This window comes from Hyperolius riggenbachi, chromosome 1 (genome assembly GCF_040937935.1).
Source record: "Hyperolius riggenbachi isolate aHypRig1 chromosome 1, aHypRig1.pri, whole genome shotgun sequence".
Lineage (NCBI taxonomy): Eukaryota > Metazoa > Chordata > Amphibia > Anura > Hyperoliidae > Hyperolius > Hyperolius riggenbachi.
Window position 1 is genome coordinate 416,955,943 of NC_090646.1, and position 144,179 is coordinate 417,100,121.

The 144,179-nt window shown below is 45.2% G+C and overlaps 1 protein-coding gene across 2 annotated transcripts; it reads right to left on the reverse strand.

Annotated features, from left to right (window-relative positions):
- Positions 1–48,946: 48,946 nt before the first annotated feature.
- ZFAND5 (zinc finger AN1-type containing 5) lies at positions 48,947–107,944 on the reverse strand. 2 transcript variants are annotated; one of them, XM_068236421.1, is made up of 6 exons: positions 107,755–107,944; positions 80,543–80,698; positions 61,823–61,934; positions 58,052–58,149; positions 52,120–52,245; positions 48,947–51,118 (listed from the first exon to the last, which is right to left on the reverse strand). In XM_068236421.1, the coding sequence occupies exons 2-6, from the start codon at positions 80,688–80,690 to the stop codon at positions 50,970–50,972; spliced, it is 633 nt and encodes a 210-aa protein (XP_068092522.1). In that variant the 5' UTR covers positions 80,691–80,698; positions 107,755–107,944; the 3' UTR covers positions 48,947–50,969. The 2 variants fall into 2 exon arrangements, with proteins under 2 accessions (XP_068092522.1, XP_068092513.1); XM_068236412.1 differs by lacking the exon at positions 107,755–107,944 and adding an exon at positions 99,904–100,136 and having other exon boundaries at positions 48,950–51,118.
- Positions 107,945–144,179: the final 36,235 nt, after the last annotated feature.

Sequence of the window (144,179 nt, forward strand, 5' to 3'; positions counted from 1 at the left end):
CAGTCTCCTGATTTCTTGAAAAAAATTTAAATCTTTCCACAGTTTCATTCTTCTTAGGGTCACATTGTTTATCAAACATCTGAATAATGTCTTTCACAGTCATATCCTCTATGTCATTTTCTCTGACTAAAGTCTGTGATATTTCTCTGCCCTTCTCTCCTATTAAGTAGTGGAATAGTTTTATTTTGCGCTTTTCATCACTGGCTGCAACTGTGAGATCCACATACAATGTGAACTCTTCTTTCCATTGCTTCCATGCTTGGGCCAGATTAGATGAACTCACATCTAGTTTCCCAGGGGGTTTCAATCCACTCTCCATGCTGTCTTTAACTGTACAGTGATACTTTACTCACTGTTGCTGTGGCTGACTCTTCCTTGCTGGCTTGCTGCCTCTTCTTGTGAGTTCAGTTTGGTGCTCTGTTACTCTGAAGTCCTGTACACCGCTGCCACCATGTTTGTTATGTTAGGTTTCTTCTATTTGCAGACACGCATGGTAGATTATAACTGCAAGGCTTTAATCATGCTTATCACACCAGCCTGTGTCTTTTACACATACACAGGGAGGAACCAACAAGTTGTACAAAGCTGAATCCTTAATAACAGTAGTGAGACATCTAGTGGCTAAACTGCAATACTACATATTGCTACAAGGAAGCCTTTCTTTGTGCATGTATAAAAAGAGGAGAAGAGGAAAAGGAGCTCTGAGGATAGAGCAATTTTCTCTTTTGATTTCTCCCCAATGTCATACACAATACGTAGTACCATTTCCAGGTATTGGAAGGTGGTACTTGAAGACCCTCTATTGTCTAAATGGGTGGAACAACCATCCCTCATCTCATTCTGAAGATGCCCCACAACAGGTGATGAGATCACCAAAAGGCGTTTGACAATTTGAGGAGTTGATTACAAGAGCCACGAATTTATCACTTCTTACACCAAGTACACTGTGTATGTCATCTTTTGCACTTGCAATCCAGTTTTATATTAGGAAGACGGAATGGGAGGCTCACAATGGGGACTCTAGAGCACTCAGGTTTATGGGGCTACTGGCAGTCCCACCAACTCCTTGTGGTGAAGATAGAAAGAATATATTCCTTAGGAGGGACGCTGAAATCATATCCCAGACAGGGGCTTTAGGTAATTTAGGTCTCAGTGACTGTAATGACCTGTTGTGCTTCCTTGATCCTTATTGATTACTCTCATTCCAATTGTGTAGGATGTGATTTGTCTACAGTGATCATGAATAGTTGTGCATTTACAGATATATGTATGTAACCTGCTTTATAGCCCCTCCCTGTCTGCCAATCCTACCTTTATTTATGTACACAGGTTTTCATCTGCCTATACTCTTGCTTTCTTTGTTTGGCTCTGCTCCTGCCACCTCTGCATTTACTTTGCAGTCCAGTCAAGATAGAACTGGTGCATCTAGATTAGCGATAGTTTTCCCTTCAGTCTAGGGTGCCCCTTCATACCATCTGCACCTTGCGCTATTTGTCCCCTTCCCCGAGCATAATTAGCCACAAGGGTTCTGCTCTGAATGAGTGATGTGCTGTGCCCCACTCCTGTGGGCAAGGCTGCTGCAGCTGTAGTGTAGGGGGGATTGTCCCCTTGGATGGATCACTGATGTCTGCTATTAAAGGCTGGTCATTCTTACACCCTGTACCCAGTCTGCTTTCTTTGCTGCTGCCAGAAGCAAACCTATGGTAGTCACTCCAACAGTCACTTCAAGAGGCTCCATCTTTTGATAGCTTTAAAAAATGTCTAAAAACCCATTTACTTCCTGAGCCTATGTGATTATGTAATTTTTACACTCAGCCCTATAAAATATTGTTGTTATTATTATTAATGCTGCAAACTGTTCTATGATGTAAGTAAAGGGACTACTTTTGTGGATGATCTGAAATTTAAAATTTTTCTTTCAGTGATAGAAATGGCTCCATTTTGTATCCAAGGAGATATGTTAGTCCCTCCTAAGGAACTGCAATATTTGAGCTATGATGCTGAACAAAGGCCATAGACCAGCCCACTGGACTATTTTTTTCCCCAAGCAATTTTCCTGCTATCGTATTTTTGGAAATATAAGACAGTTTTTCTCCACCAAAAAGGGGGGAAATAGTCCCTGTGTCTTATATTCCAAAGACAGAGAGTCTCTGACTTACGATCGCCCGCCGTTACGAACCGCCGACCTGCCGCAATGTTGGGGACTCCCTGCAGTGTCCCCTTGTTTCCCCCTTCCTTGCCTAAATTACTATTTTTGAATATGACTTCTTTCATGATAGGAAGCATTACCTCTCAATATTACATCATGACTGGGTGGTCCTAATAACCGCATCTCTCTGGACAATTGTAAAGGAAACGTGCTGGCTGCAAGTGGTACCCCATTACAGCTTACACACGATGCACTGAGCCAGCTATAAAAATAATTTTTTTTAGATATTAAAAACACTAAGTTAACGCACTCTCTTCCTTTATCACAAAGATCCACTTCCGTGCAATAAGTTAGTAAATGTAGTAAATTAGGTCCACTGCATCTAAACAGGTTTCTATACATTACGTAACACACACTGGCGCCCCCAAGGCTGTGTACTGTCCCCGATCCTTTTTTCCCTGTATACGAACAGATGTACCTCAACTGCCGACTGTGTTAAGGTCATTAAATTTGCAGATGAGACCACCATACTTGGCCTCATCAGTGGAGAGGATGAGCGCTCCTACCAGAGTGAGTTCGAGCGTATCTGCAGTTGGTGTAAGGATAACATGCTCGTCCTAAACGCTGCAAAGACTGTCGAGCTGGTTGTGGACTTCAGGAAGCGCCCTCCCCCACTTAACCCGGTCTTCATCGAAGGCACAGAGGTCACCAGAGTATCAAGTGTTCGGTTCTTGGGCACTACCATCACCAAAGACTTGAGATGGAGGGAAAACACCACTACAGCAACGGCTGTTCTTCCTAAGACAACTAAGGAAGTTTGGCATGCCACAGGAGCTGATGTCAAGCTTCTACACTGCCACCATCGAGTCAATCCTGTGCTCCTCCATCATCGTCTGGCATGGCGGCGCCACCACAAGCGACAAGTACAGACTACAAAGAGTAATAAATGCTGCAGAAAGAATAATCGGTACACCCCTGCCACCACTGGACCACCTCCATGCATCCAGGCTGAGGACAAGGGCAAATAGGATCACGCAAGATCCCCTCCACCCAGGCGTTAGCTTCTTCAACCGCATGCGCTCTAACCACCGTTACAGAGCTATTTCCACCAAGACCTCCAAGCAGTACGCCTTCTGAACTCGAGCCCTGCACACAGCAAAGCTAAATAGCAGGACTGTCACCCAGGCCTGGTGCGGTTCTTCATTCCATGTGTTTTTGCACCTAGGCCTTGCTAACTTTAAAATACATATGTATAAATGTACATTTCTCCAAAAGTAAAATGCTTTATAGATTACTTTTTCCTATGTCGCAGTCACTTACACTTGGTAGTAAATCTGACAGGTTTCTGACAAGTTAATTTCCTCATGGGGGAATCCAAATTATATTGTTATCTACAAAAGCACTTACTGAACTTCAGTTGCTCAATCCAACTGCCAAAATAGTGTGCAAACAAGTAGGAAGGCTGTCTGGCATCTTTGTCTATATCCTTTCCAGGGAGTCAGATCTGTCCACTTTTTATTTCTGTAGAAGAGACAAGAGCGCTCCTTTGGTGTAATACTTTCTTTACTTTAAAAATTCACGCATAAAATTGCAATTACAATGTGATAAAATCAATAGCGCTTCTCAGGCCTGCCAGCCGCCAGTCAAGACCTGACGAAGGCGTGGTTAGCGCCGAAACGCGTCATGACGTCAGACGGCTCCAGTGTGACCAAGCCCCGCCCACCGCAACCTGCTCCATGTCGGGAAACACCGCACCTGTCGCTCTGGCCAAGCACAGGGTTGGAGAGGAAGGCTGGCAGGCCTGAGAAGCGCTATTGATTTTATCACATTGTAAGTGCAATTTTATGCGTGAATTTTTAAAGTAAAGAAAGTATTACACCAAAGGAGCGCTCTTGTCTCTTCTACTGTTCTACCTAGGTCACTGGCACCACCCAGCAACCAGGAGCAGCACCTTAGAAATATTGAAGTCTATCCTAAGTGAGAGGGCAGCGCAGGAAAATTTCTTTTTTGCACTTTTCATTTCTTACTGTGACAGCAACATAGGAAAATGGTATTTTATACTGTATCTTCCTCTGGGGGAAATGTACATTTTAGATGTATATATTTTAGATTTAGAAAATGTTAATGGTAGTGGTCCTTTAACCTCTTGAGGACCATAGTGTTAAACCCCCTAGTGACCAAGCTATTTCCTGCTTAATTGGCCACTGCAGCTTTAAGGCCAAGCTGCAGGGCCGTACAACTCTGCACACAAGTGATTCTCCTCCCCCCCCCCCCCCCCCATTTTCTCCCCACCAACAGAGCTCTCTGTTGGTGAGGTCTGTTCACCCCCCCTGTTTATTTATTTTTTTAAATAAATATTTATCTGTTTTTTTTTTTTTTTTATATTTCTTGCTATTATTTTTTTCCCCCTCAAATCCCCTCCCTCCCCCCATCCAGCCAATCACGGCGATCGGCTGTCATAGGCTTCTGCCTATGAGACCCGATCGTTCTCTTGTCCCTCAGGAGGACAGCCGTGTCACACGGCTGTCCCCAGTACAGCGCTGCTGCAGATCGCAACGCTGTACATGTAAATAGATGGCGATTTCGCTGTGTAACAGTCTTCCGAGCGGCAATCGCCGCTTGGAGACTGAAGGCGGAGCTCCGCTCCACCCACCAGGCAGGAGATGCGCGCGCAGCCTGCGCGCGATCTCCTGCAAACTGCTCCCTCAGGACTTTACGCCAATCGGCGTTAGCTGGTCCTGGGGCTGCTGCCGCGGCCACGCCCACTGGCGTGACACGGTCGGCAAGCAGTTAAAGTAAACCTGAAGCGGAAATAAACTATAGAGATAATTAATTGTATGTGTAGTATCCAACCTAATAATAGGCAAGTGTCCCTGCGTCTGTCCGTGTGTCAGTGCTTTTTAGCACTGCGCATGTGCAGGGACAAGACGCAGAGAAACTGCCGAGAGCCGGAGGAGGACGGGGCCAGAAGAGGCGGTCATGTGTGAGCGCGCGAGGCGCGTGGCGGTAGTGCGTGCACTGCGGATTGCTGACAGACCTAGCCCGTTTTTAAACGGGCTAATGTCACTAGTAGATAATAAATAGCACATTAGTAGCAAAGAGAAAAGTCTCATATTGCTTTCCAGTATAGGAAGAGTTAAAAAAAACAAAACCTTCAGTTATCTATGCAAAAGAGCTTCTCTGAGTTATTCGACCCAACATGGGTGTCCTGTTCTCTAAAGCACTTAATGAGCCATGAAACAGTGAGAGATGGCTTGAGATAAGGTTTTACTGCAGGAAAGTTCAAAGGGAGCTCTGCTCTGGTTTTTAGTAGTGATGGGCGAACAGTGTTCGCCACTGTTCGGGTTCGCCCGGATTTTGGGCTGTTCAAGTACGGTTCAGGCTCCGCCGGACACCTTGTGGTGTTCGGGATGGTGCTCGGGCACGCTGCCCGAACCCGATCAGGCCTTCTGTGTTCGGCCGAACACAGCCGTGTCCGGCCGAACAAAGCCCCCTATAGAGTCCCAGCATAAAGGGAGAGCATGCCCCGAGCGCGGGGGGGGGGGTCGGAAATGCCCCCCACCCCTCCCCGCTAAGCTCTCCCGTCTGCTGGACCCTATAAAATTAAATAGAAGTCCCCCAAAGTACCTGTAGCAGGCTGGCAGGAAGAGGACAGGAAGCGGGCAGCCGGCGATCACAGGCGCTAGTACCATCTGGTACTTCCGCCCTCTCTCTGACGCATTTCCTGTTTACATATGTAAGTCTCGTCAAGAGAGAACAGAAGTACCGCGATGACGCGTACGAGGGTACGTGTCATCATGTAGATGACGCGTACCCTCGTACACGTCACCGCGGTACTTCTGCTCTCTCTTGACGCGACTTACAAATGTAAACAGGAAGTGCATCAGAGAGAGGGCGGAAGTACCAGATGGTACTAGCGCCTATGCTCTCCGGCTGCCCGCTTGCTGTCCTCTTCCTGCCAGCCTGCTACAGGTACTTTGGGGGACTTCTATTTAATTTTATAGGGTCCAGCAGAAGGGAGAGCTTAGCGGGGAGGGGTGGGGGGCATTTCCGCCCCCCCCCCCCCCCCGCGCTCGGGGCATGCTCTCCCTTTATGCTGGGACCCTATAGGGGCCCCAAAGGGACATGTTCGGGTTGGGTTCGGGGTTCGGCCCGAACATGCCGAATATCGGGGGCATGTTCGGCCGAACCCCCCCGAACCCGAACATCTGGATGTTCGCCCATCACTAGTTTTTAGCTTGAGATACAAAGTGTGATTTTTAAACCACAAATATGACAGAATGATGCAGTGTTATAAAAAAAGCTTTATTGCTAAAAATAAAAATATGAGACTCTTTTCTTTGCTACTAATGCTCTATTAATTATCTGTACTACACATACAATTCATTATATCATACAGGAGTTTTTTTTCGCCTCAGGTTTGCTTTTAGTAATAAAGCAGGGGTTAAAAGTGGTAAAGTATACTGACTTGATTTAATCAGTTGATAAAATTGTTAGTCTTGTTCTCTATTTTTCAAAATTAATTTTATTACGTCTATTATCATAATGACACCAGATCAAACATTTGTTCTTATGCTATGCTATCTGAAAACATGCTGGGTCGCAGTTGCTTTAAAGGAACACTATCAACCCAAGTGTTCTAAAATTACAATGTACAAATAATGTCTAAGTAGCATTTTCCTACTTTTCATGTTAAATATCAGAGGCAAAAGCTTTAATTCACTTTGTGTAGGAGTTAGCTCTATTGGAACAGATCATTCAAAAAAAGGGGTGTCTGCTTCAATGCACAGCCAGTGTTGTTGTTTTTTTCATATCAGACTACAGAGTTTTTTTCTTTAAAAGCAAAAAAAAAAAAAGTATGAAAAGCTTTGGTGTCACAAACAATTACAAATGTTTATGACAAGTTACATTTCCTCTGCTCTCTGCAGACACTTCAGTCAGAGACACAGGACACAGGCCGCTGTAGCTGCTAAGAGATATCTCACACACAGGGTTAACAGATGTAGTGTGAGGGATTCCCCTGCCCTCATGGTTCACTGGGCCGTCAGATTTTAGAAGACTTGCCGTCAGTTAAGAGTGAAAGGAATTTGATACAGTAAACAAGAGATAAGCAAGTCAAATGTATACATACATTATTATTTACCAGCACTTCAGGAATTCTCTCAATCCCAGATTAAAAAAAAATATGTTAATCGATAGTGTTCCTTTAAATAGCTTCTGCTGGAAGATAATGTACACAAAAGTGACCTTCATCACTGACGTAGCAGATTTCAGATAGAGATTTCAGATAGAGGAAATAGTAAGTCAAATATAGCAATACCAGAATTAACTGCAAACCATATCAGCACAGATGTCACTCGTAGTAACTGTAAACAGTGGTCATCAGGAATACTGGAATCAGGTCACGTATGATCAGAGGCCATGAGTATGAGACTGAAGAAGGGACTGGCAGTGGGAATAGAAGCCAGAAGCTTTACCAAGATTAGTAAAATAAGCCTGTATGTGGCTACCTTGTGATGCAAAGCCCTTATTACATAAGGATCCATGGCTTTTATCTGATGTATGTGATACCAGTGGTTTCATGATGATGTGATAAGGCAGTCTACAGCACTATACATTAAAATGGATTTTGCAAATAGTATTTCCAATGTGTTACCTTGGTTTTATCTACAAAAACAGGCACATGCATAGATCAGTATTTCTGCCAGCAAAATGAGTATTGGGTACGTCAGTTTTCTCATTAGTCCAGGTGATATATCTCCAGAGTTGTAATGCTTCCTACTTTGTGCAGATAATTACTCCTCCAGAGAAGAGGGTCGCAATTCCCGCGAATGGGACCACTCCAATAGGGATCCACTGGTATAGCGCTTTGCAGATTAATGAGCACTGCAGATCGGTGGCTCGCGGGCCTAAGCAAGTTCAAATCCAAAAAAACCATTTCGTACTTTTCCTGAAATTACTTTGCAGATCTTTTGGAGAGGGCAGTGGCACAATGGAGGGGACCGAGGGTGGAAGAACCATTTTTGACCACTTCCGGTGTGTTTAGAGCAAAAATTTATTTCAGTTTTCTAAACTCTAAGCTTTATCTTAACAAGAATTCTGACTTTTCACATGATTGCTAACAGCACAATATCAACTTGGTGAGTCAGTTTAGTGATTGCTGCTGTTGATTATTCGAGAGTTACAATTTTTGCTTACTCAAAAGGAATTTGGAAGTTGCTTAGGCTTTATTTGGCAGTAGAAATGAAAAATAAGATGTAAGTAATTTTTAGTTGATGCAGGATTAAACAAATTTTGTATGAAAATGTATGCATTTTAAAAACAGACTAGTCGAATTCCACATGAGCAGGATTCAATTGGTCGATTTTCAAGAAAACTTTTACTTTAAATTTATGCTTAAAGTGGACACAAATTAAAAATACAAGATGTCAGAAATACAATCTATTTTCTAAATCATAATAATAAATAGCAGCCTTTTTTCAGCTGCATGATGACAAATATAAAATATTTTACATTCCTCCCTTCCTTTCATATTGCCGGGACAGAATCCGGTAAACTGGTGGAGTAGGTGGTGTCTGGCAAAGGAGGAATTGCTAATGGCTGCCACCTGTATAACCCTAGTTATGAAAAGAGAAGGGTGAAAAGCATGCACTGAAATGCTAATAGGCTTGAAGGAGTGTTTATTTATCTTTGTATGTGTCAGAGTGGTGCAACTAAATATTTTGAATTAAAAAAATGTTTTGGTTTGGGTCCGCTTTAAATTGGGATTATACACCTAAAACTTTAATTTCAGTAACTATTCTAAGTTTTATAAGAGAACATTTGAAAGCATTCCCACACATTCCCTGGCCCATATGCAATGAACAATTTCTCCTGAGTTTTCTACCAAGTGATATCTTCATAGAATTCTTTGATTTCAAAATTTGCATCTAATATATCCATTATACAGAATATGCAATAAAATTATTGCGGACAGCAAACCTCTGTCAAAGTCATCACAGAGTCAGATACAGTTTAGTAAACGGGTCTTAGTTCAAATTCCAAGTTACCCTGCAGTGGATTACTTTTCTGTCAGTAAAGCTGCAGTTTAACTACCTCAGCAGTGCTTGCTCCTGACTCTGTAATTATGGTACTCAGATTAATGTGAACTCGACTACTAAGGCTTCCCCCTTCACCTTGCATTGGTGCAGATGCTAAAGGATTGCATCACAAGAGGGTCAGGAGGTCTCAGCTTTGGAACCGACGCTCCAGTCATACATTGGAACTCAGAGTCTGGTTGGTAGGCTGCACCACTGAGGTGGCAAGGCAGTGTAGTATGGAGCTTTGCAGCTACAGTACTTTCTTGTTATGTAATGCTCTACAATATTTAAAAAAATAGCCTTAACTGAGTGGAATACAGAGCTATCCATGTTTATTTTTATTTACAAAATGGTCAATTACCTGGCTTTTATAATGTTCTTTTTATTTAGTAGTGTATGGATCAGGGCTGCTTGTATACAGGAGCCTAGCAAGACAGAAGAGGGAACAGACAGCAGAGTCTGCGCTCTGCATATAATTAGACCCGGCAGGAGTAACTGGGCAGCAGAGGGCACCCTTCTCCTCTCACTGTTGGAGACATGGCTACTTGTGAGCCTGTGAGGGCTAGAGATTTGGGGGTCTACTTAAGAAACCAGACTTTCGGGTCTAAAGGCCCACTACGCAAGTTTACCAACGACTGGCGATTTTTGGAGTGATGATCGATTGTCTTCACGATCTCGCGACATAAGTACAGTCGCGCGATTACGACTCCTGAGCAAAGTATGTATGTTCTCCCTATGAATTTCGGAGTTTTAATCATCCATCTCCCCTCTCCCAAAAAAAAAATAAAGATAAGATTAATTGGATCTCTCAAAATTAGCCTATGATTATGATGGTCATAGGACTATTGTACGGATTATATTGTTCACCCCCTCTGAGGACAGTTAGTGAGAAGACTATATACTCTGTACAGCGCTGCGGAAGTTGTCAGCACTATGTAAATACAAAATAAATACATTTACTGATTTCTAAACATGTACACTTCTCTCTGTGTATGGTGCCATGGTAAAGCAGCTGACGGAATAGATTACTCTCTGAACCGCACCCAGAAAGAGTAGGAAGATCTTCTGGCAGCAAGCCAAGCGCCCACGGGTACTGGTCATCTCTGCAGTGCACAGGCACAAAGGCATGTAGTCATCACCCTGATGATGAATCGGCACACAATGTAATGTTGCTTTCAGCTGTCACACTGTACTTACTAATTCTATAAAGCACTGTTTAAATCTGAAAGGAAATTAGACAGGCTGTTTTTATAACGAACATTAACACTGGCTATTTGTATCACAATTGAACTTAAAGGACAACTGAAGAGAGAAGTACTGTATATGAAGGCTGCCATATTTATTTCCTTTTAAACAATACCAGTTGCCTGGCTGTCCTGCTGATTCTCTGCCTCTAATACTGTTAGCCATAGACTCTGAGCAAGCATGCAGCAGATCAGGTGTTTCTGACATTATTGTCAGCTCTAAGAAGATTAGCCACATGCTTGTTACTGGCATTATTCAGACACTACAGTGGCCAAATAGACCAGCAGAAAGTAAGGCAACTGGTATTGTTTAACAGGAAATACATATGGCAGCCTCCATATCCCTCTCGCTTCAGTTGTCCTTTGTAGTCATTGGGAATCATGCTTTAAAAAACAAAAACAGATACTTACGTAAGGAGAGGGAAGGCTCTGGGTCCTAATGAGCATTCCCTCTCCTCTCCCGATGCCCGTTCCAGCACAGGATTCCCCAGTAGCAGTATTTGACCAATTTGGCCAAATGCTGCTGTCTCCGCCGCCAAAAGAAGGTTTCGGGAGCCCGAGTGCGTCATACTGCGCACCCGTGAGCACCTTCTCTTGTGCACTCAAATTGGAGCCGCCTGTCTTTGGGAGGACTCGGCTCCCGAAGTCCCCCGTGGTGGGGGGTTTCAAATGGGGGAGCCAGCGCAGCACCGAGGGCACCGGGAGAGGAGAGGGAAGGTGCTATAGGACCCAGAGCCTTCCATCTCCTTAGGTTTCGTTTTTTATAGTATATTATATATATTATATATTTAGAAATGATTTAGCCAGTGTTTGCCTAATGTAAAATCTTTAGTCCTGTCTGGTGATCTCTGCGGAATGTTTTGTCATTTAGAGTTCTGAAGCCAGTACAAAATATGCCTGGTCTCCCAGAATGCTTGAGGAGGCGGGTCCTATTACACAAACTCCTAGCCTAAAATTTCTTCTAACATGAACAGTATTGGTATGTCCAGAAAAAGGGAAAAAAACTGTCCAAAGGGCCTTATGTTAACTTATTCAGTGGATATGATGTGTAAACCTTGCTTTCAAAAGTATTGCTACAATAGTGTGAGAGTTAGGGTTGCTATAGCAATTCTCCTCTTCGCTCCCTTCTCTAGAGTGTGTGTGTGAGAACGGAGGAAAGGGGTCATGCCAGGAGCCCTAAACAGGTCACAAGTGGCCCAAAGCATGGTTCAGGGGTTAGGCAAAGGGGACTGTTTTGTGTAGTGCGAAGAGGCAATATAGCAAAAACCAATGGACTGCAAGTGGCAACATTTGACATTGCATTTACTTAGCCATCTTATGTTTCAAATTGTGCCTGGATTTTGGTTGCAAGGGCTCATCCTAAATGAAAAAAATGCAAATAAATAGTATTTCTAACATATACATTTTTATTTTAAAGAGGTAGAAGAGCAAAAGAGCTAAAATATGATGTGATAATAACAGACTTGTCCGTTATTCTTGGTGTTACAACCATCAAAACATGGTGTAATATTGGTGTATTTGTCTATTACAGTGCGTTGCCTCCCAGAGAAACACCATCACACCACTATCATATATATCAGATGACGTTGCTTATCGGAATGCAAGCAGCCCCGGGCACAGGGAAGCTCTGGCCGATTCAGCAGTCCAGAGCAGAAGAGTCATATTCTGACCTGTGCATTCAGACTACAGGATCCTGGCCTCTTTCTGTGCAAGCTGTAGTGTCTGCCTTCAGATAAACCATACAAGCTGACTGCCAACTTAACAATTCACTAAGTCAGCATCCTAGCCTTGTAACAGTTTCTGTGAATAGAGATGGCCCGAACCTCCGATTTTAGGTTCGCAAACCTCCGCAAACGTTTGCGAACTTGCGAACTTTCGCGAACCGCAATAGATTTAAACGGGGAGGCGAACTTTGAAAACTAGAAACATTTATGCTGGCCACAAAAGTGATAGAAAAGATGTTTCAAGGAGTCTAATGCTGGATACACACGGTGTGTTTCAGCACTCGATGCGCCCGTCGATTCGATTATTTCCGACATGTCTGATTCTCGTTTCGATGGATCGTTAGGTCGATTTGGCATACTTTACATGTAAATCGACCTAACAATCATCGAAATGCGCTCAGAAATGCTTGGAAATAATCGAGTGGACGTGAATCAACGGGCGCATCGAGTGTGGAAACGCACCGTGTGTATCCAGCATAACATCTGAGTTTTTGCATGGATGAGTGGGATAGACGGCAAAAGTCCCGGGGAAAAATCTGGATTTGACGCAAAGCAGCGTTTTAAGGGCAGAAATCACATTGGCCTCGATTCACAAAGCGGTGATAACCCAGTTATCACGCCTAAAAGACTTTAGGCGTGATGACCTTTTCACCACTGAGTTATCACCGATTTTTCCTGCTCTTCGCGCGAAGTTACCGCGCGTAAGCGCGTTCGCGCGTAAGAGCGCGCGCAAAGTCCCATAGGGCTTAATGGGAGCTTCGCGCGAAGCGCGAGTTTCTTCTTATCACGCCTAAAGTGAGTTTAGGCGTGATAAGGGGCTTTTCACTGGCGTGCAAACACTTTGCACCGCTTTGTGAATCGAGCCCATTGAATGCTAAATTGCAGGTCTAAAGTGCTTTAAAACTTCTTGCATGTGTATACATCAATCAGGGAGTGTAATTAGTGTACTGCTTCACACTGACAGACCAAACTCACTGTGTAACGTACCGCAAACAGCTGCTTGTGTAGTGACGGCCGTGCTGGACTGGTACGCACTATGGCGAGAGTGCAGGCGATAGCGGTTTTCAAGCCCATATTGTGGCCGGGCTGAGGTAGCTCAATGACAGAACAACAGTGATTGTCCAGCTGATCGCATTTGGTCTGTCCACAATGAAGCAAAAACCTTATTATCTTGGGTCAGGTGTGCCCCCCAACACACTCATACAGCCGTCGGTCATTGCTTTATTGTGATACGCAAGCCCCTTCACCGCTGCAAGGTAATGATCACGAAGCGAAATTGACACATGTACATGCCTTTTGTTTTGTTGTTGCAGCAGCAGTGCAGCCAGAAAAATTAGGCAGGCATGTACATGCAACAGAAAAATCATTATAGCGGCCGCTGCTAGCAGCAGCCTTAATAAATCAGGAATCCGCCTGGAGTCCTGGTGGACCCTGTTGGTGGTGGCGGAGAAGGCAGTCAAGCGGCCTGCGGGCAGAGATGCTATGTGGGGACCGACTTAGTCTTGGGGCAGGCAGTCACACGGCGTGCAGGCAGAGATGCAGGCAGGGCTGAGCGTGCTTTGCAGACAAGGCTTCCGTGGTCAGTTGGACCCTTGACCCAACGCTGTGTGCCAGAGATGTCACCACTTGCCTTTCAACATCATGGTACAGTTTAGGTATCGCCTTTTTCGAGGAAAAATTGCGGCCTGGTATCTTCCACTGCGGTGTGTGGCTTTGCTTTTGTGTGCTGCTTTTCCTCAGGTGGTCATCCCATTGCAGTTTGTGCTTTGTAATCATGTGCCTTCGTAAAGTAGTTATCCCTACGCGGGTCTTGGTGTTTCCACGGCTCAATTTTCGGTGGCAGAGAGTACAGATGGCATTGCTCTCATCTGAGGCAGACACAAAAAAATGTCCACACCACTGAGCCCTGGGGTGATGGCACTTTGGTGGTGGTGGCCGACTGAGTGTTAAGTGGGGTGCCAAAATCAGAGCAGGAGGAAGATATGTCACGCTTCCGTGCGGAAGCTGAGAAAGACGAGGTGTTCTGTGTTAGTCAACTACGTCCTGACAATATTGGGGGTTGATGGCATGTGCCTTCTTCTGAACACTGTACTTTGGTCGAGGGTCACACAAAATCACGACAGCGCGACTTCGAACAGACTTGCCAGGTGGCCTGCCTCTGGCTCTGCCTTTTGTTTTGTCTATATTGGGGGTGGGATGAAGTGATAGGTATGCACTGACTTGACTAATACAATGTACGGTTACACAGGTGCAGTGAACAGGTATGCAGTGACTGCTGGTACAACGATGTGCGGTTACACAGGTGCAGTGAACATGTATGCAGTGACTGCTGGTACAACAATGTGCGGTTACACAGGTGCAGTGAACAGGTTGCAGTGACTGGTATTACAAATGTGCAGCTGCCTGTCACACACACACACACACACGTACCCTGAACAGGTGCAATGACTGGTGGTATTAACAATGCGTGCGCTCTTGTAGGTATAGGTAGGCAGGTGCACTAAACAGTGAACAGGTGCAGTGATTGGGATTACAAATGTGCAGCTGCCTGACACACACACACACACACACACACACACACACACACACACACACACTGCAATAACAGGTGCAATGACTGGTGGTATTAACAAAGCGTGCGCTCACGTAGGTATAGGTAGGTAGGTAGGTAGGTGCACTTAACAGTGAACAGGTGCAGTGATTGGGATTACAAATGTGCAGCTGCCTGTCACACACACAGGTAGTCACTGAATGTGCTGGGCCTGGCAGTGGCACAGTAGGAATTAAGGTGCCAAAGGCCAGCTGAGACTGACAGGGCTGTATATAATGCAAGTGGGCCACACAAAAAAAAAAAATAGATCACAAGAACAACATTAGCTCTCAAAAGAGCTGTTGAGGGTTGCTTTTTTACCAATAAGAATCAGCAAGGAGCAAGCTAACAAGCCTACAAGAGCCTAACTAAGCTTTCCCTATGTGAGTCTGCAGCAGCTCTCCCTTCTCTAATTACTGCAGGCAGATGAGTGAGTCTAATGCCTGACGCTGCCTGCCTTTTATAAGGGGGGGGGGCTCCAGAAGGGAGTGTAGCCTGATTGGCTACAATGTGCCTGCTGACTGTGATGTAGAGAGTCAACGTTGACCCTAATGATGCACTATGGGGGCGAACCGAACTTCCGCAAAAGTTCGCAGTTCTCCGCGGTCGCGAACCACGGAGACAGTTCGGGCCATCTCTATCTGTGAACTGGACAATCTTTAGCTGCTGAAGTCATAGGAATGGGACAGACATATTTCTGGATGGGTTGTGAACACACAGTTGTTCCAGTTAAATCCTCCCATTGAAATAAAGGTAAACAAAAAATAAAAAATACTGGCTTATTTCACATGCACATTCCTAAATATACAGAAATGACATGTAAACCTGTGAACACATTACCAATTAAAACTTGCCATTTGATTTATTCATTTTTCGCTGTAAGGGCTAATGATCTAATGGTATAAATCTCAGGTGACATAGGATTGCAGCTGCAATTCTGTCAGTTAAAATCAGAAGAGTGGTTCTGCCTCTGACAGAGGAAACCCAAGTACAAATTTCAGCTCTCCATGTTTAGTAAGCCAGCACCTATTCAGTAAGGAGTCTTATGATATAAAGAATTGTATCTGTAGTACAGATAATTACTAGAACATTAGCAGCAAAAAAAATGTATCATATTTTTATTTCCAGTTATATCGGGTTTTTTTTTATAACATTGCATCATTCTCTAATATTTGCAGTTTACACACTACATAGCATTCTAAATTATTTTACAGAGCAGGCCAGTGAACTATTGGCCTGTCCTCTGGAGAGAAAAAGAAGATACAGTGACTGATAGTTGAGATAACTGATAGCTTCAGAAGACAGAGCTCTCTGCAACTTTAAGGGCTGGTGCACACCAGAGCGGTTCGTGAGCATTTTTAAAAACGCTAGCGGTTTGAAAACTGCTTGGGTAATGTATTTCAATGGGCTGGTGCACACCAGAGCGGTTTGTTTCTTCCACAAACGCAAACTCGGGGGCTGCAGCATTTTTTAGATTTCTGAGGCATTTCTGCCTCAATGTTAAAGTATAGGGAAGTGGAAAACCGCTCTTAAAAACGCTAGATCAGAGCGGTTTTCCAATCGTTTTTGTTACAGAAGATGTTCAGTAACAGCTTTACTGTAACAATATATGAAATCTGCTACACAAAAACGCTTCAAAAACGCTAGGCATGTTTAGAAAATCTCTCTAAACAATCGCTCTGAAAATCTGCTTCAAAAACCTCTAGCGTTTTTCAGATCTGCTAGAGGTTTTTGATGTGCACTGGCCGAGGCCTCTTTTCCACGGACTGTTGATAGGCAGTGAAATGCCTCTCAAACTCTCACAACTGCTCCTGCTGCCTAACAACTGCTTGCTGAGCACACAGTTAAACTGTTCTTGGAAAAAGGCCTGAAAGACGTGGAGCTCAATGGCTCTTTTGCATAGATAACAACTGGAGTTTCTTAACTCTTCCTGTACTGGAAACAATATTATACTTATGTCTCTGCTAATGTTTTATTTCTTAGCTGTACTACACATACAAATCATTATATCATATTTTTTTTTCGCTTCAGTGTCTCTTTAAAGGATACCTTAGGTCTCATAAATTTTCAAAACAGGGTTTAAAATTCCCTAACTACCTAGTGAGTGTGCCCTAGTGGCTGCAGCTCAAGCACTTTGAGTCCCCCAGGAGTAAAGTACAATATAAATGTTATTTGTCCTGTCTTATCTAAGGGACCGTTCTCACTAAGGCGAATAGTGGGTGATTCCCGATTATCCTCAAAGCGCTAACGCAATGTTAACCTATGGCATTGATCTCACTGCCGCGATTGCCGTCGATCATTGGCGTTTCGCTATTAACAGCAATCGCAATACGTGTTACCTGCAGCATTTTCTAACGACTCTTTCGCAATCGCGATACAGGGTGCATCGTGATTTTACTGTGCTAATCACAGTAAAATCACCTGCGCAAAACGGTTCTGCTACTTTTAAGTGTGAATGGGCCCTCAGAGGTAAAAAAAACAAAACAACAACAACAACATTGCTGAACATGCCTGATAGCAGGGAACACATAAAGACGCTTCAAAGCTCCTAATTACTTTGTATGGGAGCTGACTAAACACAAGCAGCAGGAGTGGATGCTAGTTAACCACTTGCCGACCGCACGCTTATACCGTGCGTCGGCAAAGTGGCAGCTGCAGGACCAGCGACGCAGTATTGCGTCGCCAGCTGCAGGCTGATTAATCAGGAAGCAGCCGCTCGTGCGAGCGGCTGCCTCCTGTCAATTCACGGCGGGGGGCTCCGTGAATAGCCTGCGGGCCGCCGATGGCGGCTCGCAGGCTAAATGTAAACACAAGCGGAAATAATCCGCTCTGTTTACATTGTACGGCGCTGCTGCGCAGCAGCGCCGTAAGGCAGATCGGCGATCCCCGGCCAATCAGCGGCCGGGGATCGCCGCCATGTGACAGAAGACAGCCTGTCACTGGCTGCACAGGACGGATAGCGTCCTGTGCAGCCCGGATCTCCAGGGGGGGCCAGGTAGGAGAGGGAGGGGGAGGATTTCGCCGCGGAGGGGGGCTTTGAGGTGCCCCCCCCCGCAACACCCGGCAGGCAGGAGCGATCAGACCCCCCCCAGCACATCATCCCCCTAGTGGGGAAAAAAGGGGGGCGATCTGGTCGCTCTGCCTGCACGCTGATCTGTGCTGGGGGCTGCAGAGCCCACCCAGCACAGATCAGCTGAAACAGCGCTGGTCCTTAAGGGGGGGTAAAGGGTGGGTCCTCAAGTGGTTAAAGGACACCTAAAGTGAGAGGGATATGGAGTCTGCCATAATACTTCCTTCTTAACAATAGCAGTTGCCTGGCGTCCTTGCTTATCTTTCTAGCATCAGTAGTGTCTGAATCACGCACTTGTGACAAGCATGCAGCTAATCCTGTCAGACTTTAGTCTGACACACCTGATCTGCATGCTTGTTCAGGGTCTACGGCTAAGGCCTCTTTCACAGTGGGACGTTGCGTTTGCTGCGACGTTAAGGTCGCATAACGTGTCCCTAATACAACGCATTGAAAAACTATAACTTGGACGTTATAGTACATTCTTTAGCCCTGCGTTTGGTGCGCCGTTTTCATCGCACAGTGATGGAACAAAAACGGCGCATGCGTTACATTTAAAAAAAAAACCTTAGTGAGCATGTGCAACTCACAACACAGCAAACTTATTGCTAAACGCACAGCATGCAGCACTTTCTAAATATTGCTACACGTTACACACAACGCAACGTGTGCACTGTGAATGTCACACAGACCTTGTATTGCTGTGCGTTAGTCTGTGTTATAAAATTTTCTAACGTGCAACTTTAACCTTTAGTCGCACTGTGAAAGAGGCCTAAAAGTATTAGAGGCAAAAGGATCAGAAGAACAGCCAAAAAATTTGCATTGGTTAAATTTTTAGAAAAATCACTCCAGGTGTCCTTTACGCAGTTAAATATTCATACCTAGATGTTTAATCTGCAGTAAGAATATATGATTCCAGTAAAGTGCTAATTAGGATCAGTACTATAAATAGAATTGTTTATCTTATCAGTTTTTTTTCACTGAAGGCTCACTGTAAAGTAGTTTGAATTGAACACCTTTTAATGTTCTGGAAGGCATTTCCTCACTCCAGCACAGAAACGTCTTCCTCAGCATTTTATAAGTGCAGGTGATGCAGCCAAAGATCATCAGGATAACTGGGCAACTGGCAAGTCTTAAAAGGAAATACCAATGGCAGGTTTCATGTTCCTCTCGCTTGAGGTTTTGTTTAAGCATGTCAGCAGCACACTTAAAACATTTATCAAAAATAATCTCCTTCCAAGTCTCCAGTAACAATGCAGACTTGTTTTCACACACAGCATTTGCTATGCTGCTGTAATCTAGAATGACCTAGCGAAACAATACAGTCGTTTACTGAACAGATGCTTACGGCCAAGCTCTGCACAATAATCGGTCCTCCTCCTCACCAGCTTCAGATGGATGGCAGCCAGTTCTCACATTGCCAAGGCCATTTGTGGCAGCTGCTTTTCTCAAGGCCTTTCATTTAACAGATGACATCCGAAAGGTCCATTTCCCCCCCCCCCCCCTCCCCCCCCTGAAAAAGCATAGTTTCTACAGCAGGAGTCAGATACAAAAAGTCGTCATTTCTGTGTTCTTTGCATGACACCTGCAGACCTGAATTAAGAATTTTGCCTTGGCAAATAAAGACGTTTCCACAGCTTACAAACTGCCCCTAATAAATTGCCAGCTGCAAGCTGTGTTTAAAGCGAACGTGAACTTTTTGCATTCAATGTGTTACCTTGCTGTGCTCCACTGTTATGCAGTGCACCTGCCGCACTGAGAACACTGCATAGATGGTGCATTGCAGTGTGGAAAGCAGTTGGCCAATAGTTTTGCTGCAATGCACCTGTGAAAGTGGTGTTAAACATGTTTTATGTTCAGAAGATAAACAGTGTACCTCCAAGATGGGTTCATATCTTACAATTATGACTGGTTGACTATGTAATACATACAAAAGTGTGTATTTTACACTTGCCGAGTAACATTACCCTTTTCTACCGCTGCTCGTCACAATGGCCATACTAGTCAATAGAACATGACACACTGCTTGCTGTGTGACTGAAGTGGTTCAGGTACTGCAGATGCTGCAGTGTATTACAGCTTGACTTCTGCGGTAATCCTGGAAATGCCGTGTTATATAACTTTTTGGCTCCAGTGTGGTTGTTACAAATCACACTGCACCAAGTGTACAAGGAACCTAAAGCAAGAGGTACAGTGGGTTGCAAAAGTATTCGGCCCCCATGAAGTTTTCCACATTTTGTCACATTACTGCCACAAACATGAATCAATTTTATTGGAATTCCACTTGAAAGACCAGGGTGTGCGTAATTATTCATCCCCCCCCCCCGAGTCAATACTTTGTAGAACCACCTTTTGCTGCAATTACAGCTGCCAGTCTTTTAGGGTGTGTCTCTACCAGCTTTGCACATCTAGAGACTGAAATCCTTGCCCACTCTTCTTTGCAAAACAGCTCCAGCTCTGTCAGATTAGATGGGCAGCGTTTGTGAACAGCAGTTTTCAGATCTTGCAACAGATTCTCGATTACATTTAGATCTGGACTTTGACTAGGCCATTCTAACACATCCGTATGTTTTGTTGTAAACCATTCCATTGTTGCCCTGGCTTTATTTTTAGGCTTGTTGTCCTGCTGGAAGGTGAACCTCCACCCGAGTCTCAAGTCTTTTGCAGGCTCCAAGAGGTTTTCTTCCAAGATTGCCCTGTATTTGGCTCCATCCATCTTCCCATCAACTCTGACCAGCTTCCCTGTCCGTGCTGAAGAGAAGCAACCCCAGAGCATGATGCTGCCACCACCATATTTGACAGTGGGGATGGTGTGTTCAGAGTGATGTGCAGTGTTAGTTTTCCGCCACAAATGGAGTTTTGCATTTTGGCCAAAAAAGTTCCATTTTGGTCTCATCTGACCAGAGCACCTTCTTCCACATGTTTACTGTGTCCCCCACATGGCTTGTGGCAAACTGCAAATGGGACTTCTTATGCTTTTCTGTTAAAAATGGACTTTCTTCTTGCCACTCTTCCATAAAGGCCAACTTTGTACAGTGCATGACTAATAGTTGTCCTAAGGACAGAGTCTCCCACCTGAGCAGTAGATCTCTGCAGCTCGTCCAGAGTCACCATGGGCCTCTTGACTGCATTTCTGATCAGTGCTCTCCTTGTTCGGCCTGTGAGTTTAGGTGGATGGCCTTGTCTTGGTAGGTTTACAGTTGTGCCATACTCCTTCCATTTCTGAATGATCGCTTAAGCAGTGCTCCTTGGGATGTTCAAGGCTTTGGAAATCTTTTTGTAGCATAAGCCTGCTTTAAATTTCTCAATAACTTTATCCCTGACCTGTCTGGTGTCTTCTTTGGACTTCATGGTGTTGTTGCTCCCAATATTCTCTTGGACAACCTCTGAGGCCATCACAGAGCAGCTGTATTTGTACCGACATTAGATTACACACAGGTGCATTCTATTTAGTCATTAGCACTCATCAGGCAATGTCTATGGACAACTGACTGTACTCAGACCAAAGGGGGCTGAATAATTATGCACACCCCACTGTGCAGTTATTTATTTGTAAAAAAAAATGTTTGGAATCATGTATGATTTTCGTTCATCTGATTTGCATCTGAATTGAATGCGAAGTGTGCAGAAAATCTATTTAGGTGCTACACACTGAGCTGGTGGTCATTTCAGATGCAGCCTTAGTGGTATGCGCTGTCGTTCTCCTCGCTGTTCAACCAAATGTAAATTACACATTTTTTTTTGCTTAGCTGCTCCCAAGGTTTTAAATTTAGGTTAGGTCACTTGCCCGGAGGTCTGCCTCACCGTGGCGCAAGTGTCTAGTATAATATACTTTGCATGCAAACCATATTAGCAGCTAAAGTTCCTCCTAGTTTAATAAATGTTAGCACTTGTCTTGGATGCAGGGCATGCATTTTTCAGTCTGGCAGAGGCGGTGTATGCCTGTGCGATTAACCATTCAATAGCAGCATGTGTTTAGGGTTGCGCAGACTTTCCCCCCACCTTTCCTTAGCTACATGTGTCCCCTGATTGCCCCGGTGCTGTGTCCCGCCCCCGATCGCAGCCGGCTATATTTACCGCTCTGGGATCCCACGAGAGACGTAACGTCTTCATTCAGCTTCGGTCGTCGCAATGGCAACAATCGGACATGACGTCTGACGTCATGCGCAGTCCCGATCCTCGCTATAGCAAGCCTGGTGGTAATGGTAGAGGCTGTGCCAGCACGGGCTCTGGCGGGGGGTATGTATGGTAATCGGACAACACATGTAGCTAGCCAACTGCTAGCTACATGATGTTCAAAAAGTAAAAGGAAAAAAAAAATCTCCCTGGGCCATGCAATCCCTTTCGGCGGTAATGGACGAGCTGAGCTCGTCCATACCGCTCAGGAGGTTAAAGGACACCTGAAGTGAGAAGAATATGGAGGTTCCAATATTTATTGCCTTTTAAACAATATCAGTTGCCTAGCAGCAGTGGTGTCTGAATCAGGCCCAGTGCACACCAAAAACCTCTAGCAGATCTGAAAAACGCTAGAGGTTTTTGAAGCTGATTTTCAGAGCGATTCCAGGCATATTTAGAGAGATTTTCTAAACATGCCCAGCGGTTTTTGGAGCGTTTTTGTGTACCAGATTTCATATATTGTTACAATAAAGCTGTTACTGAACAGCTTCTGTAACAAAAACACCTGGAAAACCGCTCTGATCTAGCGTTTTTCAGAGTGGCTTGAGCTTTTCCTATACTTTACATTGAGGCAGAAACGCATCTGCAAATCACAAAAGTGCAGCAGGAGGCACGTTTGCGGTTTGCTAAAAACCTCAAACCTCTGGTGTGCACAATACCATTGAGATACATCAGCCAAGCGTTTTCACAGGCGGAAGCGGTTTTGAAAACGTTTCCAAAAACACATGGTGTGCACCAGCCCTCACGCCAGAAACAAGCATGCAGCTAATCTTGTCAGATCTGACAAAAATGTCAGAGACATCTGATATGCTGCATGCTTGTTCAGGGTCTGTGGCTAAAATTATAAAGCACAATCTACCGATACGATTCTTTATACGATTCTATTTACAATCTGATTAAATCAGACATGTCCGATCAGGATTCGATTCAATTCGACTTGCCATTGTTTTGCAATCGAATTGAATCGAATCCTGATCAGACATGTCGGATTTAATCGGATCGTAAATAGAATCGTATCGTGTAGATTGGGCTTTAGGGGCAGAGGATCAGCAGGTCTGGTATTCGCTACCTTCAGTGAAAGCAGCTCTCAGTGACGGAGCATTTTTTTGCCTTTGGGAATGTTACATTTCCACAGTTTATAATTCTTCTGTACTTTTTTTTTTTTTAACAAAATAGACAATCTTGGTATTGTTTTTTTCAGAACGGATAGGGCTTAATTCTAATGTTAACCTATTGGGGACTGCCGCAGGTTGAATCAACGTCCGGCAGGGGGTGGTACAGTTCAGACCGGACGTTGATTCCACGTCCGCGCTAAAGAACCACTCCCGACACAATCGTGCGCACCTGGAGGTGGAGATTAAGCTGTCATATGACAGCTGGCATCTCCCCTCAGTGATCAGCAGCCATCGCGTATGGCTGCTGATTACGTGATCACTACGATCGCCATCGGATCGTAGTGATCACTACTTTGACAGCAGCGGCGGCAGGGGGGAAAAGAAGAGGATCCACTCACCTCCCTGCCGTTCCAGCGACGATCGGCGCCCCCCTCTGCTCTGGCCGGCATCTCTGCTCCGTCTGACGTCAGGGCCGGGTCCCGGCTTGATGACGTCATCAAGCCGCGACCCGACCTGAGCGTCATTTGGAGCGGAGATGCCGGCCGGAGAAGAAGGGGGCTACTGAGGCTCATCGCTGGAGCCTGGAAGGTAAGTGATGGCTGCTGCGCTCAGGGGGGGACACTTGGCCACACAGGGGGGAGACAGCCCAGCCAGCCACCGACGGCATCCGGCCGCCCAACCCCCCCCAAACGCGCGAACCCCCCTCCACCGCAAAATGCCCTGGTCCCTAAGGGGGGGTTAGGCGGCCGGTCCCGAAGTGGTTAAACATTTAATCCCAGACATTACAAAAAAAAAAATAATTCCATAAAAACACACAATTTTGAAAAAAAAAAAACGTTTTTCACTTTGACGCTACAAAAATATTTTAAGAGGGGAGTTAGGCCTCATTCCCACTGCGTTCTGCTCAAGTGTCCATCTGCGTTTTTCCTCTCTTCTGGCGCTTGGGTGAGCGATGCGGTTTTGTTAAAAGTGCTTTTCTAAGTGCTTTTCCCCGAGCGTTTTTTTAATTCACTCCCTTAAGTCAGTCACGAAGTGAACTCTGTGATCCGGAAAATAATAAATATAATGTTAAGAAACAGTGGGGGAAAGGCTGCGCATCCTTAAAGGGGAACTGAAGAGAGAGGTATATGGAGGCTGTCATGTTTATTTCCTTTTAATCAATACCAGTTACCTGGCGGCCCTGCTGGTCTGTTTCTCTGCAGTAGTATCTGATTAAAACCAGAAACAAGCATGCAGCTAGTCTTGTCAGATCAGACTTAGGCCACATACACACATCAGACCATAGTCTTTTGAAAATGAAAGATCACAGACCAATCTTACCACCCTTCATGTAGTATGAGAGCCATACTCTACACCAGGGGTCTCAAACTCGCGGCCCGCGGGCCATTTGCGGCCCGCGATACAATATTTTGTGGCCCCAGGGCCCCAGAGCTTGTAGGGGCCCCCAGTGGCTACAAGAGGAAAAAAAAATTTTTCAAATCGGCCTTATAGTTTTTGAGAAAATCGATTTTAAAGTTGCAAAGGAAAAAAATACACATTTAAAAACCCGCCGACTTTAATGGTTAATAGCAAATCCACCTTAAATGCTAGAAACCCTAAATTTGCAGGATATGTTAAGGAGATCATTAGGAATAAGAAGAAAAAACAATTTTTCAAAAAGACCTTATAGTTCTTGAGAAAATCGATTTTAAAGTTTCGAAGGAAAATAGTATACTTTTAAATGCGGTAAATGTCACTTTTAGTAGCAAGCCTAACGGTAGTGTAATTTTACATGTATCAAAAGAAAGAGCAATACATTTCCTGACAGAGTTTCCAGGGGGTCCATACGCAGCCGCAGCGCTTTGGCCAGGGATCGCTATACAGCCGTAATATGGCTGTATGAAGATTCCGGGCATTTTTTCCTATTTTCCCAATTTTTTTTTTATGTTTAGAGTGGGCGGGCAGAGGCGGCGATCCTCCGCGATTGACGTCAGGAGGGGCAGAGCTGAAGCTGAAAGCTCTGCCCCTTCCAGGAAATGCCGGCGGATTGCCCCCGGGGCGATTTGGGGGCTCTGCAGCCCTCGTTTTGCGGCGGGGACACGTGAACTCCCTTATGCGGCCCAGCCTCATCCTGACTTTGCCTCCTGCGGCCCCCGGGTAAATTGAGTTTGAGACCCCTGCTCTACACAGTCTTTTCTATGGAGCTGAACTCCACATCAGAAAAAAATCTTTGCAAGATGCTGCACACACAGATGCTGTACAGACACAAAAGATCAGTATCTGCAAAAGATCTGTTCCTGCCAAAAATCCATTCCTGCAAATTGCAATGATAGTCTATGAGATCTGCAGATCATCATACACACATGATTTAACTGACATTCATCTGCAGATCAGATCCACCAGGATGGATTTTCAGATCTGCAGATCTGCAGATGAATGTCAGTTAAATCATGTGTGTATGATGATCTGCAGATCTCATAGACTATCATTGCAATTTGCAGGAATGGATTTTTGGCAGGAACAGATCTTTTGCAGATACTGATCTGTTGTGTCTGTACAGCATCTGTGTGTGCAGCATCTTGCAAAGATTTTTTTCTGATGTGGAGTTCAGCTCCATAGAAAAGACTGTGTAGAGTATGGCTCTCATACTACATGAAGGGTGGTAAGATTGGTCTGTGATCTTTCATTTTCAAAAGACTATGGTCTGATGTGTGTATGTGGCCTTATAAGTCTGAACCACTGAAACACCTGATCTGCTGCATGCTTGTTCAGGGGCTATGGCTAATAGTATTAGAGGCAGAGGATCAGCAGGGCTGTCAGGAAACTGGTATTGTCTAAAAGGAAATAAACATGACAGCCTCCATATACCTCTCTCTTCAGTTCCCCTTTAAACACATGCAGCAATTTAATGGTTAATCACACAGGCATACACCGCCTCTGCTGGACTGCAAAATGCATGCCCTGCATCCAAAACAATTTATTACGCTAGGAGGAACTTTAGCTTCCAATATGGTTTGCATGCAAAGTATAATGTACTAGACACTTGCGCCACGGTGAGGCAGACCTCCGGGCAATTGACCTAACCTAAATTTAAAACCTTGGGAGCAGCTAAGCAAAAAAATGTGTAATGTACATTTTGTTGAACAGCGAGGAGAACGCCAGCGCATACCACTGAGGCTGCATCTGGCGTTCTCGCTGTTCAACAAAATGTAGTTACCCTTTTTTTTGCTTAGCTGCTCCCAAGGTTTTAAATTAACCATTCAATTGCAGCATGTGTTTAGGGATGCACAGCCTTTCCCCCACTGTTTCTTAACTCTGTAAGGGCTGGTGCACACCGAGCGGCTTTTTCAGCGTTTCTGCAGCCGCTTGCGGCTGCGGATCCGCTTGGTCAATGTATCTCAATGGGGTGGTGCACACCAGAGCGGGAGGCGTTTTGCAGAAACGAAAAATGCCGGGGTGAGGCATTTTTTGGATTTCGGATGCGTTTCTGCCTCAATGTTAAGTATAGGAAAAACGCAAACCGTTCTGAAAAACGCCTGTTCAGAGCGGTTTTGCCGGCGTTTTTGTTACAGAAGCTGTTCAGTAACAGCTTTACTGTAACAATATATGAAATGTACTATACTGAAATCCGCTGCAGCAATCCGCAAAACGCCATAGAAAAATAAGAAAAAGCGTTTCAAAATCTGCTAGCATTTTGCGGATCTGCTAGCGGTTTTTGGTGTGCACCAGGCCTTAGTATGTAACTATCAGGTTAGCTGCTCCCAGCCCCTCCTCCTGAGTTTTCTGTTTGCATGATAAGTAGTAGCAGATTTGCATATGATTTCCATCTGAATTGAATGCAAAGTGTGCAGAAAGTCTATTTAGGTGCTGCACACATGAGCTGGTGGTCATTTCAGATGCAGCCTTAGTGGTATGCGCTGGAGTTCTCCTCGCTGTTCAATAAATATAATGTATTTATTCTTAGAAATGCGAACGCAATCGCTGCACAAAGCGATTTTGTGAGCATTTTGATTTTTTTTCCTATACCTTCCATTGAGGCAGAATTGTCTCAAAAATGGCCCATGCAACGCTTATTTGAGCGGATTGCAAACAAGCCGCACAGATGTGAACTTTGTCATAGACAATTATTGCACAAGCGCTTTCAAGACGATTTTGAAAATCACCAACGCTTAAACAAATCTCAAAAATGCCCCTAGTGTGAACAAGCCCTTAAAGAGGAGCTGTTAGGTATAAGGTCTCAGAGACAAAAAACACATATATCAGTAGCTAAATACTGGCTGTACTTACATTACATATGCATTTCACTGTCCATGTTTGGATTTCACAGAATTTTTATATAGTATATGCAGAGATTGATGCTCCTGACATTTCATGGCAGCTTCCATCTTTGACTGTCTTGTCTGAAGCCAATTGTGATGTCATGTCCTCCCTTACCCTGCTTCCTGATTAATTATTCATTAGCCCTCCCAAGTCCCAACCCTCAGACACTCCTACCAGTCTCTGGTCTTATGCTCAGTACACAAGATGCGTTTTCCCGCTCGATCCGCGGGTCGATCGGGATCGTTTCGATTATTTCCAGCATGCCCAATTTGGATTTCGATCGTTCCTGCCGTCGATTTGCATGTTAATTATGCCAAATCGACGGCAGGAACGATCGAAATCCGAATCGAGCATGTTGGAAATAATCTAATCGATCCCGATCGACCCGCGGATCGAGCGGGAAAACGCGTCGTGTGTGTTAGGCATAACGGGGGCATATTGTCTGTCACTCAGCGGGGAGCGACCATGTCGGGGGGGGGGGGGGGGGGTTAATTGCGCGCGATCTCGCTGTCAGTTGGGGTGGGGGGAGCCGTGCGAGCGATTGCGTTGTCAGTCGCGGGGGGTCATTCAATTTGCGGGCGGTTGCGATGTCGGTCGTTTTGCGATGATTGCAAAGTCAGTCGCTTTGCGGCCGAGATTGCAAAGTCAGTCTTTTTGCTTGCGATTGTGATGTCGGTTGTTTTCCGGCCGATTGCGATGTCGGTCGTTTTGCTTGTGATTGTGATGTCAGTCGTTTTGCTTGCGATTCCGGTCGTTTTGCGGGCGATTGCGAAGTCAGTCGTTTTGCTTGCGATTGCGAGGTCGGTCGTTTTGCGGGCGATTGCGATGTTGGTCGTTTTGCATGTGATTGCGATGTCGGTCGTTTTGCTTGCGATTGCAAAGTCAGTCGTTTTGCGGCCGATTGCGAAGTCAGTCGTTTTGCTTGCGATTGCGATGTCGGTCGTTTTGAAGTGATTGCGATGTTGGTCGTTTTGCTTGCGATTGCAGTCAGTCGTTTTGCGGCCGATTGCGAAGTCAGTCGTTTTGCTTGCGATTGCGATGTCGGTCGTTTTGAAGTGATTGCGATGTTGGTCGTTTTGCTTGCAATTGCAAAGTCAGTTGTTTTGCGGCCGATTGCGAAATCAGTCGTTTTGCGGGCGATTGCGATGTCGGTCGTTTTGCTTGCGATGTCAGTCGTTTTGTGGGCGATTGCGATGTCGGTCGTTTTGCTTGCGATTGCGATGTTGGTCATTTTGTTTGCAATTGCAAAGTCAGTCGTTTTGCTTGTGATTGCGAAGTCAGTCGTTTTGCTTGCGATTGCGTTGTCGGTCGTTTTGCGGGCAATTGCAATGTTGGTCGTTTTGCTTGCGATTGCAAAGTCAGTCGTTTTGCATGCAATTGCGAAGTCAGTCGTTTTGCATGCAATTGCGAAGTCAGTCGTTTTGCTTGCGATTGCGATGTCGGTGGTTTTGTGGGCAATTACGATGTCAGTCGTTTTGCTTGCGATTGCGATGTCAGTCGTTTCGTGGGCGATTGCGGTGCCGGTTGTTTTGCTTGCAATTGCAAAGTCAGTCGTTTTGCGGGCGATTGCGATGTCGGTCATTTTGCTTGCGATGTCGGTCGTTTTGTGGGCGATTGCGATGTCGGTCGTTTTACTTGCGATTGCGATGTCTGTCCTTTTGCTTGCGATTGCGATGTCAGTCGTTTTGCTTGCGATGCCGGTCGTTTTGCGGGCGATTGCGATGTCAGTTGTTTTGCTTGCGATGCCGGTCGTTTTGCTTGCGATTGCGATGTTGGTCATTTTGCATGTGATTGCGATGTCGGTCGTTTTGCTTGCGATTGCAAAGTCAGTCGTTTTGCTTGCGATTGCGGCGTCGGTCGTTTTGCGGGCGATTGCGATGTTGGTCGTTTTGTATGCAATTGCGATGTCGGTCGTTTTGCTTGCGATTGCAAAGTCAGTCATTTTGCGGCTGATTGCAAAGTCAGTCGTTTTGCGGACGATTGCGAAGTCAGTTGTTTTGCATGCGATACCGGTCGTTTTGCGGGCGATTGCGTAGTCAGTCGTTTTGCTTGCGATTGCAATGTCTGTCGTTTTGCGGGCGATTGCGATGTTGGTCGTTTTGCTTGCGATTGCAAAGTCAGTCTTTTGCGGCCGATTGCGAAGTCAGTCGTTTTGCGCGCGATTGCGATGTCGGTCGTTTTGCTTGTGATGTCGGTTGTTTTGCGGGCGATTGAGATGTCGGTCTTTTGCTTGCGATGTCGGTCGTTTTGCATGCGATGCCGGTCGTTTTGCGGGCGATTGCGTAGTCAGTCATTTTGCTTGCGATTGCGATGTCTGTCGTTTTGCGGGCGATTGCGATGTTGGTCGTTTTGCTTGCGATTGCAAAGTCAGTCTTTTGTGGGCGATTGCGTAGTCAGTCGTTTTGCTTGCGATGTCTGTCGTTTTGCGGGCGATTGCGATGTTAATCGTTTTGCATGCGATTGCAATGTCGGTCGTTTTGCTTGCGATTGCAAAGTCAGTCGTTTTGCTTGCGATTGCAAAGTCAGTCGTTTTGCGGGCGATTGCGATGTCGGTCGTTTTGCATGCGATTGCGATGTCGGTCGTTTTGCTTGCGATTGCAAAGTCAGTCGTTTTGCTTGCGATTGCGATGTTGGTCGTTTTGTGGGCAATTGCGATGTCGGTCGTTTTGTGGGCAATTGCGATGTCGGTCGTTTTGCTTGCGATGTCAGTTGTTTGGTGGGCGATTGCGATGTCGGTCATTTTGCGGGCGATTGCAATGTCAGTCGTTTTGTTTGAGATTGCAAAGTCAGTCGTTTTGCGGCCAATTGCGAAGTCAGTCGTTTTGCTTGCAATTTCGGTCGTTTTGTGGGCGATTGCGATGTCGGTCGTTTTACTTGCGATTGCAAAGTCAGTCGTTTTGCAGCCGATTGCGATGTCCGTTGATTTGCGGCCGATTGCGATGCCGGTCGTTTTGCGGGCGATTACGATGTCGGTCGTTTTGCGGGGGGGGGGGGGGGGGGCAGCGATTGCGGCTGTCACTCGCGGGGGGTGGGTTCCGCCGATCGCGGCTGTCAAATACGGGGGGGTTGTGGTGCCGCCGATTGCGGCTGTCACTCGTGGGGGGGTGGGGGGGTTGTTCTGGTGTGCCGCCGATTGCGGCTGTCACTCGCGGGGGGGGGGGGGGGTGTTGTGGGTGCCGCCGATCGCGGCTGTCACTTGCGGTGACATATGTCTGAGTTAGGTGGCGATAGTATGGACGTAACGTGTGTGGATGGGAATGATGGTGGACCACCTGAAGTTGGTGCACTTGAGGAGGTGTCTGAGGAAAGCGCAGCTGGCCAGGAGGATTATGATGACGATTATACGTATACCACATATGTTCCCAGTAGAGGAGATGACCAGGTGGACAGTTCAGAGGAGGAGCCAGAGAGGAGTAGGAGGAGACGACTCCATGATAGAAGCAGAGGGAGCTCGTCCTCAGAAACAGCTGGGGGCAGTGTCCGGCGCCATGTACCACCAGCTATGGCCAGCCAGCCAACATGCCCTTCAACGTCAGCTGCTGATGCCACCCTAGCGCCATCACCCCAGGGGGGTTCAGCGGTTTGGACATTTTTTCACGTGTGTGTCTCAGATCGGAGCAAAGCCATCTGTTGTCTCTGCCAGCAAAAATTGAGCCGTGGAAAGGCCAACTCTCACGTAGGGACAAGTGCCTTACGAAGGCACCAGGAGAGAAGGCACAAACAGCTATGGCAAGAACACCTGAGGAAAAGCAGCACCCCTCAAAAGACAAGCCACCCTCCTTCTCCTCTTCCTCCTTCAGGTGCATCGTCTTCATCCACTTTCTCCCTTGCACCTTCACAGCCACCCTCCTCCACACCGCCTCTTCCCTTGAGCGGTTCCTTCTACTCTGCCCACAACAGTACCAAGCTGTCCGTGAAGGAAGTATTTGAGCGGAAGAAGCAAATGTCTGCCAGTCACCCTCTTGCGCGGCGTCTGACAGCTGGCGTGGCGGAACTATTAGCTCGCCAGCTATTACCATACAAGCTGGTGGAGTCGGAGGCTTTCCGTAAGTTTGTGGCCATTGGTACACCGCAGTGGACGATACCAGGCCGCAATTATTTTTCACAAAAGGCCATACCCAAACTGTACCGTGCAGTTGAGAGGCAAGTGGTGTCATCCCTGGCACACAGCGTTGGGTCAAGGGTCCACCTGACCACGGATGCCTGGTCTGCCAAGCACGGGCAGGGCCACTACATTACATACACAGCCCATTGGGTCAACCTGGTGACCGATGGCAGCAAGTAGGGAGTAGGGCTGAGCTCTCGGATTCCGAATTTCGAGTTTGCCATCGGAATTTGGCAGTTCCGAGTAAGCACTCGAAACTCGAAAATTCTGCAATTCCGAGTACCGAATTCGTGTTTACATTGAAGTCAATTGTGCTAAATTCTGTGGTGAATTGTGAAGCCCCCTTACATGCTATCATCACCAAATTTGGCATGTATATTAAGCAGATGAGTAGGAACATGGTAAAAAAAAAATTTTGTGAAAAGACCTTACAGTTTTTGAAATAAACGATTTTAAAGTTTCATAGGAAAAATTATTTTATAACTGTGTAAAATGACACTGCTGCAGTACAGGTTACTGCATTCCGAGTTCTGTATACATATTGTATACATTTCATGAAAACAGACAGCGTGGGGTCCCCCCTCCCAAGCCTCCTTAACCCCTTGTCCCCCATGCAAGCTGGGATAGCCAGAATGCGGAGTCCCGGCCACGTGGGGCTTCGCACCCTGAGCTATACCAGCCCGCATGGTCCATGGTATGGGGGGGCTCTGGAGGAGAGGGGCGGCAAACCCCCCCCTCTCCCCCAGAGCCCTTGTCCAATCCATGGACAAGGGGCTCTTCCCCACTTCCGGTGCCCCAGGAGGAGGTGGGGGCCGCCAACGTCCTGGGGGGTTCATGGTGCCATCCGGGGTTCCCCTTTAACAAGCGGACCCCGGAAGCCGCCCCCTCCCCAGGAGAAATGAGTATAGGGGTACACGGTACCCCTTACCCATTTCAGCAGAGTTAAAAAAAGAAATAAAAACATGACAACGAAAAAAGTCATTTATTGTTCTAAATTAACCAGGGATACTTACCTTGGGATAATCTCACGCCAGTAACCTCAGGAGTGGTCCCACGCCAGTATCCTCTTAGGACATCTCACCTCCCTCCCACACTGACGAACTCCCACCACTGAATGGTCACAGTCAGCCTCTGCATCTGTATAGCAGAGGCTGAGAACACGAAAATTTTGTCTTTAAAACAAGAAATTTCGGCAAACAGTGATGCAATCAAAATGGCCACTGGGAAATCCCCGATCGCTGGAGGCCACACTAGAGTGGCGAAACCAGTGATTTTTCACATAGATGGTGGGTCCAGGTGACCAGAGCAGGAGGTGCCCTAATCCCCTGGACCCACCCATTCATGTGAAATAACGCGTATTCTGACACTCTGAGGTGGCCTCCGGGGAACGGGGATTCCCCAGCAGCCATTTTCTTTATGACACTGTTTGCCGAAAATTCTTGTTTTAGCAAACAATTTTCGTGTTTCTAGTTTATGCAATACAGATTGCAGAGGCTGTCTACAGCCATTCATCCCCAGGAGTTCTGCAGGATTGGCAGGTGCGCGGGACCTCCTAAGAGCATAGAGGGGGGCACAGCGCAGGAAGGTGGGAAAGTGGGCACAGAGCGGCGGGGAGGGGGGGAAGCCTCCCCTCCCTCACCTAGGGCCTCCCCTTGCGCACTCCCCCCACCTCCAGAATTCCAGCCAGCCAGCGGAACGGCTTACCGAGAGCGAGCTCTGTGTGCCACTGGTCTGGTATTCTGCACTGACACTGTCCAATCAAGCTTGCGCAGTACTTCCTGTGAGAGCATAATTGGACAATGCAATGCAGGAGACCAGACCAGCAGCGGCACACAGAGCTCTTCTCTCGGTAAGTGATTACCGCTCGCTGCCGCTGCTGGCTGCAATTTTGGAGGGGGAGCACGGAAGGGGGACCCTAGGTGAGGGAGGGGAGGCTTCCCCCCCTCCCCACCACTCTGTGCCCACTTTCCCACCTTCCTGCGCTGTGCGGTGCACCCCTCTATCCTCTTAGGAGATCCCGCGCACCTGCCGATCCTGCAGAACTCCTGGGGATGAATGGCTTTAGACAGCCTCTGCAATCTGTATTGCATAAGCTAGAAACATGAAAATTGTTTGCTAAAACAAGAATTTTCGGCAAACAGTGTCATAAACAAAATGGCTGCTGGGGAATCCCCGTTCCCCGGAGGCCACCTCAGAGTGTCAGAATACGCGTTATTTCACATGAATGGGTGGGTCCAGGGGATTAGGGCACCTCCTGCTCTGGTCACCTGGACCCACCATCTATGTGAAAAATCACTGGTTTCGCCACTCTAGTGTGGCCTCCAGCGATCGGGGATTTCCCAGTGGCCATTTTGATTGCATCACTGTTTGCCGAAATTTCTTGTTTTAAAGACAAAATTTTCGTGTTCTCAGCCTCTGCTATACAGATGCAGAGGCTGACTGTGACCATTCAGTGGTGGGAGTTCGTCAGTGTGGGAGGGAGGTGGGATATCATAAGAGGATACTGGCGTGGGACCACTCCTGAGGTTACTGGCGTGAGATTATTGCAAGGTAAGTATCCCTGGTTAATTTAGAACAATAAAGGACTTTTTTCGTTGTCGTGTTTTTATTTCTTTTTTTAACTTTGCTGAAATGGGTAAGGGGTACCGTGTACCCCTATACTCATTTCTCCTGGGGAGGGGGCGGCTTCCGGGGTCCGCTTGTTAAAGGGGAACCCCGGATGGCACCATGAACCCCCCCCAGGACGTCGGCGGCCCCCACCTCCTCCTGGGGCACCGGAGGTGGGGAAGAGCCCCTTGTCCATGGATTGGACAAGGGCTCTGGGGGAGAGGGGGAGGTTTGCCGCCCCTCTCCTCCCGAGTCCCCCCATACCATGGACCATGCGGGCTGGTATAGCTCAGGGTGCGAAGCCCGACGTGGCTGGGACTCTGCATTCTGGCTATCCCAGCCTGCATGGGGGACAAGGGGTTAAGGAGGCTTGGGAGGGGGGACCCCACGCTGTCTGTTTTCATGAAATGTATACAATATGTATACAGAACTCGGAATGCAGTAACCTGTTCTGCAGCAGTGTCATTTTACACAGTTTAAAAAACATTTTTCTTATGAAACTTTGAAATCGATTTGCTCAAAAACTATAAGCTCTTTTCACAATTTTTTTTTTTTTACCATGTTTCCACTCATCTGCTTAACATACATGCCAAATTTGGTGATGATAGCATGTAAGGGGGCTTTACAATTAACCGCAGAAGTTAACACTATTTAATTCAATAGAAATGCACTCGGAACACGAAAATTCGGAACACGAAACTCGGTTTTCGCATGCGGTACACGAAATTTCGACGAAATCGGAATTCAGCTGTTCCGATCAGCCCTAGTAGGGAGTACGTGGCTGCGCAGAGGACTGACTTGTCACACCACCACGGCTTGCAGGCAGGCCTCCAGCAACCTCCTCTGCACCTGCTATCACCGCTTCGCTGTCGTCATCCTCCTCCTCGTCCTCCTTGGCTGGTGCTGCCATCTCCTCTCCAGCTACACAGCCCCAGCACCCCAGGGCCTATGCTGCATGCCAGGTGCGACGGTGTCATGCAGTGTTAGACATGTCTTGCCTGAAAGTGGAGAGTCACACTGGAGCAGCTCTCCTGGCTGCTCTTAACAAACAGGTGGAGCAATGGCTGACCCCGCACAAGCTTGAGATCGGCAACGTGGTGTGTGACAACGGCAGCAATCTCATTGCTGCGTTGAATTTGGGAAAGCTGACACACATACCCTGCATGGCACATGTGCTTAATCTGGTCGTGCAAAGATTTGTGTCCAAGTACCCAGGCTTAGAGGACGTCCTGAAGCAGGCCAAGAAGTTGTGTGGGCATTTCAGGCGCTCTTACAAGGCCATGGCACGTTTTGCGGACATTCAGCGTAGAAACAACTTGCCGGTGAGACGCCTGATTTGCGATAGCCCGACTCGTTGGAATTCCACCCTGCTGATGTTCTCTCGCCTGATAGACCAGGAGAAAGCCGTCAACCAGTACCTGTATCATTACAGTACAAGGACACAATCTGGGAGGATGGAGATGTTGTGGCCCAACAACTGGACACTGATGCGAAATGCATGCAGGGTCATGGAGCCATTTGATGAGGTGACCAAACTGGTGAGTCGCGATGAGGGCACCCTCAGCGACTTGATCCCCTACGCCTACTTCTTGGAGCGTGCCGTGCGTAGAGTGGTGGATACAGCTGTGGAGGAGCGTGAACAAGAAGAGTTAGGGCAGCAGGAGTCGTGGGAGCCATTTACACACGAACCCGATGTTTCCACAACACCGGCGGCAGCACAGAGGGGGGAGGAAGAGGAAGAAGAGGAGTCGTGTGGGGAAGGAGAGGAGTCAGACTCTGATGATGGTGATGATGAGGAAGGTGTTTCTGTGGAGGAGGAAAAGGCGGCGGAAGGAGAACAACCGCGGCAGCCATCACAGGGGGCTTCTGCTGCTCCACGTTCCCGTGGTATTGTTCGTGGCTGGGGGGAGGAAGAGGAGTTGCGTCTCGTTACTGAGGAAGAGCAAGAGGAGATGGAGAGTACCTCTGCATCCAGCTTTGTGCAGATGTCCTCTTTCATGTTGTCCAGCCTGTTGAGGGATCCCCGTATCAAAAAACTCAAGGCGAATGACCTGTACTGGGTGGCCACGCTACTAGACCCTCGGTACAGGCACAAAGTGGCCGACCTGTTACCAACTCAACAAAAGGCGGAAAGGATGCAGCACTTTCAGAACAAGCTGTCGATGATGCTTTACAATTCATTTAAGGGTGATGTGGCTGCACAACGCAATCAAGGTACCACTGGCAGTAACCCTCCTCCTCCCAAGTCCACGCAGGCAAGAACAGGACGCTCCAGCAATCTCAGGGTGATGTCGGACATGCGGACGTTCTTTAGTCCAACTTCTCGCCATAGTCCTTCCGGATCCACCCTCCACCAACGCCTGGACCGGCAGGTAGCCGACTACCTGGCCTTGAGTGTGGATGTAGACTCTGCGAAAAGCGACGATGAACCCTTGGACTACTGGTTGTGCAGGCTTGACCTGTGGCCAGAGCTGTCCCAATTTGCCATACAACTTCTCTCTTGCCCTGCCGCAAGCGTCCTGTCAGAAAGGACCTTTAGTGCAGCTGGAGGCATAGTTACTGAGAAGAGAAGTCGCCTAAGTCACGACAGTGTTCAGTACCTGACCTTTATCAAAATGAATGTGGAATGGATCACGGAGGGCTAGTGCACGACCGAAGACTAAGTCAGTCCCCACACACAGCATCTCTGCCTGCAGGCCGCTTGACTGCCTTCTCCGCCACTACCAACAGGGTCCTGGACTCTAGGCGGATTCCTGAATTTTTAAGGCCGCTGCTAGCAGCGGCCGCTCCACTAATTTTTCTGGTGCGTGTACATGTGCCCATCCCCCTTCGTGATCATTACCTTGCTGCGGTGAAGGGGCTTGCGCATCACAATGAAGCAATGACCGCCGGCTATGAGTGTCTCGGGTGGGGGTGGCACACAAAAGATAATAAGGTCGTTGCTTCATTGTGGTCAGACCAAATTTGATCAGCTGGACAGTCACTGTTCTGTCATTCAGCTACATCAGCCGGGCAAGCATATGGGCTGAAAAGCCACCATCACCTGCACTCTCGTCATGGTGTGCACCAGTCCAGCACGGCCGTCACTACACAAACGGCTGTTTGCAGTCACTGCATACCTTTCACTGCATCTGTGACTGCACATTATACCTGGCAGTCAGTGCATAACTTGCACTTGAATAGATACACTTTTAAACAATTTAAAAATACAACCATCTAAACTTTCAAACAATTTAAAAATACAACCATCTATCATTTTCAAAAAATTAAAAAAAAAGGGCAAAAAAACTTGCCCTCCGTAAAACATTCTTGGCAAATGCTTTCGACTTGGTTTGTCTTCCGCTGGCTCAAGGGTCCATCTGACCACAGATGCCTGGTCTGCAAAGCCCGGTCAGGGCAGCTACAGCATGGGTCTCAGCAGGCTCCCACTTCGGGCCGGAATCCAACCTTCATTCCCCGCGGTGACAATGGCAGACTTGCCCTCCATAACGGATTCCCGTTAAAGGATTTAAAGTTAATTCATTTCAAATACACAGCAGGGCCTCGAAAGTCCGCCTCCTGTATTGTTATTTTTGGTCACTACCTCGGGGCGGGCGTGCATGCCTGCCTGCCTGCTGCCCTCCTTGGATGTGTAGTGGTAGCCGTTTCTCAGGCTCCACACCTGATTCCATACCTCATTCCCCGGCCATTACCCGGGGTCACAAATGGCAGACTTGCCCACCTCCATATGATTCTCGTGAAAGGAATGTGGTGTCATCTTTGCCCGCCATAACTGGTTCTCGTTAAAGGATTTAAAGTACATTAATTTCAAATACACAGCAGGGCCTCGAAAGTCCTCCTCCTGTATTGTTATTTTTGGTCACTACCTCGGGGTGGGCGGGCGTGCATGCCTGCCCGCTGCCCTCCTTGGATGTGTAGTGGTAGCTGTTGCTCAAGCTCCACACCGGATTCTCATTGTAGCGGTACTGAACAAGTACACAGCAAGTAGAAAATGTAATTTAAAAACAAAACGTAAGCTTTTTAACAATGCCATGGAAATTTGAGAAGGAAGTCACACATTACCTGACATCACTGAGTGAGGAAGAGCAATCTCGCTATGTTGCGCAGTAGTCCAGCATGGCCTTCACTACACAAACAGCTGTTTGCCGTGCGTTACACAGTGAGTTTGGTGTGTCAGTGTGAAGCAGTACTCTAATTACACTCCCTGATTGATGTATGCAAGACACATGCAAGATGTTTGAAAGCACGTTAGGCCTGCAATTTAGCATTCAATGTTATTTCTGCCCTTAAAACGCTGCTTTGCATCACATCCAGATTTTTCCCCGGGACTTTTGGCATGTATCCCACTCCGCCATGCCCCCTCCAGGTGTTAGACCCCTTGAAACATCTTTTCCATCACTTTTGTGGCCAGCATAATTTTTTCTATTTTTCAAAGTTCGCCTCCCCATTGAAGTCTATTGCGGTTCGCGAACTTTTCCGCGAACCGAACCTTCCGCGGAAGTTCGCGAACCCGGTTTGCGAACCGAAAATTTTATTTTTTGTCACAAGTTAGCAGAAATTGATTTTTATTGGTTTTTTTTCACAAACCTGTGACAAAAATAAAATCTATGAACTCACCATACTCCTAACTGAATACCTTGAGGTGTCTTTTTTCTATAATGGGGTCATTTGTGGGGTTTCTATACTGTCCTGGCATTTTAGGGGCCCTAAACCGTGAGGAGTAGTCTTGAAACCAAATGTCTCAAAATGACCTGTGAAATCCTAAAGGTACTCATTGGACTTTGGGCCCCTTAGCGCAGTTAGGGTGCAAAAACGTGCCACGCATGTGGTACCGCCGTACTTAGGAGTAGTAGCATAATGTTTTGGGGTGTATTTTTACACATACCCATGCTGGGTGGGATTAATATCTCTGTAAGTGGACAATTGTGTGTGTAAAAAAAAAAAAAATTATAATCAAAAAAAATCTCATTTACAGAGATATTTCTCCCACCCAGCATGGGTATGTGTAAAATTACACCCCAAAACACATTATACTACTTCTCCTGAGTACGGCAATACCACGTGTGAAATTTTTTTTTTTTGCAGCCTTGGTGCGCTAAGGGGCCCAAAGTCCTATGAGCACCTTTAGGCTTTACAGGAGTGCTTACAATTTAGCACCCCCCAAAATGCCAGGACAGTAAACACACCCCACAAATGACCCCATTTTGGAAAGTAGACATCCCAAAGTATTCAGAGAGGGGCATGGTGAGTCTGTGGCAGATTTCATTTTATTTGTCACAAGTTAGCAGGAATGGAAACTTTTTTTTTTGTCACAAAGTGTCATTTTCCGCTAACTTGTGACAAAAAAATTCTATGAACTCACCATGCCTCTAAGTGAATACTTTGGGATGTCTTCTTTACAATATGGGGTCATTTGGGGGGTATTTATACTATCCTGGAATTCTAGCACCTCATAAAACCTGACAGGTGGTCAGAAAAGTCAGAGATGCTTCAAAATGGGAAAATTCACTTTTTGCACCATAGTTTGTAAGCGCTATAACTTTTACCCAAACCAAAAAATATACACTGAATGGGATTTTTTATTATCAAAGACATGTAGCACAATAAATTTGGACAAAAATGTATACAGAAATTTTACGTTGACAAATTTTATCACAGAAAGTTAAAAAAAAAGACAAAATTCATGTCTTTTTTGACGGATATAATAAAAACTAAGAATCGCAGCAGCAATCAAATAGCACCAAAAGAAAGCTGTATTAGGGACAAGAAAAGAAGGTAAAATTCATTAGGTGGTAGGTAGTATGACCGAGCAATAAACCGTTAAAGCTGCAGTGGTCTGAATGGAAAAAAAGTGTCTGGTCCTTAACCACCTGAGCGGTCTGGACGAGCTCAGCTCGTCCAACACCGCCGGAGGCTGCCGCTCAGGCCCTGCTGGGCGGATTTACATCAAATAAAAAGCAGCACACGCAGCCGACACTTTGCCAGCCGCGTGTGCTGCCTGATCGCCGCCGCTCTGCGGCGATCCGCCGCGAGCAGCGGCGAAAGAGGGTCCCCCCAGCCGCCCGAGCCCTGCGCAGCCGGAACAAAAAGTTCCGGCCAGCGCTAAGGGCTGGATCGGAGGCGGCTGACGTCAGGACGTCGGCTGACGTCGATGACGTCACTCCGCTCGTCGCTATGGCGACGATATAAGCAAAACAAGGAAGGCCGCTCATTGCGGCCTTCCTTGTTTATTCTGGGCGCCGGAGGCGATCGGAAGATCGCCTCCGGGGCGCCCTCTAGTGGGCTTTCATGCAGCCAACTTTCAGTTGGCTGCATGAAATAGTTTTTTTTTTTATTTAAAAAAAAACCCTCCCGCAGCCACCCTGGCGATTTAATCAGAACGCCAGGGTGGTTAACCTCCTTAGCGGTAACCCAGTGTGTGACACGGGGTAAGCCGCCGGAGGGTGCCGCTCAGGCCCTGCTGGGCCGATTTACATAATTTTTTTTCCAACCACGCAGCTAGCACTTTGCTAGCTGCGTGTTTGGTCTGATCGCCGCCGCCGATGCGCCGCTACCCGAGCGGATACAGGGCCCCCCCCCCCCCCGCATACCCCTTGCGCAGCCTGGTCAATCGCCGCTAGGCTGCGCTATGGGGTGGATCGGGACTCCCTGTGACGTCACAACGTCCATGACGTCACTCCGTTCGTCGCCATGGCGACGGTGGAAGCCCTCAAGGAAATCCCGTTCAGAACGGGATTTCCTTATGGGCAAGTGGCGCCGGCGGCGATCAGAGCATACGGGGGGATGCCGCAGGGAGGGGGGGGGGGGGGGGAAGCATGTAGCTAGCGCTAGGCTAGCTACATGCTAAAAAAAAAAAAAAAAAAAAAAGTGGAAAAAAAAACCTCCCACGGCCGCAGGAATTAAACCGCCAGGGGGGTTAAGGGGTTTTATGACTGCAGTCCTTAAGTGGTTAAAGTGGACCTAAACTCAGAACTTCCTCTTGCCTCTAAAAAATAAGCAACAGCATAACCTTTTGAAGAAAAACATTGTCACAGCTGCTACAAATTCTGCATTAAACCTGCACTGTTTCTACTTCCTGCTTTCATGGAAGCAGCCATATTAACCGCCTGTGCTTTCAAATGAGCTAATCTGCCATCTCTGGCAGTCAGGTGACGGGGGAGATCAAATTACAACTTGTGATTAGACACAAATGAGGGGGGAATTAAACAGGCTAAACTCAATACATACAGGGTGCATTTCTCGGTTTTCCTTCTGCCCTGTGCAAGAGTTCAGGTCCACTTTAATTTTTTTTTTTTTTACTAACTGGAAACGATCTGTTCTCTCTATACAGAACATATGGTTTCCAGCCTGCAGCTCAACTATGATCACTGATACGCTCGGGCTAGCCGCACGGAGCTCTATGCAGAGTATAGCTTGCAGTGGGCGTTTTTACTCACCTCCCAGGGGATCCAGATGTCGGTAGCCATTCTCCTCCCTCTCGCCAGAGACTATGAATCACTCTTGTGAGATCGCAGTCAGTGATCTCACTACAGTTACAGCACCACCTGGAGGACGGAGGGAAAATTGCAGTGCTGAAGCCCAGGGAGGCGACTCAGTGCTGGGGCTACGGTAGGCATTCTGGCATCATGATTTTTTCCTAATTTTAGGGTCTGAAATGTGCTGACAAGACCCTAAAATCCAGAAATAATCATACCACCAGGGATGTTAAAAGCAGAAACGCAATGGATGGGTAAAGTCGCATCGCATGTACAGTATACTTCACTGGCACGTAACGGGCATGTAATGCAGTAATGCACTGCATGCTCCCTGTTGGGGTACCAGAGTCCGTGTGGTACCTCCCACCGATAGGGATGATCAATGGTATGCAAATACTTCTGAGTTCATGCAAATTTATGCCAATTTTTATGTAAATATGCAGCTTGAAAATTGACCAATCAAGTCACACAAGTTTAAATTGGTCCATTTTCAAGCTGCTTATATTTGCATAAAAATGTACACATATCTGTATAAACTAGTAAGTATACTTGCATATCATTTATCATCCCTACCCAATCTGAGCATCGCAGAGACTTTCAATGGCAGTGCATTAACCGCCTCTATTCCATCGCGACCCTCCTCCCCCCCCCCCCCGTGTCCTGTGCCCACGCAGCCAGTCACCAATTCTCCGGTCCTCGCCTCTGGGTCACTTCCCGAATTTGCGACTTTAAAGTCGAAAAACCAGTGCAGACAGTACTGCGCAGTACACTCCAGGTGATGTCAGCGGGAGAGAGAACGCGGCTGCACAGGCGCAGTCGTTTTCAGACTTTTAAGTTGCAAATTCCAGAAGTGAACCGGAGGCGGGGACTGGAGCATTGGTGACTGGCAGCGCGGGGACAGGACATCTGTGGTGACTGGGGAACCATTAGAAGCCCCAGGTAAGTTCAACTTTTTTTTTTTTTCCCCTACAGTACTCCTTTAATCACAGCATGACAGAAACTTACAAATAGAGAGTACAGTACAAAAAAAAAAAAGTAATATATGTAGACAACATCTATTTAACTGTGTTTGCTGTGCCTACATGCTCTACAGGTTGTCTAGTTCTATTTACGTGTGGCATGAAGCCAGCTGCATTGCTATATATAGCAGGTGCCAACTATTCACAAGTGGATCAAAAACAAAGTGAAGGGCATACTGCCTGACGTCTGTAGTAGAAGGCACGGCAACAGCAGAAAACAGGCTCCAGCTTCTGCAGGTAATGGAAATGAAGGCACAGGTCAATACCGAGCCATCACGCATAACTGCATCATACGGAATGGCAGGAAACATGAAACCTACCATATAAACGGAAGCTAAAATAACCTGCTTAGTGATCATGCTGGCAAATCCAGTAAAGTGTACTGTAAAACCAATACAGGCTGCCATCTTTTGAATGCTCCGACTTCAATTTGTCTTTGCTCTGAAACGATGCCTTTTTATGTCTGCCCTATGAATCTGCCCTCGGTTGAAAAAAAAAAAAAAAATCTAGACCACAAACCAGAAAACAGGCCAAGTCCTTATCACTCATTTCATATCTACATGCATTCAGATTATTAAAATCCCTATCTGTATAAATGTACCAGCCTGTGTTACAGCAGGTACCCCCTTTCAATAAGCTGTACTACATAGAGTCGTTTTCCATAGTGATTCAAGAGGAAACACTTCCCATTGTTTATGGTAGGGGAATGGGGGCAGCTGTGTTGACTAGTCTAAACAGTTTATAGGGACCTTTGGTGCGTTTTAATTCCACCTACATGCCTGTAATGTGATAACAGGAAAGTCTGACGTAAAATGAGCACATTCTTAAAAGAGAAATAGGACTTAAGATGGCCATACACTTGTCCATTTTTTACTTCAATCAATAATTGTAACCGATAAATTAATCAAATGGATCAAAAATAAAGTTGTCATTTTGATGTAGAATAGATATTGATCAAATTCTTAAAGTTGTGACTAGTGACTAATCAGCCAAACAGGATGTCCATGCTTGTTCAGAGTCTTTGGCTAAAAGTATGGTAGTCTATCAGCAGGACAGCCATGTACTCTGCACCGCTCATGGATATCAGATACGTTTAACAAAAAAATATTTTGCTTAACTAAAGGATACCAGTGTGCCCAAACATAGATGAGAAACCAGGGGGGGGGGGGGGGGGGGGGGGTGCAGGCATGTATGGTGAGCTGTCCTGATGCTCACCCCTCCCCCCGCTCTTATTGCCACCTCCTGTAGCTGCAATTGCCCTGTCTTCTGGACGGCCGGGAGCATTGCGGCTTTCTAGCCGGGCTGTACGCGTGCTATAGCACGCAACCTCTGCTGGCACGCATACATCAGTATGGGAGCCCCCGGCCAGCTACAGGAGGCGACAGAAAGGAGAACAGGGGCATCAGGACAGCTCACCATACATGCCTGCTTCTCTCCACCCCCCCCCCCCCCCCATTTCTAATCTGTTTGGGCTCTGGTATCCTTTAACAAATAAGCTCACATTAGGTTAGTAAAATTTAGCTCGATCTATGCAGCCTTACCATTCCTCCATGATGTACTTTTTGTCTATGCAACAACCAGGCCTTTCCACCCAACTAAGGCCTGGTGCACACCAGAGGAGTTTTTCTGGGCGTTTTGAGTTTTTAAATCTGCTGCTAATGTTATCCTATGTGTCTGTGCACACTGGAGCAATGAGGTTTTGTAAAAAAAAAAAAAAAAAATCATAGCATTACATTGGGAAGAGCTTTTGAAACCTCTAAAAGCTCTTCCCAATGTAATGCTATGTTTTTTTTTTACAAAACCTCATTGCTCCAGTGTGCACAGACACATAGGATAACATTAGCAGCAGATTTCGCTCAGAAAAACTCCTCTGGTGTGCATCAGGCCTGAGTTAAGAAAAGTTGGCATGCAAACTGTATAAAGCTTGGAATGCAGCCAAGAAATGGATTAAATCAGCTGCAACCAAACGGCATGCAATTTTCAGATCATTTAGGATATCTATACCTGACAATACTTCAGTTTTTACATTAGTGCAGGCTTAGCGTTATGTAGATGGGTATGGGATATAACGCACATGTCAAAATGTACCCCTGTCAGTTATACAGGTAGTTGATTTATGAGTGGATAGAGCATGAAATAAACCAGTCTCTACCCAATGCTTACTCTGGAATATGGACAGGCGGAGATTCGCAGATCACACTCCCGTTTCCAAAAGTACACTTTCACAACGACCTGCAACAGCTTTCTACAAACAAAGTAGACCTACGGTTTAAAAATAAATCCAACACAAAACTTAGAGTAGCAGAAAATAAAAATTCAAAAAACGTATGCCCTAAAATCCAGTTTTGTTGGTTAGCCAGCCTTTCTAAAAAACTGCCATGGCCTTTGCAAAGTTTGCCAACAGGCTCATCTGTGGGAGGGAGGTGCCTAATATTGTGGCCTTAGAGGTACCCTTCTTCATTTGCCATAAGCCAGCCTATCACAGAAAGGAGATGTGTAGAGAGGAAGTGCAGTGCCAGTCACAGCATGTTGCATTCCAGAGCTGCCACAATGCTTCCCTGCTGCTTAGTACAGAAATGGTGTTGGGGGATACATTCATAGTATATTGGAATTAAATCTCATATGGCATCAGCGAGTCAAATAGCTTCTGCATAAACCTAAAGCTCTGCCACTGTGTGCCTACAGAAATGTAGACCACCACAAGTGCCTGAACAGAGTCCGAGTCTGTCTTGTGACAGCACTCATTTTTTCATAGAGCTGAAAAGCATTTAAAGATTTAATGACGCTCCTAAGGGGTTGATTCATCAAGAGTAACACGCAGCAACACGAGTTAAAATGGCCTTATACGCGCTAATTATAGTATCAAGACTTAAATCTCCCACGGCGCGCTACTGCCAGCGTACCGTGTGTTCCTTAGCAACACCCTATACTGTAAAAAAAACTGTGCGATAGGGCACCAGCGTGGCCATGCTACTACGCTCATTTACGTAGTAGCGGCAGCACTAGTGAAGTCACTATCATGTGACCTTTCAAAGTACCGGGCGTTGCTAAGGAACGCATGCTACGCTGCAAGTAGCGTGCCCGCGGGAGATTCAAGTTGCGCCATTATAATTAGCGTGTGTAAGGCCATTTAACTCGCGCTGCTGCAGCGCTTTACTGTTGCTGAATCGACCCCTAAGTCTCTCTCTTGCAATTTTTAGAAACATTGAGGGTGCATTTCACACTGCATCAGTTACATTGCAAAATAATTCTGTGTGTGAACTCCTCACCCATACAATTCAATGGGGCTGTTCACATCTCAGAATAACACCATCTGTTACAATGCAAACTCGCTGCATGCAGGCTTTGAATAATTACGTATGGTATAATGCACTTGCAGTTCACACATTTTAATGTGTGCATTATGCGCATTGCAAAATGTGAATCCAGCAAAGCTTGAAAACAAAAATAAAACAAATTCAGTAGAGTGTTGGTTGTTCATTTCCAGAAAATCCAGCAGATCGGGAATGCAGCTCAGCAGTCAATCCACAAGTACCATGTAGCTGCACATCTACCGTAGATCCTCGGCTAGAAGTTGGAAAATTTAGGTCTAATTCGCTAAAGTATAGGGGTCGCCTTAGGCCTCTTTCACATCAATTTGGAAGCGGGAACAGCAGCAGGGCATAGACAGCCCTTCTACCGTTCACATCTACTGCGCTGCACAGCAGTACGATGAAGAGCTTGCGTACTGCTGCCTGCATTTCGCCAGCAAGTGCAGAGCTGATCCCATCACTGTCATGGATGGGATCAGCAGCGCAGATAGCGTTCGGATCGCACGGCCATCTGCGCTAACCAGATGTGAACGAGGCCTTATACATGAGTCAGATGTTAAAATTCTGACTCATAGCTGGGTAACCGCTCTCTTGCTAGGTTACTGTAGAGTGAGCCATAGCAGAAGCCTTTCAGCACCGGGTGGAAGCCACATATCTGCCAGTGTGAGGCTCCCCATCCCGTGATTTCCTCTTGCATCCTCTGCGCTCGCAATAGTTAACATGATCAGAGTCCCTCCGCCTGACATCAGCATCTAAGGAGCGATGCGGATCACACCAGCATGAGCGGAGATCACACAGGACAGAACCAAGCACTGGGAGATATGTGGCTTCCACTGCAGCTCACAACATGGGGGGAGCAAAACCATGAAACAATAAGCATGGTGAAGACCGAGGACATGGCACCGGGTGCTGAAAACTGCCATTTTGCTGTGTATTACACAGAAGACCCCTTTTACCCTCATCTTGGCACACATCACATAAAAGATGCCAGGGGAAGGGGTGATTCAGGAGGGCAGATACTGCCCACACAGATTACTTAGGGAGGGGAACAACGACACATATAGGCTGCTTGTTAATTTTCCTAGGTAGACTTCTACTGGAGGCATTAAAAATTTCCAGCTTATGAGGGTCAGATATTGGGGTCGACTTAGTCAATCTGGCATCCTGGTTCAGAGGAGCACATAAATAGATCTTAAGCATTGAAGTGCGTAATGGTCAGCGACATTTACTTCAGAATGGCTTAGCAGCTCTAATGGGGTAATCTGCCTGGAAAATCTGGATACAAGTTTGTATTAATATACTCAATGGAACAACTGCAAGCTCCAGGAACTGTCAGAGCTCTAAAGAAATCATGAGATTTGGTGGCTCAAATCCTTCCTTCCATAGACATTTTCAGTTATGGCACGACTTATGGCGGCACTTTCCAAACATGCAGATAAAATAATCGTCAGTTCATTTCTCTCCTGCAGCATGGCCCAAGTAATGCAATTTATATGCAACCCTATATGAGAATATGGAAAGGCTCTGCCTCAGGTGACTATGGACCAGGAGAAGATCATTGCAGCCCACAAGCTGTTCACGCTGTGTTAGGGGAGGTTGACTCAAAATATACAGCTTCCAAATGCCTCACCAAGTCCTCTAGAGCAGTGTTTCCCAACCCTGTCCTCAAGGGCCACCAACAGTGCAGGTTTTTGTGGAAATCCACAGAGGTAGTTAGTCAGCTCTGCTGAGACACCAATTACCTCACCTGTGCACGTTTGTGGTTTTCTGCAAAACATGTACTGTTGGTGGGCCTTGAGGATTGGGGTGGTGGAGCTCTGCTCTAGAGGCAGTATTGTTACTTGTCCAAGTTCCATGCTGGTATCAGCAATGAATTTGGGTGCCCCACCACCCTAAAGTTAATCATGATAGAACTGGCAACTTATCCAATTGGAGTGCCCAGGGAGAGACAGAGCTGCTCAATGGCAGCTGGGGAAGGCCTGCAGTGGACGTTTAAGCAGGCAATACCTATACTCCCTTTCCCTTGAGACTGGTGACAAATCGCATGTCACCAATGTTGGGGGTGTGGGAGGCACAGAGGCATGTCCTGCAGCAGGGAACATGTCCGTGTGTCCCATCGGCGTATATACTATCACCCCCCCCCCCCCCCCCCGCATACATTTTATCACATTGGGATGCTGCTGTCATATCTCCTTGAGATGTATATCAGTCCGGCATCATATACATTGTCAGTAACTACTTTTATAGGAGGAGTATTTTTTTTTTATAACATTTTAAAAGCTAACCTCCCCATAAGGGCGGTTCATAATGTGTGCTGCTGGGTGTGAAGGGGCAGCCCTATTTACTTTTGGGGGGCTGATCCTCTGGCCCTCAGCCTGGTATCCACCATCTTCATTTCCCAAACATGGTTTGCATTTGTAATTCTTGTCAAGGGTCGCCGCGATGCACCTGCACATTATCAGACTATATCTCCCAGCATGCATTGCGGCGCACGTGACCTCCACTAGGAATTACAGGTGAGAGCAGAAGACTGAGGATCCCCAAAGGGCCCGGAGGCTAAAGAATCAGCTCCCTATAAGGTTACATGCACTCCCCCCGACCCCCACATCACTACTGGCCCACAACATTATGAACCTCCTTTATGGGAGGATTAGTTTTTTTAAAGTAAAAAAACAAAAACAAATGGTGCTCAGAGCATTTTTAATTACGGTAGTTATTTTGCTCCCAGAAACAAAAATACCATCAAACAATAGCATGTTCTAGAGTCTAGACATTTACAGGCAACACCAGGCTGGTGGTTTAACCAAAAGGAAAAGAGCAACAAATGCAGCAAAGTATTCATGCAAACCTTCACTTAATTGTGATAATCAGTAAAGTTTTCGTGCCTTTTTCCTCTAGTAAATCACGGTCTACATAAACACCCACAAAAACAAACACACACACCCTTCCATCTGAACTGAATACCACAGTACAATTTCCATCTGTACATATTCCTTTTATTATTTACATAATACAATATAGCATAAATGCTGAATAGCATGATTATGTGCAATACATAAATATGAACTATCTGTACACATTTGCATATCTAGTAACTCAGAAGTACGAGGTTTAAAGCAAAACAAAACAAAAAAAAAGATGCTCAGGGGAGGGAGAAAAAAAAAAATTGTAAACCAAGGGACAGAACACACAAAAGTAAAATCTTAAAGTGAGGCTGAGTGAACGTACATAACTATTTACAGATGAGACCAAGCAATACCACAACACTATTCTAAAAACTGCTCTTTCATCTAAAGAAAAGAAAAATGGAGAAAAACAAAATAAAAACACAAGTTCCATACACACCTTCCATTATAACACAGAAGTGATATTACCAGACAAGCATCAGTGAAAGTTTCTGCCTTTTCTAGAGATTTTATTTTTGTAAAAAAGCTGTAGATAATGCAGCCCATGCAATAAAACCGAGAAAATTACAGTCCTACACCCAGGTACAACTGAATTCTAGGAGGTAAGCAGCCCCCATTGTGGTTCCTGGTAGCAATCATGAAAGAAAGGAATAAAGGCATAAAAAAACAAAAAAAAAAAACAAACAAGCCCACACACAACCTTACCAACAAAGAAAGGATCTACAGCAGCCAAGTAAGGTATGGTTTCCATGCAAATCTGTGCAGCTGAATCACATAGTAAAACCTCCATTAATGGACGAAAAGCCATCATATAGATTAACCTTACTAAATAAAAGGAAAAAAATACATGTGTGTGCTGAAAGCACTGGAGACGAAGCCCTTGTCCCTCCATGGATTACAGCTTTGGTTCCATCTAGGGTAGCATTATTGTATTTGCTGCTAAGCAAACAAGTAAGCCGCTATCAGTTTGATGGCCTCTGTTAACCATAATCAAAAGTAAATGCAAGCACAAAAAGGCACAGTTGGGCTTACAAAAAGTTAACACAAGAGATTTAATCCATTGTATTCATGTGATATATGGGAGAGGGGGGAGGAAGGACATGGTGAAAAATTAAGCTGAAAAACGCAAATCAATCATTAGCAAGTGTCAATGGGACTTCTCTGGTTCAGTGTATTCTGAGGGGTGATATATTTCAATTAATCATCATTCTGAACTCTCAAAAGGGGTGATCACAGAAGAGAGCTAGCAGCGGATCTAATAAAATACACTTTCACAGAAATAATAAGCTGGATCACTGCTGCGTGTTGAAACCACTGAAACATAAGTCATCAGAATACATGTAAGCTGCAACATTGGAAAGCATTGTAAGACTGGCACCAGAGATGTGCTCACATTCGTTAGGTGTGGAGAAAAAGAACCCAGGTAACAAAAAACTTTAAGCAATAAAGCAAACCTGGAAAGGTTTCACAGTTAGCCGGCTTACATGTTCAGCATGTAGACAGGTTTTTTTTTTTTTTTTTTTTTCCACCATGCGCATAACCATGGTAAAGAATACCTTAGGAAATGCAGTACATAAAAATGCTGCCATACAGGACAAGAACAGTGGCACATTCTGGCACAGACATTTCAGAGCTCTGAACGGAGAAAGAAAAACACGCTAGAACACAAAGTTGCATGGTGTCGCACACACTGTAAAAACAAAAATCTTTCAGCCATGTCACTAGTCACATGTTGCAATGTTTTGACTACAAGCATAGTAATGGTTGCAGGCATGCTGATTCTGAAGCCTAGATTTTGGCACATTCCTTCGTTAACTTCCCCCAATCAGATAAGCATTCAGTGAATAAGGTGTAGGCCAATGCTGATTAGTCCATGTTCGCCAGCTCAGGAACACAAAATGGGAATAGGGCTGTATCATCTATTCATTCAATTTTGCCTGTAACACACACTCAAACATTCTAAAAATCAAGAGGGGAAAAAAAATCTGTATAACATCAGAAAGAAATGAACATGCATCTGCTCCATAATGTCTCCCTAGGATATTAAAATCAGAACCAAAAATAAAAAAAAATAAAATTGTCAGTCTTCAGATTGTATGGCGTTTATATTCTCTGAATTTTTTCTGCCACAACAACAGGGTTCTCTTTTCTTATTTTTGCTGCAGCTTCCGCTTTGTAATCATAAGGGCAATTGTGCTTGTCAGAGTAACGATGGAGTCCACAAAACAGATTCCCACATCGGCAATCAAAACCTGTAAAATAGTAAAAACAAAAACATTACAAACACTGACAATAGCAAAATAAGGGGTTTTGATACAAATAACTGTCACCACAAATACAAAAAAGAGCAGCTCTCAATGGCTATAGCAAAGTAGTGACAAGTTTTCATTAGAGTAGACTCAGTAGAGGAACCACATTTCAACCCCAAAGACGACAGATCTGTCCCAAATGCTGGACATTGCCAGAAAATATACTTACCTAAGGAAAGGGAAGGCCCCGAGTCCTAATGATCCTTCTCGTACCTCTCAGTCCCCGCATTTTAACCTTGGATCCCCAGTTCAAATCTCCTGCTGTGGGAGGCTTCGGAATTCTTTGAGAGCCTGAGTGCTCCCGAAGACAGGCAGCTGCTAGATGACCCGGAAATCCCTCCGTAAAGTACTCGACCAGCTTGGTCATATTGCTCTGCTTGCCGGAAGGAGCAAAGCAGATTTCACAGGCTCTGCCTCACTTATGCCCTTCTCTGCCCTCTCATATGCCTCTCAGCCTCTGAGCCACACTTTTGATGTTGTAACTACTACACTACAGCTGGTAGTGACAAGTACATGTCAGGTTGAGAACAAAAGAGTATGTGTACATGCATACCCAGACTGGCCTAGCTCTGTTCGCAGTTGTTATGAAGCAGAGTGGCACACTCAGGAGTGAGGCAAGCACGGAATGAGGGGAAAGCCATGAATGAGATCTCCAAAGGTCATGGCCATCTTAAAGATCGATCTTTTCAGAGGAAATAAACCAGGAAGTAGTGGTGGTGGAGCAGAGAAAATGCAACAGATTACTTTTTTTCCACTTCATTTTAGCTTCATATTTGCTTTAGAACTAGGATTTGTTACAAAATTGATGTTTATTATACCAAGTGCTCCAAACTGGGTCCTCAGAAGTCCCGTACCAAAATATGACTTACTCGTAACAAGCACTTAAAAAAAAAAAAAAATTCATGCCAATGTAAAAAAAGATTTAAAAAATAAAACCCAGTTACCTGTGAGTCCAATCTTCTTCCTACACATGAAACATCTGTTTTTCTTTGGTTTTGGGAGCTCTGGCGCTTTTTCATCATTTTGAGATGTGCTGGGCTGAGATACTGATGGACTTGGCTGAGTCACAACTAAAAATGGAAAAACTACAGGTTAAATGCCATTTAGTACTTAATAAAATACTATACTAAACACAAATGGGTCTATATTTTCCCAACAATGTAAACGACTGACAGAAGTATTAGACGTGGTTTAATTCAGATTCATTATTAGGTTTTGGGTACAGCTGTGGCGCCTATAATTCCTTGTTGCCAGCAGAGTCATTTCCCCAACATGGAGCACATTATGTCATCTCACCTACTTCCTCCTCTCTGAGACTAGCACTGAAGCTACAGTACGTAAAAAAGCAGGTTACCCTTCCCACACACTGTCCCTAGTGAGCTTGTAAAAGACATGCATACCCCTCACCACTCTTTCCTGCTCATTTTTCACAGCTTTAAAATTTAACCCTTTATAAAGAAACTGGGGAGTATGGCACCAGCCAGTTTAATCCTGTGAACACAGAGCTATCCCTCCCCAAACTCCTCCTTGTGCTCTACAGGAAGAAGCAGAGGGAGCAGGTGTAGGTCATCATATGACTGATGTTTCACTAGAGAAATTCTCAAAACAGCTGCAACCAATCTAAAATTGTGGACTAAAAATCTACTCAGAACTGAAAAGGCTTGGTGTTTCCTCAAGTTTCACAGCATCAGAACTCATTTTTAGCTGCATTTGTAGCTAAGCTCCACCCATCAAATAAAACTGCCCAGGCTTTTTTCCCCTAATGCTGTGCAAAGCATGATGGGATTTCCTATGTTATTCACATTGCCTAGCAACTGGGAAGGGTGATCAGCACACAGGACAGTTGGAACTGTGTCTCATGCTCCCGGTCACCTCCTTTCAACAAAAAAAAAAAAAAGATGGCTGCCCTCATGAAATCAAACGTTTGCCTGTTCTTTTAAAACAGGGTGGGTAAGAGATTATATTACCTATCTATTTAAATTAACATAACTAATGTAACTTAATGACAATATGTTTGTTTAGACTGAAGTTTCTCTTTAAACTCTAAGCACACTGTGCCACAAGCCCCACCCATTACACAGTTAGCAAACTGGCCACACTTGTCCATATTAGTGCTATTATACTGTATTAAATACATGCTTTATCTGCACAATCATATTAAGTTTTTACTCCAGCAGGCACCTCTCCAATTAGTAGTGCCTCAATGTTACTTGCCTATTATGCCTAATGGGAAAAACATTTTTTTCCTTGCTGCCAGTTGTTGCCATATTGTTTCTCATGTCAGTACTGTAGTAGTAGTTGTTTAGGCTGAAGTTCCTCTTTAAAGCGGATCCGAGATGAAAAACTAAATATAACAAGTGACTTGTCTATATATCTTATCTAAAGTTTAGATAGTTTACACAGCAAATCTATCTTCAAACAGCTTCAACAGTATATTAATATTTTTTCCTGTGATACAATGGGAGCAGACATGTTTTCTGCTTGTCACTATTACACAATTACACACACAGGCAAGCTTATCTGTATCTAGGCATGCTAATCTGCATATTCTGTGAAAACTCCACTCTTATCTTCTCCATTACACAGGCAACTGATCTGTATCTGCGCTGCAGCTCTCAGATTGTGAAAACTCTGCCTCTGAAATCTATAGCTAGTAACACCTTTTTCACCTGCCCAGACTGAAATCCCACAATCCCTTGCAAGCGCCAAGGCACTCTGGAGAAGCAGTGGGTGTGGCTTGTTTAGTTTATAGGAAATTAGGGTATTAAAACAAAAGAAAACAAGTATTTGGCTTGAGGAATGCCCTATAAACTATATGTAAGGAACACAATTATGCAAGGAGTAAAAGTTCATCTCGGATCCACTTTAAGTAGCCCCCTGTTCATTTTTAGAAATAATGAAAAATTTGAGCCGGATGAGCTAGGGCTTTAAAAATGCCTTTTGTCTGGCTTTTGCAAGAAGCATTTGGCTAGTCAGAATCAGAATATATTATCTGAATACTTGCTCTGCATCAGCTAATGTGAAATATGTCCAAAACCCAGCCAAGCAATTTTTCAGAAAAACAACATGTTGGAAATAATCAGACAGTAAATCTGTCAGGAAATTGCATTGTGTGTACCTAGCATTAGGTTCAAACCAATGCATGTCTGCACTGTCATTTGAGAAAATTCAGTTGATTGTTAGGTTTTATTATATGCAATTCAACTGTACTGTAATTTCTGAAGATGTAAAGTCCTGTTTTCTGTTGCTCACAAAACTCAAACAAATTGTAGGTATAGTACCACTTTAAAATAACCCTGAACAGAAGAAAAAAAATGGAATCTGGACTTACCTGGGGCTTCCTCCAGTCCCCCGCAGCCCGCAAGATCCCTCAGCATCCTCTGGGTCCCCTCAGTGGTCCCGCTGGTGGCTCTGTTAACTCGGCAATGTCGGCTGAAGTCGTGCATGCAGGGCATGTCACCTCGCCAGTCATAAGGGCCCTGTGCGGTTCTTGAAAGACTGACTCGTGCATGCAAAGGACGGTTATGGCAACGGGTGCGCGGATGGGCCGAGGTTAATGAAGCCACTAGCGGGACCATGGAAGGAACCCAGGGGACATTGTGGGACCTCGTGGGCTACAGGGGGTTGGAGGAAGCCCCAGGCAAGTCCAGATTCCACTCTTCTGTTAAGGGTCCCTTTAAGTCAATATACTGATTAGAAAAATCCAAAACTAGAATGATATTGCTCCACAGTCATCTATGTAAACTGGCTTTTCATCACAGTCTTGCTGTGTACCAAACTAAGCTTCAAATGAAATGCATAACTGGACATCTTGTTTTAGAGCTTTGATCCCTGATCCAGGTCAGGACTTGTGATTCCCAGTAATGTTTCCAGGTTTTGAGGATGCAATGTATTCTAACATCACCTCAGTGACACCACCAGATCTGGTTTCTGATGTGGTTTTCTCAGTGTATTGCCAGACTTCTCAGGACCAGTGCGTTTCAAAGAGTAACACTTGGCTGTATTACAAAGAACACACAAAGAACATCAACCAAAACACTTTGTTAAGGTGGTTCTTGGAAACGAGATATGAACATACAGACATGGATTGCAGTATGGTGTTTAAATGTCCATTTTTCTGGGTGCTCTGCATAATTTTTCTGGCAGCACCTCAGCATTCACAGGCAGTCCTAGTTTCAGTCAGTTTCTGCAAATACTACATTGGTTGATGCTAGGATGTACTTCAGAGAAATCAAAGCTCTTAAACCTCTGGCAATGCCAAATGCGTGCAATGAAATAAGACTAGTCTCCTTCCAAACTGTAGATCACATTTACGAGTCACTAGCACAGCATTACTACTCAGGGATTCACAAAGTAGCAATAGAAGGTACAGACCAAATAATCCTATTTTATACCACTGCACAATCACTTATCCCATGCACCTTGTTCCATTCTTCACCACCATTATTGTTCCTGTTGCTTTATGTCCCATACTATTTTACCATCACTGATCCCTGCTTAATTATTGATACAATACTGATTAATCTACATCCTATGCCAAGGGTGATACATCAAAAGGGATGGAAGGTCTCAGTTACCAAGATTAATAAAACTGGGCTTATTTATCTTGGAAAGAGTTGACTTAGAGATGACCTGATTAAAGCGGTATTGTCACCATAAAAATAAAATTTCAACAGCGACTAGTCTGAGTGTATTAAGTGATAAAGATGCTAATCCCGCATTCAAAACCTTTTCTGCTTTTATGGTTTGGACTAATCACATACTTTAGGAGCACTGGCCCTAGTCCCAAACAGTGCCAAAAAGTTGAATGCTGGGAGTTCTTTTTATCTATAATATATTCCTCCTCTTCAATTTATTTCCCTACCTAGCTGATCACTTGTGTATACAAACAAGGCTGAGGTGACTCAGTGATTGGATATAGAGATATATATATATACACTCTGGGAGGAGGGCAGCTAATGAATACACAATGAGCAAGAGAAGGGAGGGGGGAAAACAAGAGTCAGGGAGGATAGGAGGTCAGCATTAGCTTGACAAAATGGCCACTGCCTGCAATAGGATTTTCTGCTTTTCCTTTATAAAATTCACAGTAATCATTTTGTGGATAGCACAATACATCTGTTATGTAAGTAGAAGTAGTATTTATCTACTTATATATCTTTTTTTATTACTAGGTTAGCATGGGTGTCGCTTGTTCTTTAACAAGCATACATCCAAGGGCTACATATAAAAGTTTGGCAAATTATTTTATCCATAGGTCTGTGCGAAGGACTAGTGGACATGACAGGAAGGAGATTTTACCATCTTTTTAGAAGAAGGTTCTTCACAGTAAGGGTGGTTAAGTTGTGGAATATCTTACCACAGGAAGTAGTTATGGCAAATTCCACGCTTGCATTTAAAAAGGGACTCGAATACTTTCCTTGCCTTAGGGGGCATCCATAGCTACGATTGTTAAAATATGAAATGGTGGTACCTTGATCCAGCCAGAATTTCTGCCCTTGTGGCCCACTGGTTTGAGGTGTAGTGAGGCACAAAAGGATGAACTTGATGGGCACGTCTTTTTTCAACCTCAATAACTATCCAACATTGTAACTTGAATAAATCTTGGTCCAATATTTACACTATGGAGGAGGGAGGGTAGTTTTGATCAACTTTTGCAGAAGGCCTTTCACATTTACACTTTAAACCTTGTTAACAATGTTTACTTCTGCTTTAAACAAATTCCTAACAGCCAGCTAACCGAGGATAAGATTGTTGCTTAGGTTTTATTGCCATTTGATTTCCTGCTTTGGCAATAAATTCTGCAAAAATCGGCCCTCATTCACTATCAATATTTTACCCCCCCCCCCCTATAGTGTAGTCAGTGCAGACTCGTTTTAGCTGAAACAAGAGATTGAATGTTACTGTGTCCTACAATACTGGTTTTAGTTTAGCTTGTAAAGCATACCAAAAGTTTTAACCCTTCAAACTGGTCTCTCACCTCCCCTCAGTTATCTTTGGTATTGAGCCAGCACAAACAAAAAAAAAAAAAAGTTCACTGGTAGTTTTACTAGAAAATAGCCTTATGTAACAGCACCAGATTACATGTACCATGCATTTAGAGACTAAAGGTGTGTACACACGCCGGACTGGAGGCAACGACGGGTCCGTCGTTAACTCCCGCTGGGTGGGCGTGCCAACGACAGTGCGTACACACGCCGGACTGTCGTTGGCACGCCCACCCAGCAGGAGGTAACGACGGACCCGTCGTTGCCTCCAGTCCGGCGTGTGTACGCACCTTAAGCTTGATAACTAATTAGAGTGAATGTTTGCCAAAGATTTACCACTTCTACCGCTCTTCTCCGCATAAAGTAAGTAGAGCGTAGAAACAAAAGATTAGTCGAAGGCATTCCAGCCCAACTGATAACCTTTATTTCTGATCGGGATTCAGTGGAGCAAAGTGGTACATCAATTTTAAAGCGAATCTTACTTAATCGGAGTGAGCCGTTCTTGATCTATGGACGATGTTCCTGGTAAGCACCAAGCAATTTCCCCATCAAAATCGACAGGCAATGTTCTGCCATTCAACTGTATCCAACATGTCCGATCTGCTTCTGATCAAGAAAGGGATTGAGATTTTAAGATCAGTACTGCAAACTTTTTCTCAATCGGAAGCAGATTGGACACAGTGAAAAAAAAATTAGACGAGAAATTTCCAGTTGATTTAACAGTAAAATTGCATGGTGTGTACCAGGCCTTACAGATTACTCCATAAATCACTTGGTAAATGCCGACAACATTCTACATTCCTACACTACAAAAATAGAAAATAAAAAAACCCAAGTGTATTGCTTTACGACATTAAAAGCTTTTGCCAAAACTTTACATAAAACATACCTGGTTCTGTGGATTCTGATTTTGGAGATGTCACATTGTCTTCTCTTGATATGCTCATTTCTGTCATTTGTTGAGTTACCGGCAAGGCAGCCACATTTCTATAAAACAAAGAAGACAAGGGTCACCCTACAAAGCACTTATTTGTATAGCACTTTTCTCCTGTTGGACTCAAAGCGCTCAAGAGACCACCCTGCAGTGTGAGGGCTGGTGCACACCAGAGAAGTTCTGGAGCGTTTTTTAAAAAACTCTAGCTGTTTGAAAAGAGCTTGGATAATGTATTTCAATGGGCTGGTGCACACCAGAGCAGTTCGTTTTTTCCACAAGAAAACTCGTGGGCTGCAGCATTTTTTTTAGATTTCTGAGGCGTTTCTGCCTCAATGTTAAAGTATAGGAAAGTGGAAAACCGCTCTGAAAAACGCTAGATCAGAGCGGTTTTCCAAGCGTTTTTGTTACAGAAGCTGTTCAGTTACAGCTTTACTGTAATATATGAAATCTGCTAAACAAAACTGCTCCTAAAATGCTAGGCATGCGTAGAAAACTTCTCTAAACATGCCTTTAGGGAGTCTTGCCTTGAACGCCTTACTGGATACTGACTCTAGCCAGGATTCGAACACTGGTCTTCCATGTCAAAGGCGGTTCCCCTTAACCGGTACACCATCAGTATAACGGAGCATATGCATCTCAACATCCCGGAGCAAATAAATCCCAAAAGCATGCAGATGGGTTAATTGCCTTCCCCCTTTAAAAAAAAAAAATGGCCCTAGACTACGATATACTACACGATACATACATAGACATGACTATGGTAAGGATTATGTTGTGAGCCCCTTTGAGGGACAGATCGTGACAAGACAATATACTCTGTACAGTGCTGCGGAAGAGGTCTATGCTATAGAAATACTAAATCATAATAATACTACATTTTCAGTATGTGAAGAACTTGGCGTGGTCCACATTTGAACTGTTCCTTCACTTTTGACTTGAACGTGAGATCTAATAGACGCCAATTCCTACTGGCAGCTATTATTCTTTTACAGACAAATGCGGTAGTTTATTAAAACTAAATTATAACTATACAGTAAGGAGACAATGGGGACAATTCATAAAGCATTACCGCATTCGGTAATGCAGATAACAGCTGACTTTACCGGGCACTAAGGAAAATGTCCATTCATAAACCCTTTTTCCTCATGAAAAGCTAAAATTACTGAGTAGTGCGGTAAATTATCGACTTGTGCGGTAATTACCTCAACATGTCAGTAAGTGTCAATTCATAAAGCAGACAACAAGCGGTAATGGCACAAAGCATTACCGCTTGCTTTGAAGTGGCAAAAAAAAAAAAAAAAAAAGTAAAAAAAAAAAAAAAAAAAAAATGCGGAGAGTAGACTCTGGGAACGTGACTCACAGGCAGAAGCGGCTGTGACTGACAGGAGCAGGGAGCCAATAGAAACAGCCCCTTGTTCTCCTGCAAGTCTGAATGAGGGATTCTGATCTGACCCGCAGCCTTCGCTGGCGGGATAAGCTTTTAAACCCCCTAGGCATCCCCTGAATCCCTAAGGCTGTGTGTCTGGTTTAACTTCTTGGGTTCTTGGGTTTCTTTGGAAGTTAATCTAAGCTGTGGCAATTAAATAAGATTTTAAAGAGACTAACAATTTTCAGCCTTATTTCTTCTATCCTATAAGTTCATATACCCGTTCTAATGTGGTCTGTCTTACTGCAGCCTTTCCTAGTTGCACAGTGGCTGTATTATCTCTGTTATATAATCTGACCTTTCCTCTGAAGGCTTTGTCAGGCTCAGGCAGGAATGTGCTGCTCTGCTTGTGATAGGTAGAAGCTATATACACCCTCTCCACGCCCCCTGCAGGCTCTGTACGAGTCATAGACTGAGCTCCTCTCAGCCTATCACATGCTGGTTAGCAGCCATGTCTTGTTTTTAAACACTGCCTAAAACTGGTAATTACAAGCCAGGATTGCAGCAGGGAGTGGCAGAAAATGCACAGAGGGGCCCAGGAAAACATAATGACTAGAATGGTATGCTTTTTATAATAAGAATTTTAGAGTACAGATTCTCTTTAAGAAACACTAATAGACCGATTCAGAGCAAGCGTAGGCAGTATTACAAAAGCCTGTACATCTAAAGGGATGTTGGAATGCCTCGCAATGCCCTCACTGTGTTACCGCAAAGGTTTTTGTCAAAGTGCTTCGGTAATTTACCGCACTTCTATTGCACCTGTGAAAGTGTGTATGAATTACAACACAAGTCTAAAATACCGAGTGCGGTATTTTACCAACAAGATTTTTCTGTCGCACAGCCTTTTATGAATTGACCCCTTTGTGAGAAGAAAACCATAGATTTATCTTAAAATGACTAAGTGCAGAAATTTACAGTGAAATGTTTAGACATACTTTAGGGCACAGCATTAGAAAGTGTTTAAAGATTACCTGAAGTGAAAAAAGTGCCTCCTAGGGAGTACTTACCTTAGGAGGGGGAAGCCTCTGGATCTTAATGAGGCTTCCCTAGTCATCCTCTGCATCCCCATTCCAGAGGTGGAACCCCAAAAGCCTGCCAACAAGGGCTTGTTGGCATCTCGTGCATCCCACAGTAATCGTCAGGCTCCAGAAAAAAAACTAATCAAGTGGCTCATGCAGGCACACTAGCGGCTTTCTGATGGGCTCTGCTGAAAATAGGTGAGCCCGATTCAGGCTTCTGCGCAGGCACGAGCCGTCTGCACAGAAGAGCAGAACAGACCGGGCTTGGTCATTTCTGCTGGAGCTCAAATTTTATTTTATTTTTTTGCTGCAAGGGACGCGGGTTCAGCCTCTTCCGGATCCAGAGGCCTCCCCCTCAGGTTTACTTTAAAGGATATGCGAGGCGAGCAAATCTTTTTACTTACCTGGGGCTTAGTCCCGCCCCTGGAAGTCATGTGCGTCCCTCACCGCAGCTACAGTCAAGGGTCCTGCTGGCAGCCTCTAAGGATTGGTGACCCACCCGAAGTCAGCGCCTTCTGCACATGTGCGGGCATGCGCCAATATCATCAGGAGCACACTGCATAGGCACAGTACGCTCCCGATATTGTGGGCATGCACAGAAGAGTCTGCCAGCAGTACTCCGGAGAAGACCGGAGCTGCGGCGATGGACACAAATTACTTCTCGGGGCTGGAAGAAGCTCCAGGTAAGTAAAGATAGATTTATCTACTCGCCTCGGATATCCCTTAACCTCCCTGACGGCATTGATGTGTATGCACGTCAATACTCATCTGTACTGTATAATAGACCCTTGATTGTCCGATTTTGGCAAGTTATAGGAAAAAAAAAAAATATAAAAAAAAATATTAACGATCACTTTTTGCACAGAAATCCTGGATAAATTGAATGCCAGGGAGGTTAAGTGTTCTTACAGTTGACAGAAACATGACAAGACAGATATGGAAGCCTTTAAAAAAGTGCAACATTCTTTAACATAAACCTGAACTTTTTAAAATCTTTCCATTACTGGAACTCATTTCTGCCATGTTCTACAGACCTAAACACCTTTATACTTTATGTAGGGCCATCTCACCTGTATGATACAATGTAGTATGCGGACTGACATTCTCTCCATCTGATACTAGTTTCCTGATTCTTAACAGTTAATATCAGCAAGATAACTTTACATCAGAGGGATGGGTGCAGGGAGCTCCAAAATTAAGCAGAGGATACAGGAACTAAGGATCTCTCAAAACTGACACATAGTAAGATTTTTTTTTTCAGCTACCGTATATTCCGTTTACCTTGATTTGTCAGTCTGGCTGCTAACATCACTTTCACAGTTGCTTAAAGCAGATTCTACTCGTTGTATAGTTGCTGATTCTGAAGTTGGAGTTGTTGAACCTCCGGCTGCTCCTAGACAGAACAGAAAACAAAAAGGTCACATCAAACCTTGTAGAGCCCACTTACAGCTAAAAGAAGCTGTAGTCACAATCCATGACCATGATCACACCAATGTAACAAGTGCAGAGTATTTGTCATGCTCTATTCTATGCATTACTATGCATGATTTTTGCTTTAATGTCTGTTCAGTATTCAACAATCCAGAACACTAGTCCCATTTACAGTAAACACAAAAGGGTGTCTTTCTACAAACAAAAGACAATGTCATTAGCTTATGCATGCACAATCATTAACCTCTATATTCAAACAATAGTGTCAATCTGGTGACATCATTGACAATTTAGGCCAGAGAAGCTTAGGACTGAAATTCAACAAAATCTCTAAATGACAAGTTACTACATAGGAGAAAGAGGGCTTAAAAAAATGTAGGTTAGCTTTAGCTTTCTAAAGCCCCATCTACACGATACGATTCTTTGTACGATTTGATTACGATCCGATTAAATCCGACATGTCCAATCAGGATTCGATTCAATTTGCTATTGCAAAACAATGGCATGTCAGATTTATTCGGATCGCAAATAGAATCGTAATCGAATGGTACAAAGAATCGTATTGTGTAGATGGGGCTTAAGGCTACCAGAAAAAAAAATATATATATTTAAAGGGAGGGGGGGGGGGGGGAACAAAAACAAACAAAAAAACAATCATCCTCTTCCTCATTCTAATGGAGTCCTGTCCTGTAGTCATGTGATAATGGTGACCAATGATCGCCTACTTAATTGGCTGATGGCAAATTGTAGCTTAGCTTTCTTTGCTCATTGAAGCCTGATGTTGCTCATACTTATCCTCTATTTTTTTGTATTTATAAAGCGCCAACATATTACGCAGCGCTGGACATTAACCACTTCACCAATGAGGGGGTTTACCCCGACCACCAGAGCAATTTTCACCTTTCAGCGCTCCTTCCATTCATTCGTCTATAACTTTATCATTACTTATCACAATTAAACGATCTATATCTTGTTTTCCACCACCAATTAGGCTTTCTTTAGGTGGGACATTATGCCAAGAATTATTTTATTCTAAATGTGTTTTAATGGGAAAATAGGAAAAATGTGGGAAAAAAATTAATTTTTCAGTTTTCAGCCATTATAGTTTTTAAATAATGCATGCTACTGTAATTAAAACCCAAGAAATATATTTGCCCTTTTGTCCCGGGTATAAAACCATTTAAATTATGTCCCTATCACAATGTTTGGCGCCAATATTTTATTTGGAAATAAAGGTGCATTTTTTTCAGTTTTGCGTCCATCCCTAATTACAAGCCCATAGTTTATAAAGTAACAGTGTTGTACCCTCCTGACATAAATATTTAAAAAGTTCAGTCCCTAAGGTAACTATTTATGTATTTTTTTATTGTACATTTTTTATTTTTTTCATTACAAAAAAAATAATTTGGGAGCGTGGGAGGTAATTAGTTAATTTTTTGTGTAAAAGTAATTTATTTGTATGTGAAAAATGTGTAGGGTGTAGTTTTACTATTTGGCCACAAGATGGCCACAGTAACTTTTTGCTTTAATGCGACCTCCAAGCGTCCTTCCGGAAGCTTGGAGGAAGTACTTGGAGGTAGTGATGGGCGAACAGTGTTCGCCACTGTTCGGGTTCTGCAGAACATCACCCTGTTCGGGTGATGTTTGAGTTCGGCCGAACACCTAATGGTGTTCGGCCAAACTGTTCGGGTTCGCCCGTACTGCTCAATGGCCGGCCGAACAGGGCCCTGTTTGGCCGAATACGGCCCCCCTATGGGGGTCGCAGGCATAAGGGGGGAGCATGCCCCGATCGCGGGGTGGGGGGGGGTGTCGGAAATTCCCCCCACTCCCTCCGCTAGCGCTCCCCCCTCTGCCCGCTTCCCCATAAAAAAAGTTTAATGCAAGTTAAATAGTACCAGTGGCTGGCAGTGGAGTGAGGAGGAGGAGTCCGAGTAGGCGAGTGACGCGTTGAGGCCAGGCAGCGGGCGGTTCAGCGGTAGTACCCTTGTGGTACTTCCGCCCTTTCTCTGACCTCACGTCCTCTACGTGATGACGCATACGAGGATACGCGTGACGTGTACCCTCGTATGCAGAGGACGTGAGGTCAGAGAAAGAACGGAAGTACCACAAGGGTACTACCGCTGAACCGCCCGCTGCCCGGCCTCAACGCGTCACTCGCCTACTCGGACTCCTCCTCCTCACTCCACTGCCAGCCACTGGTACTATTTAACTTGCATTAAACTTTTTTTATGGGGAAGCGGGCAGAGGGGGGAGCGCTAGCGGAGGGGGTGGGGGGAATTTCCGACACCCCTCCCCCGCGTTCGGGGCATGCTCCCCCCTTATGCCTGCAACCCCATAGGGCCCCCAAAATGGGCATGTTCGGGGGTCCAATAGACTTCCATTGAGTTCGGGCCGAACATCTGGCCCATGTTCGGCCTGAACCCGAACATCCAGGTGTTCGCCCAACACTACTTAGAGGCTGGGTAAGTTTGTATCGTTTCACAATGATCGCGCTGCCCATCGGAGAGCAGCGGATCATTGCGGGGCTAAGATCAACGAACGGGAATGGATTTTCCCGTTCATTGATCTCCGGGCGAGCGGGCAGCGACGTGTTTACTAGCGGCGGGCGGCGCGTTTACGAGCGGGAGCGCGGGCAGCAGCGGGAGTGCGCAAAGTATGGATTTCTCCGTCCCTGGGGGTTAAAGGATGGAAAAAGGGACGGAGAAATCCATACGGGTGGGGGTAAAGTGGTTAAGGTTACAGACAATATTTAGGGGTTACATACAGCAATACAAAAAAAAACCCAGATCAGACAGCACAGTATGTGTACAAGTTAATGCTTAGTCACTGGATGGGAGCATGGAGATTAGGCAAATTGAGTTCACTCAAATGCATAGCATAGTTGCAAAGTAATGGAGGTGCATGTACAGGTAGGTGTAAAAAAAAAAAAAAAAAAAAAAAAAAAAAAAAAAAAAAAAAAAAGAGGGCCACCCTGTCCAAAGGCTTACTCTTCCCTAAATGCATTGAGCTGTGAGAATATGCACTGTAGCTTGAACTAGATATATACACAAGATTACAGCCATCTGCAGGCATCAGGATTAGATTCCGCATGCAACGAGTGCTGTACAGAAACATCACTAGCATATAAACTAGCAATGTTCCTGAATTTATTGAAAAGGGGGGGGGGGGGGGGGGGCGCAGACCAATAAAATTTACTTCCTGGCTACTTTGATCGGCCCGTTTTCACAATCTATAACATTTGCATGAAAGTCAGAATAATTTGCATCTTATTGACCCTCTGTGCTGACCACCCGCCACGGCCATTAGTATCCCAGCACACTCATACCTACACAGCATGCAAGGAGTAAACCGTGGGATAGAGATCTCATTCTGAGAAATAGAATGATTCGATTGGTAGTGTGGTCGATTTTGCATAGTTAATGCAAAAATCGACAAACACTACCAATCGCATCCCGATCGGATAGGTCTGATTTAATTGATCCAATCGAATTTGATCGAACGTGGAATTGTATGGTGTAGAGTGGGCTTTAAAATAGAACCAAATTGGGCAAAATATTACAAGAAAGCCAACAAACCTGACACGTGGCTTGCCCGGAGGCTGAGAGCTAAAGAAAAATCCAACTCAGCATTTGGAATACGCCTGGCCTCCGGGGATGTCACTAGCCACCCAGACAAAGTACACCAAGCATTCTATGACTATTACTCTGAGCTATATAAGGCTGCCAAAGGCTCATCAACTTCCACTTTTAACAAATTCCTGAGTCCCCTTAAGCTCCCCAAACTCAACGCAGACTCCATTAAAAACACTAAACTCAATTATAACTGATGAAGAAGTCTCCAACTGCATAAAAAAAACCCCCAAAAAAACTGAAGATAGGTAAGGCACCAGGATCAGACGGGGTTTACAACGCTCTACTATAAGAAATTCCATCATACCCTTGCATCACATATAACAAAATGTTTCAATCATATTCTTAAAAATCACTGCCCCCCTCCACCCCCCTCCAGAGTTTATGGAATCCCATATTACACTCATACCTAAACCTGCTAGGGATCATATCAATGTTAAGAATTTCTGCCCCATTTCTCTATTAAACTTTGATTACAAACTCCTTACAGCTATTTTGGTAGCTAGCCTCAACAAATTCTTGCCCCAATTTCAAATGATCAAGTTGGTTTCATTCCCCATCGGCAAGCCTCCGATAATAGACGAAATTTGCTACTGATTAACTATGCAAATATCACCAAAACCCCATTAACTATTCTCACTATTGATATAAAGAAAGCATTTGATACACTCGAATGGCCCTATATGTTTAAAATCATTGAAAATGCGGGCATCACAGGTCCCTTTCTCAACCTCATTAAAAATCTTTACTCCCACCCTGCAGCCTCCCTTAAAATTCCGGGAGCTATCCCTGCTTCCTTTCCTATCCTACGAGGGACCCGTCAAGGATGTCCCTCATCTCCCGCCCTATTTGCACTCTCCATAGAACCCCTTGCAGAACACATCCGACACCACCCCAACATTCATGGTTTTCATTTAGGGAAGACTGAACCTAAATTGACACTCTTTGCAGAGGATGATGATGATCTTTTATGCTATCAAGAAATAATAGCACGGACAAAAAAAAAAAAAAAAAAAAAAAAGATGATGCATGAAATAATTAAAGGGAACCAGAGAGGAATGGGTTAAAATAGAAAAAGCTTTTATACATACCTGGGGCTTCTTCCAGCCCCATAAGCCTGGATCACTCCCACGTCGCCATCCTCCGATTCCTGGAACCGCCGGTGCAGGGCCCATCACTTCCGGCGGACGAGGGCAATTGTCCGCATCACAGGGGCTCCTGCCATACCCGTACGCATGCGGCTGTGCAGTATGCAGCCTCATGCGTACTTCTATAGAGGGAGCTCCGTGTGATGCGGAGAATCGGCCGCACTGGCGGCAATGACGGGACCCGGTACCGGCGGATCCAGGCAGCAGAGGACGGCTCATATGAAAACATCTTTTTTTCTTTAAAAAGAAGTCAACAAGTCAGCTGTAAAACGCTTTGAAACTGCTGTAAAAAGCTGTAGTTGGCCTTTTCCATTGACTATCATTGAAACGCAAAAAGCCGACTTCGGCTGTAAACAGCTTTGAAAAAGCTCCGGGAAGCTTCAAAACGCAACGCCCCAAAAAAGCTGTTTTAGGTGTGAAAGGTTTCATTTTACCTTAGAAAACGCAAACTATGGTCTTGACTGTAAAACGCCGAAATTAGCCTCTAGTGTGAAAGAGCCCTAGAGCCAGTTTCCCGCGTTTTGACACAAAGTCAAAACTTTGTGTTAGAAAGGTAAAATGAAAGTCTAGGGACTTTCATTTAACCTTTTACACCAAACGCTGCGTTTCGGTACGTTGCTGTTCAACGCACCCGGGAGCTTTTGATCGTCAGGGAGCCGCCATTTTCCCATCTGGTGAATAGCTACCGCTGCTTATTGCGTCGCACCGCTGCATCCCGACGACACACCACAGGCTATTCAACGCATGCAGGAGAACGGCTCCTGCACGCTCTCACATCTAACAACGCATGCAGGAGCCATTCTCTTGCACGAACTGAATAGCCTGCGGCGTGTCGTTGGGATGCCGCGGTGCGACGCAATAACTGGCAGTAGCTATTCACCTGACGGGAAACCGCCGGCTCCCAACGATTAAAAGCTCCCGGGTGCGTTGAACTGTAACAGAGCGTCGGGTGTGAAAGGTAAAATGAAAGTCTAATGGACTGTGGTTAACACAGTTTCAACTTTGCGTCAAAATGCAGGAAACGGGCTCTAGTGTGAAAAAGCCCTGAAGCCTCATCTACACAGTACAATTTTCTGTCAGATCGGATCTATTGATTTCCATCCGGTCCAATCTGATTGCATTAGATTTTGCAATAGATTTTGGGTGCTTAAAGCAAAATCTATCGCAAGATCTGAAACAATTTGGACTTCTACATAACGATGCAATTCCTTATTAGATCTATCTATCTAATAGATCCGTCTAGCTGATGGAAAATTGTACTGTGTAGCTGAGGCTCAGCCATAGACCCTGTACAAGCATGCAGATCAGGTGTGTGTTTAATGCCTAGTACACACCATACAATTTTCTGTAAGATTTTTCTGTTATGCTGGGCATAGACTTCATTTCTGCGGCTCGATTAGCCGCCGCATCGACTCCCGCCACGCCCCCCAGGATCGATTCCCGCTCGTCCCCGTGGGCGCCTCCTTATCTTCCGCTCAATTTCCGCTATTGTCCGCCCGCGGGTATCGAGCGGGGAATCGATCCACGCGGTGAACGGACATGTCTGACATTATCAATCAAGCCATCAGCGGCTCGATTGATAAACTATCTACCCGTGTATGCCCAGCATTATGCTGGGCATACACGGTGAGATAATGCGGCGGCACAGAGCCAGCGGCTCGATGCCGGCGCATCACCGCTCATCCGCATCGATCCCCCCTGGCCCCCGCGGGCGCTTCATTATCTGCATTGTCTGCCCGCGGGGATCGAGCGCGGTATCCATCCGCCGCAGTGATCGGACACGTCGGATATTATCAATCGATCTATCAGCGGCTCAATTGATAAGAACTATCGTGCCGTGTACGCCCAGCATTACATTTTCCGTTATGCTGGGGATACACGGTACGTTTCTGTACCGTGTATCGACCAGCTGATCCGGCCAGCTGATAATATTCAGCTAGCCCGATCAAGCCGCTCGACCGTCGCCCGCTCGATTCCCGCCTCTGGACAATGGCATTACTGTGAACCCATGCTATGCATCTGAGTAAACCTAACTTGCCTAATCTCCATGCTCCATCCAGTGACTGACTAAGCATTACCTGGTACTCGCACTATGGTGTGTGATCTGGTTTTCTTGTATTCCTGTATTGTCATATTGATGTATGTCACCCCTAAATATTGTCTGTAACCTAAATTAATGTTCAGCGCTGCGTAATATGTTGGCGCTTTATAAATTCAATAAATAATAATAATAATAATAATAATGTCAGGGAATAGAGCGCGGCTAAGGAAGCGCCGGCGAGCGGTAATCGATCCGCGCGCACGCAGGTAAATCTTACAGAAAATTGTATGGTGTGTACTAGGCATTAGACCCCAATAAAGCCTAATGCTGGGTACACACGGTACATTTTTTCGTGCGATAGATGGATCAAATAGATAAAATCCGTCATGTCTGATATTGCTCCCGATCGTTTCCGCACTCGATTTCTCATAGCGGCGAATGGAAAAAGATAAGAAAAACGAAAGATGAGAACAGAGCGCAAAATAAAGTGTGAAATTGTGCCGAAAAAAAAAACCGATCCGGTGGCTAAACTGCACAAAAAAAAACGTAACATGTGTACTCAGCATAAGAGATCAGCAGGGCTACCAGGCAACTGGTATGGTTTGAACTAGAGTTGAACTCTTGCACAGGACAGAAGTAAGGCATAAAAATATGCACATTGTATGTATTTAAAGAGAGTCTGAAGCGAGAATAGATCTCGCTTCAGACCTCATAGCTAGCAGGGGCATGTGTGCCCCTGCTAAAACGCCGCTATCCCGTGGCTTAACGGGGGTCCCTGTCCCCCCAAATCCCCTCCGTAATGCCGGGGAGCGCTTCCGCATTGGGGCAAAGCTAACCGCCGCAGCCCTGCCCCACGCGCGTCTGTCAGCACGTATCTCCGCCTCTCCCCCGCCCCTCTCAGTCTTCCTTCACTGAGAGGGGCGGGGGAGAGGCAGCGATGCGCGGCTGATAGACGCGCTGTGAGGCAGGGCTGCAGCAGTTAGCCCTGCCTCTAGGAAGGGCTAATCTGCGACCAAGAAGACAACCAAGGTTTGCGGGGGGTGGGTTGGGGGGGTCAGGGACCCTCGTTCAGCCGCGGGATAGCGGCGTTTTAGCAGGGGCACACATGCCCCTGCTATATATGAGAGCTGAAGCGAGATTTAGTCTCGCTTCAGTGTCTCTTTAAAGAGTTGCTTTATGTTCCCTTTAGGTTCCTTGTACACTTGGTGCAGTGTGATTTGTAACAATCACACTGGAGCCGAAAAGTTATATTACACGGCATTTCCAGGATTACCGCAGAAGTCAAGCTGTAATACACTGCAGCATCTGCAGTACCTGAACCACTTCAGTCACACAGCAAGCAGTGTGTCATGTTCCATTGACTGTAATGGCCATTGTGAGGAGCAGAAGTAGAAAAGGGTAATGTGACTCGGTAGGTTAAAATGGCCCTTCTCGTACCTGTTCTCCTGTCCGAATTTCTTCATAGTGGGCATGTGCTACTATGGCCTGAGCACACCCAATAGAATGAAGCTGCTCATGCATGACCACTTTGTTCTACTGGCCATGCACAGAGCTTACTCATGCATGCCCCATATGGAGAAGCTCATACTTGGATAGGAGTGTAATCAAAAGAGGAAGAGGGTCCTGGTCTTATAAGTTTGCTTTAACCAGTTCAGGACCTTAGGCTTACACCCCCATGCTATTTTTTTTTTTTTTTTTTTTTTTTTACAAATTAGGCCACTGCAGCTTGAAGGACTTGCTGCAGGGCCATACAACTCAAGTGATCTCTTTCGCCGCCCCCCCCCCCCCCCCCTTTCTGCCCACCCTCAGAGCTCTCTGTCGGTGGGCTGTGATCGGTGCCGCTTTTATTTAAAAAAATAAATAAAAAAAAATTCCCCCTGACCTTCCTCCCTTTCCCCGCCAGCCAATGACAGCGATCGGCTGTCATAGGCAGCAGCCTATAGGAGCCGATTGCTCTTGTGCCTCCCCAGGGGACAGCAAAGTGACACGCCTGTCCCCAGTACATCGCTGCCGTAGATTGCAGCGCAGTACAATGTAAATAGATGGCAGTTTTGCCATCTAACAGCCTTCTAGCAGCGATCTCCACGATAATGCAGTGGAGCTCCATCGTTCAAGCCGGGATGCGTGCGCGATCCCCAGCAAAACATGCCCCCAGGACGCCAATCAGCGTGATGCAGTTGTAAAGCAGTTAAAGTTACTACAGGATAGAAATGCACACTTTTGTATCATATTACATAGTCAACCAGTCATAATTGTGAGATATAAACCCATCTTGGAGGTACACAGTATGTCTTCTGAACATAGAACACTTGCGTTCACAGGTGCATTGCAGCAAAACGGCCACTTTAACGTGGCTCACCACACTGCAATGTACCATCTATGCGACGTTCTCAGTGCGGCAGGTGCACTGCATTACAGTGGAGCAAGGCAACATATTGCATGCAGTGTGTTACTGCAAACCGCATGTGTTAACTGTATCAGTGAAGCATACTTTTCATCGATTGAGATGCCACTCCTGACCCATTGCATTGCGTTCTTGCCACAAGGAACGCAATGGCCACTGTGAATGTAGCTTTCAATCTTTCGTACTGCATAAAACTACAAGTTAAAGTGGAACTTAAGACTGTTATTTTTCAATAAAGTGCTTATGTACAGGATCTTCTCAAAAATAAATGCATATTGTGATAAAGTTCATTATTTTCTGTAATGTACTGATAAACATTAGAGACTTTCATATATTTTAGATTCAAATACACACAACTAAAGTAGTTCAAGCATTTTATTGTTTTAATACTGATTTTTGCATACATCTCAAAAAATTAGCATATTTCATCCGACCAATAAAAAAAAAAATTTTAAAACAAAAAGTCAACCTTCACATAATTCTGTTCATTTATGCCTCAATACTTGGTCGGGAATCCTTTTGCAGAAATGACTACTTCAATGCGGTGTGGCATGGAGGTAATCAGCCTGTGGCACTGCTCAGGTATTATGGAGGCACAGGATGCTTCGATAGCAGCCTTAAGCTCATCCAGAGTGTTGGGTCTTGCATCTCTCAACTTTCTCTTCACAATATCCCACAGATTCTCTATGGGGTTCAGGTCAGGAGAGTTGGCAGGCCAATTGAGCACAGTAATACGATGGTCAGTAAACCATTTACCAGTGGTTTTGGCACTGAGCAGGTGCCACATCGTGCTGAAAAATGAAATCTTCATCTCCATAAAGCTTTTCAGCAGATGGAAGCATGAAGTGCTCCAAAATCTGATAGCCAGCTGCATTGACCCTGCCCTTGATAAAACACAGTGGACCAACACCAGCAGCTGACATGGCACCCCAGACCATCACTGACTGTGGGTACTTGACAATGGACTTCAGGCATTTTGGCATTTCCCTCTCCCCAGTCTTCCTCCAGACTCTGGCACCTTGATTACCGAATGACATGTAACTTGGGACCACTGAGCAACAGTCCAGTGCTGCTTCTCTGTAGCCCAGGTCAGGCGCTTCTGCCGCTGTTTCTGGTTCAAAAGTGGGTTCATGTTCATGGGGGTGGGGGGGGCCGCGCGCCGCAATAGCGGCGATCGGGCGCGCAGCGGCAGCGATCGGGGTGCTAGCGCAGCTAGCAAAGTGCTAGCTGGGTCCAGCAAAAAAAAAATTTAAATCGGCCCAGCAGGGCCTGAGCGGCACCCTCCGCCGGCTTACCCAGTGTCACACACGGGGTTACCGCTAAGGAGGTTAAACAGTAGAGCGCCCTCTACTGTTTAAACTTCCTGCCGGGCTAGAAGAAGTGAGGCATGCCGGACCTGGAGACCAGAGTGCAGACAGAGCAGCGGTGACCGGGGGACTGGAGTCGCGCCGGCGGAGCAGGTAATGTATGCGGGCGGGGGCAGCAGCAGCAGCACCACCACCACCAGGCTGAAATCGGTTCACAATCTGTTTGCAGTAAAGGTAGCCATACGATCCCTCTCTGATCAGATTCGATCAGAGAGGGATCTATCTGTTGGTCGAATCTGATGGCAAATCGACCAGTGTATGGCCACCTTAATGTTTATCAGTACATTACAGAAAATGAACTGTATCACAATATGCTAATTTTTTTAGAAGATCCTGTAGGTATGTGCCTTTAAAGAGAATCTGTATTGTAAAAATCAAAAAAAAAAAAAATCGCACAAAAGTAAACATACCAGTGCGTTAGGGCAGTGTTTCTCAACATTTTATTGGTATGTACCCCTTTTAAAACCCTGTACTCACCAAGTACCCCCTAGCATAGTAAACATTATCAGAAGTACCCCCTGACAAATATATAGTTAATTGTAGTTTATGATAATTGGTTCTAAACAATTTCCAAGCATTTACTATTGGTTTTTAAATGTCTAAAACACTAATTTGATGTTGTTTAAATAAGTTATTTTCTAAAAACTCTAAATTTGTTATTTTTGGGTAAATATATCAAGCCCAAGTACCCCCTGGAACCATCAGAAGTACCCCCTGGGGTACGCGTACCACACGTTGAGAACCTAGGCGTTAGGGGACATCTATTCCCCTCTGTCACAATTTTGCCGCTCCCCGCTGCATTAAAAGTGGTCAAAAACAGTTTTAAAAAGTTTGTTTATAAACAAACAAAAATGGCCACCAAAACAGGAAGTAGGTTGTTGTACAGTATGTCCACACATAGAAAATACATCCATACACAAGCAGGCTGTATACAGCTTTCCTTTTGAATCTCAAGAGATCATTTGTGTGTTTCTTTCCCCCTGCAGCTCTCATCCACTGAAGAGTGACAGGCTGATTGTTTCTTCCTGCAGACAGCTCTGCCCGTGTCTGTAATTCCTCAGTATGTGAAAGTCCAGCCAGCTCAGAGGACGATTTATCCAGCTTGTAAAAGATGAGAGCAGAGAAGCTGCCACAATCTAAATAACACACACGGGAGTGTGCATAAGAGGGGGCCTGGTGGGGGGGGGGCGTGCATCACAGATCCACAATACTGAAGTTGGCAGCCTTCCAGACACAGGGCGACAAGTCCAACAGGGGAAAGATAAGCGGATTTATTACAGAGATGGTGATAGTAGAAAGTGCTGCAGTAAGCCAGAGCACATTAGAACAGGTTTAGGAACTTGTAGGATGGTAGAAAACAGGATGAAATTTGTTACAGAGTCTCTTTAAGTCTTAAATAACTCTGCGCTGAGTAGTTTCATTTATGCAGGCTCTCCCGGTCCTGAATTCTCCCCATTAAACGCTTCGACTTACAAGTCGATGACAAGCAGACAAGAAGAGCCTGTGCTCTTCTGTCTGTCTGACCTCTTTCCACAGCATCTGCCCCCTTTCTCCGCACCTCCAAGCTCCTTTTTGCCATTCATCCTGAACGCAGCTCTTGGTCAGCACAGCAAGCCTGGACAGTGGACACCAGCAGAAGCAGACTCTCTCATCCTGGATGCGCAGGAGTTGACAGCGTGAGCTGGGACACGCGCAGGGGAACACTGCATTCAAGACAGCGAGGCAGCTTTCTACTGCTGTCTGGCTACGCAGCAATGCCCCGGAAGTAGTTCTGGGCCGCTGCCATCTTACTGGTAGGGCGGAAGCACAGAAACAAAAAAAATAAAAAAAAAAAAAAAATCTGATCACGGTGGCGGGGTGCGATTAAAAAATACTATGAGCATTGTCAGGGAAAAAAAAAAAGCTGATGCCGGTAATATGTTTTTTTTTTTATTAGTTTCAGTTAAAGGGAACCAGAGATGAACGTTTCACACAAAATAAACATATCAGTTGACAGCTTGTAAAGAATAAATGCTCTACCTGATAATTTTGCCGCTCTGGTGTGCCTTTTTTAGTGTTTTTTATCCATTATTGCTCCAGGAAAAATCAAATATGGCCACCGGCTCATATCCCTTCTCCTTCCGGGTTATATGAGTTGTTCTGGATGTGCTGTCTAGGCTATATGAGACTAGGCTGCTATCTAGGCTATATGCAGCCTTTCATCTATGTGCTTTCATTTTGGTATGATCTGCCTGTAGGAAGTGTCACTGATAATAACTGCAGTTTCATTCCTATGAGAATCTAGTGCACACAGAGATCATATTACAGCCACAGAGCTTCTCTCTCAGCAGAGCAGCCCCTTCCAGTCATCACAGCTCTCAGTATGCAAAGCAGAAGATCTAAGCCAGGAGGGGGGAGGCTTGGGCTTGAAAGGACTCCACAGAAGAGTGACTCAGCTATAATGATTCCAGGTCAAACCTCGACTGAATAGTCGGTGGATTCTTATCACAGTTGCTAATAGACTAATTAAGCAGATAACAATGAAACTAAAAGCAGGGTAGGTGTTTACTGTCATGTTCCCACTGATAAACGTAATAAAATACATGAGGATGCTTCATCTCTGGTTCTCTTTAACATTTCAGTTCCGCGTAGGATTCCAGATTTATTAAAACTCAGATATTGTGTTGCAGAAGTCTAAGCCATGCCCACAATAAGAAATGTTGTAATAAAGGTTTTTCTGGATTTTTTTTTTAACACTACACATGTATCCCTTTTGGTGCTTGCACATGACAACTGCTATTTTACCAACCCTACAAAAGGGTTTGCTATGACTCAGACAAGAGCTGCAGAATTTTGCCACTAAGTAGACAATTTAATCAAACAGAAAAATTAATAATTTTTTTTTTTTTTAGAAAAACAGATCCGTGTCAAACGGATCCGGTCCTGAACAGACAAGTGTGGACCTAGCCTCCGCCAGTACCTATTCAGTAAGGAGCCCTTGGGCAGGTCCCCCTAAGACTGCAGGGTGGTTCACCGAGCGTGCCTTTAGTGGCTGCAAAAAAAAAAAAAAAGTAATGGCCCGTACTCACGGGCAGCAAATGTTGCCTGTCGCCAGCACACGTGAGCGTGTGGGCGACAGGCCGGCGACAGCTCCTCGCCAGGTCCCTCCGCGTACACACGCGGAAGAGGGACCAGCGGCGAGGCGGAAGCTGTCGCCGACGTTCCTCCTCCCTCCGCCAGAAGCTCCATATACTTTAATGGAGGTTGCTGTCGCTAGTCCGCGTACTCACGCGGACTAGCGACAGTTGCAGCGGAGGTGCGGCGGCGACTGTCTCCATGCGATTGAAACTTTCAATCGCATGGCGACATGAGCGACGGGCGACAGTTCGGGGTGCGCGCGCGTGCAACGGCCCATACTCACGGGCGACCTGTCGCCGCAACACGCGCGCGCCGCGTGTTGAGGCGACAAAAGTCTCTCGTGAGTATGGGCCATTATACAAATGTTGGAACTCTCTAGTCAAATAGAACACTGTTTTCCTTGTCAAGCTGAAACCCTGTAGCCTATTTTCTTCAATTATCTAGAAACTCATGCGCTCTTTGAAAACATGTCCTCTCCTTCAGCCTGGTTTTTGCATTGAATCATGGGTTATGCTCATCTAGACACTGCCTCACTGTGATCTCATCAAAACTATTCTCTTTACTCATCACCTGACGGACCCAATTATACCTGTACAGATACTGAAATATTTATAAAAGGAACTATTGCTGCGATGAACAGTAAACAATAAAAAAAGCAAGGAGAAATTATGAAGCTGAACTCGCACTCATTAGCTTAAAGAGTAACTGTCAGGCTGCAAAAGCTAATTTAAACCTCTATTCTCCTGTGTTAAACAGTATAGAAGGAAGCCAAAAAGGCAATACTGAAGTTAAAAATCTCTCTTACTATGTGTGCTGAACAGCAAGGCTGTTATTCCCAAGCTTGTAAGGAGGCCGGCAGGACGCATAACGGATACTGCAAAGCATTGTGGGGCTGCTTCTCCCCAGTGCACTACCTTGGGTCCTCCCCTTCATTTCCCTATCACGCCCTAAGGCCGCTTTCACAGTGAGAAGTTACAGGCTCATGTTGCAGCAGCCTAAACTCACAGCACTGGGGAGAAAAAAAAAAAAAAAAAAAAAAAAAAATCACACGCCACATGTTTCGTTAGAGTATACTCCATGAGTCCGCTATTGTTCCTAGCCGCATGGCTAATATTCACTGCACCAGTAGTGTTGTCCATTAGGATCTTTTTTGTGAGTGGAATCATCAGGAAGCAGGGAGGATATGACATCACAATTGGCTTCATAGGAGACAGACAAACATGGAACATGCCATGAGCTGTCAGGAGCATCATTCTCTGCAAATACTATATAAAAATTCTGTGAAATCCAAACGTGGACAGTGAAATGCATATGTAATGTAAGTACAGCCAATATTTAGCTACTGATATATGTGTTTTCTTTTTCTCTGAGACCCTATACCTAACCTCTTTAAAGCAGGGCTGTGGAGTCGGTCCAAAAATCCACCAACTCGACTCCTCAGTTAAGGATTCCACCGACTCCTCGACTCCGACTCCTCTAATTTGCATATTACAATTTTGTTGATTAAAAGTATGTAACATGAAATTCGTCTCTTAACTGCCAACGCTTAGGAATTTTACAAGACAACTGAAGTGAGAAGGATATGTAGACTACTATATTTATTCCCTGTAGACTAAAACTAGTCCTTGGTAAGAGTACTTGTAAAAAGGTACAAACCGGAACAAAGAACATCTATCAGGCCCTAGGCAATGTAAGTGTGGGTACATGTAAGAGTGATGTGCAGGTACTCTGCAGGGGAATGAGGAGATTGTAAACAGACAACACCTCTGTGTTCAATGTGCACAGCATTCTCAGTGGATTCCATGCAGCTCTGTGGGGAGTGCATATGTAGAGTATAGTACTACTGTGTAACAAAGTAAAACCTGAGACAGATGAAATTAAAGTTTTATACATACCTGGGGCTTCCTCCAGCCGTCTTCAGGATTATCAGTCCCTCGTTGTCCTCCTCCACCACCTGGATCTTCTGCTATGAGTCCAGGTACTTGAGCCAGTCGGGCGTAGTGTGCATGCACACACTCCGCCACCAGGAGCATACTACACCTGTGCAGCACTATTGCGCAGGTGCAGAATGTTCCTGGCTGTGGGAGCGGCATGCGGCCAGACATCGCTGACTGGCTGAATTACCAGGACTAATAGCAGAAGATCCGGGTGGTGGAGGACAGCGAGGGACTGATTAGCCTGAAGGGGGCTGGAGGAAGCCCCAGGTATGTATAAAACTTTACTTTTCATCCGTCTCAGTTACCCTTGAATTTGTAGTCACCAAACCAAATTTTAACACCATATCAAATTATTTGATTTCATCAGCAAAGGGAGTGCATACATTTGCATAAATCAGCATCAATGCAGAATTATTTCCATCTCGTTGACCATCTCTATTAGTGACACAGCTACACATCAGGCTTTATTCTTACAGCATAGGATGTTATTTAGTATATATAAAAGATTCCTGTGTACACATCATATATACAGTCACAATCAGATATGTATATCTGACCTTAAAAATACGGGGATTGCTTTATTGAAGCAGCACAAGTAACTAATTTTGATTGGTTTATTTCATTTTTGTGGACTAAGTACAGCTATTACTGTATATATACATTATTTTTAATGACTATTATCTGAGAAATAGAACATTTTATCATATTTTCTATTTTAATTAGTCACAAATTCATTAGGAGTTGGAGTCGGTGCATTTTTTCCCGACTCAACTCCAGGCACCCAAAATTGCCCGACTCCGACTCCACAGCCCTGCTTTAAAGGACTTACGAGCCCAAATTTAAAAAAAATAAAAAAAGTTCTGCACCTGTATGATTTTTGAAGGCACGGAGGACGCCTTCCACACCCTCCGTACAGTTCCGCCGGGTCCCTGCTGCTTAATCTCCCCCCGGCCGGATCGGGACCCCGCAGCCTAGGTCGGGCCCTCTTGCCCCCTCAAAAATGGCCGCCGGAGGCCGCGGCTGCGCAGTCCGCATAGACGTGAGTGCGGCTGCGCAGCTCTAGGGCCTCCCCCCGATCCACGCTACAGGAGACCTATAGCGTGGATCGGGGGGGGGGGGGGGGGAAGGCCCTAGAGCTGCGCAGCCGCACTCGAGTCTGTGCGGACTGCGCAGCCACAGCCTCCTCCGGCGACCATTTTTGAGGAGGCAAGAGAGCCCAACCCGGGCTGTGGGCTCAGAATCCGGTGGGGTCGGAATCCCGTGGGGGGGGGGGGGGGGGGGGGGAAGGAAGATTAGCCAGCGGGGACCCGGCGGAACTGCACAGAGGGCGCGGATGGCGTCCTCCGTGCCTTCAAAAATCATACAGGTGCAGAACTTTATTTTTTTTAAATTTGGGCTCGTAAGTCCTTTAAGCAGATTTGTGCACAATAATGTGCAGAAAAGACAGGGAGACGGTGGATACATTTTAAATGCAGAAATGGAAAATACCTACTACAGAACATTCAGTATCATGAAACAGGACGTCAGGTATTGCATTATCAAGTGTCCAGCTATTTAACGAAAATGCCACCAGCTGTGCACAAAGACTCATCTGTTAATATGTACTAAACTGCCTAGTTTACAGGTATTACTCCTAATCTTCAATTCAGACAGCTCAAAGCATATCAGCCATAAGGATGTGTTTAGCTGCCATTGTCACGCGCTGAATAAAAGCCCTTGAACCACAATACTTTCTAAATTATAGGTACCCACACTTTTTCAGCTTTCAAACTATTTTGAAAATGATCTACCATGTAGAATCTACCAACAGATGCAATCCACAACTGCAGCACATGCACAGCGGCAGTCCATCAGTAATTACCGCAAGCTGCCAGTCAATTAGATGAAAACCATAGAGTCCTCCGTCCGTAAGCCAAATAGCAAAGTGCTTGGCCAAACAGAATTACAATATCATGCTCAGTGTCCAGCAAATAGTTGTAGCACATAACGTTTCTAACTGTAGGCCTCCACACCTTGCAAGTTGCATCATACACTGCTGTGCAGAACTTCAAGACAGCACATCGCACTAACCTCATCCAAGTCAGAGAGAGTAATGCCCGATTCAGACCAGCGTTAAATGGTTAATTCGCGAATCGGAATGGATCCTAAAGGATGCAAATGGATCCAATGATAACCTATGGATCCATTCACATCTGTCCGAATGGATCCGTTCCGCATGAAATACTGAACGGACCGCAAGTTTCCCTCTACAACAAATTTTCCGGACCGCTGAGCCCAGCAGAACAGAAACAGATCCTGAAGCCCTGCATTGGGGGCAATGAGAAAACGGAACGTGAAGAAACTGACCATTCTAAACACAAAAATACACTTTAGGCATGGGGGGGTCTGGGGTGGGGAAATGGAACGGAAGCAGCTGAATGGAAATTGAGTTGCAATGGAGCAAAAACGGTTACGATCAACCGGATATGATCAGTCCCGTTTGCCACTTAATTGCAAGTGTGAACCGGGTCTTAGACATGTATGTCACTCAGGCAGGGTGTGGGATCTACCCAGAAGTCCTTTGAGATCTACCTAATGGGAACCCCTGTCCTAAATCATTCACATAAAACATAAGCAGTTCAGGTATTCTGAACTGCCTGATGCCATACGACTGTAGATTCTACCAAGAGGGTCCCACTCAGTAAAGACTTTCCTTTTCAGGTGCTCAGCAATGACTGCTTTCACTTTTCCCTTGCAAATTCACATTTCAACTCAAACTTTCAGTCTTACTAGGGTATTATAAAGATTTCTCTTATTTGGCATATGATCATACATGCTAAGTAACAGCTAGAACTAGTGAATTTTCCTAAACGTTTTCTTTTCTGTAAGCAGTTTAAAATGATGAGCAGACAGGTCCATTCAGAAATAGAAATCACAACATGGCTTACCCATTGGGCTGATTCTGCCACTGTTCTGCCTTTGAAGATGTTCTTTATAACACACTGAGCACATTCCATTTGTCCTAGGGTTTCCATAAAAGCCACATCCTGTGTTGCACAGCATAGGTCCTGGAGTCTGATTGGTCTCCTGAGCCATTTCCTATGCTGTAAATAGAAAAAAAATACTCAGCATTAGTAGATGGAATGTGCCCAAAAATCAAATTTCAGTCAGTAGGTTACTGTGGTTAGTTTCTCTCCTCTCACAGTTACACTAGTGTTTTCCCCAACACAAATGGAATACATTTTAAGAAAAGCAAACATGATACAACCACTAGTTCACCATTTTGCAATACAGGGCTCCTCCACATGAAAATCATCATCAACATTCCTCAATCAACTCTTATCAGATTGTATCTGCCACTCATGCTTGCTTCCTGCATTTGCTAGATGTTGAGCCCCATACACACGCTCAACAGCAGTCTTTTATGCAGCAAAATTATTAAACAACTTTTGTTGTGAAACAAGTTGAAACAACCAAAAGAAAAGAAAAAAAAAAAAAGTTGTTTGCTATTGTTCAAACAGCTGATAAGACTGATAAGACATCAACCCAACTGTTGGATTGTCTTATCAGTTTGAACAATAGAAAACAACTTTTTTGTGGGTTGTTTCAACTTGTTTAACAACAAAAGTTGTTTGGTAACTGTGCTGCATAAAAGACCGCTGTTGAGTGTATGGGGCTTTGGGAACCATCGTAGTAAACCGCTGCATGAAAATAGTCCAGACAAACACCATGTGCATTTAGGAGCCATTGCCTCCCCTCCATCTTGCCGCTGTTGTCCCCATTCCTAGCACCGACTGGGAGCAGACGAAGCCCAGCCCATGCACTACCCACTCTGCGCACCCTTGTGTAATGCTGGGCATACACAGTGCAATTCTGCGCCGGAATCAAGCCGCTGGCTCGATGCCGGCGCGTCCCCGCGTGGATAGATTCCCACGGGCAGTTCCTTATCGGCCGCTCGTCTCTTCCATTGTACGCCCGCGGGGATCGAGCGCGGAGTCGATCCACCACGGTGATTGGACAGGTTGATTATTATCAATCGAGCCACCAGCAGCTCAATTGATAACTATTGTGCCGTGTATGCCCAGCATAAGATACTCCTGCATGGCTCTGCACAGCAGCAGTGGCCGAGGGCATCCTGGGCATGCAGTTCTGGAGCAATGAGAACTGAGCATGTGCAGGAAGCTTCCAGCAACAGCTGGGAGCACATACAGGCAGGGTAAGCAGAGAAGACCACTAGAGTTATGAACCGTCCAAGACGGACAGTAAGCTGAATGCAATAAAGGATCAAGAGACCTACACTGATGTGAAAAACTATTTGCCCCCTTCCTGATTTCTTATTCCTTTGCATGTTTGTCACACTTAAATGTTTCTGCTCATTAAAAACTGTTAACCATTAGTCAAACATAACATATTTGAAACCAAAATGCAGTTTTAAATGATTGTTATTATTTCGTGAGGAAAAAAAAAAAAAAAAAAAAAAAAAAAAAAAAAAAAAAAACACACACTCAAAACCTACATGGCTGTGTGAAAAAAAAAATTGCACACTGAACCTAATAACTGGTTGGGCCACCCTTAGCAGCAATAACTGCAACGAGTCTTTTACAGCGCTCTGGAGGAATTTTGGCCCACTCATCTTCGCAGAATTGTTGTAATTCCGCTTTGAGGGTTATCTACCATGAACCGCCTTTTTACGGTCATGCCACAACATCTCAATAGGATTGAGGTCAGGACTTTGACTAGGCCACTCCAAAGTCTTTATTTTGTTTTCTTCAGCTATTCAGAGGTGGATTTGCTGGTGTGTTTTGGGTCATTGTCCTACTGCAGCACCCAAGATCGCTTCAGCTTGAGTTGACGAACAGATGGCAGGACATTCTCCTTCAGGATTTTTTGGTAGACAGTAGAATTCATGGTTCCATCTATCACAGCAAGCCTTCCAGGTCCTGAAACAGCAAAAACAACCCCAGACCACCACACTACCACCACCATATTTTACTGTTGGTATGATGTTCTTTTGCTGAAATGCTGTGTTACTTCTACACCAGATGTAACGGGACACGCACCTTCCAAAAAGTTCAACTTTTGTCTTGTTGGTCCACAAGGTATTTTCCCAAAAGTCTTGGCAATCAGAGATGTTTTTAGAAAAATTGAGACAAGCCTTAATGTTCTTTTTGCTTAAAAGTGGTTTGCGCCTTGGATATCTGCCATGCAGGCCGTTTTTGCCCAGTCTCTTTCTTATGGTGGAGTCGTGAACACTGACCTTAATTGAGGCAAGTGAGGCCTGCAGTTCTTTAGATGTTGTCCTGGGGTCTTTTGTGGCCTCTCGGATGAGTTTTCTCTGCGCTCTTGGGGTAATTTTGGTCGGCCGGCCACTCCTGGGAAGGTTCTTCACTGTTCCATGTTTTTGCCATTTGTGGATAATGGCTCTCACTGTGGTTCGCCGGAGTCCCAAAGCTTTAGGAGTGGCTTTATAACCTTTACCAGACTGATAGATCTCAATTACTTTTGTTCTCATTTGTTCCTGAATTTCTTTGGATCTTGGCATGATGTCTAGCTTTTGAGGTGCTTTTGGTCTACTTCTCTGTGTCAGATAGCTACTATGTAAGTGATTTCTTGATTGAAACAGGTGTGGCAGTAATCAGGCCTGGGGGTGACTACAGAAATTGAACTCAGGTGTGATAAACCACAGTTAAGTTATTTTTTAACAAGGGGGGCAATCACTTTTTCACACAGGGCCATGTAGATTGAGGTTTTTTTTCTCACTAAATAAAAACCATCAATTAAAACTGCATTTTGTGTTCAATTATGTTATCTTTGACTAATTGTTAACGGTTTTTGATGAGCAGAAACATTTAAGTGTGACAAACATGCAAAAGAGTAAGGCCACATACACATCAGACTATAGTCTTTTGAAAATGAAAGATCACAGACCAATTTTACCCCCCTCCATGTAGTATGAGAGCCATACCTACACAGTCTATTCTATGGAGCTGAACTCCCCATCAGATACAAATCTTTGCAAGATGCTGCACACACAGATGCTGTACAGACACAAAAGATCTGTTCCTGCAAATTTCATTCATAGTCTATGAGATCTGCAGATCATCATACACACCTTTTTTAACTGACATTCATCTGCAGATCAGACAATTATCTGCAGATCTGAAAATCCATCCTGGGGGATCTGATCTGCAGATGAATGTCTGTTAAGCCGCATCTACACGAGTAGATGCGGACGCGATGCTGCTTATCAATCGAGCCGCTGATGCGGCTCGATTGATAAGATCCGACAGGACGGATCTCCGTACCGCCGATTCCCTGCTCGATCCCCGCGAGGGGACAATGGCAGGGAATCGTGCGGGAGATAAGCGGCGCCGGCGGGGACGAGCGGGGAATCGAATGCGGCGCACGCGCGGCGAGCAGGGCACGCGGAAGAGGCGATCCGGCGGCTAATCGAGCCGCCGGATCGCTACAATGTCCCTCCGTGTAGATGGGGCTTTAAAGAGGAACTCCAGTGAAAATAATTTAATATAAAAAGTTGCTTAATTTTTACAATAATTATGTATACATGATTTAGTCAGAGTTTGCTCATTGTAAAATCTTTCCTCTCCTAGATTCACATTCTGACATGTATTACATGGTGACATTGTTACTGTGGGCAGATTATGTAGCTGTTCTGACTTTAACAGACAGCTATAAACAGCCATTTCCTGTGTGTGTCATTGTTACATTGTGGCAGTTTGCCCAGAGTACCGTACGGTACCAGAGCCTCTTGTGGGAGGGGTTTCAGCACAAAATCAGTCATACAGCGCCCCCTGATGGTCTGTTTGTGAAAATCATTATATTTTTCATGTAAAAGTGGGTATCAGCTACTGATTGGGATAAAGTTCAATTCTTGGTCGGAGTTTCTCTTTAAACAAGGTGTGTATGAGGATCTGCAGATACCACAGACTATGAATGCATTTTGTAGGAACGGATCTTTTGCAGGAACAGATCTTTGGCAGAAACAGATCTTTTGCCGATACTGATCTGTTGCAGGTGTACAGCATCTTTGTGTGCAGCATCTTGCAAAGATTTCTATCTGATGGGGAGTTCAGCTCCACAGAATAGACTGTGTAGGTATGGCTCTCATACTACATGGAAGGGGGTAAGATTGGTCTGTGATCTTTCATTTTCCAAAGACTATGGTCTGATGTGTGTATGTGGCCTTAGAAATCAGGAAGGGGGCAAATAGTTTTTCACCTCTCTATATTCCATTATATATAATAGAAGCTTCTGGATCCTCAGTGCCACCGTAGTCGTGCCGGGACCTCTTACCATCGCAGTAAGCCGGAGCATCCACATGGTAGCAGCATGGCCACGATTGTGCTCGAAGAGGACCACAGCCTTGGGGGTCATGGTAAGCCTCTGGAGGATCCAGAGGCTTCCCTTTTCATAGGTAAGAATATCTTTTTAGCACCCACCTCAGGTCATTTTTGAGTCACACAGCCACAACAAGCATACAGCAAGTGACGTTAGACCAGAGAGGGGTAGTCGGATGTGGGCAGCACTGCCACCGTGGGACGGAGGAGGATAAGGGAAACTTCGTTAGGATCCAGAGGCTTTCCCCTCCTGAAATACCCCTCAGGGGACGTTTTTAGGTTTACAGCATCTCTCTAAGCGCAAATTGGAATCACAATTACAGTATGAATTTGGGTTTAGTTTTATCTTCCATAAACATCATTAAGTGTCAGCATTTGGGTGCGCTGCTTAGTTTCAAAGCTTTTAAACAGGCGCACATTTATATGAGCACACCTGTAGCTTTACTAATATCTATGACTTCTGTAGTTGTATAATCATTGAAGAAAAACACCAGCTTCCACATTGCTGTGTACACACCTAGCAACTAGTGTAGACAACTGAAGCAACAAAAAATAAAGATAAGTAGCTGATAGGACTAGTTCTTTATAAATGTGTCCATAAATGTATCGATTTTCAATTCCTGGCATATTTAAGGTGGTCATACATCAGGCGACTTAGCGGCCGAATTGGATGAAAATCAGTGCCGCCGAGTGCATGCTCATCCGACAATGCAGTGAAAATTGGTCGCATTGTCTATCGCACAAGCTGCAAGATGTTGGGCCAACTTGCTCGCAGGAACTGCGTGCACATTCACAACGATCGGTGAGCGAGCGCGACAACTCTGGCGCTGCCCCCCCCCCCCCCCGTGTAAGGTATACATTACCAGTCCGTGGCCTTTGCTTGACCCCTGTTGGTTTTCTAGTATGTCTGACGTCACACGCGCACCATTACTAGAAAAAAAACACGTGGGGTGCACATTTATGCAGAGGAGGAATCACAGAAGCAAGTGGGGGACAAGCGGAGGTCGCAGACAGGTAATGTATACTTCACACTGGGCACAGAGGGGACATTTTTCATGAAGGGACAGCGCTGAGGTGGCACACAAGGCTGATTCTGGATCAACTGAAGAAACGCTACTTCAATTACTTTTTAGCAATTCCTCCTATAATGTGATGTGTTTCAGGTTTAAAGGGATACTGTAGGGTGGTCGGGGGAAAATGAGTTGAAGTTACCCGGGGCTTCTAATGGTCCCCCGCAGACATCCTGTGCCCGCGCAGCCGCTCCCCAATGCTCCGGCCCCGCCTCCGGTTCACTTCTGGAATTTCAGACTTTAAAGTCTGAAATCCACTGTGCCTGCGTTGCCGTGTCCTCACTCCCGCTGATGTCACCAGGAGTGTACTGCGCAGACCCAGTATGGTCTGTGCCTGTGCCGTACACTCCTGGTGACATCAGAGGAATCGAGGACACGGAAACGCATGTGCAGTGGTTTTCAGACTTTAAAGTCTGAAATTCAAGAAGTGAACTGGAGGCGGGGCCGGAGCATCGGTGAGTGGCTGCGCGGGCACAGGATGTCTGCGGGGGACCATTAGAAGCCCCGGGTAACTTCAACTCATTTTTCTCCTACCACCCTACAGTATCCCTTTAAGTTTTTAATAAAGTGTCCTGGTTTGTTGGCACAATCAATCTGCTAAGAGCATAGTGATAAGAAATTTACATTTCTGTGGGGAATACTACATCAATCGTTGTCTAGGTTTACTGAGCAGAGGATGTGGTGCACATTACTCTAGTATACCAAAGTGATGTGTACTGTGACTATGGGGAGGAGGACAACGACGTGACATATGATGAAACAGCTTCCGGGAGGAGGGGAAAAGGGGATAAATACATCAGTTCAGTGCTGTCTAAAGATCTGGCATGTTGGATGTTTACACAATTTATCACGGCAGAAGTAGACAAGACCGAAAATTAATATTGTGCTTTTCTCCTGGCAGACAAAAGCACCAGCCACTAGGACATGCTCTATAGGAAGTAGCAGTGATATGCTATGTGCACACCATACAATTTTCTGGCAGATTTACCTGCCAGATCGATTATTTCCAACATGTCCGATCTGAATATCAATTTTCCAATCGTGTTTTTAAAATCATTTCAGATGCTTTTTTCGATCGTTTTTTTTTATAGAACCGAATTAAAAAAAAAAAAAAAAAAAACCAATCGAAATTCAGACCAGACATGTTGGATATAATTGATCTGGCAGGTAAATCTGCCAGAAAATTGTATGGTTTTTACCTAGCATTAACTAACCAGCAAGCTCATGGTGACCCAGAACTCATTGGGGTGTGTAAGGGACTACAATGGTCCTAAAAGCCTAGCATTAGGGAGTCTTGCCAAAGGTCTCGTACTGAATAGGTGCTGGCTTATTGAGCAGGAAGAGCAGAGATTCAAAATTTAGGTCCATTGTGTCAGAGGCAGAGCCCTTAACCACCCTGGAGTTCTGATTAAATCGCCAGGGTGGCTGCGGGAGGGTTTTTTTTAAATAAAAAAAAAAACTATTTCATGCAGCCAACTGAAAGTTGGCTGCATGAAAGCCCACTAGAGGGCGCTCCGGAGGCGATCTTCTGATCGCCTCCGGCGGCAAGAAATAACACGGAAGGCCGCAATGAGCGGCCCTCCGTGTTTCGCTTCCCTCGTCGCCATGGCGACGAGCGGAGTGACGTCATGGACGTCAGCCGACGTCCTGACGTCAGCCGCCTCCGATCCAGCCCTTAGCGCTGGCCGGAACTGTTTGTTCCGGCTACGCTGGGCTCGGGCGGCTGGGGGGACCCTCTTTCGCCGCTGCACGCGGCGGATCGCCGCGCTGCAGCGGCGATCAGGCAGCACACGCGGCTGGCAAAGTGCCGGCTGCGTGTGCTGCACTTTATTTGGTGAAAATCGGCCCAGCAGGGCCTGAGCGGCAGCCTCTGGCGGTGTTGGACGAGCTGAGCTCGTCCAGACCGCTCAGCAGGTTAAAGAGAACCCGAGGTGGGTTTGAAGAATATTATCTGCATACAGAGGCTATATCTGCCTATACAGCCCAGCCTCTGTTGCTATCCCAAACTCCCCTAAGGTCCCCCTGCACTCTGCAATCTCTCATAAATCACAGCCACGCTGCTGACAAACAGCTTGTCAGAGCTGGCTGTGTTTATCTCTATAGTGTCAGTCTGCTGCTCTCCCCGCCTCCTGCAGAACTCCAGTCCCCGCCTGCATCCCTTCCCTCCCTGCTGATTGGAGGGAAGGGACGGGGGCAGGGACCTGAGCTATGCAGGAGGCGGGGGGGGGGGGGGGGGGGGAAGCAGCTGAGACTGGCACTACAGATGTAAACACAGCCTCCCAGCACGGCTGTGATTTATGAGGGATTGCAGAGTGCAGGGGGACCTTAGTGGGGTTTGGGATAGCAACAGAGGCTGGGCTGTATAGGCAGATCAAGCCTCTGTATGCAGATAACATTCTTTAAACACACCTCGGGTTCTCTTTAACCAATACACTATACGTGTTCTCCCCACAAATATTTTCCAGCCGGGTGGCATGAAAAAGTAGCCGGGTGCAGCGAGATGAGAGAATGCAGGGCCGGTGCTTCTCTGCACAACTCTGCTTACAGCGGAGGAGGTGAGCCAATGACAGCCGGGTGCTCACCAAAAGCACCTGTCTAAAAGAGTCTGGGGAGAACACTGACTATACAGCCACTTCACACACTAGATTCTCTGCCAAGATGACCCCAAGCAACTGCCTCTGCTGAGTTTACTCTAGCATGTGTGTAAAAGGCTTTAGTCTCCCAAACAACCCCTACTTTGACCACCGCAGAAGCACGCGTCTGGTGATCAGCAACTCCAGCACCTTAAAGGGAAGGTCCGAGGAGCATAAAAATAAAAATCTACTTATCTGGGGCTTCCTCCAGCCCCTGGCAGCCGTCCTGTGCCCTTGCCGCAGCTCCGGTGGCTCCCGGTCCCCGCTGGTGCAGCTGCCGATCTTGCCAGGTCGGCATTTACTTGCACTCCAGCGTACGGCTCACTGAGTCGCACTGACGTCATCCACACCGTACTGCGCAGTCCAGTCTGGATGATGTCGGCGCGACTACGTGAGCCACATGGAGCGCATGTAGGCCTCTTTTACCGGAGGGGACCCCAGGCCACCGGCGGGGAATAGAGCTGCGGCAAGGGCACAGAACGGCAGCAAGGGGCTGGAGGAAGCCCAGTTAAGTGGATTTTTGTTTTTATTGTTATGCTTCCTGAACGTGTCCTTTAATGTGCGTACACACCTTTGACGGATGTGACATGATCCCCTTAGCTGACATTGCTGGGCCTGGATGCGTGCGTACGTACACACACACACACACACACACACACACACACACGTCATCTGTAAAGATGACGATGCGCCATGTTGCTATGCAGGGGTGGGATGGGAGCAGACACCGAGCAGCACCTGCATACCATCATGCAGCGGACGGAGGAGCGGTGCAAACAATTGGGTTGGCATTGCTGGGGTGAGTAGATCTGCTGGGTGGATCGCAGCTGCAATACATAAGCCTGATTATCGGCTGAGGCCGTTGCAATTGGTCACCTCAGCCGACTTAAGTCAGGCGCGCGTATGGACCTTTAGAGGCAAAGCTATTGCTTGCTCTAGCGTTGCGCTATTGCTGAGTAGATGGCTTAACCTATGAAGAAGAGACCAGGGCCCACGCGATTAACTTTTTCTCCCTTTTCCTAGGTTTTATTTTCCCACGTGGACAATAGAATGCCTTTGAAACCACCAGCAAGTAAGAAAATGCTCAAAATATAATTTTAAGAGTATGTTTTCACTTTTTTTTTGTGCTGAAAAGTTATTTTAAAATACGAAAAATTATCCCCAAGGAGAAAACTTAGGAGAAAAAGTGAATTGCATATGGGCCCATGTTCTCTAGTTGACAGTAAACGGTACAGTCTGGACTGAGTAGGGGCAGGTACCGTATATAAGCACCTTTTTACCTTTAAAAAACGGGAAAAAAATTATTGACTCGTGTATAAGCCGGGGATAGGAGATGGAGCAGCTACTGTTGGCTCTGGGACACGGGGTAAAATGCAATTTTGCATTATTCTGACTGCACTCCACACTGCCCATTTACACATTAGTAGCAGCACACAGGCAAAGTACAGGGGATGACATGCAGGACACAGCTACAAAGCACTGGGGACACAGCTGACCGGTCTCCAGTCAGCACAGGCAATCAGTCTTCAGTCAAGTGCAATCCACAGTCTGCCCGAGGGAGAGTGCTTCAGAAGACTGGGGACATAGCTGCAGGGCAATGCACATATATGGTCACCAAACACATGGTTTTCAAGAGGCAGAAAGTTAGGACACATACACACATCAGACCATAGTCTTCGGAAAATGAAAGATCACAGACCAATCTTACCACCCTTCCTGTAGTATAAGAGCCATACTCTACACAGTCTTTTCTATGGAGCTGAACTCCACAGCAGGAAAAAATCTTGGCAAGATGCTGCACACACAGATGCTGTACAGACACAAAAGATCAGTATCTGCAAAAGATCTGTTCCTGCCAAAAATCCATTCCTGCAAATTGCAATGATAGTCTATGAGATCTGCAGATCATCATACACACGATTTAACTGACATTCATCTGCAGATCTGAAAATCCATCCTGGTGGATCTGATCTGCAGATGAATGTCAGTTAAATCGTGTGTATGATGATCTGCAGATCTCATAGACTATCATTGCAATTTGCAGGAATGGATTTTTGGCAGGAACAGATCTTTTGCAGATACTGATCTTTTGTGTCTGTACAGCATCTGTGTGTGCAGCATCTTGCCAAGATTTTTTCCTGCTGTGGAGTTCAGCTCCATAGAAAAGACTGTGTAGAGTATGGCTCTTATACTACAGGAAGGGTGGTAAGATTGGTCTGTGATCTTTCATTTTCCAAAGACTATGGTCTGATGTCTGTATGTGGCCTTAGGGATTACTCTTGCAATGAAAGCTTATTATGACTTTACACTGTCAGATTTAGCTACTGGTAGCGAAACATGATTAGGTAGCCTTTTCTGACATATATGCTGCCATCCTGTCCCCCCAAGCGGAGTGTTATAGTTAAATCATGCACACTGTGCAGGCTGAGAGCGGCCAACCCGCCCCCCGAGTGGAGCGGCATGTGTGTAAAGTTGTTACTGAACACTCCCGACAGCAATATGTACTCAGGTGAGGCATCGCTGCATTGCTCTCACCTGTTGGCTGCTGCACGGACTTCCCCTGTATAGACTGCTCCGGTGGTGTTTACCTTCCTCCACAGCCCCCTCGCGCCAATCTTCCCGCTGTCCATTACCGGGTCTCTGTAAACTGCATGGCTCCAGCATCCTCCTCTGTCTGTCGCAGTATAGTGACGCCACTAGAGGGCATCATAACTGCAACAGAGAGAAGAGGATGTTAGAGCCACGCAGTTTACAGAGACCCGGTAATGGACAGCGGGAAGATTGGCGCGAGGGGGCTGAGGAGGAAGTTAAATACCACCGGAGCAACCTATACAGGGGAAGTTCGTGTAGCAGCCAACAGGTGAGAGCAATGCAGCGATGCCTCACCTGAGTACATGTTGCTGTCAGGACAATCCGGGTGCGTTCAGTAACAACTTTACACACATGCCGCTCCACTCGGGGGCGGGATGGTCGCTCTCAGCCCGCACAGCATGCCAGTGACAGTGGTGGTGCACTAGGGGAGTGTTCCCTTTGGAGATGACCCATGTATAAGCCAAGACCCCCACTTTTGGGCCCAAAAACTCGGCTTATACACGAGTATATACAGTAAGTAAACAGCAGCTAATTTGCATAGGCTTAATCTAATAAACATTCAAAATATACAATCCTTTGATATACCTGGACTAAATACAGCACTTGATGACAGCTATAAATGATTTATCAGTGTTAAAGTGAACGTGAACTTGCACAGCACGCAATGAAAAGGCTTTGTTCAACATACAGTTGCTTAAAGCAGACCTGAACTCAGAATGTCCTCTCTGCTCTACAACATACACAAAAGCATAATAACCTTTAAAGGGAACCAGAGACGAAGAACAAAAATAGGAAAAGATTTCATACGTACCTGGGGCTTCCTCCCGCCCCATAAGCCTGGATCGCTCCCACGACACCATCCTCCGCTGCCTCCATCGCTGGTACCGGGTCTCGTCACTTCCACCGGACGCGACCAGTCTTCCGCATGCACAGGGGCTCCCTCCGGCTCTGTACGCATGCGCCTGCGCAGTACGGAGGGAGCACACTGCGCTTGCGTCGACTGGCTGAAAAGACGGGACCCGGTACCGGCAGACAGAGGCAGCGAAGGACGGCGGCGTGGGAGCGATCCTGGCTGATGGAGCTGGAGGAAGCCCCAGGTATGTATAAAACTGGTAGGTAGTTCATCTCTGGGTCTCTAATCAAAAAACATTTGTTACAGCCGATACAAATCCTAAGATAAATCTGCTCTGTTTCTACTTTCTGATTCATGGAAGCAGATATATTGTTAACCTCCTGTACTTTGAAATGGCCTCATCTACCATCCCTGCCATAGGCAGTCATACAATACAGGGGAGAGATCAGATTACAATTTGTGATTAGACACAAGTACGGGGAATTAAACAGGTTAAAAACTAAATCCATACAGGGTGCATTCTGAATGTATTTCTTCAGTCCTGCGCAAGAGTTCAGGTCCACTTTAAGAAATGAACTGGACTGTTCTCCATGTGCTTGTTTAGACATATCAAGGGGTCATGAGTTCTCACAGCAGCTGTGGCTAGATTGCAGGAGAGCTCTGCCTAGTCAGCTCTCCATATAGTAAACACTTAGGGCTCTTTCACACTTGAGCGGGAATCGCACGATTCCCGCTCAGCGCAAAACGCTGGCGGTTTTTAAAAACAGCTAGCCCATGTAAGCCTAGGGCAGTGTTCTCACTGCCGTGTTTGCAGTGAACGTTAAACGCAAACACGTAACATTCAGCGTTTTGCTGGCTATTCGCGATCGTGATTAGCATGCAGTGTTCTCCCCAGGCTCTTTTAGCCGGGTGCTCCACCCAGCTAGTTTTGGTGAGCACCCGGCTGTCATTGGCTCACCTTCTCCTATGCTGTAAGCAGAGTTGCTCAGAAAAGCGCCAGCCCTGCATTCTCTCATCTCCTCTCACCCGGCTACTATATCATGCCACTCCGCTGGAAAAGAATTCTGGGGAGATCACTGGCATGCATTGCACCGCTAATCGTGTCTGCTCCCAAAACGCAGTGTCCAGTGATTTTTCTGCGTTAATCGAAGAAAAAAAAATCACTCCTGCAAAACGCTAGCGGTGATCGCTGGCGTTTTGCGGTTTTAGGTTTTACTCTGAAAGGCTTAACTCTTTCAGAGTACCTTCTGAAAAAGTGAAACAAAGTAAAACTTCAGGTTTTTTTTTTTAGGATTTCCATAAAATTGTAATTAACTTTTTTTTTCTCCCATAAAAGGTGAAATATGCTGTGGCTAATCTTTTAGAGCAGATAGGAAATAACATTTCCACATAAATAAAATTAAGTTTCATTTTAACAATAACCTTTAAAAACACAACCAAATAGTGCCTATGCCTAGTACCATATTAGAAGCATTAAAGTGTTGTACCGTGTTAGCCATGAGTACAAGCAAGAAGTTTTGAATCAGGATGATACCATTTATTGGCTAATTAGAGATGGATAAACAGTGAGCTTTCGACTTATAAAAAGCCTTAGTCGGACTGGTTCCTGACAAAAACTGAAAAACACAGCTTATATACACTGACATACAGAGGAGAAACATTCTTTAGCAAACAAATGTAATTAGATGCCTTAACTGTTACTGAGGAGGCTTTCCCAGGCATCCTATCTAAATTGATAAGACCAATAGAATCCTCAACATGACATAGGCACAGTGCACACCGAGCGGTTTTTGGAGCGATCCGCCGGCCGCATCCGCCTGGAAAAACGCTTGGCTAATTTATTGCAATGGGATGGTGCACACCGGCGGTTTGAGGTTTTTGCCAAGCCGCAAACGCGCCTCCTGCTGCGCGTTTGCAGTTTTCGGAAGCGTTTCGTCCTCAAAGTATAGGAAAAACGCAAACCGCTCTGAAAAACGCTACTTCAGAGCGGTTTGCCAGGCATTTTTGTTACAGAAGCTGTTCAGTAACAGCTTTTACTGTAACAATATGTGTAATCTGCTACACAAAAACGCACCCAAAACCGCTAGGTATGTTTAGAAAACCTCTCTAAACATACCTAGAATCGCTCTGAAATCAGCTCCCAAAACCGCTAGCGTATTGCGGATCTGCTAGCGGTTTTGGTGTGCACTGGGCCATAAAGCAGACTCTGGTGATGGGGAGAAATCGTAAATTCCGAATTCAAATGGTAACTGGCCTGGTTACATGCACCATTAATTCTAAGCTTAAGAGAATTGTGGCATTTAAAGCCAGCACCTGAAAGCAAATAAAATGAATAGTGACAGTGAATTCCATCTTACACAGCATATGGCACAAAACTGAATGAAAAGATAGAAAAATTAAAATTAAAAGAATTGTGGCATTTAAAACCCATCGTACCAGCACAAGAAGTTAGGTACGATGGGTTTTAAATGCCACAATTCTTTTAATTTTTTCTATCTTTTCATTCATTTTTGTGCCATATGCTGTGTAAGATGGAATTCACTGTCACTATTCATTTTATTTGCTTTCAGGTGCTGGCTTTAAATGCCACAATTCTCTTATGGCCCATACTCACGGGCAGCAAAAGTGGCCTGTCGCCAGCACACGTGAGCGTTCCTCCTCCCCCCGCCGGAAGCTCCGCATACCTCAATGGAGGTTGCTGTCGCTAGTCCGCGGACTAGCGACAGTTGCAGTGGAGGTGCGGCGGCGACTGTCGCCAGGCGATTGAAACTTTCAATCGCCTGGCGACATCAGCGAGGCCGACAGTTCGGGGTGCGCGCCCGTGCGACGGCCCATACTCACGGGAGACCTGTCGCCGCGACATGCGCGCGCCGCATGTTGCGGCGACAATTGTAGCCCGTGAGTATGGGCCATTAAGCTTAGAATTAATGGTGCATGTAACCAGGCCAGTTACCATTTGAATTCGGAATTTACAATGTCTCCCCATCACCAGAGTCTGCTTTATGTCATGTTGAGGATTCTATTGATCTTATCAATTTAGATAGGATGCCTGGGAAAGCCTCCTCAGTAACAGTTAAGGCATCTAATTACATTTATGTTTGCTAAAGAAGGTTTCTCCTGTGTATGTCAGTGTATATAAGCTGTGTTTTTTCAGTTTTGGTCAGGAACCAGTCCGACGAAGGCTTTTTATAAGTCGAAAGCTCACTGTTTATCCATCTCTAAATTAGCCAATAAATGGTATCATCCTGATTCAAAACTTCCTAGTACCATATAAAACCCTGCTTTCACATTAACCTTCCAAAGCTATTGGGCCAACAGTGTCTGTACTAACACTTAACCAGCGAACATGAAGTAGAAAACTGCATCATGTTGACTGTAGCAAATTGACTGCCCCCATCTAGAACTGATATGGTTATGTATGGTTTCTTGTGATAGTCACGTAAAATTAAAAAAAATAAAAAAATTCAATTCTATAAAGTGCAAGTGCCACCACCACTGGGACACACAGCTAAATGAGTAGCACCAGTCAGGTGGGATACTGGGATAAATCTACATAAAGTAAATATGGATGATTACTGAAGGGTGCATTCTCCATAAGTTGCCGAGACAAACAACTTTTAGTTGTATTTTGTTGTGGTTAAAAGCATAAAGCAATGCTTGTTACCACATACACCATACATACATTAGAGCCAAAGAACTCCATGCTTGCAGTACAGAGGAAAAAAAAAAAAAAAAAAAAAAAAAACACCACACACACACACACACACACACAAACCTACTAAGGAAAAGAAAAAAATCCCAAGCAACCTTCATTCTATGTACATTCTATTCAAACTGTAATTAAACTTCAGTTGTGAAAACACCAGAAGCTAGTATTTATAAACACTTATTTGCATAAACCCATATCAACACCAAAAAAAACAAAAACAAAACCCAAACAACCTTTACAGGAGGGAAAAAAAAAAATCTAGAGTCACTTGCAGAAGCTACAATTGTGTCACATGTTTACAACTGCAACACACTTGAGAGACAGCCAGACAATCTTGTTTACATGCTAAACTACCAAAGAAGGACACCCCTCATATTCTATATTGTTTGTCCCAATCTTTAGTGGAAAACAGCCTAGAATAACGTGTCCTTCTCTCTTTAATGTTTCTCAGAAGCTTAGATCACGTGGGCGGGCACACTGGCTTCCGCCCGTCACAAGGCTGCAATGTGACAGGCTGATCTGCAAGCTCAGACACAAAAAACCTAGTCAACAGGGGCCTCTGAAATCAGCTGCTATTTATATCTCCGATGTTGCCAACTCCTACACAGCAAGGATAAGTAACTACATTTACTGTACCACACTTTGCCAACAGAGGTCATCAGCATTTCAACTGTGGGATAGGATGAACGAATCAAAAGGAAAGAAATTCCTTTACCCCATTAAAAGATATGTACAAAATGTAGAAGAGATTTCTAGCAAAGGACCATCTACTTCTGAGAAACAGTTTGTTCCATCTGATAGCAGGGAGATTTCATCCAATGAAACAATTCACCTTATCTGTACCAATGTACTAAATAATGTAGCCTGGAAGAGAGGATACAAAAAAGTACCTTTGTTTCGCTGGGGGCTGACGTCACCCATCACAAACACAACATCCTTGACCTTAAACAGTCACCCCACAGACTTACAGAGCAAGTTAAAAAAAAAGAATGCTATGCCAACCATATTATAAACTGGATTAGTCCAGTGTGATAAAACTAACAAAAGGATATTTCCTATGCAGGGTTATACAAATGGTCTAAGGACAAACCAAAAACCACACTTGGATGTTGTATTATATAATACAGCATTAAAATATAAAACAATGTCTGCAGTCTAATATTTAAATTTGCACAGTACTAAGATAAAAGTACTGTATGCACTGATCACAGGCACCCTCTTAAGGTGGCCATACACTGGTCGATTTGCCTTCAGATTCGACCAACAGATAGATCCCTCTCTGATCGAATCTGATCAGAGAGGGATCGTATGGCCACCTTTACTGCAAACAGATTGTAAATCGATTTCAGCCTAAAACCGATCACAATCTGTGGAGCTGACACCCCCCCCCCCCCCGCATACATTACCTGTTCCGGCCGGCGCGAGTCCCCGCTGTCTTCTCTGCCCAGGGCTCCAGACCGTTTCTGCAGCTACTGAACCTTCTGTCCAGGGGAAGTTTAAACAGTAGAGGGCGCTCTACTGTTTAAACTTCCTGCCGGGACAGGAAGTTCTGTGTAGCTGCAGCCGGTCCGGAACCCAGCGCGAAAGACGACAGCGGTGACTCGCGCCGGCCGGAACAGGCAATGTATACCCGCTGTATTGCATCGGTCATTCAAACGCCGCTATCGACGCACTCCCGACCCGCCGGCGATCGAGAAAAATCTTCCGCACTGATGGATCGGCGGGATCGATTTCGGACAGAAATCGATTGTTCTGTCAGCGGTGTGCGCCGCGATTTCACAGCCGATTCCATCACTGATTGAATTGGCCGTATATCGGCCGGAAAATCGTTAGGTATATGGGCCCCTTTAAACCAAGCCTAATAATTTCAGGTTGCCTTTGTATTACATCACACTGCACAATGCAAAATTTGCTCAAGAACAGATGGCAAAGCCTCTCAACATTTAGTTTTTGGTGCTAGTCTAATTTAGGGGACCCACATAGGGAACAGTTATCTTATTCAGTGCCCTCTCACAGCACAAAGTGTTGTGATTGGTTAAATAGTATGAGTGAGAGTATTGGAAACCTAGCAGTTCAAGTGGGTTCTGTCCACCCAAACACATTAGCTGAATTTCCCTATGAGGTTTCCTGAAGTACACTAGTGCCTTTAGTTTTGTATTGTGTTGCGAGGGGACACAGTGCTCTCAGTATCCTCATATGGGACATTTCCCCCTCACTTCCTGCCTTGACAGGAAGTGGATATATATCAACAGGGATAAACTGCAATCAACTATAAAATGTGTTGTACAGTAAAGATCAAAAAGTCCTGTCAAGTAATAACTGATCATTATTTCCTGTTCATAGGACCACCGAGGCAACAATTAAAGGGAACCTTAAGTGAGGGATGCAGAGGCTGACATTTCATTACCAGTTGCCTGCCAGTTCTGTTGATCCACTGCTTCTATTGCTAAGTACACATGAACCAACCTACAACCTGATAATCATCTGACTTTAGTCTGTTGGATGACAATCAGGCATGTGTACGCATGCAAACAACTCGATGAGCAACAGATAACAGGTGGTTTCCACAATCCAACAGTCAGATCTATGGTCTGATATCACGCAGTTGGTGCGTGTACAAGTTGTTTGAAAAACTTGTACTTGTTTTGAATGTGTAGGCTGTCATTCCCCTTGTGTGCCCAGTATGAATAATACTTGAGTTGGTTGGTAATACCAATTGAGTTGGTTGTTTAGCCATCTAGGTGTGTGGACATACAGATTGTGTGTTTTGTCAGATTGTGTGCATGTTGGCACATGTACAAGCCTTAATACCTTCAGCCACAGACCCTGAACATGCATGCTGATCAGATTTTGACAAACAAGATTACCTAAATGATTATTTCAGGTGTGTGATTCAGACACTACTGATGCCAGAATGAGCAATATAGGACTGTCAGGCAACTGATATTTTTTAAAGGGAAATATGGCAGCCTCCATATCCTCAACTTAAGTGTCCTTTAAACCGATGAATGTCCCAGAGACCCCACCAACAGGGAAACATTTTAACCTAAAAGTGACTATGTAGTGCTAAATTCCAACATAAGCTGAAATCACAGGGATTTTGGGGCCTTGTTACTGCCTGTTAACTGTTGCAGCTCACCATTCAATTTATTCTGGAGAATTGATCAGCATCTGGCAAGTATACACATCATTCTACTAAGCAACTTCACCATGAAATGTGTCCTAATTCATACAACATGGAATTCTGGCTATAGAGTCACCTACAAAATCTAGCACTCTGTTATATAAACTAAAAATGCTTGTTTAAATAGGCCTTCAGACTGCAAAAGTAAAGAGACTGAAGAAAAACAGTCAAGTCTGTTCCTACATCACTTTAATCCAGCTGGGAGCCCACAAATATAAAACCTTATACATAAAGCAAGTTAAGGTGTCCACTGTCCTTATTAAATCCTATACATTTAACACATGGAACACAAATAGCTGCACTCTACCAAGCATTGTAAAAGCTCCCTGTCTCATTATAAACCCCACCACTACAAGCATGCTGAAGGTAAGAGCAGCTGGTCTGGACAGCCAACGGCACGCAGACACTGGTACGAGGTGTACACGACCCCAGGGATAGACTGAAGGTAGAAATGACAGCAGGGCCCAGGCAGGACACCTCCTGATTGTGGCAACAGCAGGATCTGGACACAAAGAGGAGGTGGAGTCTACAGCAGGAGACAAAGGAGGCAGAGCCAGCTCCACCATGGAGACAGACAGGCAAATAACAGGCACTGGGGGCAGGAAACCTTCCCTTCCCCCTCCCCACATACACCACAGGCCTCCAATAACTGAGGCCTGGGCAAAAGCACTGAGTCATTGCAAGACAGGAAGCCCGAGCTCCTCCATCTTATCACACAGAGGGGAATGGAGGACACGGAGCTGCGCTTTGTTCTGTCCCCTCCACACAACAAAGCGTCTCACATTGGCACTACATCACCTCTCTCCCCCTCACCACAGCAGGGGGCCCTCCTCCTCCTCTGGCCCAGCTGCGTCGCCATATAAGGCGCTCCCGTGTAACCTGCACCCGCCTCACGCAAAGAGCAGCTTACATTGTAGTGTTATCGCAGCCCCAGACGGAGAAATGTCCACCTCACTCGGCTCAGCGCTCCCCGCTCCTTCCCGCACCAATAACAATCCTCCCGGTCACACGGCGAAGTCCCTAGAGCAGCACAAGGAGCGGGGCCTCGTCTGTCTCCACAGCTCCGACCAGCAATAGCTGCGCTCCGCTCGCCCCCGACCGTCTCTCCCGTGTGTGAGTATGTGTGTGAGAGAGGAGTGCGTTGTGTCTATACGCCACCAGGGGGCGGTGCTGAGCTCTGCTGCTGCTGCTGACGGAGGAGAAACTCCCTCCCACGCCTACAGCCTGCCCAGCTGTCCTGGTCACATGCTGCGTCTGGGCCAATGAGCAGGTCAATGAGTCTACGCTGACTGTTGTATCCTGGGGCGTAGCGACTTCGCTAAGCACGTTTTTGTGTGGCCCAACATGGCCGCGTCATGGCTTAGTCATGGTGATGAGACCACTGGCTATCTGTGTCTCCTGTCTGTTTACCAGAGGAGGAAGCTGTCTGATATCGTCTGGTTTCAGCTGTAACTTCCTGCTCGTCCCTCCTACTGGAATATAATATCTAGTATGAGACTCAGTGCAAGGTCATAGAGTGGTGTAATCTACTGCCATATGCTGATCAGTCATTATTATTTGTGGGGAGTATTTTTTTTTAGAAAACAACGCTTCCTATATGTTGATATAAGTTTTTGATTTTGTAGTGTGATTATTATTAGACAAAGCGTTTTAAGTGATACTATTTTCTGGCTAACTTAAAGTGGAATATAACCCTGCATTTCAACTTTGCTCTAAAACATTATTTACAGCATATTGTATGCAACCAGCATTTTTTTTACTAGACCAGCATTGGAAGGGTTACATACAGAGCTTTAAAGTTTGGTGGAGAGAAATGCTGCCACAGCCGAAGTTTAGATACATTTAAGTAAACACAATGTAACAAGTGTGGAATGTGACACACACTCTGACTATGCAGGAGCTCCTGGAGACAGAGAGTGAGTCACATTCCTCACTTGTTACATTGTGTTTACTTAAATGTATCTATCTAAACTTCGGATGCCTCTGCATTTCTCTCCATGGAACTTTAAAGCTCTGTGTGTAACCCTTCCAATGCTGGTGTAGTAAAAAAAAAATGCTGGTTGCATATAATATGCTGTAAATAATGTTTTAGAGCAAAGTTGAAATGCAGGGTTATATTCCGCTTTAAAGATTATTAGAGTGAGGTTTTGGCTTGACTACAGTGGAGCAATTACTAATAATATATTAGTGCTATGGAACCTTGCTTGTGAAAAGCATTGGGAAGAACATTTCCAGATTGTGTATTCCCTGCTCGTATGGAAAAACATGCTCTGGTAGGCAAATTAAAACACTCTCGGGCTGAACACAGTGAATCCAGCGCAGGAGACTTGGGTGCACAGGGAGTAACTTCGGCGCCGTCAGAAGATGGAGTTGAAGTTACTTTTAAAACAATAATTCGGCTTCCAGCAATTTCTGGAAGCCAAATTATTTCATTCCCCACCATCCATGGCGGCCTGGAGGGGGAATAGTATTTAACACGGCTGGGACTGGTGCAGCAGCAGGATCAGCCATATACCGGCTGTATCCTGCTCCCAAATATCCCAAGCCGATTCCTCTCATACGCCTCTTTGGTTGGCCACTTTTTTCCACACAGTCCCCAAATCTTTACCCCAAATACCAGGCTGTCGCTAGCTTCTTTTGCCTCTTCCTTCCAGTTTTGAGTATTAGCATACTTATTTTTCTCAGATCCAAATTACAAACCTGTAATCTATTATTAGCCTGGAGCAGGCGTGTCAAACTCAATCACGTAAGGGGCTAAAATCTAAAACATACAGTCAGGTTGATAAATATTGGGACATCGACACAATTCTATCATTTTTGGCTCTATACACAACCACAATGGATTTGAAATGAAATTGATAAAACATTAAATTAATCTATAACAACTTAGTGAATTCAAAATTAGATTTTACTCATGAGTTAAATTATCAAACGTTCAATAAAGCTTAGTGAATTGAGGCCAGTGTGCTTTTAATTTGAGGGTATTTGCATCCAAATCAGCTGAAGGCCTGGAACCCACTATGAGCGCCTTTCTGAACGCTTTGTGATTTGAAAAGCTCTTGCTAATGTAATGCTATGGGTGTGAGCCCACTTGAGCAATGTGATTTTATAAAAATCCTCCATAGCATTGCATTAGCAAGAGCTTTTTAAAATCACTAGCGCATAGAAAGCGCTCCTAGTGGGTTTCTGGCCGAACGGTGTAGGAATTACAACAGTTTGCATTTGTGCCTCCCACTTGTTAAGGGCCTTGAAACTACTTACTTTAGTTACTTTGAGTGAAAGCAGTGCGTAACATTTCACACTAGCAAGATGCCAGCATAATAACACGGTATGGGGGCCAGCTTGGGACCAATTGGAAAAGACTGTAATATAAATTGTATGGCAGGTATTATAAACCTTAAACTCCGTCTACACGGAGCGATGTTCCTTATCAATCGAGCCGCTGATGCGGCTCGATTGATAAGATCCGTCAGGTCCAATTTTGCCTCCGCCGATTCCCTGCTCGTTCCCCACGAGGGGACAATGGCAGGGAATTGAGCGGAAGATAAGCAGCGCGGGGACGAGGGCGGATTGAATCCGACGCACGCGCGGACAAGCGGGCTCGTGGCGTGTACACGCGGAGATGCGGTAGAGGCAATCCCGCCGGATCGCCTCGTGTAGACGGGGCTTAAAAGGCATAGTACAAATGGAGAGCTGAGCAGATTGAGGGCTGGTGCACATCTAGAGCGTTTCTGAGCGTTTTTTAAAACGCTAGCGCTTTAAAAAGCGATTGGCTAATGTATTTGAAGAGATGCATCACACCAGAGCGATGTGATTTTTCTCCAAACGCGGGTCCTGCAGCATTTCTGAGGCAATTCAGCCTCAATGTTAAGTATAGGAAAGTGAAAAATCACTCTGAAAAGCGCTTGAACAGAGCCAATTTCCACGTTGTTTTTTTTTACAAATGCTGTTCTCTAGCCATCTTATGAAAACATTTAAATAAATCCCATAAAATATCAGTTTAATTCATCACATATAAGTAACATAGTACAAAATGATTTTTATAGGATTTAAAGGGGAAGTGTATCATCCTGTCCTCACCAGATGTAAAATTCAATCGCAATCACCTGACAAAAAGACCACAGTTTTTTTATCGAGATTAACAACACATGAACTGTATATATATATATATATATATATTAATCCAGTGATGTAAAATTCCATAGGCTATATCAGTACAAGATAAATTATTGAATGTTCATCATAACAGGGAACAAGCATGAGTAATACCCATCCAAGATCTTTGTAAGCTTAGCATAATGAACACCTGGAGAAATGTCTGCCAGAGGAAAAAAAAAACTTATGCAGACCCCAGGGGTAGACAGTAACAGATATCCTCATGCAAATATATGCAAATGCCATTTTATTTAGGCAAGAGTCTACCAGGGGTATACCCTTAATGCAGTCTTCCAACTGATATGTAAGGAATTTTAAAGAGGAACTCCAGTGAAAATAATGTTTATTTTTTACCATAATTATGTATAAATGATTTAGTCAGTGTTTGCTCATTGTAAAATCTTTCCTCTCCCCGATTTACATTCTGTCATTTATTACATGGTGACATTTTTACTGTGGGCAGGTTATGTAGCTGCTCCTAGCTGTTTTGGCTGTTAGAGTATAAACAGTGTAAACAGCTAATTCCTGTCTGTGAACATTGTTACATTGTGGCAGTTTGCCCAGAGTACCGCGGTACTCAGAGCTTCTTGTGGGAGGGGTTTCAGCACAAAATCAGTCATACAGCGCCCCCTGATGGTCTGTTTGTGAAAATCATTATATTTCTCATGTAAAAGGGGGTATCAGCTACTGATTGGGATAAAGTTCAATTCTAGGTTGGAGTTTCTCTTTAACAGCCATATGTGAAACCCTTGTAATAGACGGAGAAACATTTCAAAACCACAAGTATCCCTTGTATTGAACTCAAAGTGGCAGTGCAATCAATCCATTTATAGTAAAATCCCATATCGGCATAGTGCTAGGCATGGATTGCATTATTAAAGTCCCATCAATACTCATCTGGTCCAGGGCCAGTTTCCACAACGTTTCAAATTGACAATGGGATTCAGCAGTAAGAGACCAGCATCCTCAGGGCTGGGAAGTGTTCTCCTTCATGGCATGCGTCAGCTTTAGGCCTCGTTCACATCATTTAGCGCAGATGGCTGTGCGATTGGAACGCAACACGTCCGATCGCACGCCATCTGCGCTCCTATGCGCTGCGCTGCAGATCCCATTCATTACAATGAATGGGATCTGCGCTGCGATTCCCAAAAATGCGTGCAGCACGCGATAGCGCAATCGCGCTGCCACGCAGCGCATATGATGGGAACGGTAGAAGGGCTGTCTATGCCCTTCTACCGTTCTTGCGTGTCGCACACTATACGCGCTGCCAAAATGCGGACGGCAGCGCGTATAGTCTGAACGAGGCCTTAGCGGCACCAAGTGGCCAGGGCATGTCACGTGAGCTGTGCTCCCTGAGCCCCCCACCCCACCCCGTGCACTTTGCTTTATTGTGTATGTTGAGCATTACTCTTTCTTTGAGTTCATATATTAGTGCAATATTTCAATTGGAATGGACAGTTATTTTTTATTAAGATTAATGCTCCCCCCCCCTCCAACCTTTCAACCGTTCTTTCTCTCAGGTGATAGGGTTGAATTTTACATCTGGTGAATGCATGAGAATGTGCTTTCCCTTTTAATCCTATACTAATTATCTTGTAATTAATTACTTATTTGTGATGGATAAAATTACTATTTGGGATTTCTATAAACTTTTTGAGAAAACAATTATTATTACTTTTCATTTTCCCTTATATTGCTATTTTGAGTTAAAGACAAAACCAAAAAACAGACGCCTAAACCTTCACTGAGAATCCACTTTCACATTACAAGTGTGTGTTATAAGGGCGCTCATTGGCTGCGTCTGTTATATTGAAGACAAAATGGCTGCACTACTGCACTGAGAATAACATTGGGGGGTGGGGGGGGGGGGGGTTAGAGGATGAGAGATATTAACAGCACTGGTGCAGTTAAAATGATATTCACGTTGTTGATTAATCAGCAAAGGAGAATTTGCATTTTTTATGCTTCTGTTGTTTTGAGACCAAAGCAGAAACATGCATGGACTGGTGGGCTATGGACATTTCTCTGTGCCAGGACACTGCAGATATTAATGAATGCTTCAGTGCTCAAACTAAATTTAGCAGTAAAAGAAATTAAAAATAAATCTGAATAATTGCAGACTTGGGTTGACATGTAACAGCATTCCTCAGTTTCCTTTCATCTTTTTCATTCTAAACCTGTGTAAGCTTGTAGTTTGAAAATAAATAGGTCAATAGCGTTTTGGAAGTCATAGAAAACTGTTTCCTAGCGCCTGAAATACTATATTAGAGATCATAAGGAAAACATTTCAGAAGGAATTGGGAATTGTATCATGAATGATCACCAATAAAAGTATACATTTATCTTTATGATATCAAATCAAATTCAACAAATAAAGAAAAAATAAAACTGTTAGCTTCCCAAAATATAATCTATTGTTATCGTTATCCACACACTTAAGACCAGTTTTACCCTTGAAATGTGCGCTTATGGTATGATGCCCCGCCCTCGCCACATCGCCCCCCAATGCACAAAATGATTAACATATGACCCTGTGTGCTAACAGGGTCATATGCATAGCGCCCCCCCCCCCCCAATGCGCATGTGCCTCAGCCAGTGACATACTCCTTGATGAACTTACATTACTTTCATCCCGTTGCTTTTCTGCGGAGGTCGGCCAGTAATGTGCTATTGACTTTGTGGGGACGCAGCAGCGGATTGGGCCCTTCCAGCACAATTCAAGTTTCAGCGGCCCCATTACCTTGCATTGCGGTTGCGTTAACCTGTGGTTAAACGGTAACAATGCAGGTTTCCAATGCAAGTGTAAAAGCACCTATATGACAAAACATATAAAATGAACGCCCCCTCCCCAAGGTAGGTTTGTAAATAGAGTGAGCCATGTGGAAGGGCTGTGTGTGTGATTGGCATTTCTTATCTTTGGGAAGCTGTTCCCTAGCCCCATGTCTTTTTGAGCTCTGCCACCTTTGCTAGGGAGACCTACAGGTGCCACAATTTGAAGCGGTGTTGTCACGCAATCTTGTGCATGATGGGACATGTAGTACGTCTCCCTGCTGGGAGACGTATTCTCATCGATGGACTACATCTGCCAGTAGGAATTGCGGTGGCCAGGACAAGGGGTCTCCAAACTGCTGCATCTGCAGACCGCATAAAGACAGGGGGCTAGGAAGTTGGTAAGTAACCCCCCCCCCCCCCCCCCCCCAGGCTTTCTCTGTTTATTATTATTTTCTATGACGTCTATAATATTTCGTCATGTAGGTGCTCAGGTTCCTTTAAAGCACAGGTGTCAAGCACAAATTTGGGATTCCAGAGAGAAATGCACTATCTTTACGGGGATAGGAGGAGGGCCGGCAGGGCAATACAAACATGTAGGGTGAGGGCCCTTTCACACTGGGGCGGTGCGGTGTGTCAAATTGACGCACTGCTACTGCACTCCAATTAAAACCTATGGGGAAATTCACATTATCTGCGCTGTGGTGCGCAGTTAATCCTCAATCTGACACGCCTCCAAAACTATGTTACTGCGCATACTTGCGTCGCTCTGCTTCGGACCGAAAGTCATGTAAGTCTATGGCGACGCATGTAAGTGTAAGCACCCACCGCAGGTTTTATGCGTTGTGCATGGGCAGAAGCGTATTTTTTGCAATACATTTCCGTGCATGTGATTGCTTGGCCGGCAGGAGGTCAGCATCACTTCCTGCATGGTCAGATACCACACAGGGAATACAGCATAGTAACGCGGTATTCCCTGAAGGCCTATTTCTGGCGGTGTGGTCAGGCTGCTGCACCGCCAATATGCAGTGTGAAACCGGCCTAAGGAGTTGGGGTTGTTGAGCGCCAGTAACAGAGAGGAAAGAAGAAGTATTGTCTAGGGTTTAAGGATGAAATAATTGGTTACTTCATCATAGCAGCACGGTGGCGTAGTGGTTAGCACCCTTGCCTTGCAGCGCTGAGTCCCCGATTCGATTCCCAGCCAGGTCAACATCTGCAAGGAGTTTGTATGTTCTCCCCGTGTCTGTTTGAGTTTCCTCCGGGCACTCTGGTTTTCTTCCACATCCCCAAAAAACATACAGATAAGTTAATTGGCTTCCCCATAAATTAGCCCTAGCCTATGATACATGCACTACACGATACATGCATAGACATATGACTATGGTAGGGACTAGGTTGGGAGGTCCAAACTGTGCAATTCCACGGTAGCAGTGCCAGGTATTTTGTATCCTGGAGTTTGCCGGTGCCGAGCCTCGACCGGATTGCTCACACGGTCTCCTAGTAACGTGTATTGAGAAACAGAAGCACTACATGTTACGGAAAATCCTTCATCAGGTGCATAACGGTTATGCACCTGATGAAGGATTTTCCGTAACATGTAGTGCTTCTGTTTCTCAATACAAGCATATTTGCAGCCAGTGGTGTGCCGCCTCATGATTTATTTTGAACGTTACTAGGTTGGGAGGCCCTCTGAGGGACAGTTAGTGACAAGACAATATACTCTGTACTGCGCTGCGTAATATGTCCGTGCTATATAAATACTTAGTAGATAAAATGAATAAATAAATAGCTCTCTAGGGTACAAAAGAGTAGATAGCATCCTTATATCATACATTACCTTATGTTAGTACTGGCTGTACTTTTCAGGGTGGGAGATAACACTTCTTCAGTCAAACTAGGCTTCACCAATGGGAAGAAAGTTACTATATGGCTCAGCAAAGTCTTTTTTTGTTTGTTTTACTTTAGCAACCATTTCAGCTTAATTTTGCTCATGGGGAATTTGCTTCCTAAGGCCTCTTTTCCATGGACAGTTGAACTGTTTGCTCAGCAAGCAGTTACCAGGCAGGAGTGAGCAGTTACCAGACAACAGCAAGCAGTTGTGAGAGTTTGAGAGGCATTTCACTGCCTATCAACAGTTCGTGGAAAAGAAGCCTAACTCAACTGTATAAATAGATGCAGAACTGAAACCCTTGCACAGTATATCTGCATTGTGTAGTAGTACTCTGTTTTTCCTATGGGGTAATAGGTATGACCATAATTGTATGTTAAACTAGCATACCAGGAAACATTTAGACACCCTTGGCAAATCCAGTATTTCTGAGATGTAAATAGTTAAAGGTTATGGGCCCTATCCTATTCCTTAACACACCAGCAAGTTTTAAAATCTGGTGATGTTACTGTCCTCTGATCCAATTACACTAAGCAGGGCCATCTATTTATATAATAGGCTACGTGCCTTAACCTTCGAACAGGAAGAAGAAGTATCGCCCTGCCCCTACAGCCGGTCCAAGCAGAAGAAGGGGCCGGTCCAAGCAAGAAGAAGAAGTAGCGTTCTGCCCCCAGGGGCAGTCCTAGACTTGCCGCCGAGCTGGAGTGTGTCCGCCGAGCTGGAGGGGGTAGCTGGCAAGAAGGGGGTATTGGGCACAACGGCGGGAGGGGGGGTCAGACCCCCCCTCCCTCACCTGGGTCCCCCATCTGCGCTTCCCCTCTAGCTTAAGTTGAGCAGCAGCCGCCGCTATTACTAAGGCAGCGGGCGGGGATGACTCACCTCTTCCGCGTTCCAGCGTGCGTTCCACTGTCGTCACTTCCTGGAATGCCGTCCACTTACAGTATAGTGGGCGGCATTGCAAGAAGTGACGACAGTGGAACGCACGCTGGAACGTGGAAGAGGGGAGTCTTCCCCGCCCGCTGCCTCTTACTAATAGCGGCGGCTGCTGCTCAACTTCAGCTAGAGGGGGAGTGCAGATGGGGGACCCAGGTGAGGGAGGGGGGGTCTGACCCCCCTCCTCGCTGCAAACTTAAGCTGGAGGGGGAGCGCACATGGGGCACATGTGCATGTTACTAATGAAAAAAAAAACACTATTCTTTTTTTTCCATCTGTCCTCTTCTTTCTTCTATTTTTCCTTTCTTCTGACTTATTTCTATCAATAAAAGCTGAATCCCAAATATTAAAGCTAAAATGTGCCTGCAGGTAAATTTATCTTCTGAATAATCATGGGAGTGTTCTCCACAAACAGTGCAACGCTCAGTATACTGTATATCATATTTCAACTAGAAAGTCAATGCTCTGGTACACCCATCATTGCTATGCAAGTGTGACTTACTAGTAAGGCACTGCAGAGGGGACATATTGGGCTTCTTTGCATTGTGAGATGCTGAGGGGGTACTTGAGATGATTTATTATTTATAATAGAAGGTACTTAACAAACACATTCTTCACTGTAGTAACACAGAGAAACACTGCACTAAAAGATAAATGAAGTTTTAGTATATGCAGCTGTAGTTACCTCTCTGTGAGGTACGTAATTTGGGCACAGCCTAATCTTCAGATTAGATGCCGCCATAGACCACAATGTTTTTCTTGCTATCATGTAGCCAAACTCTGGATACTGGTAGCAGAGTTTAATAAGCAACATCCATAGTTCAAAAGGATGAGACACCGAAAGCCCAATATAGTGTAGTATGTATTGGATAAGGATGGGCAATGAAGGTAAGTAAAATAAAACTCACAAACTGAGCTTACCCTTTAGGCAACCACTGTAAATGCAACACTGTTTTTTGGAGTATGCTAATAAATCTGTGTTTTTGAAAATTGACAGTTTCATGTCTGCTTGAGGGATGTGAGTCCACTGCTGCCTCCTTGGCAATTTTTAAGGTTTTTATCATATTTTAGCCTGCTGGCGCCTCTGTTCACCTTCTGAAACATCCATAATTTAGCTATCATGAAGCTAAACTCTGGATACCGGTGGCGGGGGTTACTAAGCAGCATCCACAGTTCAGCTATCATGTAGTCAAACTCTGGATACCAGTGGTAGGGTTAATAAGCAGCACCCATAGTTCAGCTATCATGCAGCCAAACTCCAGATACTTGTGGTAGGGTTTAACTACCTTGGCGGTTATCCCGAGCTAGAGTTGGGGCGGAAAACCGCAGCTAAGAGCGGTAATCCCGACTTCTGCTCGGCTGTATGCAGAGCAATGCGCGCAGCGGGAGCGTTTCTACATACCTCCCGGGGATCCCGAAGTCAGCTTGCATTCTTCTTCCTCTCCTCCAGGGCTCTGCTTCCTGCTGGTGAGATCGCCGGCTGTCGTCATGACAACAGCCGGCAACCTCACTTTAGAGTTGCAGCGCTACCCAGAGTATGGAGGCTTCACTGCAGCGCTGGAGCTAAGGAGGTGAGTAAATGCTGGGCTGCTGCAGATCTCCCTGGCAGCATGATTTTTTTCCAGGTTTTAGGGTCTGAAAGGGTGTGAAAAAAAATTGCAGAATCAGAACGCCAAGGGGGTTAATAAGCAGCGCTCATAGTTCAGCTATCATGTAGCCTGCAATGCCTGGCAGATCTCCTGCATTCTTTCAGCCACTATACCCCAATCTATCACCACCTTCTTCACCCTATGTGGCACGTCCCTGCTTGAACGGGAGGTGAGGAAATAACACCTGCCTGACTTCGGTTACACACAGGACTTGTAGGTGCAAGATATAGCGACTGAGGCCGAGAGAGCCAGAGTACCACCAGAGCAAACAAGACTATGCAGCTGGGTAATATTAGGTAGTAGAGCGGAATGCTCTTGTGGAGGAAGTTACACAGATCACACTAGGAGCTATGAACAAGGGAGCAAGATTGCTCAGAGTAACCGCAGCTCTGAGCTTCCGATAACCGCCACAAATAAACAAGACACGATGGTTGCACAGTGCGACCGCAGCACTGAGCATCTGATGTCCATCACACTGAGTAACGAGAACAGACGGACAGACGGAATGCTTGCCAATCTAATTGCTGCCCCAGCGATAGCAAGCATCAGCATCCACACTGGCACAGACAAGACAAACAGGAATTACCGTAACTAATAGCAACCACAGCTTATCGTTACGTCCACAGGAACAGGACTAGCAGGAATACTACCAGTCACCAACATGGTGATGGCAGAATTCAAGCTATCAGGATTGGTAGGACTTCACTGTACCCCTGCGGATACAGTGAAAATCCAAGCAAGAAAGACAAGGTTAAACAATGCAATACACAATTCACATGAGGGACCCAGCAACCAGCTAAAGCCACTAGAAGCCTTTTCTAAGCGCTAGTGATTTGAAAAACTCTTGCCAATGCAATTCTATGGGGGATTTTTATAAAATACCATCGCTCAAGTGGGATCACACCCATAGCAGTACATTAGCAAGAGCTTTTCAAATCACAAAGCGCTCAGAAAACGCTCCTAGTGGGTTTCAGGCCTTAGGCATAAGTAGGAAGGGTTAGTCTTAGGCATAGATAGATGAAGGTTAGTGTGAGGAATAGGTAAGGGAAACCGATAGTATAATATTGGAAACATTATATTTACGAACGGCAGCTAACATATTCTATCGGCAATACTTAAAGCGGATCCGAGATGAAAAACTAAGTATAACAAGTAACTTGTCTATATATCTTATATAAAGTTTAGATCGTTTACACAGCAAATCTAGCTGCAAACAGCTTCAACAGAATATGATTATGACTTCCTGTGATACAATGACAGCAACCATGTTGTTTGTAAACATTACACAGAGGCAGGCTTATCTTCAGCAGTCAGCCTGTGAAAAAAACCTAATCCCCCCTCCTCCCCTCTACCTCTGAAATCTCTGGCTAGTAATACCTCCCCCTCCCCCTGCCCAGACTGAGCTCCCATGAGCCCTTGCTACTGTCTGAAAATGCCAAGCCTCTCTGAAATGCTGTGGGCGAGGCTTGTTTAGTTTATAGGGAATTAGAGTATTAAAACAAAAACAAAAAAGTATTTGGCTTGAGGAATGCCCTATAAACAATAGGAAAGGAACACAATTATGTAATGAGTAAAAGTTCATCTCGGATCCACCGTCACCGAGCGCCTCTTTTTCATGGACGTACCTCTGGGTGTCTGCTTTTATGCATTGAAGTCACATTTTATTTTTCATTGTCACTACAGGTTCACTTTAGGTTTCAATATTTTTTATTGAATTTTTTTTTTTAAATGATAATATAGTCATTTCAATGACATATCTTAATAACGTCAACATCAAAATTACATCAAAGGAATAAAATATCATGAATCAATTGAATAATTACAGTGCATAGTGTAAAATGATCTTCATATATACACTTATACATTTTTCAAAATGTGTCCAAAACATTTTCAATAAAATACAACTTAAATGTTAACACTTAACCTCCCTGGCGGTAAGCCCGAGCTGAGCTCGGGCTATGCCACGCAGGGGGAGATCTCAGCCCCTGGTGGGGCGATTTAGATGCTGTAAAGTGCTGTGCGCGCAGCCAGCACTTTGCTAGCCGCGCGCACAGCTTGATCGCCGCCGCTCTGCGGCGATCGGCCGCACGCAGTGGCTGAAGAGGGCCCCGCCAGAGCCCTGCGCTGCCCGGATCAATGAGTTCCGGGCAGCGCTATGGGCTGGATCGGGTGTGCCTGACGTCAGGACGTCGGCTGACGTCTATGACGTCATCCCGATCGTCGCCATGGCGACAGGAGAAGCCAAACAGGGGAACGCGTTATATACGCGTTCCCCTGTTTGCTATAGATGCCGGCGATGATCGGACTAGAGGGCCACATGCGCCCTCTAGTGGTGTTTCATGTAGCTACCACTCTGGTAGCTTTACATGAAACAAAAATTTTTTTTTTTAAAAAAAAGGATTTTTTTCAATTTGGAAAAAAAAATTAACCGCCAGGGAGGTTAACCTGGAGATATATTTCCTGGAAAATGGGGGACTGAAACCTCCCTACTGAGATTCCAGGATAGTCTTCAATGATACTATTACTATATTGTACTGTATTTTTAAAACTAAGGAGTATAACTGACTTTTCTTATATAAATAATAAGAACTTTTGAACACCATGCATCATTAATGCATAAATAGTAATCTGATTTCTATTAGAAAAATCAAGGTATATTGCCTTATTACATTTCTTGAGTAAATAGATGATGTTCTTATGAAGTGTATCAAGCTGTGAAATGGTGGATTAATATCAACTTGCTGATTTCTCATGAATAGTAGAAATATGACAATATATCAATATCCGATTATTGTGAAAATGCCATTATGGTTTAAAATAAAATTATTTGCAGATGTATAGCTATATTTATTTAAACCTTAACCAAAATTAAAAACTAAACTACAAATGTCCAACAGGACCTACTGCTGATGTTGTGGAATTGTTCCTATTATTAGAATAGCTGGGGCCATAGAACTACAGAATTTATGAGAAAACATCAGAGTTTGTATAGTTGCTTGCAGGGCCGGATTTACCATAAGGCACCCTAGGCACGTGCCTACAGGCGCCTGATTGGTCAAAGGCGGCATTTCTTACATGTCCCCTTTAAATTTAAATGAGTGAATATGCAATAGTGGCCACTCGCGCCCTTATTTACATGATAATGCGGCGGGCGGTGCGGCCACTACTGCAGTGAAGTGTGAGGGGTGGGCGGCGGCTAGTGATGACCTCACACATCAATTCATTCATTAAGCCGCTCTTCCCGCCCATCAGCCGCCGTTTCCATGCCTGCACGCAGCGCTGTAAAAAACAAGCTGCGTGCGTAGGCAGCGCGATTGTCCGTCTGCTGCAGAATGGGAGGTGAGCAACCACGTGGGCGGCCAAGGCGAGGCGGGCATGGCATCACTTACTGGCGGCAAGTCGGACAGCGAACTTAGCCTGCCCTGCCTGCGCCGATGCGCCCAGCCCCAGAGCCATGATGGAGGGGGAGAATCAGGGAGGAGGTGGAGCCAGGACGAATCAAGCGGCGGAGCTGCACAGCATAGGTAGGCAAAAAGGTCCGGTCCGCCCCGCCTCCCTCTCCTGTCCTGTCCTAAATCAGCCAACCACCAGCATGTGTATAAGTGACAGGCAGGGAGGAAGGAGGGCGAAACAGCTCTGCCCCTGTAGGTAGTAGGAGATAGCCCGGCCCTGGCTGCACTGTTTACCTTACAGCTCCGCCCCCCCCCCCCCCCCCCGCCCCATGTGTATTTTATTGAGGGCTTGAAGCTGTCTGCACGCGTGAGACATAGACAGTGTGACAGACAGCAGTGTGTGACAAAGTGCCCTGGTGGTCCCTGGAGAATGAGACTGACTTGCTGTGGCAGCAGCCCTCAGGTGACAGGACACAGACCAGAGATAGAGAGGCAGAAACTCACAAAGTAAGTGACAGTCAGTGACACTGTTTGTTGTTTGGCATGTCATGGAAGTGGCCTCAGATTTGATTGCCCATAATGTCTGTACTGTCCGTCTCTCTGTAGGCAATGGCAGGCATTTGTTTTACTTATCTGGGTCTTCTGCCAGCCCGTGCAGCCATCCTGTCTCGCGCGGCCCTCCACCATACTCCGCTCTCCTGCTGCCAGTTAGTTCCGGTTCGATCGACTTGTAAGTTGATGGGCCACTGTGCCTGCGCGGCCCTGCCATGTGTAGCCTTGTTCACGTCCAAAAGATACACATGGGCAGAACTGTGGCCTGTCGGTGACACCAAAACTAGGTGGCGGCGGGGAACGGAGGATCGTTGAGGACCAGCGTGGGACAGGTTGGCTGCAAGGGGCTGACAGAAGCCCCAGGTAAGTAGTACTGGGGGTAGCATTATCTGATTGAGGACTCCTTTAAGCTCATTTGAAAGCACAGAATGTAAACCCTATTTCTGCTACCATGAAAGAAGGAAGTAGACACAATGCAGATTGATTGCAGGATTTGTATCAGCTGTAACAAATCTGTAAAGGTTATTATGCTGTTGTGTATCTTTTAGAGCAGAGCGAAAGTTCTGTGTTCAGGACCACTTTAACCCTTCCACTGACTGCTCTCTGCATGTGCTCTCTTTACCTACCTGGCCTGCTGTACTCTCCCACCTATCTACCCCTAATGACTCCTCTCTGTACTTTCCCACCTACCTACCCTGACTGACTTCTTTCTATGCCCTTTATACCTACCTGCTGCACTCTACCACCTACCTATCTGGATATCTACATTACATTGTGCGGTTTTATTAAATAAGAAAAAGGGGTGTGGCATTAAGGGGTGTGGCCTGTAATAAGAGGTGGAGTTTAGGGCGCCACAGCTTATGTGCCTATAGGCTCCTGAGCTGTAAATCCGGCCCTGGTTGCTTGTGAGAGGTATTGCAGTAATAATTAGATCTCTAATAGTTTGGACTCTGGATAGATGGAAGGCCATAGACTTGCCTTGTTTAGAAAAGCCTGTTTGTTTCCACACCTGATAGCCCATGATTTGAGGTTCACTTTAAAAGGGGCAAACTTTGGGGATTTTATTTTTTCAGCACTATATTACAGTAACACAAAGAAATCTGTAAATATGAATGCAGCATCCTGCCTTAACGTGTAAAGATCAAGTTGCATATTTGAAATTATATTTTGCTAAATATTTTAAACACAGATCATGAACAATGTTTCTCAACTAATCAGACTGCTGATTCAGCTACCCTGTGTCACCATAGCCAAAGGGCTTTGCCTAGCAAAGATAAGATATGCTGAGCGTAAAGGAATTTTAGCCTTTTATGTGTCAGCTTGCCTCAAAACATTTAATGCTAAATACGTGGTGCTGTCCCATGCCAAATATACATCACTGGGACACTTTCTGTTATTTTTTTTTATAATCATTACTGTTTATTTCACATTACATATTCAGTTAAAGCTATATTTTAATTAAGGCTGCTTGTTAATGAAAAACAGTATGCGCTTGTGTTTGTACTGCTTCAAAGCCATGTCTTTATGTAGTATGTCAGTTAAGAAAAAGCCTCTTGCATTCATCTATTTTGAAGTACAATTATTTCTGAGCATATTCTGCCTTCAGGGATTTAAGGACTTTGAAGATACTCACCCACAAATGTCTTTATTCTAGGCAAGTCGCTCTCTAGAGTCTGGTTGCTGCAAGACTTGCTTATTTCATTTGGGGAATGGAGACCATCACTTGTAATCTCAATGTTTTGCAGACCGTATAAGCCATAGACAGTTAGCCATTACTGTCCTCCTATTTGAAGAGCTATAGTCGCACATTTTGCTGTAGAGGCAAACATCACAGTGTGGAATTGTCTGTAAATAAAGGTCTTCATAATATGATGTCATTTCCCATAACCATAACTAACTACACAATGTAGCCTCACACAGGTAATGAACTGAGCATGTGTTATTGCTACATGCACGTACAGTCCTTGTCCTGTGTGAATGTTTATTGGCCACTCAAGTCTGCACCATTGCATTGTATATAAAAATGTGATCCAGAAACATTGATGCCTTCTCTGAACATAACATACCTCCCAACTTTTGAAGATGAGAAAGAGGGACACTTAAGCCACACCCCCTGTGCGGCCTTAAGCCACACCCTTACTTTTGCAAACATTATTAGACAGTGACCTTCAAACACACAAATCGGCAGCGTTACCTCCAGAACAGCACATAATATGGCAGTGTTACCTCCAGAACAGCACATAATATGCCAGCGTTACCTCCAGAACAGCACATAATATGCCAGCGTTACCTCCAGAACAGCACATATTATGCCAGCGTTACATCCAGAACAGCACATAATATGCCAGCGTTACCTCCAGAAAAGGACATAATATGCCAGCGTCACCTCCAGAAAAGGACATAATATGCCAGCGTTACCTCCAGAACAGGACATAATATGGCAGAGCTACTGCAAAAGCAAAACCACATGTAGGTGTGCATAGATGTTGCAGGGATGGTTTGCAAATTGTATTAAAAAATGTTTTCTGCCTCTAGAGCCCATAGTGGCCACCATTGCGATCCCTATACCACTGCTGCCAGGGTGGGAAGAGAAAAGAGTGCTGGAGAGTGGGGCTTGCTGAGGGTCAGGAAGGGGGTGCAGCTGCAGAAGGGGCTAATGAAGCATGCTCAGGGGGGTTAGGCAAAAGTGAAGACTGGTGTGTAGGGAAGGGTTCTGAGAGAGCCTGGCCTGGGGGAGATGGGGTGAGTGAGGGCTGGTGTGTGGGGGAAAGGGGTTCTGAGAGAGCAAGAGTGGGGAGATGGGGTGAGTGAGGGCTGGTGTGTGGGGGAAAGGGGTTCTGAAAGAGCAGGAGTGGGGAGATGGGGTGAGTGAGAGCTGGTGTGTGGGGGAAGGGTTCTGAGAGAGCAGGAGTGGGGTGATGGGAGGAAGGAGGACTAGTGTGTGGGGGAAGGGTCCTGAGAGAGCAGGAGTGGGGAGATGGGTTGAGTGAGGGCTGGTGTGTGGGGGAAGGGTTCTGAGAGAGCAGGAGTGGGGAGGTGGGAGGAAGAAGGGCTTGTGTGTGGGGGAAGGGTCCTGAGAGAGCAGGAGTGGGGAGATGGGGTGAGTGAGGGCTGGTGTGTGGGGGGAAAGGGGTTCTGAAAGAGCAGGAGTGGGGAGATGGGGTGAGTGAGGGCTGGTGTGTGGGGGAAGGGTTCTGAGAGAGCAGGAGTGGGGAGATGGGAGGAAGGAGGACTAGTGTGTGGGGGAAGGGTCCTGAGAGAGCAGGAGTGGGGAGATGGGGTGAGTGAGGGCTGGTGTGTGGGGGAAAGGGGTTCTGAGAGAGCAGGAGTGGGGTGATGGGAGGAAGGAGGACTAGTGTATGGGGAAAGGGTCCTGAGAGAGCAGGAGTGGGGAGATGGGGTGAGTGAGGGCTGGTGTGTGGGGGGAAAAGGGTTCTGAAAGAGCAGGAGTGGGGAGATGGGGTGAGTGAGGGCTGGTGTGTGGGGGAAGGGTTCTGAGAGAGCAGGAGTGAGGAGATGGGAGGAAGGAGGGCTAGTGTGTGGGGGAGGGGTCCTGAGAGAGCAGGAGTGGGGAGATGGGGTGAGTGAGGGCTGGTGTGTGGGGGACAGAGGTTCTGAGAGAGCAGGAGTGGGGTGATGGGAGGAAGGAGGACTAGTGTGTGGGGGAAGGGTCCTGAGAGATCAGGAGTGGGGAGATGGGGTGAGTGAGGGCTGGTGTGTGGGGGGAAAGGGGTTCTGAGAGCGCAGGAGTGGGGAGATGGGAGGAAGGGGGGCTTGTGTGTGGGGGAAGGGTCCTGAGAGAGCAGGAGTGGGGAGATGGGGTGAGTGAGGGCTGGTGTGTGGGGGAAAGGGGTTCTGAGAGTGCAGGAGTGGGGAGATGGGAGGAAGGGGGGCTAGTGTGTGGGGGAAGGGTCCTGAGAGAGCAGGAGTGGGGAGATGGGGTGAGTGAGGGCTGGTGTGTGGGGGAAAGGGGTTCTGAGAGTGCAGGAGTGGGGAGATGGGAGGAAGGGGGGCTAGTGTGTGGGGGAAGGGTCCTGAGAGAGCAGGAGTGGGGAGATGGGGTGAGTGAGGGCTGGTGTGTGGGGGAAGGGTCCTGAGAGAGCAGGAGTGGGGAGATGGGGTGAGTGAGGGCTGATGTGTGGGGGAAGGGTCCTGAGAGAGCAGGGGTGGGGACATGGGGTGAGTGAGGGCTGACACCAGGAGAGCATAAAGAGCAGAGCTCATATATTTTTGGAGGGAGAAAGTGAAAGCTGGCTGGAGGTACAAGAGGGGCATTATCTGGCCACTGACCAGCCACTTACCATTCAAATCTCCCTCTTCTCCATTATCCTCTCTGAGGGGGGTGGGGATTGAGCCAAGGAAGCAGCCAATCATCACATCTCTGCCTTCTCCACCCCCTGTGCTCTCAGCCTCTCACACACGCAGGAAACTACAGGCAGCCAGTAAGTGCTGCACTCAGTGCACTGAGATCTGTGGGCGGCACTGGCTGCAGCGAGGTGTGGGGACTGGGGATTAGATTACACAGAGGTCTGTGAGCTGGATAGCAGTCTGGGGGCGGGGCTATCACGGGCCTCTCGGGGCGGAGCTATCACGGAGCTCTGAGATCAAAGCTATGAGGCTCACAGAGCATTGGGAAGGAGGAGGGGAGAGGAGGAGCAGGATGCACAGTAATGCTGGCTGTAAGGGAGAGAGAAAGTCACGGAGGGAGGAGGAAAGCGTGATTTGACAGGCAGGAGGCGGGGCCCGGGACCAGGGGGCGTAGTCCCGCCCAATTCGGGACAGTTGTGGCCTATGAACATAAGCTTATTAAACATGGACTGAGGCAAAGTAGAAAAAGTTTCTGTGATCTGACAAATCAAAGTTTTAATATATTTATGTGTCATGTACAACTTGGCTTAAGAGAAGGACTCTGCTTGTTATCAGTACATAAAGCCTAAGTCAGCATCTGTAATGTCATGGAGTAGCAGGGCTGGGTATAACCAAAATGGGGCCCGGGGCAAAAATTACACAAACCCCCTCAATCCACCCCAAGCCCTCACCCTAATTGTCTTGGGGGAGACCTGGGAGTGCCATTGTATGGTAGCATGCACATGTAAGAAGTCACTATTAATAGTGAATGATATAAATAGGTTTTGGAGCAACTTACGCCTCTTTCCAGATTAAGTTTGTTATGAAGGAATCCTGATGTGAAAATAAACAGATGAGATAAACAATTGTACCTGTCATCCTACGCCTAAAAACTCCTTTTTTTTAGAATTCCACAGTTATATCTTCTGTGTATTAGCTAAAAAAGTATGTTTAACCACTAGGCCTCTACCTGTGGTTTCCCCCTATGGACCAGAACAATTTTCACACTTCAGCCCTGCTCCCATTCTTTTGCCAATAACATTATCACTGCTTATCACACCTAAATGATCTATATATTGTTTTGTTAGGCTTTTTGTGAGTGTTATTTTAGTATTTACTTTAAATTAAACAGTGCTACTGTTGCTAAAACCCACACATTTTATTTGCCTATTATCCTAGTTACTACAACATTTACAGTAAGTTATGTTCCTCGTACAATGAAAAAAAATGTATGTGGAAATAAAGGTATCATTTTTCTGTTTTGTGTTTTTTTGTTTTCCTCATTGTACACTATAAATAATTACAAGCCCTTATTTTCAAAAATAACACTACTATAGATGACATACATATTTGAATATCTGAGTCCCTAAAGTAACAATTTATGTATTCTCTTTTATATTCTGTTACAGGTAGTCCCCGACTTACGAACACCCGTCTTACGAATGACCCGTTGATACGAAAGGCCCATGCCTTTCGTATCGGTGGGTCATTCATAAGTCGGGGACTACCTGTAACAGAATATAACTTGGGAACAAATCAAAAAAAAAAATTCAAATTCGACTTGTAGTTTTTGAGAAAATCAAATTTAAAAAAATAAAAAAAAATGACTTTTAAACTTGAATAAACAGGTACAAAGGGCAGATGCGACAGGGGCACACTGGTGGCACAGGGGGCACAGAGGAGATAGAGGGGGCAGAAATAGCACAATGTTCCGACTTAAGAACAAATTCAGGTTAAGAACGAACCTACAGTCCCTATCCCGTTTGTTAACCTAGGACTACCTGTACTTTAGTTAAATTTTACAAGTGTTTTATTTTAGTACAGAGTATAAAAATAACAATTTTATTGCTTTTTATTCAGTTTGTCACTAAAAAGAATTCACAGGATAAAGGCCTCAACTCAAAACACCCTTTAAATCTATTCTACTACTTACCACATTTAAATATTACTACATATGTCTCATTTGATAGCTAGCTGGGCATTTAGCAGGTCATTTACCCTGAAGTGTGCATGTGGCTTTCTACAGGCCAATTATTATTATTATTATTATTATTTTTGTTGCACAAAATATTTTAGCGCCATACTCCCTTTGAAGAGCCCCTGAAAAGTCTGGACATCAGAAAAAGGCCACAAATGTCACCATTATGAATAGAGAATTAAAATGAGGTCACATATACCTCATTTGATGACAAACTGGATACATAGTGATCCAATGTTCTCAAGGTGCTCCTATGGGGGTTTTTTTGCACTAATTCAAAATATTCAAGCTTGTCGAATATGTTTTTGTAACCACGCTTCTGCACAGGCGCAACTACATTGTGTGCCTGTGCAGTAGCACAAAGCTGCTTGTGGGTGGCTTTGTGCTACTGCACAAGTGCTGGCTACACCTGCGCAGTACAATCGCACTCATGAATTGTTGGGAGTGAGGCCTCGAAGAAGAGGGTCCCGTTGAGCAGTGCCACCGCATTCTCTGCCCACAGGAGCACCTTGAGAACATTGGATCACTATGTATCCAGTTTGTCCTCAAATGAGGTTAATGTGATCTCACTTTAATTCTCTTAAAGTTAATTGATCTAGCGGCTACTGACCGGCAGCGGTAACACGCGGCTGGGAGGGACGTAGTAGCTACGTCCCTGCAAGTAGTTATGGCATTTTGCAGGGGCGTAGTTACTCGGGGAAGGGGCGTAGTCCCGGGGAGGGGATGTGGTTCATTAATGTAGCAGTAGCCGTGCTAGTAAAGTATGTGACCACAGTGGGGTGGGCACAAATTTTTTTCAATTTTTTTTCTAATTTTTCCTGTTAAAACAGTTTTAGAATAAAATAATTCTTAGCAAAATGTACCAGCCAAAGAAAGGCTAATTAGTGGTGAAAAAACAAGATATAGATTGTTTTGATGTGATAAGTAATAATAAAGTTATAGGCAAATGAACGGAAGGAGCGCTGACAGGTGAAAATCGCTTTTTTCTTTAAGGGGAAAAACCCTTGGAGGTGAAGTGGTTAATGTAGTAACAGGCGCACTAGTAAAATATCGCAATCGTGCCACATCACATCGTGCAGCACTTCAATGAAGCACACATACAGTAACTTTGAAAGAATATTTTTTATTGAAGATTTTCATTTTTAATCCAGAACAACAGTAGTGTCAGTTAACATATCAACACTACAACAAAACAAATAAACAATAGAAGTGACTTGTCCATTTCCAGCATTGAACACAGAGGCTCACAATCATAGCAAAAGTAAAACATGTTATACAAAGCCAAATTACTCCAATTCACTACTGTCTGCTTGACATATAAACTTTATTACAGAAGGTTATTACAAAACACCCTAACCCCATTAAAAAGAGCATATACTGCAGTGACTCGCCTAAGCTAATACACAGCCGGCTGTCCCACACACTACAGTCCACACTGCATACCAGCAATCATGCATACATGACAGTTAATGTGCTCCCGGGAGTCTCGATGTACTGTTAGGAACTAGCAAACTGTACTCAATGATCTCCAGATATAACTTTTCTTGCATGCATGGGCTGTTTGTTAGGTGATACATTGAGTTACTATGTCCCTTATAAAGCAGGCTGGATTAGTTGCATCATAAACGTTTACATTTGGCGCTGTTGGTTAGCGGCACAAGCATCTGATACACATTGCATGTCACGGGTAGCCGCTGAGGGCTCTCACCACCTCCTGTGCATTTCCTCGCTCAGTTTGGACCTGTTACACAGTCCTATGTTTGTGTGTCCAGCGTCTCAGTTTAGCCACACCGCGCCGTTAGCGTCTTGCGTATTAACAGCCTGCCCCGCGGGGACTCCTTCCGTAGTATCTCAGTGTCGCACCGCCCGGGACCCGGATGTGACGTCACCGCTCTGCTCTCTGCATCACTAGTATCGGCCGCCCACCGGCCTTCGTCAGATGATAGTGGGCGGTTGTTCAGCCTTCCATTTTTCACGTCCCAGCATCCATCATTCATTTGCATATCCCTCCCACAGTGTGCTCTCTCATTGGTGCTTAGTCTCTTACGTCTAAATATCGATTCCCAGCATGTAATGTCACATTCAGGCTTCCAAGCAGCATCACAGTTTATTCATAAACAAGTGAACAGAAGGAATCATCTCCTATTAACCATTGAAACAATGTGATTTAATTGCATCAGCTATATGCTGGATTCATGTCCTCCGAACATTATACACCACACACAACTGTTGCTCCATTAAATCCTTAGACACTTGTGATTCTCTGCAGATGCCAATTAGGATATACTTTTACCTTCTTAATTTCATACATCCGTCAGATATCTCTCATACACACTACACACTCTATCTAAGTTGTTTCAATTTTGCATGATTATTAAACTAAAATTGGTGGATTCATCAAGACTCTACAGATTTATGAACCCATTTAATGAGGCAAGAAAGGAGCTACGGGGAGGTCAGAGTTTAGTCCCTGTGGAATAACTGTCCCTAACCTAAAGATCCAACTCGATTCTATTTGGCACAATTTTCTATCAAGATCCCCACCCCTAGAAGGTATGTGCATCTTGACAATTCCCTTAAATCTCAAACTTTCAGGGTTCTTTCCATGATTAAGCATAAAATGTAAACCCAAGGGGCTGGTCTCATCCCCCTCAGTTATGTTGTGTACATGTTGTTGGATCCGGTTTTTGAGCATTTGTGTCGTCTTGCCTACATAATTCAGCCCGCAGGGGCATGTAATCATGTAAACCACATACTTGCTCTCACAGTTCATAAATGCTTGAATTTCGTATGTTTTTCGTCCTTGTGAGTCATGAAACTCACTTGTTCGTTCAATTAAATGGCACACACTGCACCGTCCACACCGATACATCCCCAATGGTCTCATAGAAGGTCCCAACCACATCCGCGTCGATTGTGGTGTTACAGACCTAAATTCTGATCTGACTAACATATCGCAGAGGTTCGGCGCCCTCTTCGCCGCCAATTTGGGGTAGTCTCCTACCGCCTCAATGATCCGTGGGTCTAAGCGCAAAAGATGCCAATGTTTGGCCATTGCTCTTCTCAATTGGTTCCAGTGTGTGCCATATTGTGTTACGAGCCTTACATGGTTGTCCCTTTGTTTCTGATTGTTTCTATTTCCCGTTAGTAAGTCATCCCTGGGTGTCCGCTCAGCTCTCTGTCTAGCATTGTCAAGGGTCTCCTCACTATATCCTCTCTTCCGGAAACGTTCAGTCATTTCTGCAGCCTCCCTTTCATAATCGTCTCTACTTGTACAGTTCCTGCGTACTCTGAGTAGTTGTCCTACTGGTATGCCCTTCAGTAAAGATGGAGGGTGGAAACTTGTAGCATGAAGTAATGTGTTTCCTGCAGTCGGTTTCCTGAATGTTGTAGTTTTCAATCTGTCACCTATCTTTTGTATAACTAGGTCTAAAAAGCTAATCTCCCCCTCATCGATAATGTGAGTCAAGCTGATATTCCTATCATTCATATTAAGATGGTCCAGGAAGACCGCCGCCTCCTCTCTTGTACCCCTCCAGTCCAGGAGGATGTCATCCACATACCGTATCCAGGACGCGACGTGTGCCCCAAACGCCATGTTAGGATATACCTTCTGGCGTTCCCACAGGCCCAAATGGAGGCACGCATAGGCCGGAGCACACGCCGCGCCCATTGACGTTCCCCTGATCTGGCGGTAAAAGATCCTATCGAATCTGAAGCAATTGCAGGTGAGGACCATTTCAAGACGATCCATGAGTAGCTGGCACCTACCTCTCTGTATCATTGCAACGTTCATCAAAAAGAACTCAGTTGCCCTCAACCCCACATGATGTGGGATCGAAGTGTACAGGCCTTCCACATCTATACCTACTAGCAGGTCACTAGGTCCCAAAAAATCCTCCAAAAGGTATAATACATGTCACGTATCACGTGCATAAGAAGGTAATCCTTCCATTAGATGTTTTAGATTTTCATCCAAAAAGGTTGCCACCTTCTCAAAAGGCCCACCTATGGCCGATACAATCGGCCTTCCGGGTGGACAATCCGCATTTTTATGCACCTCGGGGATAAGGATTAGTACCGGAATTCTGTAGGTGTCAACCTTCATGAACCGCCACTCATCGTGGTTAATGTAACCCTCCTGCAATGCTTCATCAAGCTTCCTGTTTAGTCTTCTTACTATGTCAGGAAAGGGATCAGACGACAATTTTTGGTATACATCTCCATCTCCCAACTGTCTCCGTACTTCATTCAAATAAAGTTCCCTCCCCCATAGGACAACATTTCCACCCTTGTCGCTGGACCTCACCACAACCGAATCAGCACGTTGCAATTCATGCAGTGCTTGATTCTCCTCTGGAGTTAAGTTAGGACGGACAAAAGGCTGCCAGTTTAGGGAACGCAACTCCCTTTCAACCGCTTCGCCAAAGGTCCGTAGTTGCGGGTTCAGCGACAAGGGTCGGAAAATATACAAAGCCAGTGAGCTCAAATCAGCAGGTAGTAAAAAGAGCAGCATAGGATAAATTTATAAAGTACTTTAAAGATTGTAGTCCTGATCTGGTTGCAACTCCCCACGAGGAACTGAAAGACCTTAGGTGTCATGTGACCACGGTGTTCATTCATCAAATTTAAGCTTAAAATGCAAAATCCAACTGGCCCAAACCTTTCGAAATTTTTTAGAACATTTACGTTCGAGGTAGACTTTCTGGAGTAATACCAGTTCCTTATGTACATATGCGACCCAATCTTTTTTTTTTTTTTTTTAGGACTAAGAGGCTGTTTCTATTTAATGGCTATTAGTACACATACAGTAACTTTAGTGTGCTACACAACAAGACCATCGGTAGCGTGCGCTGATTGGTTTAACTCGCACTGCTTAGCATGTTAAGCTTTTGTGAATCAACCAAATGGGATTTTGCAAGAATTGTGAAGTATTTATGGCAAATAGATCAGACCCTTGCTACTTAATGCCTACATAGACTGACATGGAGAGTTTTTTACAGACCCTATTCTGTTAAAGAGAACCTGTAACAAAAAAAAGTTTCCCTGGGGAGTACCCACCTTGGTAGGGGGAAGCCTCAAGGTCCCAATGAGGCTTCCCCCCCCCCCCCCTGTAGCTGCAGGCAGTCCAGCGCTGGCTCCCCCGAAGTGTCCCGGAATCCTCCCTTGACAAGCCTGAAAAGCGTTGATAAGCGCTGATTTATTTACCTTTCCTGGCTCCAGCGGGGGTGCTGTTGCGGCTCTCAGCACAGAGATAGGCGAAAATAGCCGATCTCTGTCAGGTCCGCTCTACTGCGCAGACCAGGGCTGGGCCGAGGCATAGGCTGGAGAGGCTCCAGCCTCAGGGCGCAGTGTAGGAGGGGGCGCACAATTCATTCAGCTGTCATTCCTAATTGTGTTTGAAGCAGAAAGAAATAAGAAAAGGAGATACATGGAAGTGACTACAAGCCATATAACTAGAGATTAAGGTGTTGGGGGCCTTGGGGTGCCTCTTAGTCTAATAGCAATCAGTGTGTGACGGCTGGGGTGGGAGGGATGGAGGGGCGCACTTTGGTGTCTCAGCCTTGGGTGCTGGAGGACCATGTCCCGGCTCTGGCGCAGACACAGGAGACTTGCGCCTGCACAGTAGAGCGGCCCGACAGTGATCAGCTATTTCCGCCTATCTCCGAGTGGAGAGCCGCAACAGCGCCCCCGCTGGAGCCAGGAAAGGTAAATAAATACTGCGCCTGCGCTGGAGCCGGGAAGGTAAATATTTACATCCATGCTGTTCGGGGAGCTTTATCGCTGCCGCCGTGGGACCGATGAGGACTGAGGAAGCCTCAATAGGATCCGGAGGCTTCCCCCACCTGAGGTGAGTTCCCCCCAGGGGAGGTTTTTTTTCGTTACAGGTTTTCTTAAAGTGTACACTCCTGGAGCCTGTAAACAGTTAACTGTATGTTACTGAGTGGGGGGCTCTCGGGGCACAATGATTCCAGGGAGGGGGGGCAGTGCCCAATTGTAGAGCCCCCACTGTCCATAAGGACATATAACAAATCCCTGACTCCTCACTAAATACTGAAAAAGGTTAAAAAAAGGTTGAAAAAACACAGAAATCTATAATCACAAAGTATATTAATATAGCTCCTTCTGCAATGACAGGGCTTCTCTGCTAGGAATCTATAGGCCTGAACTACAAAAAAACTGTGCTAAAATTGCTACTCCTAACAAAAAATCTCAACTACCTGAAGAGCGAACAGGGTAATCTTTCTCCAATGTCTGCCCTTTTGTTTATCTAAAGATATTCCATGTAGGTTAAGGCAGTGGCGTAGAATTCTATAAGGATAGAAAAATGAGAAAGGTTTTGTTAATCCTATGTAATAAAACCCGTTTCCCTGCATCCTCATCTGTCCCTGTGTCCGTGCCTTGTTTTCCAGCGCACATGCGCGACGTGTGGACATTGGACAGTACAGGGGAACGGGAGCAGGGGACAGGCGTGAGCGTGGGCTTGCGGGCGGGCGTGCACATCACGGCCGTGCGCATGCATGCACGCTGATCGTGCAGACGTTGCTGTGGCGATGAAGGTGGGTGTGAGGGGCATAGCGTCTGAGCCCTAGCGCCTGTTTTTAAATGGGCGGGCTTAGTACTACTAATTATACAGTGGGATACGAAAGTTTGGGCAACCTTTTTAATCTTCAGGATTTTCCTGTATAAATCTTTGGTTATTACGATAAAAAATGTCAGTTAAATATATCATATAGGAGACACACACAGTGATATTTGAGAAGTGAAATGAAGTTTATTGGATTTACAGAGCGTGTGCAATAATTGTTTAAATAAAATTAGGCAGGTGCATAAATTTGGGCACCACAAAAAAAGAAATTAAATCTATATTTAGTAGATCCTCCTTTTGCAGTAATTACAGCCTCTAAAGGCTTCTTGTAGGTTCCAATAAGAGTCTGGTTCCTGGTTGAAGGTATTTTGGACCATTCCTCTTTACAAAACATCTCTAGTTCGTTCTTTAACTCACACCACAGATTTTCAATTATATTCGTGTCTGGGGACAGAAATGGCCATTCCAGAACATTGTACTTGTTCATCTGTATGATGCCTTAGTGGATTTTGAGCAGTGTTTAGGGTCGTTGTCTTGTTGAAAGATCCAGCCCCGGCGCAGCTTCAGCTTTGTCACTGATTCCTGGACATTGGTCTCCAGAATCTGCTGATACTGAGTGGAATCCATGCGTCCCCCAACTTTGACAAAATTCCCAGTCCCTGCACTGGCCACACAGGCATGATGGAACCACCACCATATTTTGCTGTAGGTAGCAGGTGTTTTTCTTGGAACGCTGCATTCTTTTTCCAGCATTCATAACGCCCTCTGTTATACCTAAATAACTCGGTTTTAGTTTCATCAGTCCACAGAACCTTATTCCAAATGTGCTTTAGCATACCTCAAGCAGCTCTATTTGTGCAGTGGGCTGAGAAAATGCTTCCTCTGCATCACTCTCGCATACAGCATCTCCTTGTGTAAAGTGCGCCGAATGGTTGAACGATGCACAGTGACTACATCTGCAGCAAGATGATGTTGTAGGTCTTTGGTGCTGATCTGTGGGTTGACTGACTGTTCTCACCATTTGTTGCTTCTGTTTATCCGAGATTTTTCTTGGTCTGCCACTTCGAGCCTTAACTTGAACTGAGCCTGTGGTCTTCCATTTCCTCAATATGTTCCTAACTGTGAAAACAGACAGCTGAAATCTCTGAGTTAGCTTTTTGCATCCTTCCCCTAAACTATGATGGTGAACAATGTTTGTCTTTAGGTCTTTTGAGAGTTGTTTTGAGACCCCCATGTTGCTACTCTTCAGAGGAAATTAAAAGAGGAGGGAAACTTACAATTGACCCCCTTATTATTATTATGATTATTATTTATTTATTTTTATTTATTTATAAAGCGCCAACATATTCCGTGGCGCTGTACAATGTAAGAAAACAAACAAGGGATACATAATGATACATACAATGATATACATCAATTATAAACACTGATACGAGATACAGCACTGCTGATTACAATTTGATTTAACATGATGACTAAAATGTATAAATGTCTAACAGTGTGCAAGCAATTAAATTAATAACAGTCCATGACACAAAAGGGTGAGAGCCCTGCCCTTGCGAGCTTACAATCTAAAGGAATGGGGTGGAAACAAGAGGTGGGGATGTATACAGTATATGTACAGGCAGTGCGTAATTAGGTTATTTAGTGGGTGCATGGCCTAAGTTAGAGAATATGCTTGTCGGAAAAGGTGGGTTTTGAGGGAGCGTTTAAAGATTAGATACTCTTTCTCATAATAACCTGTGTATGTAGGTCAGGGGTCACTGAGCTTACCAAGCTAATTTGAGTTCCAATAATTAGTTCTAAAGGTTTTGGAATCAATAAAATGACAACAGTGCCCACATTTTTGCACCTGCCTAATTTTATTGAAACAATTATTGCACACTTTTTGTAAATCCAATAAACTTCATTACACAAATATCACCGTGTGTGTCTCCTATATGTTATATTTAACTGACATTTTTATTGTAACAACCAACGATTTATACATGACGATTAACAAGGTTGCCCAAACTTTTGCATTCCCACTGTATAATACCCATAATCAGACACTGTTGACTAGACTAGAAGGGCAAAGCAATCTTGCTGAACAACCAGTAAATGATTGTATGTTCTATAGCAGCATTTAGTTACAAAGAAAACTTTAGATATGACAGTAACGTCTGATAATGTATTGTTTAACCATATGCTCCAGGTTCCATCGGAAATCAGATCGGACATGTTGGAAATAATCGATCTGACAGTAAATCTACCAGGAAATCTCATAGTGTGTACCTAGTATTACAAAAAAGAAAAATAGAGCTTGACAAAGGCGTGGATACGCCGAAACGCGTTGCGAAGTTACTGCATCCAGTGACCAGAGGATAGGCTCCCGGTGTCCATTCAACATCCAGGACCACCCTCGCTGCTGGCCACAGAGGAGGAACAGGTTGCCATCCAAGGTCTTTGTTTTTGGGGTGTTTACCCATGATATGCCTGATGTTTTTTACAATTTTGTAAGTGTTTTTAACCCTTGCGTGGTATCCAATTAAAAAGTTTAATACACTACGGAGCACTCCTCCCTTTTCTATTTTTCTTTTTTGTACTACAGTCACACCCTCCAGTCGGGGCGAAGGAGCAGCTAGTGGCAGTATTAAGAATAACCAGAAGTGGTGGTTGTTTAGCGCAAGATTGCACATCGTTTCTTCACCTAGTATTACAGACTGGTATACATTGTTACAAAATGCACAGAAACGCACAAGTGTGCTTAGGCCCTTACTGTATTTCTCATAGGAGACGATAGAAATATATACCATAGTTGTAAGTGTGCTAGGATGTATATGGGTGTGTCGAAACAGTTCTAAGTGCATTGTGTTAAATGTAGGATTCATTTACAAGTTTTACAAGACCAATTGTATAACTATCCATATCAATTCTATGTGGAGCAGCCCTGACTGCAGAGTGAAGCGTTATCTACACAGTGAGCAGCAGTTTAAAGCAGGTGTGTTCCTTCAGGTTGACCTTAGCTTTTGTTCTTCCTGCAACATGATGCCTGTTGGCAAATAGCCTCCAAATAACCTGAATAAAGTAATTACCATCTTTATTACATGCATTACATGATCTGTTTTGGCCTGGGCCAGAGAGTCCTTATACACGGAATGCAGTTATATTATATTATTTACCCAAAGCAGCTGTGGGTGATATATTTAGAGTTCAGTTTCTTGGCAGATGGAAATCATTGCACTGATTTTCAGGAGTTTGTCATTGGCAAAGCAAGTTTTATTAATAGAAATAGCATACAAGGTAATTTATTTTGTTTTACTGTTTATAAAGGGCTAATACTGGGTTAGATCCCATGTTGCCCCTAGAGCTGCCTTTATTCATGGCATACGTTGAACAAGGTGTTGGAAACATTTCTCTAAGGTTTTGGCCCATATTGACGTGATAGCATCACACAGTTGCTGTAGTTTTTCGGCTGTACATCTATGATGTGAATGTCCCGTTCCAACACATCCCAACTCAGAGATGGATTAAGATGTAATGGGGTCCTAGGCAAGGTAGTAGATTTGGGGGCCCCCTTGCGGTCTAAGCTGAAGTGGAGAGAGGTCAGAGAAGGTGGCTTCTGGGCTCCTTGACACCCACTGGGTCCCAAGCACCTGCCTAGGTTGCCTGTTGGATGATCCTGCTCTGTCCCAACTATTGGATTGCGATCAGGTGATTGTGGAGGCCATTGGAGTACTGTGAACTCATTCTTATGTTCAAGTAACCAGTTTAAGATTATGTAAGCTTTCTGATCTGACCTCGCCATCTGAATGTCGCAGCTGAAATTGAGACTCATCAGACCATATAACATTATTTCATTCATGCATTGTCCAATTTTAGTTAAACTATGCAAATTATAGCTTCAATTTCCTGTTCTTAGCTGACAGGAGTGGCACCTGGTGTGGTCATCTGCTGCTGTAGCCCATCTGCTTAAAAGTTCAATATGTTGTGTGTTCAGAGATAGTGTTCTGCATACCTAGGTTTAAACAAATGGTTATTTGAGCTACTGTTGTTTTTCAATTCTCTCTAACTAATCTGCTAATTCTCTTCTGACATCAACAAGACATATGTGGACATTCTGTGGACATTTTTGTCCTCACAACTGCTGCTCACGTGATATTTTCTTTTTTCTGCACTCTGTAAACCCAATAGATGGTTGTACATGAAAAGCCAGTAGATCTGCAGTTTCTAAAAATACTTCAGGCACCATAGGTTCAACAACAACTAAACTTAAAGAAAACCTGAACTGAAAATTAAAAGTCAAAATAAGCATACACAAGTCATACTTACCTCCTGTGTAGTCTACTCCTCAACCTCTTTTTCCTCTCCTGCGTCCTGTTTGTCCACTGTGATCAATGGAATTCTCTGTCCTCCATTTTGAAAATGGCCATTACCCCATAACAGCTTCCTGGTCAGCACACTGTTAATCTGTAACATCGCCCACTTGAGCCATAGGGAAACATGGACATTACTTGGCACATCAGTTCTTCTCTCAGCTGTAACTGACAGCAACTGATATATAACCGACAGCAACTGATATATTTCAGTTCTGACAAAATGTTGTCAGAACTGGAAGGGATCACTGTCAGAAGAAAATGGTGAGTTTCTAAGAGGAACTGATGGCAAGGTAACTATGTAATGTTCATTTGAAGTTACCTCATGTGTTTATTTTAAATAATTTTACTCAGTACAGGTTCTCTTTAATATGTAATGGATACTGGCTCCAGTTGAAAATGCTGCTTGCCTGGCTTGTCTGCTCATTTTCAGTCCTTCACACTCTCTGACTTACTAGTCCAGAACTGGTATGCCGATCATGGGATAGGATAGGAAGTGTAATAACAGAGCATGAGGCATATAAGTGACCCCTTTCAAAAGAACTTATCAGAAAATATCATAAACCTAATGGTACTGTACTATTCAAAAGCAGAGGTGAGCAGAGTAAAACTCCTGGACACCTTACAACCTCTGTACATGCTACAGAAATTAGGTCAACGCATCTGATAACCACCGCTGAGAATCAAGCATGTGTACAATGGCCTCAATGCCCTTTGTCACCTTGGCCATCGATCAGTCAAGCGGCCAAGATCATTGTTCTCCCCGCTCACCCAGCGTGACGTAGTTTGCGCTCTGCTCCATTAGTCCTTTTCCAACCCACATAATAACAGAACACATTATTAGCCTGCAGGTTAACGATGTGTCTGTACAGCCTCGGCCCTGAAAAGTCACCTGAGGGATTGAGTACCAATCCCTGCCGGGAGACATGCCTCCTACTTTTGTATGATGGTTAACCACTTGAGGACCCCCCTAAAGACCAGGCCATTTTTCCCTAAATTGGCCACTGCAGCTTTAAGGCCTTGCTGCAGGGCCGCAAAATGCAGCACACAAGTAATTCCCCCCTTTTCCCCCCACCAACAGAGCTCTCTGTTGGTGGGGTCTGATCGCCCCCAAGTTGTTTGTTTTTTTGTAAATGTTTATTTTATTAATTTGTGAATAAATGTAAGCATTTTTAAATTTATTTTATATTGCACCCTCCCTCCCCCCACCAGCCAATCAGCGTGATGGCTGGCAAAGGCTTTAGGCTATGACAGCCGATCACTTTTGTGCCTGCTAGGGGGATAGCCATGCCACACGGCTGTCCCCAGTACAATGCTGCTATAGATCGCATCGCTGTACAATGTTTATAGACGCTGTCTAACAGTCTCTGAGCGGCGATCACTGCTGGGAGATTTCAAGTGGAGATGTCCGATCTCCTGCTAGCCCCATTCTCATACTGGGACCCATAGGCTAATGATAGATAGTTTTGCATTATAAATAATGGATGAGTGCATCCACAGTGGAACGCATTCATGGATCCATTGCTGCTACAGAGGGCTCCTATCTTATTGGTGTGGTGTGAATGTGCAGGTTCTCAGGCCCTTTGCAGAGTCATTGAAAACTTGCTGTTCTACAGCAGATCATGTTAATAAAGCAATACAGCAAAGCCTTTAACAGAGATTCTGTGGTTTTCACTAAAGACGTTAGAGGTGTGAGATGCTTTAAAAACTTAAAAAACTATGTGAGCCAGAAACGTACTGAATGCATGCCATTTGTTTCAGATTTTCTTTAAAAAGTTCATAGGAAGAGTCATAGTTAGGAAGGGTGGGAGCTGCGAAAGAGATCAGGTCAGTGGACAGGTTACCAGCTGTTGTTTTTATTTACTTTAGCACATTCTGTGTTATGTACAATGACAGGCGTTACTGAGAAGAGGAATATGTAAATAACAACTGTGTTAACCAAGTAGGAGAAAGGGCACAGGGAATGCCTGATGATCTGTCTGCAGGGGAGGGGAGGGAACAAGCGTACTATGACATATTTTTAGACACGAGCTTTAACACAGTCAGCTCCCTGCATCCTGCAACAAAATGTAGAGTATAACCTTTCAGGCAGTCCATTTCTATATCCCATGTGTGTTGGCATTCCCTAAAAACAAAACTAGTGCAAGGTCAAGTTCACTTTCTTGGCCCTAGCAAAAGAAAATTATTTTATATTTGTTAACTGATCCCTAGTTAATGCAATGAAAGTATAATCACCCAAACAGTAGAAAAGCCGCAGCGGTTGCTGAAATGTCCAAGTTACTGCACGTCCTGCAGTTGCAGGATATGAAAAATTTGCTGCATGCAATTTTTTTTTATCACTCTGCAACATACAAAGGTTAACAGCAAATTCAGTTATTGATTTAATGCTACCACTGCCTCAGCAGAAAGAAATCCCATTGGTCACTGCATAGACCAATAGAAAACCCCAGTTCAAAGATGCTTTTGCTTGGGTTCCTAGGACTAGAGCAGGATCATACACCAGGCAAACTTGCCAGGTGCCTGGAGCCCAGTGGGTGTCAAGAGGCACCCCTGCCACTGTTCCTGACCACTCTCCCACCACAGATTAGCAAAAGGATCATGAAGGTGAGCCAGAGCTACTGCCTATGGACCCATGTAATCTTAATCCATCTTTGCCTAGGACTGCTGCACTAGAAAAAAATAGGGAGCCCCTGAATAATGCATGTTTGAAGTCGTCACCAGGGCTCCTCGTTGGTCCTTTGATCTGACCAATGGGAATCCTTGTCATTAAAGTGGTCTGAAACTCTGACATAACATTCAATAAAAATGTGTTTTCCTACTTTATTACTCATACAGTAATCATATTTGCTTTTGTGCACACGTAATATTGTTTACTGTTTCTTACCCTGAAAGCTGGCATTGCATTTTATTTTTTTCTATTATAACTGCTTTTTATTATATATTAAAATCTTATAATGAGCTATTCTGAACTATGTGTGTGCCTGAAGCAGAGACAGTTTCTCAGAGAGTGTTTTTTTACATTCCAGTGTTGATACATTTGTGTTTAACAAGTAAAAAATATACTGTTATCTCCAGTTTGGATGCGGATTTAAAGCTGACTAGCAGGAGAAAGTGCTTTGTTTACCCATTTCAGTGATGTTCTGCTATAATTTTTGGGGGGGATAGTAGCTTTCAAACTGTGAGGAATCTTTTAGAGCAAAGTAGAAATGCTGGCTTTCAGACCACAAGGATTCTCATTGGTCCCATCAATGGCTCAATGGGGAGCTCTAGCCTAAGATTTAAAGATGCTTTTGCCAGGGCTCCTTTTTTCACTGTTGCAGTGGTAGTCCAATAGGTTGCGGGGATCAACTCACTTTGAACGCTCAGCAATCCAGAAACTAGAGGAAGGAAGGCCCAAGAACAGAGGGGTACAATACATTAGATTTAAGGAGAAGAAAGAAGCTTACAGGTGAAAATATCAGGAAAAGAAAGAATTATGTAGAAGTATATGACACCACAGCTTACAAGTACACAGAAAACAAAACAAAACAAAAATTACAGAACAAAAGACAGACATACAGATTAAAAAAGGTGATTTGTACAGATGAAAAAATATTTATTTTTAATATTATTTTAATGAAGATGTATTGTCACCATTAATTTCAACTAAACTTCTTTGAATTTACAGCTGGGGTTTTCTCAACAGGATGAAATCCCATTGGTCAGTGCATAGAACAATATTAAATCTCAGTAGAAAATCCAAAGGTGCTTTTGTCAGACTTCATAGAATAGCTTCATTAGTCAAGTTTAAGGAGCTCACGCATAAATCATCATTCAATCTACTGGCAGGGCTCTCAGCTGGTTCCTTGATCTTAGTAAAAGGAGTCCTCCTAAGGAAGGGACTCCTTTTTCCTTCCTAAGGGAAGATTCTCACTGATCCCATCAACAGACTGAGGAGCCCCAACAAGAGATTTAAAGGGGTTCTTTCGCGAAAAAAGTAGGCAGTTAAAAAATGTGACAGATAACAGGTTTTGGGCCAGTCCATCTTTTTAAGGGGGATTCTCAGGGCTTTCTTTGTTTTCAACAGCATTTCCTGAACAGCAGTTTAACTGCCAAAATAGCAAGATACCAGCCGGCCTCCCTAATCACTTGCACACTATTATGTCAGTTAGATTTTGCAACTGTTGTTCAGGAAATGCTGTTGAAAACAAAGAAAGCCCTGAGAATCCCCCTTAAAAAGATGGACTGGCCCAAAACCTGTCATCTGTCAAATTTTTTAACTGCCTACTTTTTTTGCGAAAGAACTCCTTTAAAGAGAAACTCCGACCAAGAATTGAACTTTATCCCAATCAGTAGCTGATACCCACTTTTACATGAAAAATATAATGATTTTCACAAACAGACCATCAGGGTGCGCTGTATGACTGATTTTGTGCTGAAACCCCTCCCACAAGAGGCTCTGGTACCGTAGGGTACTCTGGGCAAACTGCCACAATGTAACAATGACACACACAGGAAATGGCTGTTTATAGCTGTCTGTTAAAGCCAGAACAGCTACATAATCTGCCCACAGTAACAATGTCACCATGTAATACATGTCAGAATGTGAATCTAGGAGAGGAAAGATTTTACAATGAGCAAACTCTGACTAAATCATGTATACATAATTATTGTAAAAATTAAGCAACTTTTTATATTAAATTATTTTCACTGGAGTTCCTCTTTAAAGATGCTTTTGTCAGAGATCCCTTTATTGGGGCTTATAGTGATGGGAAGCAGAGTTGGTGTCCAGTTATATGGTTGTTATCAACATTTATGTTATTCCAGGCAGAGAACTAGATAGAGACAGAGGAAAAATACCGTAGGGTTGTTTTTTACGCATGTGAAGTTTTAAGAAATGATATGCCATGATATGTGATACAGTGGAAAGGCAGATGGGTCCATAAGACAGAAGGGTGGAAAGGTGTGGAAGTTAGACACACATACTGTATGCTTAGAGATAGATAATAAATGTATTAATTAGTATAAATGATGGGCAAAGTACGGCCTGGCCCTTTAAGCTTTTTAATCTGGCCCGCCATTGCAGAGCTGGATTCACAGTGTCTGTCTGCCTGCATCCTTCCCTTCCTATGCAGAGTTGCAACGGAGCATAAATTAACAATGTCAATTTACCTTCAACAGCATGACCAGTATTCCATCTCTATGGCTAAAGTGGCATCATGTGACTTGCTGCCAGTACGTGCCAGCGGGTCACATGCAGAGCTGATCACGCAGCTTTATTTGCACTGGAAGCTGCAAGCAGATGAGGAATTTAATTTATGATCTGTTTGCAACACTGCATACGTCTGCCGCCTAAACTGGGGGCTGCCTCCTACTGGTGGCATGTCTGGCTACATGAAGGGGCTGCCTAATACTGGGTTCACACCTGGCCAGGGGCATAGCAATACCCATAGCAGCCATAGCATTTGCTATGGGGCCCTGGATGAGAGGGGGCCCAGGTGGTACTTAATGTATTCACTATTAACTTTCTTGAACTGGGGAGGGGCTACATAATACTGAGAACACACCTGGCTATCTATACTGGGAGGGGGTTGCCTAATACTGGGTGCACATCTGGCTACCAGTACTGGGGGAGGGCGCTACTAAATACTGGGAGCACATCTGCCTTATACAGGGGGCATATCTGACTACCTTAATTGGTGAGGGAGCTGCCCATGAATCAAAAAGTAGTACTCTGTGGGGAACTCTTAGAGGATGTAGTTATATTGTGGTTATGTTTACAAGCTGATTTTACATGAGTTTTATCAATAATTTTGATTTATCAGGTTGAGGGAACCTTTTATACGCTTGTCTAACTCTAGCTTTGTGAATCAATATATGTCTGTGATGATTTGGTCAAAAGAAAACAGAACATGTTTCTTCCATGTACTGAAGCTTAATAGCATTGTGTACTGATGAAAAGTTTATTGAAAACAGCTGGTGACAGCAGCAGGATAGCTTATAAAACCAACAGTATATGTGACAGCCAAATGACCCAATCCTGTTGTGCTGTCATATCTTCCTCTCAAGCAAGTAGAACACATAAATATGACTCAGAAGATAAGGTCATTTACCATCATTGTATAAAGGACTTAGTTGACCCAGACTGTCCTCGAAATCAGAGACAGCACATAACTAAGTTCTAAATCTAGCAATGTATTGGCAGATTGATCAAGAGACAGATCCTCGTCTGACCGCATCTGATCAGAGAGAGATCTGTTGGCTGCCCTGAGCGCCGCCGCCACACGCCTGGTGGCACTTGGGGAGGGTGGGTGGCAACTGGACAACTGAGATTTACAATGCACAGGCACTGGGGGAGGGGGTGGTGCACATTTACATTTTGAGGGATGGCCTACAGTAGATGTCTCAGCTAACGATGTGTGACCGTTCCATTAACTTTAGTTTTTGCCTTTCTTGAAGAGACATTAGGGTTGACTTACTTAGGCTGGAGCACACTGGAGAACATGAGTGATCCAATAAATCTGCAATGCTTTCCTATGGCCCATACTCACGGGCTACAAATTTCGCCACAACACGCGGCGCGCGCGTGTTGCGGCGACAGGTCGCCCGTGAGTATGAGCTGTTGCATGGGCGTGCACCCCGAACCGTCGCTCATCGCTGCTGTCGCCAGGCGATTGGCACGGTCAATCGCCCGGCGACAGTTGCCGCCGCATCTCCGCCGCAACTGTCGCTAGTCCGCGTGAGTATGCGGACTAGCGACAGCAACACCCAGGGAATACCATCAACTTCCGGCGGGGGGAGGAACAACAGTGACAGCTTCCGCCGCATTAGTTGCCAGGTCCCTCCGCCGTGTGTATGCGGAGGGACCTGGCGACGAGCTGTCGCCGGCCTGTCGCACACACGCTCACGTGTGCTGGCGACAGGCCACTTTTGCAGCCCGTGAGTATGGGCCACTAGGTCATTGCAGTAGTAGTAGTCTGTATTGATAAAATGTTAGGAAATTAGTTAAGTGCGCACAACTACAGTTAAGTGCGCATAACCACAGTAAAGACTTAAAATACGTAAATATCCTAAAATTATTAAAAATAATTCTTGGCATGGACATACCCACGCAACTGCAAGAGCATACTCTCTTATTTACTGATCTTTCAGTAATCCTCAGTGTATTCTGATATGACTGATGTGAAGGTTTTAAACTCCTTCTATTTAATATCAGACAGTTTTTGAAAATATCCAATGACTGTTAGCCTGCAGGCTAGCAACGTATTCTGTTCCTATGCGGGGGATGGAGCGCAGCGGAAGTGAAATCACCCGTCACGCAGAGTAAGTGAAGAGAACAATGTTGTTGCCCATCAGTTAGCCAAAGCTAAGCGGCAGGAGGATTGGCTGAGTGGGGTCGGGTGCAGCTGTACACATGCTGGATTTGCGGAATTTTATTATGTAAAATGTCTGGGTATGTGGCTGTTATTTCTGTTCAATAATTTATCCAACTTGAAAACATAAGCGTAAGAGTAGAGTAATTTAAAACTTCACTTCTATTCTATGCCAGCTTAAATGAATAAATCACTAAAAACATTGCTAGACCTATAAAGTGACAGTGACTATAAATGCTGATCAGGACAGGGGACTCTTTTCAGTCTGACTTGCTGGCAATCCCAGCAGCTGCATAAATGACCTAGCCCACTATCCTTCTCCCTGATCATAGACAACACATCACCACCCTACAAAACATGTTTCTCCCACTAAAGCAAGAACTTCATCAGGGGTACAAATAATGGCCTCAATTCACTAATGCTGAATCCATCGAAATGCAAATCGGACATGTTGGAAATGATCGAATCGACGGGAATCGAGCGGGAAATCGAGTGCGGGAACGCACCGTGTGTATCCAGCATAAGATCATGATGGAGATATTAAGGCAAGAGAAAATTTGCCACAACACAGTGAGAGAGTTATCTTTTCTCTTCATTCCATAAGTTACCTCCTCTGTACTTAAGTTACCTCCTCTGTACTTAAGTTACCTCCTCTGTAGTTATTTTCACACACAGTTAATTAACAGCCTGTCTTTAACTTTAGAATTCTGGAATTATTTTAAGGATTGAAGAGTTAACTTTAGGTTTGCCTGAGGTAAAATGTTTCCTGAATACTACATGCCTCATCACCATGGTGATAACTCTAGAAACATTATTAACCTCCTTGGCGGTATGAAAAATACCGCCAGGAGGGAGCGCAGCAGTTTTTAAAAAAAAAAAAAATTTTTTAATCATGTAGCGAGCCGAGGGCTCGCTACATGATAGCCGCTGCTGAGCGGCACCCCCCCGCCCGCTTCGATCGCCTTCGGCGATCTCCGATCAGGAAATCCCGTTCATAGAACGGGATTTCCTGGAGGGCTTCCCCCGTCGCCATGGCGACGGGGCGGGATGACGTCACCGACGTCACTGACGTCGGGACGTCATTGGGAGTCCCGGGCCACCCCTCGGCGCTGCCTGGCACTGATTGGCCAGGCAGCGCTGGGGTCTGGAGGGGGGGGGGGGCCCGCGCCGCAGCAGATAGCGGCGATCGGGCAGGGGCCGGCGGCGATCAGAGTGCTGGCGCAGCTAGCAAAGTGCTAGCTGCGTCCAGCAAAAAAAAAAATTATTAAAATCGGCCCAGCAGGGCCTGAGCGGCACCCTCCGGCGGCTTACCCCGTGTCACACACGGGGTTACCGCCAAGGAGGTTAAAGACAGGAGATAAGCTTACTGCATTGAGGCCAAAGTGCTACAGTGCCATAGTGAAAGTGCTCTGAACAACAGACAAATGCATTCAGCAACATACAGTTAGCCCTTCGGCTAAAGATCCAACTGCCAAGCACTTCCTTTGTGTGAGCCAGCCCCTCTAGGTGATGCAAGTCTATAATGCCTCTACCTGACAAATTACTTCCCCATCTAATAAAGTGGAGCAACTGCTAAATAGAGTAATTTCTTTTACATGTAAGTAGCACACTGTGAATGACTCATACTGTATGTACCGGCTGCATTGATTTTCTTAACAATTTTTTTGCATACCATACAGGAACAGCTTCAATGTTACATCAGAAATTAGATGAATAATAGTACCAAATGTTCTTTAACTAATAAAAGGTTATCGCGGTCAGTCCATAATGGTTTGTTGAATCCGTGTTTTGTATTGTATTGTGCTGTTGAAGCTACAGTAAGATCACAGCATTATTTGCAGACAGACCACTGAAAAAGGCCAGAATTATGGACTTCTGAGACTGTTTAGAGATTAACAATCCATCACCTTGCCAGTGTCCCACTGGATATTAAAGTAACCCTGAAATGAGAGCGATATGGAGCCTGCCATATTTATTTCCTTTTAAATAATATCAGTTGCCTTGCGGTCCTGCTGATCTCTTTGGCTGCAATAGTGTCTGAATTACACACCTGAAACAAGCATGCAGATAACCCAGTCTGACTTCAGTCATAACACTTGATCTAGGAGTGGGTTGAAGATTATTTCACAGATGGGGAAGTGTTAATGTGATTTGATAACTATGAACAGAAGAAACAATAAAAAAAAGTGCTGGTGTTCCTTCAAATTAGGAAAAAGCATAAAAATGTATTGGTTTATAAAGGAGTTTCTCTATTAGATGGTGTGGGGTGCCCGGTATGCCAAGATTCCATGTTGAACTCCAGTGTCCGGGTAGAGAAAAGAAACAGGACGCCAATATTGTGTAGTACAGGGGTGCCCATTGTGTATATCTCAATCTATCGGTAGATCGCAAAGGACTTCATGGCAGATCCCGACCACACTACATTTAGGTCCTCTGGAACAACTGGACATCGGTTGCATAGATTGTCCCTGAAGGAGGGACTACTAGACTATACAGGGAGGGAGGAGGCGCCCAGTATGAGTGAACAATAAACAGTAATGTGGTATTAGTAAGGAATAGTGTTACCTCAATACGGAGGTTAACCTTTTCCGGACCGCCTGTATTAGATCCTACGCCGCACTTGTGGCTGTTCTAGCCTGATGCGGCGTAGGATCTTCGCCACCCGCCGATACCGCTCCCCGATACGATTGTGCACACCAGAGAAGGGAGATTAAGCTGTCATATGACAGTTGGCAGCTCCCCTCAGTGATCAGCAGCCATCGCGTATAGCTGCTGATCATGTGATCACTACGATCGCCGGTGGTTCGTAGTAATCACCAGTAACAGCTGCGGCGGTAGGGGGGAAAGAAGAAGATCCACTCACCTCCCTGCCGTTCCCGCGACGATCGGCACTGACCACCGCTCTGGCTGGCATCTCTGCTCCCTCTGACATCAGCGCTGTGTTCCCAGCTTGATGACGTCATCAAGCCGAGACCCAAACTGGACGGCAGTAGGAGCAGAAATGCCGGCTGGAGCAGAGGAGTCCACTGCATCTCATCGCTGGAGCCTGGAAGGTGAGTGAAAGCTGATGCACACAGGAGGGACAACTGGCCACCATGGGGACACACAGCCCAGCACGCAAAACTGGGGATCCGGCTGCCTGACCTCCCAATCGCGACCCTCTCATGCAAAAGCGCCTGGTCCTTAAAGAAAATCTGTAATGAAAAAAACTCCCCTGGGGGTACTCACCCCGTCCTCCTCGGTCCCACGGCGGCGGTGAAAATCCTCCGGGAGCGGCGGAGATGTAAATATTTACCTCCTTGGCTCCAGGCTCCAGCACAGGCGCAGTATCCGCTCTTCCCGCGGAGATAGGCGAAATTAGTCATGTGCGTCCGCGCAGTAGAACGGACCCAACGGAAATTGGCTATTTCCGCCTATCTCCGTCAGAAGAGCCGCAACAGCGCCCCCGCTGGAGCCAGAAAAGGTACATATTGCACATGCCGAAAAATTGTCGCCTGTGTGTTCCGTGGGCTGCAGCGAGACCGCCGTGGGACACAGAAGGACGGGGGAAGCCTCAATAGAGTCCAGAGGCTTCCCCCTACTGAGGTGAGTACGCCCCAGAGGAACTTGTTTTCAGTACAGGTTTTCTTTGAAGGGGAGTTAGATGGCCGTTCCCCAAATGGTTAAAGATTTCATTCATTGGACACTAAAATAAACAACACCACTTCTTCAGGTAAATAAGATAGTGTCTCTTTCCACAGTAGCACAGATCAGGGGTGCTGGAACCCATCTATTACATGGAATGTATTATAATAAACTTCAGAAACCTATTTGTGTGCTGTGCATTATTATGTGTCATATGTTGTGCAATGGAAATATTAGTACATGTCCTCATGATGCATATGGCAAAATCATTGGCTTTCTGTTAAGGTACATAGGAGCTGATTAATGTGCTGGATGTTCCGGTGCACAAGCCCTGGAGCTTAGCTTCTCATGCTGAAATGCCTTTGAATAACAAACATGACTGTGCTATAGATATTTCATTACAACACACATTTTACTCACTTCACAGCTTACTTTTCCTGACGATAGAAAATGTTTCAGTTAATTACGGTAATATTAATTCTATTATTGATAAGTAATACTGTAGACTTCACAAGATATTTGCAAAACCGTAGGAATCCGAATAAGCATCTGGCCTAAAAGAATTCACAGTTCTAAAGCAAAAAGGAAGGCCAGGAAAATCACTTGCTATTATGGAGATCCAGATCATATACCAGTATGTTTGGAAGCGGGAAATTTGGGTTCGATTGCGGCCAGGGTATTTTGGACATCACCAGGGGCATAGCTAGAAATCAGTGGGTCCCGCAGCAAGTATTTTTATGTGACTTCCCTTACATAACACAGAAAAAACAACAATAACCTTTGTGTATTTCCCTCTACTCCCACCCCTCCCTCCCCTTGCATCTCCTGCCAGGGCTTAGACACTCTCTCAACTACTGTTGATTGATCATTATGGCAAAACTATAGTGAACGAGAGCTAGGCAGACATACTGTCCAGCTGTAGCTGAGCAGCATGTAATGTTCCATGGAAAGGGGAGGAGAGAGGACAAGGTGCACATGGGGCAGTGGTGATTTGGGGCACAGCAAGTAAAATATATAATGGGTTTGTTTGCCACTAGTTCAAGGCCAAGGCAGAATGATTGGTGGCAGTCATCAGATAGTGGGTAGGCTATGATGGAGAGGCCATCTAGCTTAGGGATGGTTAGCCAGGATGGATGGAGAAGTCCTGATAGTGGTGGCAGTCTGAATAAAAAAGGATAGTAAGGTTAGATAGGGTCAACCAGAATGAATACGTCAGCCAGGGTGAGGGCAGGAAAGTGAGGATGGAGGGGAGGTAATCATAACTGTGATTCTGCAGCATTTGCACTGGGATTGCCGGCGATCAGCAAAACATTAGTGCAGTGGTTCCCTGTGGGAGCATTTACACTGCAGCATTTGCAATTGTGAAGGAACTGCAGATTTCAGTGTGAAGCTTCCCTGAGTGAGTAGTCAGGATGTATGGAGGTGGGCATCACGATTAGGGGTTAGTTAGCGAGGAGAAGATGGCCAGGGTGGGAATGAGAAAAGTGAGGATGCTGGGGGCAATCAGAAATGAGGTGTGTAGTCAGGGTGGAGAGGGTCAGCCAGAGTGTGGGGAGTCAAGTCAGGTTGTGGGAGCAGTCAAAACAGAGGGGGTCAACCAAGG

Excerpts from the sequence above, each read along its gene's own strand:
- ZFAND5 (XM_068236421.1), bottom strand. The coding sequence starts at position 80,690 with ATGGCTCAGGAGACCAATCAGACTCCAGGACCTATGCTGTGCAACACA. Across the intron at positions 52,246-58,051 it reads ATCAGAATCCACAGAACCAG|TTGTGACTCAGCCAAGTCCA; the intron begins GTATGTTTTATG and ends TTCCATTTTTAG. Across the intron at positions 51,119-52,119 it reads GAAGAAGATTGGACTCACAG|GTTTTGATTGCCGATGTGGG; the intron begins GTAACTGGGTTT and ends ACTATTTTACAG.